This window comes from Apteryx mantelli, chromosome 6, assembly GCF_036417845.1.
Source record: "Apteryx mantelli isolate bAptMan1 chromosome 6, bAptMan1.hap1, whole genome shotgun sequence".
NCBI classification, from domain to species: Eukaryota; Metazoa; Chordata; class Aves; order Apterygiformes; family Apterygidae; genus Apteryx; species Apteryx mantelli.
This window is the reverse complement of record NC_089983.1, coordinates 6,427,816-6,550,023: the sequence shown is the minus strand read 5'-3', so window position 1 is coordinate 6,550,023 and position 122,208 is coordinate 6,427,816. Positions and strand designations below refer to the sequence as shown.

At 56.7% G+C, this 122,208-nt stretch overlaps 3 protein-coding genes and 1 pseudogene across 5 annotated transcripts; 1 reads left to right on the top strand and 3 right to left on the bottom strand.

Moving 5' to 3' along the window:
- The first annotated feature begins 4,111 nt into the window (after positions 1 to 4,111).
- SLC19A1 (solute carrier family 19 member 1) lies at positions 4,112 to 13,482 on the top strand. 3 transcript variants are annotated; one of them, XM_067298672.1, is made up of 6 exons: positions 4,112 to 4,218; positions 9,553 to 9,878; positions 11,353 to 12,097; positions 12,353 to 12,545; positions 12,669 to 12,810; positions 13,111 to 13,482. In XM_067298672.1, the coding sequence occupies exons 2-6, from the start codon at positions 9,702 to 9,704 to the stop codon at positions 13,306 to 13,308; spliced, it is 1,455 nt and encodes a 484-aa protein (XP_067154773.1). In that variant the 5' UTR covers positions 4,112 to 4,218; positions 9,553 to 9,701; the 3' UTR covers positions 13,309 to 13,482. The 3 variants fall into 3 exon arrangements, with proteins under 3 accessions (XP_067154773.1, XP_067154774.1, XP_013795285.2); XM_067298673.1 differs by having other exon boundaries at positions 13,074 to 13,482; XM_013939831.2 differs by lacking the exon at positions 4,112 to 4,218 and adding an exon at positions 7,250 to 7,272.
- Positions 13,483 to 13,886: 404 nt separating this feature from the next.
- On the bottom strand, positions 13,887 to 84,703 carry COL18A1 (collagen type XVIII alpha 1 chain). The gene is made up of 43 exons (XM_067298671.1): positions 84,646 to 84,703; positions 84,261 to 84,328; positions 35,867 to 36,411; positions 31,653 to 31,736; positions 31,361 to 31,420; positions 29,829 to 29,967; positions 29,558 to 29,661; positions 29,390 to 29,416; positions 29,086 to 29,274; positions 28,888 to 28,914; positions 28,729 to 28,791; positions 28,533 to 28,619; positions 28,307 to 28,360; positions 28,033 to 28,182; positions 27,802 to 27,864; positions 27,572 to 27,616; positions 25,281 to 25,421; positions 25,100 to 25,171; positions 24,600 to 24,626; positions 24,317 to 24,361; positions 24,106 to 24,168; positions 23,534 to 23,569; positions 23,322 to 23,411; positions 22,986 to 23,015; positions 22,850 to 22,876; positions 22,056 to 22,118; positions 21,824 to 21,898; positions 21,560 to 21,595; positions 21,379 to 21,432; positions 20,865 to 20,939; positions 20,395 to 20,466; positions 19,790 to 19,832; positions 19,061 to 19,123; positions 18,646 to 18,689; positions 18,315 to 18,437; positions 17,991 to 18,135; positions 17,793 to 17,866; positions 17,496 to 17,624; positions 17,232 to 17,267; positions 16,797 to 17,102; positions 16,321 to 16,518; positions 15,949 to 16,064; positions 13,887 to 15,717 (listed from the first exon to the last, which is right to left on the bottom strand). The coding sequence occupies exons 1-43, from the start codon at positions 84,654 to 84,656 to the stop codon at positions 15,504 to 15,506; spliced, it is 4,113 nt and encodes a 1,370-aa protein (XP_067154772.1). The 5' UTR covers positions 84,657 to 84,703; the 3' UTR covers positions 13,887 to 15,503.
- On the bottom strand, positions 44,320 to 45,630 carry LOC136992297 (collagen alpha-1(XVIII) chain-like). Its single transcript, XM_067298471.1, has one exon. The coding sequence runs from the start codon at positions 45,628 to 45,630 to the stop codon at positions 44,320 to 44,322; it is 1,311 nt and encodes a 436-aa protein (XP_067154572.1).
- A 16,713-nt stretch (positions 84,704 to 101,416) lies between the features above and the next one.
- LOC106482288 (phospholipase A2 inhibitor beta-like) lies at positions 101,417 to 103,122 on the bottom strand (annotated as a pseudogene).
- Between the last annotated feature and the right edge of the window lie 19,086 nt (positions 103,123 to 122,208).

Genomic DNA, 122,208 nt, shown 5'->3' with positions numbered 1-122,208 from the left:
GGCCGGGGGGAGTCCAGCCAGTGACAGGGGGACTGGTAGCAGCAGTGTGATTTTGGCAAGGTTGGGCAGCAGTCACCCCACCCTTGCTGCATCTTGGCATCTGGATGCTAAAAAAATCCTGGGGCGCAGGGCGGGGAGGCGGCAGGAACCAAGTTTGCTCTTCAGCCATGAAGGGTGAGGATGACAGAGGCAACACAGATACCTGCATTGCACTTCACATTAAAGATGCCTGGGATGGGGTTTAAAGAGAGGGCCAAAAGCCCTGGACCATCAGCAGAGATTCTCCATAGGCCGAGAGTACATGGGGGGAGTCAGGGCAGGGACATGGCAGGGGGGACACAGAGCTGGGGTGGGGGCAAGGTCAGGCTGCCCCAGAGGAGCCCCAGGGCAGGTAGTTTTGGCAGGGGGGATTACTGAGGAGCCTGGGGATGGGGGGGGCACAGTCAGATGGACCCACAGGGCCAGACCCCACCACACATGGCTCAGGGCTGGAGTTCACTGGCAGGAAGCAGCAAGAGTGGGGCTGCCCCATGGGGTGGGATGAGCCAGGAGCCGAGGGGGACCCCCAGTGCAGGCAGGGCTCTCACCAACAGCGCACAGTCCTGTGGGGTCCAAACTGGGCAGGCAGAGCCAGGTGCAGGGTCCATCAGCAGCCACAGAAACAGCAAAAGGATGGCCCCAGGGACAGGAGCAGCAGGTGACAGGGCTGGATACAGGCACAACTTCACTATAGACCAGGGCAGGACTGGTTGCCCAGGGCCGAGCCTAAATCAGGCCCATGGGCAGGGGGTAGATGGGTGGGGGTCCCAGCTGAGGCTGCACAGGGCAATTTAGGCTTATTAGTGCCCCCAGGGCACAGCAGTACTCTGCAATCTCCTATTCAGACCTGCACTGTCACTTACACAAGGGACACATGCCCTGTGGTGGCCTTGCTCCCAGGTTCGGCTGGTGTCCCCAAGGCACATAAGCAAGAGGCCTTGCTCAGCCATCCTCCTGGCAATCTAGCAACCCAGAGGTGGGTCCCACCACTGGCTGTGCATCTGCTCGACCCACACAGCCCAAAGGAGGGATGTGGCTGGCCTGGGGAGTAACATGCCTTCTGCAGATAAGCGTGTGCATGGTGCTGAGGGTGGCTGGGTCCCATCTCCCGTCTCCCCCACCAGAAGCAGCCAGGAAGGTAAAGCACCCGCCTGGGAGGGGTCTGCTGGTCCCCCTGGAGCCAGCTCGTTCTGCAGCAACAAAACTGTCCTGGTAGCTCTCTGCAAGTCCAGAGGCAGGAGGGGCTTTCCCCGGCTGGCTCTGCTCTGCTCTAGCCATGCTCCCCTGTGTCATGCTTGTGGGCTTCCCGCCTGGAAGGGAAAGCATCCAGATTTGCAACCACCCAGGGCAGAAGTCAGGCTGGAAGGAAAAAGCAGCGTTATAGTGAGCATCGGGGCTTGCAGAGCTCAATTAAAAATTATATTGTCTCCCGTTCTGGGCCAGGAAAGCCATGCTGGTAGTAAATCTGGCGTGGCTCCCTGATGGAGCCAGCACCTCTCGCTGCTCTGTGTGCGAGTGCCTTGCCCAGCGCTAGCAGGATGTTTACGCTGTTGCTCCTCTGTGCATGGCTCTGCCTGCACCAGACTTGCTGGAGCCATGAGCAAGTGGGAGCCGCACTGTGTCTGTCTCCTCTGCTGATTTCTCCACTGTGTCCACAGACCACGTTTGCTCCAGGAGCACAGTGCAGAGCTCCTAAGTGAATCCGTGGCTCGGGGATTTCGGAGGGGATGCAGCCAGTGGAGCAGCCCTTTCCATGCTCACAGCGGCCTGGGAGGCAGCAGTTGACCCAGCGTCCTCCTGATCTTTTTGCAGGTGCGGGGGTCCCCGTGTCTCCTGCAGCAGCAGGTTTGGCCCTGGCCAGCCCCAGGGACGAGAAGCACAGGGTTTCCTGCCAGGCCAGCAGAGGTGGTGCCTGCATGGGGCTCCGTCTTGCATGGTGCAAGTGGGATGCTGGGCTTGCTTGTCCCTAGCCACGTTCTTTACTCTTTCTGCATCCCTTTGATCTCATCCTCGACCACATCCTCATTATTTGTTTGATGCCATTTGGGCCTGGGCATGAGGTGCAGGAGGAGGTGATGCACAGCCCTGGGTGGGAAGGTTGCTTGCAAAGACACCATAGCAGTCTCTGGATGTTAAACCCTGCTCCTGGCTTCCAGCTGGGCCCAGGGAGTATAAATATTTAAGTGGAGTAGCTAAGGCCTGTCAGCTTGCATTTGTTTCTGGCAGGGTAACTGCTGGGAGAGGGGGAGGAAGGGTGGGAGGAAGGTAAGGAGGGAAGATGAAGCTCTGGCCTGAGAGTAAAGTCCTTGGAGAGGGAGGCATTCGCACCAGCCCTGGTCCCCAAAACTCAAGGGTCTCCACCGTCTCTTAGGATGCTCTTGTCTCTGGGAGCAGTTCAGCAACACAATCTAGTGGCTGCACTGGGGACAGATCCCTGTTGTCCTGATGCCTGGGTCTCACTCCATTAGCTCATCTCAGGGACTGCCGCCGGGCTGTGCTGGGGAAAGACGGGTCTGGCACGCTTGCTTTGAGCCTTGTGCATAGCAGGACACCCAGGACTGCTCTGGGACACAGCACAGCCCCATCTGGCTGTGATCCAGGCTGGGGCACTGGGGCTGCAGCGATGGCAGGAGGCAGAGCTGCCCTTTGAGGTTGGCAGCCGAGAGGCCTCAGGAGGAATGTTTTAGGAAACGCCGATTTTCAGCTTTCTCAGGGTTACGCTGCAGCAGAGGACCATTTATTGAGCTAGCCCCACGGAGGCGATTAAACATCCCATCATCAATCAGGGGGGTCACTCCAGAGGCCGTGTGCTGCAGGGAGGAGGGAATTGCATGGGATGCAAGAGGAGGAGCGTGACTGGGAGGAATAGGGAGGGCTCAGACAGCACTGGGGAAGTCTCGCTACAAGAGGAACAAAGACTGTAAGGACGAGACGCTGTTTCTAACGCGAAACCTTGCCAGCAGCTGCCCCCTATAGCAAATGGGGGACAGAAATAAATCCAATCAGCTAATGGACTGCGGGGCGCACCACAGCATTAAATCAATACAGGGGAGGCAAGGAGACAGCCCTGCACAAAACGCAGCCTCTCCCCAGGGAGACTGCCGCGCCGTGCCTAGAGAAACCGAGGCGAAGGCACAGCACCTCATGATTTATGGGGCAGCCAGCAGTGCCGTAGGGAGCTAGGGTCTGCGGACCCCCGTCAGGAGGAGGCTCAGATCCGGACATCCTCCACGCTCACTGCCAGCCTGGTGGGAAGCAGGGCATGCAGAGGGAGCCCATAGCCCAGAGGCCACCGTAGATGGGCAGGTAGCAGATCCCGGCAGCGTTTGCTACCTGGACACCCCTAGCTATGAGCATGCAAAGAGGGGTGTCCCCAAGCTGCAATCCTGTGCTGGGAGTACGGAGGATTTGGAGCCAGTGTTTTTTGGGGAGGAATTGCCCTCCATCTGAGATACACTTTCCTGTCTGAACTTGCTGCGAGGAGAAGCGAGGCCTGCTTGCGAAACACATCCTGCAGGCATCCGGGGTTTGCGGTGTCTTGGGCCCCGAATGAGTTAACTAGCCAGCATCGTCCAACAGTTTAGGCTGCAGGGGCAGAGGGCACTGCTCCAGATGCGGCTGTGACCGTGACCGTGCAGGCCGGGAGGGGATGAGCCCAGCGCTTTGCGTGCGGGCTGTGACGTTGGGGGCCAGACGGGACTTTCGTTTTGCCCCACGTGGGGTCCCCTGGGCCAGGCGGGGAAGCCGCAGCCAGCAGCGAGCCAGGTCAGAGGCGACGGGCTGCCGGGGTGACGGGCTGGATGGATGTGTCCCTACAGCAGTTTGGGGGGGGCGACTGCAGGACAAGGGGAAGGGAGGGGAAGGGAAGGGCAAGCAGAAGAGAACTGGAGCTGCAGCAGAGTCCCAGCCTCCGTCCTTCCTCCTTTCTCTTCCTCCTCTTCCTCTTCCTCCTGCCCGCTGCACTGTGGGGCTTGTAGTTCCCCCGCCTCCCTGCACATGGACAATGACTACATTACCCGAGGGCCCCCGCCACCTTCCTCCTCCTCCTCCTCCTCCTCCTCCTCCTGCTCCGGCACCGGCGGCTGCATCCGCGGTGGCATCGGGGCTGCGGGGTGCCGTGAGCCCAGCCGCGCCCGGGCAGGATCCGGCCCGCCGCCCCCATGCCCGCCGGCTCCGCAGGTACGGCCCTACGGCCCGGGACGGGGGGCGCCCCGGGGGTGGGGATGCGGGGTGCCTGGCTGTAGGATGCCCAGGGTGCAAGGCTCCCGAGGTGCCCAGAGTGCGTGGTGACCGGGCTGCAGGGTGCATGGGGTGCCCAGGGTGCTGGGTGTCCAGGGTGCTGGGTGCTCAGGATGCACGATGCCAGGGGTGCAGGGTGCACCCGATGTGCAGAGTGCCTGGGTGCGTAGGATGCCCATGGTGCGGGGTGCATGGAGTGCCCAGGGTGCTGGGTGCCCAGGGTGCGGGGTGCCTGGGTCCATGGGATGCCTGTGGTATGGGGTGCCAGGATGCATGGGGTGCCGAGGGTGCCTAAGGTGGGGGATTCCTGGTGTGCTGGGTGCCCTGGGTGTAGGGTGGCTGGGGTATGAGATGCCCAGGTGTGGGGTGTGCAGGGCCCTCATGATACTGGGGGTGCTGGGTTCCCAGGGTGCAAGGTACCAAGGGTGCTCAGGGTTTAGGTTGCCGAGGGTGCAGAGTGCCAGGGTACTTGAGGTGTGGAGTACACGGAGTGCTTGGGCTGTGGGGTTGCTCAGGGTGCCCCAGTGCGGAGTGCACAGGGTGCCCATGGTGTCCAGGTTTGGAGTGTGCAGGGTGTCCCAGTGCAAAGTGTGCAGGCTGCTCAGGGTGTCCTGGTGTGGGGTGCGCATGGTGCCCCTGTGTAGGGTGAGTGAGTGCCATGCACCCCCCTCCCAGGTGCACCCCAAATCGTCCCCCTGGCACCCAGAAGGGGCCCCCCACCCAAGGCAGAAGAGGTGCTCACACTCTTCACTTGGGTGCTCCCACTCCTGCTTGCTTGGCTGCTTCTCCCTGCAGCTTGCAAACTGGGTCCTGCTTTGCCGTCATTGCTTTTGTGGCAGCTTCGCTCCCACTTGCCACCAATGTCCGGATGTGGTCATGGCCCTGCAGGGACCCCCCTAGTTCTCAGGCATCTGTGGGGAGAGGCCCACACCTGGGCCATCACCTTGGGACTGAGGTGTGGTCCCTTAGCCACGTGGGGTGGCAGCGACTCATGGAGGAGGGCCTGAGCTAAGCCACCCACATCACCTGTGACCCTGGGCCATGCCTGCATTGGCCAGCCCATGCTTCGCGTGACCACGGTCCCATGTCAGGTTCACATGGCAATAACCTGGCAACAACCCAGGCTCATGGGGTGATAACCTGCCGGTACTGTGTTCTCTCTTCTCTGTCTTGCTTGCACCTGCAAATCTGTGTCACTTCTCCAGTCACCTCCAGGGGACGAGTGGTTTAAATAGCGGTGGAGTTGCTTTGGGGGTGCAGGGCAGGAAACTTCTCAAGGCAAGATAGCACTGAGCTGCCCTTACTGGGAGCATCCCATGGGAACTCACATCCGCTAACCTTGAGTGGCTACAGCTGGCTGAGCTTTCTGTCCTAAGCTGGTGAGATGGGGGTTAGGCCAGGCCACAAGGGTTTGGTGCTCAGGTCTGTGGATGTGCAGAGCCTTTCTGTGCTGTGATGCATGTATCTCCAGCCAGGGGAGAGGAGGCACTTCCCAAACCACTGGTAGGATTTTCATTTCTCTAAGCAAGGAGGAGCTGGTTCCAATTCAGTTCCTCAATCCCTTTCATCCCCTCACATCCCCTGCAAGAAAATCGTTTCATTCCGAGCCTCTTTGAGTGTTGTGTGCTAAAAATGAGATTTCTGGGTTGCTCTGCAAGCCATAGAGGCTCTGAATAGGTGAAGTCAGGAGCAAAGGTGTGGATGTCCAGCACGTAGGTGTCCTTGGAGACATAGCTGGCTCCTCTCCACCTCTTTCTTCATTCTTGTGCTGGTAGTCTTGCCTTGACCCATGGTGAAACTGGGAAGCTAGCCAAGCTGCAGAGTGCCTGCCTTCTGGAGTGGAGGCAGAAATCGCCAGCTGGTGGGTCTCAGCCTGTGTGGGTGATGTTTTGAGGGTGATGCACCTGGGGCAGGGCTGAGGACCTGGGGCTAGTGTGGTTTGCTCTCAGTAGGTGCATTGCTCTTGCTGCCAGGGCTGCTCCCTTTCCCTCCCTTCTGCTTGGGGTCATTCCCAGCCCACCCTGGAGTGACGAGGGCCTGTCTGAACTGAAAAGCAGCTCGCTTTTGGCAGGAGAGCTGCCTTTGACTTGCTCTTGAGCTGGTACAGGAGGTACGTAGCACCTGCCCAGACAGCAGGAGCAGATTTAAATCCCAGCTGGTGAGCCGCTGTGCTCCCAGGGGAAATAGTGGCACTGGGATAGCCCTCATCTTGACAGCTGTCATGCAGCTGCAGCCTGCCTTGGGTTTAAACCAGGGAAAAACTCGTTCATTTGGGCCAAGTACAAGCAGGTACCTTCATTCTGGATGAAGATCCTCTGCTCTCAACTGCAAGCGGGAAGTGTCTGCTTTAAAAACTGGCTCGGTGCAAAGGGTGGGAAACAGCCCATCGAGGGATCTCCATGCAAGAAGCAGGCATTCCGTGGGGCTGGCCCCACTACCTGATGGGGGGCTGCCCTGCAAAGAGCATGTGAGATTTATTAAACACCCAGTTGCTTTGGCTCTGAACCCCCATTGCTCGCGGCCAGGGCAGGGGAAGCGGCGCTGATGGAGTGGGGTTGGCCTGAGCGACCCCCCGGCCCCACATATGCGCTTCCACTTGAGTTTTGATGAATTTTAGCCCCCAGCATCAGACTGGCTTTTGGCAGCTCCAAACGCCTTCGATGCAGCCCCTCAGGGAGCCGGAGAGGAAAATCGGTCACATCCCAGGGCCCTGGCCTGGCTGGGAACTCCTGGGTGTGCTCCAAGCCTGGGATAAGAGGGAAATGGGTCATAGTCCAGGCAGTCGGAGCTGGCAAGAGCCCCGGATGGGAGGTAAGGGAACAGCTCAGTCCTGGCAGCAGTAGGAGCTTGGAGGTGAGAGCTCAGCCCCCGTTACTTGCCGCTTGCCCTTTCTTTTACCCACGCCGTGCCCGGGGCGGTCGTGCCGCTGCGAGCTGCAGGGAGGTCTATGCTAATGATGCCGAGTCCCAGCTTTAGGAGGTAGCTGGCTTGCGGGTAAGCATATGCCACTTTCTAAATCACTGCTTCTCCAGAGGATTTATATTCCCAGCATATAAGGGGAGGCCTTGCAAAAGGCATTCTGCTTTGGTGAGCCCCCGAAGACGGGTGATGAAAGCTAAGCTTGGTGTGTCAAAGCAAGTTAGGGCTTGTTGCGCCAATGGCTTAATTTTTTCCAAGCTGCTTGTTCGCTTCAGCTCAGAGGAAGGTTTCCCAGGCTCTGGACTCTGTAGGAAGCTGTCTTGGAGGGGTAGGAGCTGAGTGCCCAGGTGCGGGCTTTTGAGCGTGCATTGGGCAACCCTGAGTCACTGGCACTGCAACCCCATGGGAATGCAGCAGGACAGGCGAGCCTCCTGCCAAGACGAGATTCCCGGGGGAAAACAGGCACGACCTTTCCGCCTGTTTTGCCTTGCGGCTTTTGGTTTCGATCGCAACCGATCTCCCCGTGCCCACCCCTGGGCTCTGTACGTGAGCATGGGGACGGGAACCTCTTCCAGGAGTGTCCGTGCCAGCTCGTGTCCTTATGAGCCACGGGCGCTACTTCTTTGGTGCCAGCTTCTCGGGGCCAGAGCTTTTTAAATGCCTGTGCGCCGTTGTTCTGTGATTAGCGGGGTTATCACGTTTCCAGACCTTGGCCCTGTGGCATGTAATTATAGGCGTGGATTTTTATCTCTTTAAAAAAATGCTGTCAGAGACTTGTGGGAGTGAGGGGGACGTGGAAGACGCCTGGGAGCGGGTCTGACTCCAAATGGTTAAAGTACATGCTGTGAGGTTGAGAAGGGGAGAGGAATTTAAATTCCCCAAGTAGCTGCAGACCCCTTCTCTGTCTCCCCCCCGATATACCTTCCAATTGCATTTTAAAGGGGGATTTCAGGGAACCCATTTAGCTATTTTTGTTCGTTTTTGCAAAAAAAACTGACTGGGGCCAGCCCTGCCCAGGATGAATGCAGTCAGCCTGGCAGAGAGGGAAGAGGGTATGTTAGACCAGGACTGAGGCTAGGGATGTTCCCAGCTTTCCTGCCGTGCGCGACTGGAGCATGGCAGCTGTAGGGGTGGGGAGCGGTGGAGAAGAGAGGACTTTCCTGGTGCGCAGCTCTCCCCTGGGGTATCTCATCCGATTGCTTTGCCGTGGCCTCGCTGGGAAAGCAGCTCCCAGAACCTCCCGCGGGGCCGTTTCAGCAGCCCCAGACACGCTCTCAGGAAGTTTAAATGCAACGCCTCGCCCACAAGTTTTTCCCTTCCTGAGCTTCATCCCGTGACTGCTAATTAGACCTCCCCGGTGCTGCCTGCCTTCATGCAGCCAAGTCAAGGGAGTTGAGCATTTAAACCTTTCTCAGGCTTTGCACCACTTGAGCGCCCTGTTGCGTTTCTTGTCCTTGTGGGTGCTGGGGCCCGAGCATCATCCTCCAGGCACGCAGTCGGGCAATGTGTACCATCCTTCAGGGTGGAGGAGGAGCGCACAGGGGAAACCACGCACCTTTAGCTTGTCTAAAGTCCCAATGCCCGTGCAGCTAATATATAACGTGGGCAGCCCCGCTGCGGGAGTACACATTAACTCGCTTTCACAATCGCCCGGGGCTGGCACGACCCGCTGGGTGTCCTTACCGGCACCGCGGGCAGCAAAGGACCCCGTTAGGTGTGCTCCGGCTTTCCGATCGCCTCCTGCCTTCTCCCTCTAACCTTAGCTGTCTCGCGGGGCGGAGGTTCAGGGGAGCGCGAGCCCCCAGGCACCTCTCACTGCAGGGCTCTGCTCGCCTCCGTGCATTGCCTGGGGCGAGCATTAGTGGCACCCCAAGTTTAGAGCTGCCTGGAGAGGTGTTAGCCAGTGTCCGTGCAGCTCTCCGAGCCCTGCGGATGTTTCTCTGCCCCTGGGAAAACTTGTTGCATCTGCAGCGGAGCAACTCAGCTCAAAGGAAAGCTCTGCTTTGGGGACCAGGGATGGGGGGAGCAGCGGGAAGGTCCTGCTGCCTTTCATAAGGTGAGACGGGGGGAGTTATGTGAATTGAGCAGGACAGACAGCCACCTCGCTGGAGAGTAGATGGCCTTGTGTATCCATCTTATGTGTGCTTTGAAAATCCTGCCTGAAATGAGCAGGGGCTGGGGGGGGGGGGGAGCATTTTGCAAAGCAAAATGCAGGGCTGCTTTTTTTTTTTTTTTTTTGATCTCTGCATGAGCTCGCCGTTGCAAGAATGTCTCCTAGGGAGAAGGTAGTGGTATTTATTTGTGTTAGTATTCTGGAGGAATTTGGTCTCACGCCAAATGCGGCTTTCTCCCCAGAAACTGCAGCGCCGTCGCGGACGTCGATGTGTCGGCAAGTGCTTGCAGCCGGAGAGGAGCTGCCCGGCCCGGCAGAACCCGTCTATCTGACTGTCCTCTGGAGAAAGCTGCTGTCCCACTGAAGAGCTGCTCGGGCAGCTGGCAGCGCCATGTCCAAGAAGGATGAAGGCGCCAAGAAGGCTGTCGCGGAGGACGCGCCAGACCAGCACTGGAAGCTCCAGGTCTTCTACCTGTGCTTCTATGGGTTCATGACGCAGATCCGGCCTGGGGAAAGCTTCATCACCCCCTACCTGCTGGGGCCTGACAAGAACTTCACGGAGGTGGAGGTGAGCAGCCTGCATCCCCCTCACCTAGGGTTTTTGGCCAAGGTCTTCCTGCAGGCACCTAGCTCGTGGGCACCTTTGCCTGGAGCACCCCCCTCTAGGGCTGGGGAGGGCAGCAGCAATCCTTCCCATGCCCCAAATCTGCCCCGGCGTGGTGTGGGTGCAAAGGGACATGCCGGGGCGCAGAAGGGTGCAGGCGTGCCGTGTCCCAGACGTGGCAGATCATAGCACTGCCTTTTGGGATGGGGTGGGGTATTCCCGTGTGCACGGGGAGAGGGTGCCAGGACAGCGTAGTGCAAGCGGAGCCAACTGCCAGCGGCGCTTTCCCGCCCCTCTCGGCCGCAAGGTGGCCAGGTTAAACTCGGGTAACCCCGTCCTGGAAAAACAGTCCTCAGCTCACCTTTCTCCAGCGCCTGGTTTCCCCAGTGAGCAACCTGGACGGGGTCCAGTGAGCCCATGGGCTGGCCCTGCCATGCCCTGGCAGCCTGCCCCCATGCCCACGCCACCCGCTTCCCTCCTCGCCCCAGCCAAACTGGCCCTCTCTTCCCTGTGCCCGGGTTGCCCAAGCGGGTCACCTCAACCGTCCTGCTCCAGCAGAGCTGGCAAGACATCCCTTGGCAGCTTTCGCCCACGCTCAAGGCTCGCTGGCACAGCGCGGCGTGGCTGAACGCCTTGTGCCTTCCTGCCTCAGGTGCTAGCGGCCAGGCGGGTACCCTCCTCCCGCAGGGCTGGAAGCAGCCCCCTGGGTGCCGGCAACAGCTTTCGGGATGGGGGGGGTGGGCGCAATGGGCTGAAACGGGTTTAAAGTCTGGCTTGCTTTGCAAAAGGGTGCCTGGCCCAAACACCGCCTCGCGCTCCCTGCGGAGCTGGGGCTCTGCCTGACCCCGACCCACCTGGGTTTATGTTTAAGCCCAATAAATGTCGGGTTAGCAGTGCGAGGGTTGAGCTTTGGGGCTGGTTGCCGAGGGTCGGGGTGGAGGGGAAGGTGGTGGGAGCACAGCAGGGCAGCCTGCAGGGACAGGGTGAGAGCGGCGGGGTGGGGGGTGCTGCCTGGTGGGGATGGTGGGGAGTTTTCCCCAACGCCCCCGGCACGGTGCACAGCGCTGCACATGCCGTGGCAGGGCCAGCGCAGCACTGGGCACCGACAGGGAAGGTTGTGCTGCTGGCGACAGCCGGGTAAAGCAAGGAGGGGGCTGCCTCTCTCCTCCCGCTGCCATCAAGAGCTGTTGGCCCCGGTCCCGGTGGCTTGCCGCGGCCGTGGGAACGCTGCATTCCCAGCGCGGGAGCCTGCTGGGGCTTAGCCGGGCCCCTGGCTGAGCACACGTCAGGCCAAATTCCTCCCCAAGGAGAGGCCGTGTTGGGGCAGCTGCGGCTGTCGTGCTGCGGGCCAAAGGGCCCAGCTGGGTGCATCCAGCGGGGACGCAGCCCACAGGCAGCAGCACATGCCAAGCTCTTAGGCTGTCTCCACACGTGGCAGGTGACCAACGCGATCACACCAGTGCTGACATACTCCTACACGGCCGTGCTGGTGCCCATCTTCCTGCTGACGGACTACCTGCGCTACAAGCCGGTGCTGCTGCTGCAGAGCCTGAGCCACATCTCCATCTGGCTGCTCCTCATTCTGGGCACCTCTGTCCTGGCCATGCAGCTCATGGAGTTCTTCTACGGCATCACTATGGCTGCCCGCATCGCCTACTCCTCCTACATCTTCTCCCTCGTCGCCCCATCTCGCTACCAGCGCATGGCCAGCTACTCCCGTTCCTCTGTTCTCATGGGTGTCTTTGCCAGCTCAGTGCTGGGGCAGCTCTGTGTCACCCTGGGCAATGTCCCCTTCCTCACGCTCAACTATGTCTCCCTAGGCTTCATGAGCTTCGGCCTCATCCTCACGCTCTTCCTGGAGCGGCCCAAGCGCAGTCTCTTCTTCAACCGGGCAGAGCCGGCTTGCAACGGGGCTGCACCTGCAGAACTAGACAAGATGGCCAAGGCGGGTGGTGAGGGGACATGGCGCTGGCGTGATGCAGTCCTGTGCCGCATGTTGCGGGAGGTGGGCACGGCGACCAAGCAGCCACAGCTCCGGCTCTGGTCCCTTTGGTGGGTCTTCAACTCAGCTGGCTACTACCTGATCCTGTACTACGTGCAGATCCTCTGGAATAAGATCTACCCTGCCAGAGAAGACCGCAGGGTGTACAACGGAGGGGTGGATGCCGCATCCACGTTGCTGGGTACGCTCCCTCAGCCTCCCACAGCTCGATGGAAAGGGATCAGAGCACCCGCCCTGTCCTGCTCTGTCCCTTCCTGATGGCAGTCCTTGCAGTGCTTTTGCGGGGGCGGGGAGGGGGGACGCAAGGTGGATTTGAGGTTGGGTAGGCAAGCATCACTAGCCTCATGGTTACTGCCAGGCTCGGGGACAGCAGAAAGGCAAAACACCATGTTTCTGTGGCAGGGGTGTCACTCACGGTGCCCCCGTCCTCCCTCAGGGGCCGTTGCCTCCTTCGCAGCCGGCTACATGAAGATCCGCTGGACGCTGTGGTCGGAGCTGGTGATTGGGGCTGTGACGGCCTTCCAGGCAGGGCTGCTCTTGCTCATGAACACCACCGCCAATATCTGGCTGTGCTACGCTGCCTACGTGCTCTTCCGTGGCTCCTACCAGTTCCTGGTGCCCATCGCCATGTGAGTGGTGCCCCAGTCCTGCTCCTCAGGGGGTAGACAAGCCAAACCTATCTGCCTCCTGCTGCAGTGGCCGAGCTTGCAGTGCTGGAGGGGCTGAATTCACTGTCTTCCCTTTTTTCCCAGTTTCCGGATTGCTACCTCCCTTTCCAAAGAGCTCTGCGCCCTGGTTTTTGGGGTCAACACCTTCTTCGCCACTGTGCTGAAGACCATCATCACCATTATTGTGGCTGACAAGAGGGGCTTGGGCCTCTCTGTGCATCCTCAGGTAGGGATGGGAGGGGACATGGGCCAGAGCTCGGGGGGCACCAAGGACCGAGGTGGTCCCAGAAATAGCGTGGGGGGGGGAAAAAGGGTGAGAGGGAGCCAGATTGGGGTATGGTGTCTGGGACCGCTGCTCCTTGGGCGTGTCCAACGTTAGCAGGCTTGCGGGGATGCCACGTCCCGTGGTGGGAGGCAGGTAAAGTGGGCTTGCCACACGTGGGTGCCAGGGACTTGCTGTAGGCATCGCTCTCTGTCCCCACCTTGCAGTTTTACATGTACTTCGGTTACTTCACACTGCTGGCAGTGGCCTACCTGCTGGCAGCCGTCGGTGTGGGCATCCGGCACAGCCGCAACAAGCAGCCTGCAGAGCTGGCCTTCTCCAAGGAGCTGCACCAGCCTGCCGCGGATGTGCCAGCGAAGGAGAAGAGCCCAGAGGCAGGCACCGTGCAAGCCTGAGCGCCAGCCCTGCATCCCCACAGTGCCTGGACGGGCTTGGTGCTGAGGACAGCTACGCACTGTGCTGGCTCCCTTGGAGCAGCAGTGGGCCTGTGGCCCCATTGCTAGCCCAGCCCCACTCAGCAGCGGGGCGCAGAGTCCACGGCCGGTTCCTTGCCCTTCTGTGGGCACCTGCTGTCCCACGAAGTGGGTTGCAGCTCTCAATAAATGAGTATCACCACTCTGTGATGTGCTTCATCTCCCATCCGCCCAGCCCACCAGCAGCCCCAGCACTGTCCCATTGAGAAGATACCTAGTGGGATCTCCTTTCTGCCCCAGCTCCTCCATTTGGGCTGGGGAAGTGTCCCCATCCAGCACTCTTTTGGGGGGTCTCCTAGGAGCTGGGCTGGCCTCTGAGCATGCAAATCTAACAGCCACCAACCTGCACTGGGGCTTGTTCCTTCGCTCCCTTTTTGAAGCCGGGGGGGCCCCCAAACACAACCAGAGCAGAGCCAGGATGCCCAAGGCAGTGTCACAGCCTAAACCAGAGCTACCTCCAGGTGCTGTATGAGGGAGACAGTTGGGGTCTGTGGGTCTCCTGGCTGCTGGCTCCCCATCCTCCTGCTCAGCCACACAGAGCCACACTACAAGAGGATAACATTTCTTTATTCAGTGCCTTTAGAAAATGGTTTATAGGACACAACTGACAAAAAAATATAAAGCTCCACAGGCTTTAAATTGCATTAATTACACAAAATACAGTAGATGGTAAGAAATAGAGGCCATGTGACTTGCACAGCTTTTATGGTAAGAATCTCCATACAATAATGAAAAGCTAGTTACAGATTTATCTTTTTTCTTTTTTTTTTTTCTTTTTTTTTTTTTTAGCACCTTGGATTTGTCCACACCAATTCAAACCAGCTTTGCTTCGCTTTGGCCTTAGAGCGCAACAAAGGTGGCACGGAGGGTGCTCGTGGTTTCTGGCCTAGGTACCACGCGGTCCACACGCACACACACACACACACGCACATGCGTGTAAACACATGCCGACGGCCAGCTGGGCGACCCCGCTCCCGCCCCTAGACAGCCAGGGTGTGTGTGTGGGGGGTCTGCCCTCCCCAGTGGCAGCCCCGGGAAATGGCCCCATCTCCCGTCCCATCACCCTGCCCCGTACCCCTGGCCTCTGAGCTGATATCACAGCGGGGAAACGCTGGGTTTTGGGCAGCAATCCCCCTCCCCAGCCTCCACAGGAGCCCAGGGAAGGGCGCCTGGACAGGGCCGCAGGGGTCCCAAGGGTGCGCGGAGAGGATGGGACGAGCCCACGCCGGGGCAGCAAGGCAGCGAGAGAGGGTGACCCGGAGGTGGGGATTTGGGGGCAGACGACGGGACCGCCAGGGCAATCCCCACAAAGGAAGCGCCGTGCCTGGTGAGGAAGGGCAGGTAGTGGGACGGGAGGCAAGGCCAAAGAGCCGTGGGGAGCAGTGCCGGCCAGGATGGACCTTACCTGGTTGGGTGGAGGCGGCTGGGTGCAGAGCGGAGGGGCAAGCACCCAAGAGCCCAGTCACTGCTGAGGGATGGTCTCTCGCTTGGGATAGGGATGCTGCACACAGGGCCAGTTGCTCTCCAGCCGACACCAAGGATATCTGGGGCGGGCGCTGTCCTCCCTTGGGTGGCCCGGAGGTACGCCAGGGCCCCAGCAGCATGGATTTGGGTCAGGACTCGGGCTCCCGGCGAGGACGGTGCCGGGCTAGGGGGGTCAGGGGGCCCCCCAGGCCTCTGCTTTCCAGGAGGACACACCACACAGCATCTCCAAAATCCTCCTGCGGAGCATCCCTCCCTGCTAGCCCCCACCAAGCCTCCCCACAAAGAGCATCCTAGCAGAGAGGAGGCCAAGGAAGAGGCGGTTGATGCACGTATACAGCTAAACTGGTTAAATATTAGGGGTTAGAAGAGAAGTGAAACTGCTGTGTCCAAAAGGAGGAGGAGGAGGAGGAGGAGTTGGCACGGGGCAGCCCGCCAGCCGACAGCGCCCCTGCCTCCGGGCCAGCTCACCCCACGCAGCCTGGGCGAGAGACATTGCGAGCCCCCCGGCAGGCCGGCACGAAAAACCAATGGCGAAACTCTTTGGCTTTAGGTCTGGAGGAGGAGAAAAAAAACAAACAAACAAACACCCTGCGGGGTGAGGGCAGGAGCGTAGCCAGGGAAGCCGGCTGGCCTGGCTCGGCCCTCCCTGGGAAGGTGTGCAGCGTCCCGAAAGCGGGGTTATTTTTTGGAGGCGGTCATGAAGCTGTTCTCGATGCACAGGACGACGAAGGCGTGCTGGCAGCTGCTGGCCGCCTGCTCCAGGAGCTTGCCCGAGCTCAACGAGGAGGCCTGGCCCACCGCGGCCCGCTCCTCCGTCCGCCACGTTTCGCAGTAGCTCTCGGTGAGGCGCCGGCCCTTGGCATCCGAGCCGTGCCACACGCTCTTCTGGGGCCTGAAACGCGGAGGGGTGCGCAGCTGCCGTGGCAGGCAATGCTCCCTGGAGGGTGGCAGGACCCTCCGGTGCTCACCGGACGGCAGCCGCGGTGCGACGCGGCGAATCCAACCCCTGCCCCTCTCGCATGTCCCTGCTGCTTTTCGTGGTGCAGCCACGGCCCTGTCCGGTGTGCCCGCACTGCCTAACCCCCCACATGCCGCTGGGAGCCCCTGGGAACCCTGCACTCACCATGCCGAGTCCCGCAGGACATCCCGGCCGTCGAAGGAGAGGATGCGCGCACCGGCCCGCATCGGGGCCTCGCTGCCCGCAAAGAGGGACTCCCAGTTATTGAAGAGCACTTCGTCCTGGCAGGGGCGTGAGGGGAGGCAAAAAAGCAGGTCAGCCCAGCCGCCATCCCTGCTCCCCACTGGAGCATGTCCCTGAGATGCTCACAGCCCCGAGGATGTCAGTAGCATCTCTCCTAGGATGCAAGCTCAGGGAGAAGTCCTGCTGGCAGCTCTCCAAGTCCCCAGCTCGGTGCTGGCTCCCCGAAGCAGCGTGGACCGTCACGCGAGGTCATCCCAGCCAGCCCACGAGCGCTCCCCGGCTGAGGACACCTACCCGGAGGTTAACGATGGGCACCGTGCTGCGGTCAGCCCTGCGCACGATGCTGTATAGGTCCTGCAGGCGGGAGGAGAGGAAGGCCCGGAAAGTGCCCAGGAGGCCAACCTCGCGGGCTTGCTGGAAGCACTGGAAGTCGGCTCCTCGGATGCCACGCATGCTGCCGCTCAGCGGTGTGTTCAGGGCCACGAGGTGGAGCTGTCAAGGAGACACAGGCATGAGAACTGCAGTGGCCAGCCCATGCTGTTACTGCCAGCTGCACTTCCCGTGCCAGCTGACCCTCCAAGCCTGGGGAGGGTCAGCTGGGCACCACCAGGGCACCGCGAGGTGCTGCCTCCCCAGGCACCTTGCAGAGCATGGGGACCGGCGGGCCGAATGGGATGTGACAGCAACCAGGGAGCACTTGGCACATGAGGGACACGCCAGTCTCCCTGGCTGGCCACAGCGCACATCTCCACGGCCCGCTGGGAACTCACGGCAGGCTGGAAGTCCTGGTGAACATGGGTGGCTACGGGGGCTGGATCTGGCCGGCGGTTGATGTAGTAACTGTTCAGGAGCTCTTGCTGATGCTGGGCACCATGATGGAGCAGGGGCTGCTCAGGAAGGCGGTGCTGGTTGGCCACGATGTCGTCCCCTCGCCACGGTCGGGCGGTGGGCGGGGGGCTGTGGTTGCGGAGAGGGTGCAGGGGCCCACGGGGCTGGAAGGGGTGCTGGGACCCTGAAGGGACGGCGCCGCCGTGGGAGTAGTGGACACTGGGTGGCTTGTCATACACCTCGTTGTCCTGGGACAGGAGGGAGAGCCGTGCTCAGGGTTGGGGCTGCCCAGAGCCCTGCGTGGGAGCTGGGCCGTGGCGGCCGGCAAGGACACCCCTGCCTGTGCGCTGTCATTGCCAGCAGGATGGGGGACTCACCAGAGCAGAGCTGGAGATCAGGGTGTGCTCCTCAAGCTGGAAGAACAGGGCATGTTAAAGCAGAGCAGAGCAACCCCTCTCCTCTCGCTTATACCAAGAGGAAGGCAACTCAGCATCCCCCAACCGATGGTGCCAAGGTGCAGCAATTCCAGGTGCCCAGCAGCAGGGGTGCCATTGGGTCCCTCTGATGCTGGGTGACAACTGTAGGGCACGCAAACCCCAACACGGGTGCAGGCTAAGCAGCCATCCCCACCCAACACTCACCAGCACCCTGCGGAAACCGTTGCGCACGCGGACGTAGAGCTCCTGCCGGTCAGCAAGGAAGACGAGCCAGCCCTCGGGCAGCTCGTGAGTGGTGCTCAGCATGGCCTGGTACGTTGGCAGGGTGCGTAGCTGCAGGCACAGGGCAGGTGGGCGCTGAGGGCTCAGCCAGCAAGCCTGGAAGGGGAGGACAGCCGGGGCATGGCCCCTGCGTCCCCCCTGGGCTCTGCACTGAGGGCAAACATGGGGGTGGGCAGGCAGAGGGATGACCCTCCCCTCCTCCCCACAGCCCCAACTCACCCCAGGAGATGTCCCGCTGGTACCTGGTGGTCCAGGGGGTCCTGGTGGGCCGGGAGGGCCAGGAATGCTGATAGCTAGGTGGAAGGGAAGGCTGAAATGAAAATGGTTGCCCCAGCTCGGTGCATGGGACAGGGAGAGGATGAACTAGGGATTGGGGGGCAGGAGGGGAGACGGGGCAACCTCTGGACAGGTACTCACTTTGTCTGTGTGGGCCTGGGAAGGAGGGAGGACCAGGGGGGCCAGGAGGGCCAGGAGGACCCTGTCGCCCTTCATATCCAATGCCAGGGGGTCCCTGTGGTCCTGGAGGCCCCGGTGGACCAACAATACTGTCCCCCTTGGGACCCTAGGGAGAATAAGAGAGCATCCTTGAGGCAAAACACACAGCCTGCCATCCCATCCCCCTGGAGATACCCCCCAGTCTTCCCCACCATCCCACTGCAAGCGCAGCCCTCCCCAGCCTACCCTCCACTGCTTGGAACATGGAGATACCCCCAATTCACCCCGTGCCCCTGGTGTACTCACCGGCAGGCCAGGGTAGCCCTGGGGACCCGGTGGGCCTGGCAGCGCAGAGACGCTGGAGCCATATAGCGCCGTCCCGCCTGGTTCGCCCTTCTCGCCCTTGAGGCCTGCCTCCCCTTTTTCACCCTATGGGACAGCGTGACATGAGCATGAGCCATCTGCGCCTCCAGTGCCCAGTGCACCCCAGCTGGGCTCCGGGCATATCCCCACACCACTCCAGCATGTCGCAGCCAGCCCACGGCAGCCAAGTGCACCAAGTCGCCCACCAAGGGGCTTTGGCCACCTCACTGCCCCCCAGATGCTGCTTGCAGTAGCTCTGGGCAAAGGGGCTTACCCGCAAGTTGGCACTGAATCGGCTCAGGTCGTATGGGAACTGGCCTGTGGAGGGACAAGGAGAGGAGTCACGGTAGCCAGTGCTCGCTGCCACACTGCCATCGCCTCTCACTTGGGCTCCGGGCTGGGGAGCAGACACGATGATGTGCTCTCCTCCCAGCCAGCAAAGCCACGAACAGGGTCAGGACCTGCTGCATGTGCTCTGCCCCATCATGAGGAGGATGCAGAAGGCAGAAAGCCACCGGGATGCCCAGCAAAGGGGCTGTGCTGCCTGGCCAGCCTCTCCCCACAGCACCCGAGAGCACGGCCCTCAGGAGGGCTTGGAGACAGGCCAGTGGGACACGTGTTGATGTGAGCATGAGATGCCTCCCATGCATCTTCACCTCTTCTCAGCCTACAGAGATGGAATTGCTCACCTGGGGGACCCGGAGCACCAACATCTCCTTTTTCTCCCTTTTGTCCTGGAAACTGGTGGAAACCTGTAAGAAATGCAAGCAGTGATGCTGTCTTAGAGCTGCAGTATCCCAGCCAAAGGGGAACGGCTCTTTTTAACAGAGGTAGCAAGAGCCAGGGTTCTGTTGGGGTTCACTCCTTTGCTTGTTTCAGGCAAAGAGCGTGGTTTTGAACAGTACAAGGAGCCCGGTCCCCTGTTACACAAGGTACATGACCCATTTCCCTGGAAAATATTGGGAGTCACCTGCTTAGAAAGCATTTCTGTTGCCTGGGAACACTAGCAAGAATGACAGTGGGGGCAGCAAGATGAGCCCAGACAGAACCTGAGGACTGCTGGTGAGATGGGGACACAGGAGCCAGCCCACACATGGGACACAGAAAAATCTCCCTAGGGTGCCTGCTGTCAAGGTAATTGGGCTTTTGACACAGCACTGAAATGACGGTGCTTTCCACTGCACAGGGGTGCTTTTGCAGATGGGTTGCAAGACTGAACCCCCTCGGTTCAGTCTTTCCCAGAAAGGTCAGGACACGTTTGCAAAAAGCATTGCATCATCCCAGTTTCCACCGGGCTTGCAGGTCTGAAGAGTCCTACAGACGCAGAGCCACTCTGTCCGGGGCCACTTCCAATTCCCACCCTGCCTGAGGGTCCCCAAACTGCTCCATGGGGCTGGGACACAGACATCCCCCCTTACCAGGGAAGGCCGGCAGCGCAGGATGGCTGGTGTCACCGAAGGCCTGCAAATATGCAAGGAAGGCAGTTTTAAAGACGGCTGTCTCTCTGCAGGGGTCTCCTCCTTGAGAGAGCTTGCTCAGACTAGAGCTCACACCCTTCCCCGCCAGTGTGGGATGTGGCAGCCCTCACCAAACTGTCCATGTTCTGCCAAAGGGGCACGAGTGATCGCCAGTAGGACCCACCTAGTCTGGCACCATCTGCTCTTATGCTTCAAATCCTCCAGGACACCCAAAGAGCTTTTGGGCAGATGACACATCATACACCGACCTCTGTGCTCCTCCCCACAGCCCCCAAGTGCTGTCCCATCACTCTTGCATCTCTCCCACTACCTGAGCAGCATGGGGAGCCCGTTGGCACGATGCTGACAACAGCCCCACATCCCGGTCCCGGCAGAAACACTGCCAGTGGCATCCTTCCCCCTCTCTCTCTGTCCTCGGCACCCATGACACCAGGAGCACAGAGCCCATGGGCACCATGTGGTACCCTTGGCCAGGACAGTGGCATTGGGATGAGCCGGTCTCTGGCCTTATGCCCCTGAGAAGAGGTGACTGTGGTGCTACTTACATTGTTGTTGTCGTAGACTGCACTGCCGGGCAGCCCAGGAGGCCCTGGAGGGCCTGGGGGACCTGGGGGACCCTGTGGAAGGAGAAAACCTGTTGGGTTCTGGCAAATGGGACGGCGTGACAGCTCCCAGCAGGGAGGCCAGGGCCATGCCCTGCCCCAGAGGGGACACCCAGCAGTCACTGGGGTGCCCTGGGCGCAGTGGCTGCTCTCTAGGGTTGTAGATGTGACTATTCCTCCCCTGCCGCCTGCCCCCCCTCTCCCCCCTACCAGGAAGGCAATGCAACAGGCAGGATTGAGCGCTGTCTCCCTCTGTAGTCCTGGGGAGATGGGTCTTTCTGCTGCCGCTGGGCACAATTTTGCCCTTCCCTGAAGGGATTCAGGCCCCAAGCAAGCCCCTTGGTCCCCTTTCCTCCCTCCCTCGTGTCCTCACCCATGGGGCCAGCAGCTCTCCGGCTGTAGCACCCACTCACCCGCGGGCCTGGCATGCCGCTGACGTTGGCGGGATCGCCCTTCTCGCCCTTCAGCCCGTTCATGCCTGGACGCCCCTGTGGAGCACAAACAAGCCTCATCCCCATCTCCACACCAGCCCCAGCGCTGGAGGAAGGGTGATGCCACAGCATGGACATGAAGCAAAAGCAGCTGAAACGCCTGCCGGTGCTGAGCATCTCTGTTCATCCCGGGGAAGGCCAGCATCCCACCAGCACCCCACCTCTTGGGATGCGGGGCATGAGGGATGCTCCCCTCCTGGCATGTGGGTAGCTCCAAGCTTGCGCCTCTCTGGTATCACTTCCGAGACCCCCCTCAGAGCCCTGCCCCAAAATGCGTCTGGCATAGTTTCAACATAAAAGGGAGAAGGTTTGGGGGTTAGGCAGGTGAGAGATGGGCAAACGGGAGGGCAGCTCTGGCCGGGACAAAGGAGGAGACCGGGAGCTCGAGGCAGATGTGCCTGACAGGGATGGACAACAAACCATGAGCGGTTCTTACAGGTCTGCCCGGAAAGCCGATTTCTCCCTTCTGTCCAGACCGTCCGTGGGGGCCCTGGAGGGGAAAGAAGATGGGGACACAAGAAGCATCCTGCCCTCCCTGATTTCTCCCTAACTCTGTCCCCCAGGAAAAGCCTTTTCCCTCTGGTGGAACTACAAGGATAACGGAGTCTCTGACTTACAGAAGGACCCACCGGTCCCCGCGGCCCTGGCTCCCCCTGCAGACAGAGAACAGGAAAAGATCATTATCGTCTGGAAAATGAGGCAGCCCTCTTTACAATCAGCAATGACTGGGAGCCCAGTGTTCCTGGTGCAAAAACATGCTGCCATGCACAGCACCAGGCTCAGTGCTCCCCACATTCCTCTTCCGGTGGGGCTTTTGGGCCAGGAAGCCGTGGGCACGGTGCACCCAGGGACATGCCAACCCTTCCCACAAGTGCACCCACCTTTTCTCCTTTCACATTAGCAGCTATGATGGTCCCGTCCGGACTAATGATGACACCAGGCTCTCCCTTCTCACCCTGGGAGAAAGCAGGAAGCAAAAGAGGAATTGGATGGAGAACGTGCTCTCTCTTGGTGCTGCAGGTTTGGCATCACTGCCTGGACCTGGGAGCCAGGAAAGATAGAGGAATGGGACCACAGCCACCCCACAGAGCTGAAGTGGCCAGGAGCAGTTACCTTCAGCCCTGGGGAGCCCTGGAAGCCAGGCGACCCCTGGTCTCCTTTTGGTCCCATGGGGCCCTGCATGGAGAATTGCAGAGTCCCGTGTCAGCCCCACCAGCAAAAGCAGACCCCGACCCCGCATTGGTTGCCTCTCCCCCTTCCATTTCCACTGCTAGCCCTGTGGCTCCCCAGAACCAGATGCATCCTTCCCACCAGCACTGGAGGCCGGGGCTCAGCCACACAGGTCCCAGAGACGTCTCACCCAGCAGCCCAAATCATGCACCAAAACGTACCAGTGCCATACAAAGGCAAAGGCTGGCTCCCTCTTGCAAGAGCATGCAGGAAAATAGAGGGCACCAGATGGGCACTGCAAAGCTAAAAGGCTTCAGCAGCCCCTCTGTAGCAGAATTTTAACTGATGTCAGGCCACAAAATGTGGGACAGTAACCGGGCACTTTAAATGAAAAATGCCTGTACCTCTCTTCCCAGCGAGGAAGGCTAGACAGGCTCATGCCAACCATCAATGCCTCATAACATCTTCAAGCTCACATGAATTTTAGCATTAAGCTTCTTTACATGCTGTTAATTTATTTCTGGCAAGCATTCATCTGCTCTATTCCCCAATAGATGATTTGGCTGGATGCTTTTCAAATAAGTCCTTCGGATACTTTTATTTTCTCTGGTTCCTCGAACTCTCCTAGCTTGTGCCTGGTACCCAAAGCTCCCCTGTGCTACACACCTCACTGCACAGCACCTGGCTCCCTCCTGGCCACCCTTGCAGCCCCCACAAAAGCCAAGCCGCTGACTTACCGGGAAGCCGGCATGGCCCGGTCTGCCCTGCAGGAAGGAGCAAAGACACTCATAAGAATGAACCACGTCTTTTCAAGAAATGGGATGCACTCCAAGCATAGCCAAAGGTGCACATGGGAAGGGGTAAGGTACTTACTTCCGGACCTGGAAAAGCTGCCAAAGACTTCTGGAAAAACAGACAAAATGGGGCTTCAAACCCAATCTGTGCTCTGTCCCCCAGCCTGGAGCACAGGCAGAGCTACTGGAGAGATCCCCCTCAGGGTTTTGCTGATCTTTACTCAGGATGAATGCTGGCTTGCAACCCGCCGACACAATTTTAGCTCCCATCACATGGCAACTGTTGAGTCCCAGCTGACACAAGTTGGCTGTGATCAAAATTTTATTTGGGGGACCCAGCCCTCCCCAGTTCAGAAGCGAGCATGCCGTTTCTTAGCCAGGCCAAGGGAGCTCTGAGGAGGGAGCTATCACTTACATCTTCATTTGAGATGTAGATGACCTGTCCTGGTGGGCCAGGTAAACCAGGGGGGCCAGGCAATCCAACACCATCTTGGCCTCGCTCGCCCTGGAAGATGCAAGAGTTCAGCCCCTGTGTTGTCCACCAACAGTAAGCCCAGGGCTGGCTTCGTCCACATCCCACATCCACTGGAGGGGAAGCATCCCTGCATGTACTGAGCCAGCACTTACCTTCTCGCCAGGGCTGCCTCTGTCACCTTTGGGTCCCTGGAAGAAGAAGCACATGTGGGGGAGCTTCCATAAGGGTTTGGAGCAAGCATAGCTAAACCCAGCATCGTCCAGGTGAAAACTGGCAGGAATGGAGACTGCTTCTGCCTAAAGCCTAGTAAAAGCTTTTCAGGCGATCCCCTGCCTGCCAGGTTCAGGCTGCAGCAGGATGAACCAGTGTGAACCAAAGGGACATGTCCAGACCCCTCAGGGGATGCATTTGGATTGCCTTGGAGGGGGTGGGCAGAGCTTTCAGTAGTGCCTGCCTGCTGAAGGCACAAGGAACTGGCTGTGAGCAAGGCAACATGCTAATGGGGTCAGGACCGCAGACAACACGGACCCCCCCTAGCACACAGAGAGCCAAGCCCCAGAGCAGGGGAAGAGCTGAACATGCAGGGGCATTTCAGCTGCTGAGAGCAGAGCTGGTGGAAATAACCCCACAGTGTGCAAAGAGGCCCTGCCTGGGAGCTAGGAGCGGGGCTTTCAGGAAGCGAGGATGCTGAGAACGTGTGTTGGGATGAGGAGGATGCTCCTACCTGTGGTCCAGGGAAGCCCTCCAGGCCGGGGCGGCCATCCACACCAGGCATGCCTGGGTCCCCCTGTAAAATGCAGAGGGGCAGACTGAGATGCAGTACAGGGCATCCCCAGGAGCCCAGGGTCCATGAGACTGGAGGTCCTGCTCAGTCCTTGGCAGATCCCAGAGGGTTGCACACAGCCTCCCAGTGGTACTGGAGAAACCGATCCTACCTTCAGTCCTGGCAAGCCAGGCTGCCCAGGGCTGCCAGCATCTCCCTGCAAGGGAAAGCAGTGTTAGAGAACAGGGGCATGGATTGCCACAGTGTGCACATCACCTGGCCCCCCAGCGCTGCTCCCCCACGCTCCCTGTGGGCCAACCCTGCCCTCACACCCAAGGGAAGGATATCTCAGGAACGCAGCGGGAGAGGAAATGGCCCTGGGAGCATAAAAACCAGCTTTGGAGGCTGGCTCTGCAATGGCACAGTGCTAGGAAGGCATTTGAATGGCTCCTAACCTTGATTCCCGGCAGTCCTGGCAGCCCCTATGAACGAGAAGGACAACATGGCCGTGAGTGCAGAGTAACTGCCTGAGGTGCCCGGAGCCGAGCACATCCCTCACAAGGACCCCAATCCCACCAGGCTCTTTAGAGCTCCTTACTGCTGCCAGCACACTGAAGCATCCGGGGATGCCACCAGCACGGAGGGGGGGGTCTCCATGCCCACCCACCCACCTGCCCCATGGAGACGTGGTGACACCCTCCTCTCGTCCCCCCCACTTCCTTAAGCCAGGGCAGAGGAGTTACGCCCAGACACCAGTCACCAGGGACTGAGGAGGTAGAAAAAGGCCCTTCATGTGGCTGCGCTGTCCAAGACAGGGGCACAGCACTTGGTTTCTCCTGCTCGTGGTCCCTCCCAGGCACTATGTCAGCTGGGATACCCATGGGTTTGGGACCCTCTAACCTCTGCACTGGCTCTTCTAGGGAGGAGGCGAGGGAAGGGGCAAGAGAGGAGCTACCTGTGGTCCTTCGGGCCCGCGTGGTCCAGTGGAGCCAGCTGCGAATGGCAGCCCTGAGCCCTCCATGTCGCCCTAGGAAAGGAGAACAGGCTTAGCCACATCTGCACCTACTCTTCCCACCTCGCGCCATGACCCTCCCCTCTCAGCCTGCTGCAGATGAAAGGCCACGCTTGGCACTTACAAATCCAGCTTCATACCCCGGCCCTGGTGGTCCAGGAGGGCCTGGGGGACCTGGCTGCCCTCGAGGTCCGACGGGTCCGGGAAGGCCAGCTAACCCCATTTCTCCCGGAGCTCCTGCTGGTCCTGTTTCTCCTTTGCTGCCCTGAAAGGAGGAAAGAACAAAAGGAAATGCATGGGACAAGGTGCCATGACCCATGCTCAGAGCCTGCAGAGACATTCCCGCACCAGGAGTATGCCTAGCCAGAGGGAAAGGGTGCAGAGCAAAGATCCTTCTCAGCGCAAATCAAATGCCCAAGCTATGTCCGGGCCAGACAGAGAAGCAAAGGGGCCCGTGGACCCAAACTACCCCTCAGGGCAAGGTCTGGATGCTCCCCTAGATGGCACTTCTCCAGGGCAAAAGGGCTTTGTGGGAAGGGGTAGGGCACAGCTCCAGCTTCCCACGTGCTGGCACTTCAGACAGTGTCCTGACAGCCCGGGCATTGCCCCTGTCCTGCATGCCCTGGCTGTTCTCACATGGTCCCTGGGTCCCTGCCTATTCCTTCCTTTGCAGTGTGCAAGGTGGCCACCAGAGGCTAGTCTAAAATCAAAAAAGCAGCTTTTTGCAGTTCCTGTGCAAACCTCGCAGAGCAAGCGGACTGTGAGATCTGCCTGCAAAAAAGGCAAGGAGGCAGCAAGAGCCAAGGTTGGACACCCTGCCAGCTGTAATTGCCCCATCCCCAGAAGGGAGGCAGCAGGATGCAGAGCCACTTTGGGTGCTGTCTCGCCTTCTCCCTGAGAGCTCATGGGTGAGCGGCACATCACCATCTGGCTCCATGCAGGCGGCAAGGACACACTGGTAACAGTTAAGCACATGGCAGGCGTGGGCTGTTAAGCCAGGCCAGCAATCAGCATTACAAGGTCAGCTCATCGAGCACTTCGCCTTGATGCGGGGAGCTGAAGACGGGGCTCTGCAAACCCAGAAGCAGAGAGGCGCGACAGCACAGCACCAAGGGGAGGACTCGCATGCACCCCTTCGTTTCACTGCTGGTTTCTAAATCATGTGAACCAGCATAATCGGTCCTCACACCCACCTCCACCCGATCAATCCGCTTGCTGGGGGACGGCAATGCCAGCGAGCTCACGGCATTAAGAAACATTCATTAGCAAGGCTCTTGGCACTAAATGGCTGCGCTCTGCTTGGGCAGCGACACAGGAGCTGTAAGGGTGCAGACATGCTAGCTGTGCAAGATGCAGGACCCTTGGGTGGCACGGGGGACACGGTCGCCCTCAAGAGAGGGGAGGGCAAGCATGCATGTCTCAGCCATGCCACCTGCACGGGGGCAGCAAGCCTTTACCTCGACCCTCGCCTCTCCCAGAGGCCGGGATGTGGAGCGGAAAGAAAGAAGCTCTAACAGGTAGGAAGGGAGAGGAGGCAGTTTGCTCTGGTTAGACAGGAGAAGAGGGAGTGGAGACAGAGAGAAGAGTGACGCGCAGAAGACGGACCGTTTCCAAGCAGGCTACAGGCACCCACCAGGTCACCCGTGGGCCACGTTTTCACACAGAACAACGTCACCATGGCCATCCCCGTTACAACCATCCCTCTGCAGGCAATTCGCTCTGCCCCACACGCCCTCCTCCCAACCCGAAGAGCTCCTCAGCTCCTGTGTGCCCCAGGAGCAAGCAGGCACCTCTTCCTCATTGAATTTGGCACCCCTTTAAACCAAAAAGAATGGGCAAAAGTGGCCAAGGATGGTCCGTGGCTGTTTTAAGGAGGCAAAATACTTGCTCTACGCACAAGTGTTTTCAGTTTTCATCCACCAGCCATGGATTCCTACTGCTAGCGTGACCCAAGCAGGTACTTGAAAGCATGCCCTGCTCCACTAGGTCTCTTTTCTCTCCTTCTGTGCCCCAAAAGCCCCGCAGGGAGTCCTCTTTTGGGGATTATACCACAATGCTCGGCTTTCCCAGCTGCTTTCCAATTGGGTAGCGCCCTAGGCAAAGCAAAACGAACGCTGCGGGAGGAGCATGGCTAGAGGAGCCCTGGTAGCCACACTCAGAGAGGGTTCAAAGTGTCATGGCCCTGCAGCCTCTTTCCAGGCAGCAGAGGTGCCTTTTGCAGGGCTGGGCGGCGCGTGCAAAAGCCGAGCCCTTTCTGGGAGTGAGGGGAAGCCACAGCGCTGCTCTGCTCCAAGAGAAACCCAAATGCAAGCGGACCCGTCTCCGTCCTGATGCTTCCAGAGCAGCGTCCCTGCCTCTAAGAAAAAAGGGCTGTGTTGCAAATGGGAAGCCCCCCACAAGCCCTGGGTACTATACCTTGGGTCCAGGTGCTCCAGGGAGGCCGAGGTCCCCCACGTCACCCTGGGGAGGAGGAGGAGAAGGGAAAAGAAGGCATGAAGAGGCTGCCCTGCTCCAGGAACAGCTCAGCTCAGCCCAGTGCCTGGAGACGTGCCGGGGTGACAGAGCAGTAGGTGGCTGGGGTGCCAGCCACCCCATGGGGTGAGCGGAGACGTGCTGCTGGCAGCTCAGGGATAGGGGACACTCACCCGCTCTCCTTTGGGCCCCGGCTGCCCAGCCATCCCGTCTTTCCCAGGAGGACCTGGAGGACCCTGGAAGAGGGACCGGCTTCAGTGTGGCGAAAAGTTATGGCGCCGTTTCTCCTTAACCCCATGCTGCCCGTGGGCACAGGGCCCCTGGTTGCTCTGGGGAAGCGTTACAGCCCCACTGCCGCGGGGTGGCCCTAGGGATGGGTCCCCTTGGCTGCCCAGCACACCTACCGCTGGCCCCGGGGGCCCAGGGCTCCCGTCTCGGCCTGGCAGCCCCGGCGGTCCTGGCAGGTCTGTGAGGTTCATGCCGAATCGCCCCGGCTCCCCCGGCAAGCCGGGCACGCCTGGAGGCCCCGGGGGCCCAGGCGGCCCGCGCGGGCCCTGCAAAACAAGAAGGTGTTGATGGCCGAGGGCGTCCCTGGCTTCTTGCCGGTGGGACGGGGGTCCCGCGCCCCGGGACTGCCCCGTGATGAGCCACAGCGTGGCCGCGAGCACAGGCACTCACCCGCAGGCTGTCCAGGTCACTGCCGAACCCAGAGCCCTCCATGTCGATGAACGTCTGGGAAGGAAGCCCAAGGGGGAAACGTCGGGGCCGGGCCGGGGATCCGGGCAGCACGGAGATGCCACCCCACGCCACTGCCCGCCAGGGCCACTGCCGGCGGCGTCCAGCTCCTCCCGCCTCCCGTTTCCCCACGCCACGCTCCCCAAGCCACCGCTGTCCCCCCACCTACCAGCTTGTCACGTTGGAAGGAGGGGCCCGGCGGTCCGGGGGGGCCCGGCGGTCCGGGGGGGCCCCTGGGGCCCGTGCCGGGATCGCCCTGGCACAGAGGAGAGAGCGGGGAGTTGGCGACCGCCGGCCCGGCTGCCGGGTCTGGCGAGACACCGGGGTGGTGGTGGGGGCACGCTGCCGTCCGTGCCAGCACTCACCTTCTCGCCCTTCAGCCCGGGCTCCCCTGGCGTCCCGGGGAACCCCTGGGGCCCCGTGTCACCCTGCAAAGGGAAGCGCAGAGGCAGGCGTCAGCCGGGGGGGGGGGGGCAATCGCCACCCCCAGCCCCGCCGGGCTCCCGCCCGCCCTGTGCACTTACAGGTTTGCCGTCTTCACCGGGATCGCCCTAGGGACAGCAGAGAGGAGGGAAAATTAACACACGGGGATGCAGCAGGAGAGGAGGAGGAGGAGGAGGAGGAGAGGAGGAAAGGAGGAGGAGGAGGGCAGCCCCCCCGCCCCTCCATCGCCCCGCCGCCCCGGACGGGGATCCGCGTTGCGGCATGGCAGCTTTACTCACAGGCTCGCCGTCTCTGCCGGGGGCTCCGTCTTTCCCAGGCGGCCCTGGTGGGCCGGCAGGCCCCGGCGGCCCAGTGACCTGCTCCGCAACGGAGCCATCGGGGCGCTGCACGACAGTCCCAGGGGGGCCGGGGTCGCCCGGTTCGCCTTTCTGGCCCTTGGAGCCGGGGTAGCCAAATCCTGCGCTGCCCTGGAGACGGAAGGGGAAGGCGTCCTCCTGCGCCCGGCTGCATGGCGGCACGGCCCCCGTGCGCCCCACGTTTGGCGGGTGGCCCCGAATGACCCCCCCACCCCCCAGTGCTCACCTTGATGCCCACGTCACCTTTTTCTCCCTGCAGGACAGAGAGGGTGATGGACAGATGTCAAATGGAGACGCGTCACCGGGACGCTTGAGCCCCCGGGGCTGCCGGGAGAGGCAGCCGCGCCGGGCACAGCCGAGCACCCTGGAGCCACACGCCCCCTCTCTCACCAACCTTTTCACCTTTGGCGCTGCCTGTCCCCAAGACGCCGCCAGTCCCCAAGTCCCCTTTGGGGCCGCGTTCACCCTTCTCCCCCCTTTCCTCTTTGGGGCCAGTGCCTGCCGGAAGGGAGAAGGGACGCTGTCACGCACGGGGAAGATGGGGCTGTGCCAGGTGGCCCTGCAGCGGGGGACACCCATCCTTTCATCGTCACCGCCGCCGCCAGGGTCCTCCCAGGACCGGCCGGCACAGCAGGGGAAAACTACCCGGACGGGGCCTGCGTTACCTCCCGCGGACACCAGCAGCGTCTCCTCCACTCCGGCGCGCTCTGCCTGCGTCGGGGAGCCCGCGCTGATCCTCGGCACGCTGCCCTCGGCCACAGGGGGAGAAGTGACGGGGACGGCATCTGCCAGACCCGGGACGCCCTGCACCGGCAACAGGGGGGAAGCGGGAGAGCGCGTGAGAGCAGAGCTGCCAGCCCAAGAGACACGGGACGGATCCCAGCCCGCGGCAGCAGAGGTGCAGAGCATAGGTATGGCCCCGCTTCAGGGACTGACGGCCTTGGAGGGGCCTTGGACGATGACAGATCTCCAAGATAACTATCCTAACCTGGCACAAAATGTGCCAGTAACAAAAAGCACCCACAGCCTTCTCCTAAGAGTTAACTGCTCTAGCCGTTCGACTCTGCACTTGGCCTCGGGCTGAATTGGCCCACCTTCACCTTCAAGACTGCAGCCCAGCGGGTGCTCAGCTGAAAAGAGTCTGTTGGGAAGATTTTACAGCCAGCGCTTCCTCTCCCTGGATTTCTCTGCACCCTTCTCAAAACGCAGGCACGAGGACCCGATAGGGAGCTCTAGGACCGCAGCTCTGGGGCTAGGGAGGGAACACAGCCCTCATCTTCCCAAAAATCTTTGTCCCTAGACCCACGTCAGCGAAAGTCACAGTTAGAGGTGACAGGGACTGCCTAGCCAGGGGCACAGCAGACTGCAAAGGGTGCAAGCTGCCCTGAACTGCACGCAGAGCTCAGGCAACTCAAGGTGCAAATCTGCCCCGATGCACCCATCGCGAATCACCTCTGGGCTAGCCACTTCCCTACGTGGACAGCGACAACTCTGCTGCTGCCTGGCCGTGACGGCAGGCGTGAGCAACCAGCGGGGTCAGCCCCAGGACCGTGACACCGGCAAGATGCAGCCCAGGACTCAAGCAAACGCACCCAGGCAAAGACTGCCAAGCTGGGAGGGTGGCGTGCAAACAGCGGACAGTCTCCTGAAAGCCGTGGCGCGGCCACCCCATGAGCCTGTCCCTCTGTGGGACACAGCGTCCCTTGCAAATCCCCCCCCCCGCCCCGCCCCGAGCCGCAGTTCCAAACCATGACGGCCCAGCTTGCTCTCTCATCCTCAAACACCATTGCCTTGGCAGCCGGACACTGTTTAGATTGGGATCTGCGCTCCTGATGTGCAAGCACCACATTTCCAGGCCCTAATGCACTGCTGGGAAAAGGGAGGCTTAGCAATTCCCTCCGTACACCCGGGAGCAGGAGGCAATCCAGATTCGGCAACCGAAATGGGAACATGCCCACGGGATACCAGATGATCTGGCGACAAATCACCTCCCTGCAAAGGTCTAACAGAGCCATCCACTTGCAACATCGCTGGCAAAGGAGAGCTTTACCCATGGGGTAAACTCACTGCCTGCCATGTGTGGGCAGGCCTGGCGGGGTGTCCCCAGTAGCTGCACATCTGAAGGGGTTGAGGACCCAGCTGGATGCACCAACCAACGTCCCACAGCTAAAGGCAACGTCCTCAGGTACCAACTCACCCTGTCTTTTCCCAAGGGATGGTGTCCATCCTCTGCTCCGCTGCCAAAATCGCCGGATACCTACGTTTGTCCAGGAAGAAACAGAAAGGGTCAGCGCACCACACATCCAGCCAGTGCCACAGAGTCGGGGTCAACCAGTGGGACGTCAGGTCCTCTCCTCCCACAGAGGAAACTCAGCTCCCAGCAACATTTAGAAGGTGGATTAGATTGTCATTCAACACAGGAATGAGAAAATCACCTCCCATGACCCGGAGTGCACACTGACCAGGGCTGGCAACCGCCCGGTGCTCACCTCTTCAGCGTCATCCTCCTCTTCCTCACACTGGTGCTCGGCTGCCCGGGGATCCCCTTTCAGCTTCAAGTCGGCAATCACCCCCTGGGACAAAGCACACCCAGGAGGGTCACGGATACAGCCCCTCAACAGATGCGGGCCACAACTCCGCTGTTTCCGGCCACTCTGCAGCGTGACCTGTGCCGTGTCCCCCAAAGCCAACATTGCCCTCCTGGCTCTATTACCACATCCCTGCGGGCTGCACATAAGAAAATGGACTTGGATTAAGCAGCCAGCTCCTAACGTGGGTTTCCCCCCCTCCCAATTTAAGAAGCCAGCTTGCAATCCAGCATAGCATGCAATGCAGGTACAGAGGGAATGGATGAAACCCTCTCACACCCAGATCCAGCCTGCCACATGCCTTGCATTGCATAACCACTTGACTGTCCAAAGGTTTGTTCACCTGGCTCGGAAAACACTTCCCCTCCAAGCAAGGACCCATCTCCTGCTCAGCCCTCGCCAGCCAGCTCCCCAGGTCCAGCTATGGGGCTGGTGGCAGAGCTTGACTCTCCAGTGTGGAGCGCAATCCATGAGAAAAATTCCTCTGCCTCCTCCAAAACCGGGCAGGCCGAGCAGAGGTCACAGCCAGGATCAAGACAGCCAGACAGAAACATTTTTGCAGGAAATTTTTGGACATGGTCCTCATTTCTCCTTCTCCAGGGCACAGGGAAAAACACTTCCTCGCTACCTCACTGCTCCAAAGAAAGGGCTGCTGGCCAGCCCCGCGGTCCAGTGCAGCCCTGATTTTGTATTTCTTAGGCTAATCCACACTTCCTTACCATTTATTTTGGGTTTTACAGTCCAACCACTCATTTATACAATGCAGATTCTTTATACAAAGCAATTCAAATTCTTTCGTAAAAAAGCTGCTTCTGGAAAATCACTCTGCCCCATAGCCGAGCTATCGAAGCCGATGTGGAGAGGAGTGTCCCCTCTTGGCATGCCTCAGGCAGTTCCCAACAACAGCCAAACCTGGCACCAGCAAAGTAGCAGCAACGCCACTCCTGCCCTTCCTAAGGGCTTCAGGTCCAGCAAGGTCTTCACCTCATGCTGAAAGCAAAGTGCACTATAAGCGCCTCTTCCCTCTGGGAAGAAACCCCTGATGGACCATGTGATGCTTGCTGCTACCCCTGGCCCGCAGAATGGCAGCAGGGCAGGCTTGGCAATGGCGAGCCGCGACAGCCTCCATGTCTCTGCTCTGAGGATCACGAGCGATCCGCCGAGCGATCTGCAAGGCTGCTTACCCATGACAGAGGTGCAAAGGCTGTCCCGCCAGGGGAATGACTCACATCCCCGTGGCAGCCGGACAGTGTTCCCAGGCAGCGGAGACAAAGCCTCTCCCGAAATGCAAGAACCCCAAGAGCTTTTCTGTGTGCAACCAAAATTTCATCTCTAATTCCCCCTCTGCCCTCAAGGAGAACTCAGCTAAACCATCTTGACTATAGAGGGAACATTTAACAGCTCTCCAGGAGCAAAGGACATCCGGGAACATGAGAGGTGAGCAGAAACAAGGGACTGTCGATGAACCCTGGAGCACTTGAGTCAGCTCGATGAGCAGGGTAGGGGGATAAGAGGACTATGTTCAAGTACCAGACTGAACCCAACGGTTTCCATGAAGTATGAGAGTTATCCTGGGCATCATGGGGCAAGGCTGCAACCCTCATCCCACCTCAGGTCCTCCCCATTGCTTAGGGACGAACACAGCACGCTGCCCCTCACCTTCCCAGGGCTTCTCCCGGGCCAGGCTGCAGAGTTGGGATATGGCCTGGCCATCTGATCGCCACAGGGAGGTGCAGAGCAAACCACCCTGCCGGGGACCGCCCGGCCCACAATGGAGATTGTGCTCGCAAATGAGCTTGCAGAAGAAAGATATCTGCCCGTGGAACGTCCTTCTTGTGCTCTCTCTCTCTGGATGAGACACCTAAAATAATATTTGGACTCGCTTGAAAGCACAGCACACCACGTCCGGGAAAGAGATCTGTGCTCGGGAAACACGATTTAATTAAGAAAACAAAAGCGAGAGGCTGTTACGAGCCCAGCAATGCTGGCTGCAAGCAGCAAGGCCTGACTAACACTCTCGCAGCAGCTTCAGGCAATAACCACGTGGCTCTGCCTTGCCTTTCAAGCACCCAGTATCACACTCCTATTTGCATCTGCTCAGCGAACAAACAGCCCCATGGACATGTTTCTGCAACCGCGCTTCCTGAAAACAGTCTGCCCCCAAGGAAGTTGCCTGGCATCCCATTGCTTTGTAGCAGGATCAGGCAGGCTTGCTCTTCTGACAGCATTGGGGCAAGGCTTTTCAGAAAGCATGCTCAGCCAGAACGGCCCCTTTCACCAAAAACACTACTTTGGAAAGTCTTCTGGGATGTAAATCCCTACTGGAATGCAGTTAGGGCTACAGAACTAGCCCACAAGCAAGCGCTCCCCGGGTGGGTTTTGAGCCTCCTCCAGCTACCCGACCCTGGTGACCAGCTCTAATCAAATCCTCTCCTTTCTGCCAAGCACCAGTATCAAACCTAGCTGCCTCTCAGCCCATGCTTTGATAAACGCAACACTTAAGGTTTGCTTTTCCGGTCCCAGGGTTCACAGGAAGCTTCAGAAATAACCCAGTTCCAGCCCTGAACCGAAACATCCCCTTGAGGGATAGTTATAAGGACCCAGCAGCCCGGATAAAGGGGGCAGCCAACATTCTTGGTACCATCGGTCTTATCTTGCATTCAGCTGCAATCGAATCCTCCTGCCGGACCATGGCTGAGACCCAATTAACAGTAACCTCCTTTTTATCTGCCATCACAACGGCCTCTGCATTGCCTGCAGACTTCACCCTTCCAGGTTTTATCCCATTGCCTTCACCACTGATAAAACCACTAAGGCATCTCCAGAGGAAGAACAGATCCCAGGGAGACCCTGCCAGAAGCGGTCAAACTGCCCATTAGCAGCTCTATTTGTGATTTGTCCGGGGGCCAGGTTTTAATCAGCTCTACACCCTGTTAGTTCCAGATAATGTAAGTTTGTGTTGGTTTGTAATGGAACAAATGCTGGGAGTGGGTATTTTGTGTGCTCGCTTGCTCACAACCTTCCTCCCAGACCCACCATGTGTTAGAAATGCATGGGTGTTTGCCCTTTGCTCTGGGCTATTTCTCTGCATTTGCCTTCCAAACCAGGCAGATGTTGTACCAAACCCCTTCCAATATGGGAGCAAAGCATTTCTCTGTGTCAATGGCCTGACCTGGCAGGTTAAAGAGTGAAAGATTGCTCTCCAGACCCTTCAGAAGCCAGTGCCACACTGAGACAGTAATCCTGGTCCCCAGCCCATCAATGATTAACCCTTTCCTGAGGAAACTTTCTGCAGCCGCCCTCCCTGACCTCCCTGGTTTAACTGAGTCAGAACTGCAACGGTTCTGGTCGTTGGTCAAGACAATGTTTAAGCTAAGAAATGCACTTTGCAAAGCCCAGCAACCATGGGAAATGCATAGCTCCCCACAACAGAGTTTCTCTCACTGGGCAAAATATATTCAACCCAAGAAAAAGTCATAGAGGAGTCTTGAATTTTACTCTCCTTAAGCATTGTAGGGGGATTTCCATGTTGGTTCAAGTGTGGTGCATTTTCCACACACTTTCCATAAATCTTATCTAAAACATAACTCATTCTTAAATCACGGATTCAGCTATCACCTTCTCTGCCTGCTCTCAAAAGTCTTCCTGCAGATACCATCCAAAGTCGGCCAGCAAAGATATGCCCCAGCCCAAACATTTTTTCCAGCTAAGAGACATATTTTACCAGCCAAATCAACAGGCATCAAAGGAGATGGGTATTTTTAGCAAAGTGGAGATTCAAACAGACTCTTTGTGCTATCCCCCATGTTTGCTCTACCAGTGGCTGGAGAAGGTACAGGCAATGGAGACTGCAGCCATGCAACCCCAACCCCTCCTGCCAGCCTGCCTTGCAATCTTTGCCTTGGAAAGACCCAAGAAAATAAAGTTTATTGCATCATAAACCATCATGCCCTCCCCAGGCTTCCTTGGGAATGAACACAAGAGATTGAACATTCACTGGTTTATCCTCTGGGTACAGAGGCTTAGTTAAATCAGCACAGCCTGGTGTCACATCCCTCCAGTCTCAAACAGGTTTTCCCTCAGATATGCTGATTTGGGGCGATATGAAGCCTTACCTGGTATTTATCCGGGTCAGCTCCTCCAGCCTGAGCAACGAAGAGCCCAGAACCATCTTCCAGCTCCATGTCATCTGGGGAGCGCTCGAAGCGGACCCGCTCGTGCTCCTCGCAGTCCAGGTAGAGGACAACTTCATCCTCCTCCACACTGATGGCAAAGCGTGTCCACCGGTTCAGCAGGGTGGGCACGGTGAAGGTGGCCGCTGCATAGGAGCTCTGGGAGTCTGGCTCTGTGTAGTAGAAGATGATCTGCTGCTTACCTGCCCGCAGGTCCGAGAGCTTGACGCCCACATAGATGATGCTCTGCGAGGAGTCCGTGATAGCAAAGAGCACACCAGCCCGGGGGGTGGTGGGCTGGATGTGGAACAGGAGAGAAAAGTCCCGGTAAAAGGGGCTGGGCAGGTGGTACCGGGCCACCTGGCCTGTGTTGGCACTGGGTCCAAAGACATAGCCTGGGTTGTTGTCGGGGCCGTAAATTTTGAGGATCTCCTCTGGTGGGGGGTCTCCGATCAGCTCCAGGAGGCTGACCTCAGTGCTCAAATTCTCTGCAAGAGAAGAGAAAGAGAATGGTCACAACCAGCTTGGTGGTGCCACACACCCTCACCCGGCCATCCCTCAGCAGGTCTCCTCTCTCCCAGTGTCCTCAGTATTTCAGCTTGCCAGCTCACCCACTGGACAAGGGCTGCAGACCAGTTACAGGAGTTTCTGGACCAGAGAGCATCACCTCTGGGGGGACAACTCAAGGCCTTCTTCTGCCCACACCAGGCAACATGCTCCCCTAATGCCGCCTCCTTATGGGACCTGCTTTTGCAGCTCCACAGAGATGCGAGAGAGAAGGGAACTGCCAGACCCAAGATCAGAGATGTGATGCCATGATGAACTCTGTTTTACGTATCAGCTGCTGAACCCAAAAACTCCATCTGGCCAAAGGAAACATTTCATTCAACTAATCATTTCATTTTCACACTCTTTCAAGCCTTTCAAACCAATTAAATAACAGCTTTTCTTTTCTTTTTTTCTTTTTTATCTTTTTTTTTCTTGTCACTGAGGTGACACCAATGCTCATCATCCCTAAAGAAACATTTTGATATTTTCCCCCTGCAGCTAAATCCATTCCCGACTTCAGCCCCATTCCCTGGACAGCTTTGACCCTGCGCTCTCCAGATGATGCTTTTCAGTAATTTCCTCTGCTCTACCTCCCCAGGGCTCATCGGCTCAGCTGAGCCACACCACCGGCTGGCTTCCAAAGCTAGTTGATGACAGGCAGGGATTTTCCCCAAGGAGCAAGGGGAATTTTTACATGTGGGAATGGGAGGAGGAGAGCAGACTCAGGTCTCCCGAGGGCTGTAGCCAAATTGCAGCCCTTCCTGGGCCTGCTGGACAATCCTGCCTCTGCATAGACTGGTGTCATGGCTCCTTGCCAGCCTCTGCCTGCATCAGTTCGGAAGTGACACAAGCAGCACATACGTCCAGTCAGGCTGGGAGTGAACCTGGGGAACATGATGCCTCGGGAGAGCCTGTGCATCATAATGGAAGAGAACAGCAGTGGGATGATCCCGGGGGATAGGGGAGGGAATTGGCATCTTCCCATGCTCCCACAAATATGCTGCATGGCCTGTTGCTGTATTTTTTGGCAGGTTCAAGCCCATAACATGAGTTTCCTGGAGTTCCAGCATGGCTCATTCATGAGGATGCTATTAAAAACAGTGGAGGCTAAGTTCCTAATCAGCCAGGGGCTACAAACAAACCTGAGGCAGGTCAAACAGCAGGACTTGCTTCTCCCTTCACCCTCTCCCAGCACTGCCCAGCCGTTGGCAAGGAAGATGCCCTTGCACCAGCATCCCCCCAGTCACCGGTCGCCCCCAGTCTTGGGGGCTTCTTTACACAAGCAGCTAGTAAACAGACTTTGCGGAGATTTGGGGGTTGGATGGAAAATGCAAATTCCTCTTGCAAGGAGGCTAGAAAGCCCTGCTGTAGCCCTCCCTTGGTCCCGCTGTGTTGGACAGCTCTTCCCCGACCATGAATGTGGTGCCAGGCCAGCAGGAGGGTGACAGTACAGTGCGGACAGCCTGTTAGCCACCCAGCTGCAGGCATTGGGGTCCCCGAGCCAGGTGTGCAGTGCTGCAGACTCCCCAAGGGAGCCGTGCTCCCTGAGCATCTCCTGTTACAGAATTTGTGCGTGCCCATATGGGCCTGTGGAGCAAGAGAACATGCATGGCCCCAGCTCTCGTCCAGCCCAGAGGCATCCAGGCACTAGGAGGCAACTAGAGCACTAGGAGGCAACCGGGCCCCCTGCTCCTGCCTGCAGAGCTGCGAGGAAGTGTGTTGCACATGTGCCTATGCCTGCTCCTGGGGTCACAGTGACCCTCATGTGAGCCTGTCCCTGTGGCAGGCTCCGGACTGTGCAGCTGCGGAAGAGCTTGCAGGTCACCCTTGCTGGGAATAAATCACAGCCTTCCCACTAGCAAGCCTCCCATTGCACTGCCTGGGAAAGCATCTCAGATTGACATTCCCCATCTCTGCCTAGTCAGCTTCCCAGATGATCTCAATTTTAAGATCAGCTCCTTTTCTTACTCTTTTTCTCAAGGCACTTTGGGGAGTTCTGGTCAGAACGGTCTCTCCTACCAGGCGCAGCTGAACATCTGGCCATGCAAGTCAGCCCTCTGTATGTAAACTCCTGTTGTTTTGGCAGCACGCACATCCTCATCGCCCACACAACGGGTGCTGGATTCCTCCTTTCTTATGTCAACCTCTCGGGCTGGTGCCAACTGGGTTGTTCTACTCTGGTGTTTTTTAACTCCAGATTTCCCAGGAGCAAGGAAACCCATCAACTCTTCCTGCATGTATGCTGCCCTGCGATCAGCATAGTCCCCATCTCAGGCTTACAGCTAGTTTTCTTCCCAAGGTCATTGCCTCTTCTGGAAAGGAGCAGTCCAACTGGGCGTATATGAACCCAGAAACTGGAGAGAGGTCAAGACCTGGACTAATGCAGCCTCACCAGTTGGGAAGTTTGGTGTGGATTTCAGCCCCCCCATCCCAAGCTGGGAACATGAGAAGCCTCTGGGAAGAGCTGAGAAAATTCAATGCCCCCCCACATCTTCCCTGCTCTTTAGCATGAAAAGTGAGGGGGCTTTCAGAGCAGATGCGTGCTGAACCCAGTGAGAACCAGTCATGCAGTGGTACAGGAGGCCAGGAACCTACACACTGCTCCGGATCCAAGCATTTTCCTCTAGAGTTCTTAAATTTTAAGAAGAAATTAGCCCAACCCTGCCCAACCCAGAAGGGAAACATGTCTTTGGGGATGGTGGGAGGAGACAAAAACCTTGGTGCCTCTTCCAAAGCCTGGAGGTACCTGCACAGCTGGCTGGTGCCCACCCAGCACACGCAGAGCATCCCCACCCTTCCACGGCTGCTGAGCCACCAAGGCCGGGGCTCGCCCCATGACGAAGTGGGAGGGACGCTAGAAACACTGTGGATTAGGGATTAGTGGTGGTGGGGGGAGGGTCTCCTTTCCAGAAAATAAAAGGTTCAGTTCCTCCAATCCTCTCCTCCTGAACTCACTGTTTTGAAACCGTTCCGTATCCACCCTGCTACCTCAAATCTCCCACAGGTTATCAATGATTTACTCCAAAATTGGTACCCCAAAATTGAGCACCCAGGTGTGAGGAAACCTCCTTCCTCATCTTGCATCCAGCCCCTCCCTCTCGTACATCCTGCAATGAGATTGGGCTTCCCTAGGGGAGCATCCCCATCCTGCTCCATGGGGAAGGACCCCAGTGCTTCCCTGCAGCCCCTATCCCTTAAACACAGCACGCACAGAGACACCACGCAAGCTGCCGCTGCTAAGAAACCCCCTGCTCCCACCGAGCTCTTCACTGTCCCAATGACACAAGCCACCCCTGTGGCACGCAGAAGGGAACACCAGCCAAGCTAGCCCTATGAGAGGCTGCGGGGATGCCAGGATGAAGTTTATCTTGGGTTGGAGGAAGCCAAATTCAGAACAGCTTTAAGCTAAGAGGAAATCAGAGCTTCCTCCCAGGGGTCTGTGCAGGCTCGGATGGGTGTAAGAGCAATCGCTGCGACTTCTGCATCCGGACAACCTATCCTCTGCCTTTGAGGCTCAGTGGGGAAGGCTGAAAGAGGCTTTTGTTAGCAATGCAATTTTCAATCATGTTTTCCTTAGTGTTTTAACTGGCTCAGGGATCTCCCTGCCTCTCCAAATGTACCACTTGTTCCCTGGCTTGGAGTTGGACCTGGGTGACAATACAAGGAGGCTTCTCAAAGAAAATGGGGTTGCATCTTTCCCATGCACAACATGCAAACAAATCTACAGCCAGAGATGCAAAGCTGGATGGAGCCTGGGGAGCAGGCAATAATGGGACACCCCTTCAAATGGACGCCCCCTTACAAACAGAAACGCTCCTAACAAGTACCAGATCCCAGAGGCATAATGATCCCAACCCAATTTGCTGAAAAGCTGCACTAACAGGAGATTTCTGCGTGCAGCAGAGCCAAAACTTGCCTCCTGCACACATTCAGAGAGCAGTCAGCTGTCCTGCTGCATGACCCCTAGCCAGCTCGAGTACGGTGGGAGAGAAACACATGGGTCTGCGAGCTGCTGCTTCGCAAGGGCCCAAGATCCCTCAAATCAAAACTCTGTGCTCTTTCCAGCAAAAGAGATAAGGAGAACAACCAACCTCAGCAAGCAGCACTGGGAAGGTCAGTGGAGGACCACTGTCCCTATCACATGCACGAGACCACAGCTCAGAGCTGCCCTGGGCTCCGTATTGAGTGTCCTGTTGCCCCATATAACTTGGCTTTCCCCCACACACAGCTGCCAAGGACCAGGATATCCCTGCTCAAATGCCTGGCCCCATCCCCCTTGCCTGCCCCCCACAGCCCCCTTGGGTGCCCTACCACCCCCACTGCAAAGCGAGGGGTGCCAGAGCCTGCGGGAAAGGGCTCCACAGAGCGGAGCTGTTCCCTGAGCCATGCAGGGACACCTCTGGGTCCCGTCCCATGGGGGGAAAGGATGCTATGTCGCGGCAACAGCCTCATGCCGGCCAGACGCCTCTGAGCAGCCCGCTGCTGAGCACGCTGGGGCTGCGCCAGCACACCAGGACGCACGCCTGGGTGCGCCTGCCGCTGGAGGGTGGGGATGGGCCCTCTGCCAGTGAGAAATCCTCATCCAGGCCTGAACGCGAGATTTTCCAGCACTGTTGACTACAATACGATATTGTACTCTCGCCTCTAGCAGCTGGAAGTGTTACAAGAACAAATACCAGCAAGAAATGAGATACGGCGCAGCTATTTTGCCCGTGAGCTGGTGCCATTATCCGAGGGCTGACTTGCTGCAAGTTCCTGACTTGCTGAAACTCCCAGCTGTGCATGGGAGAAAACCCACCCCCAGCCCCTTTTTAAACCAGAGCCCTTCAGGCCATAGCACCCCTTTATTGCCTTTTCTGAACGGCTCCCGGAGCCTCACGGAAAGCAACACAGCCCAAATATCCCACTCACATCAGTCGCCCTTGTCCCCATGGCAAACCACCAGCACCTGCCCCAGACCACAAGAAACACCTCCAGGGTTCTCCAGCCTGGACCTTGTCGCAGCCACCACAAACCTAAGGGGTTGCTGGATGCTGCAGTGCTTTTTGGTGGAGCTAGCATGGCCTTTTCCAGTGGTGTCTCAATGTGGGAAGGAGCTGGGCTGTGGCAGTGGGGTGACTGCAGAGCTGGCACCCAAGAGAAGGCAAAGCCCTTTAGCAGTAGGGATATCTGCAGGACATGCAGCAGCTGCTTCACTGCAGGAATGTCTCTAGCCAAGATGCCTGGATCAGGTGTCAGGATAAGGCACCCTGTGCCACATCCCTCGGCCTTTGGCTAAAGCACATCACTTATTTCCCTAGAGGAACCTGGGAATTGAGCACTCACCTCAGTCTTCAGCAAACCCTCCCCAGTGATGGTTCCCGGCTCTGAGCTGCCAGCCCTTGGAAGGCACCGGCCCAAGACAGATCTCCCCTTGCATGCTGGACATGGAGAGTGCAGAACCTTCACCAGGCCCCAGAGATGCTCTGACCTGCTGTCCTGCTGCTCCACATCCTTCTTGTCTTCACCCCAAGCATATCAGCTCCCACTGGGATTGCAGAGGGACCCACACAAGCAGGAGTAGATACCTCTCAACCCAAGCCACTCTGGTCCACCATCGCACCTTGAATCCCTCAGAACCACATAGTGAGTGCACTACAGCCCCTGCATTCACTGCCCAGCCCCATTTCCTCGAGACAGCTGACAGCCGCCAAGTCTTGACGGGCCACTTGGATTCTTTGCTGCCGACTGTCTGGGAACTCAAGGCGAGTGTTTTGGCGACCCTCTCACATCACCCTGAGGGACAGCCAGCGAACAGTACTGCTTTAACACTGAGGGTAGAGGGGTCAGAGCCCATGAGAGTCATCCTCCCTCCATGTGTGCATCCCTTGTTTGCCAGTCTCTGCTAATCACCTCTCTGAAGGCAGCGGGTGTCTTTCAAGACAGCCTCAAGGCCATTTCTGGCTTGGCACCCCCAGGATTTCACCCAGGGGGGTCCAGGGTCTGGTGCGGGAACACAGCCGCATTCAGAAGTTCATCCCGGCATGTCAGCGATAGGACATTGGAAGGGAGAAATGCACAGGGAGAGTGGCAGAGAGAGGTCAGGCACAGCAAGATGCCTCCCCCCAAACTTTCAAGAGAGATGCTCTACATCCATTAAATAAGGAGGTTCCAGGCCCCTCTGAACACAACGGCTGGTCCAGCTATGCACCATTCAGAGCTGGACTATCATGCCAACAGCCAAGAGTCAGTGTGGTGGGTGTTAACACAGATGTCCTGGGAGAACAAAGAATGACACATCTGGTGGAAAATGAAGGTAATACCTACCACCCCGATGCCTTTCCTGCCCTATTTCCCCAGCACGTTCTCCTTTCTTCACAAACTTCATTTCTGCTCTGACACCTAGACGCACATTTCTATTGCTCTGAAGAACATCCTCAGTCTGTCTTTCCCTTTATTTTCTCCCCTTTGAAGGGGGGCATTTTAGTTTATCTGAGTGATGCAAGGGTCGAAACCACCCAACAATGAAAGCTGGACACAAAATGCCTCTCCTGCCTTCCAAACAGAGGGGATCAAACATTAGCCACGTGTAAATCATTAACCCCGAGGCAAAGGTGCTTGGGCAGCTCGGAGAGAAAGGAGCAAACATGTGCATGTGCATGCAGGGTCACAGCCCCCACCCCAGCCCACAGGGGAGCAACACTCCAGCGCTTCCTTCAGCATTCACTGAAGGTCACCTTGAAGCATCCCCACTGCCATGGCCACTCTGCAGTCAGACCGAGCCAGCCCCAAATGCTGAAGCAATCAGGTGGGCACAGGGAAGAGCCCAGTGCAAGGAGACAGACCCCTGAGCTTGGCTGTGGGGAGGCAAGAGCTGTCCCCAGCCCCATGCCCAGGGGGGAGCTCACCGGAGCAAACCAAGCCCAGTTCTGCAAATGCCCTGCTCCAGGAGGACAGGAGACTCGGTACACTGCGAACCACTGCTCTCCTGCTCCTTGGACCTCCAGACAGCCGATAGCTCAAGTCACAGTTAGGAACAGCACTGTGATGGGCAATGGTGTCTACAAACTGGCCCTGGACACAGGCATGGACATAACCCTGCCATGTGCGCTCAAGGGGCATCTCATCATGGCCACAGGGACATTGCCTCTTAGCCTGGCCACTGAATTTTGCAGGAGCTGCAACAGCCCAAGGACAGGACAGGGATGCTTGGCCTTGGGGAGGGAGCCAAAAACCAACAGCAGTAGCTACGTGGAAGAGTTGAGGCTGGATGAAAAGAGATTTTGGACAGGGGTCTCAGCAGCATCTCATAGCGACAAGGGAAAAGCATCTCCTGTTGCTTTCCGATTGGTACCAGCTACCTGGCAGCACTGCAGCCCTGCAAATCGCAGGGTGGTTTTCCCCCAAATCAGGGTCAGTTGCCCTCTCCTGTCACGCAGCCAAGGCTGTGCATCTGCCCTGCCACTGCGTGAAGGAACCGGGGGCAAGCCAGCCCCAAGCCACATCTATAGGGAGATGACCCCCTCCCCACCAAATTGCCCACTGCAATGCTGCCTCCAATGTCCCAAGGCCGGGATGAGGAATGGGGTGAGAGAGGACAGACGCGAGAGGCTAAAGTGGCTCCCAGCTCCTAACCTGCTGGCCAGGCACTGAAGCCAGGTCTGCCTGGGGGCACAGCTCTGTCTGATGGACAGGTACCTGCCATGCCATGAGCTCCGACCCGTACCCAGGAGAGCAGAGCCCTGAGAAAGGAGTAGGCTCCAAAAAAAGAAAGGGTGCGTAACAGACATATACCCCAAAACACCCTGAAAACATAGGGTGCCTTACCTGGTGGAGTTTGGGGAGGGGGAGACACACACAAAAAGAGATTACCCAGCCACATTACCTGCAGAAACATTAATAAAGACACAAGAATACCCTCCGTCCTCCGCAGGGAGAGAGTCACACGGGAGAGGCAGGTGCCCAGCGGCCAAGTGCATCCAGCACAGGTCTCTCACGGCCTCACAGAAGCCCTGGCATGGCGGGGGAGTTATGGGGACAGAAGCGTTACACCCAGGGACCAGGAGCAAGCAGAGAAACCACTCCAAGTAGCGGTGACACCGGGATTTAAGCAGCCCCTCCCACTCATGCAAAGCAGCCCGAATTTCCGCCTCGCTGCCGTGGCTGAGATAATTTGGCAATCTGAAATGTTTGGTGCCCAAGGTGGTACAGTAGGGCAGGCGGGCTGGGAAGGGCAGGCAACGACCAGCCTCTGGCGTCAGTCCGGGAAAGAAGGAAGCAAACCCTGCGCTGTTACTACTATAAAGTCGCAGAGTGGAGGTTAGTAAATCAAACTCGAGAGGATCAGAGTTATCAGCAGGAGGAAAGTCCACATCATTAGTTGCATTCACGTTAGGAGCAGAAGGGCTCCAGCTGCCATTTACACCGGCTAGCGCTAGCCCCCAGCGGCCAGCAGGTCGTCCAGTGCCTTGCAACAGTTGGCTGCTGCTGCTACGTTTCGGGCTCCGGTCACCTGGAGGGGTGGCACTTAGAGCAGCATGAGGCAGCCCAAAGGCAGCGGAGGGTCGCCTGTCTCGCGTGCTGGCGCGAGGGGACAGCTCCGGGTGGTCTGCAGAATGTGGCGTAGCTGATGCTCCATCTCGGGCCCGGGAAGGCGCTACGCGGGCTGGCTGTGCTTTGGGGCTGGCAAGGCTTCCTAAGCCCTCTCCTGAGAAGGGCTCCTGGGGAGGTACCACCTGCTCGTGGGCACCGTCACCTGGTGAGAAAGGGAAAGGAGCACTACCTGGACGGGGTGCCACCGGCCTCTGCAAGGACACCCGAGTCCCCTTCCGTTTGCCAAGCGACTCTGTTGGCTCGGGGAGCACCAGCTCGGGTCCTGCTGTCGTCAGAAGGTGGGGGCCTTTGGTGGAGCTGCTGGTCGTGTCCTGGCTGCGGGCAGGTGCCGTGCCGATGGGAGGAGTGGCCGTCGAAGCGATGCTTGTTGGCGGTCGTACCGTGCTCTCCGGCATCCCCGTGACGTTCCCGTCCCCCTGCTCGAGCCCGCTGTGGGTGCCTTCAGCCACACGCGGGAGCTCCGTGCTGGCAACACTCTCGTTGCCCGTGGGCACTGCTGCGCTGGGACCCGGCTCCCAGCCCTGCAGGCTGGTGACGTCCCCCGACCCCTCCTCGTCCTGCGCCATCATCTGCGGGGACACGCTCAGCCGGGGAGCTGCCGGAGAGGAGAGCGGCTCCGTCGCCAGCTCGGATGCAGCGGTTCTCCCTTCGGGTGCTACGGATGTCCCCGTGACTTTTGAGCCACCCCAAAGCCAGTTCAGGAGCTGTGCTTCGGAGAAGCAGCAGCAAGTCAGAAAGAGTAAAAATCCCAGGCAGCATGGGGCTGGAGCCATTTGGAGGAGAGAAAAACAAGCCCCCTTGCTTTGGAAAGAAAAACAGAGGGGACCGGGGTAAAAAAAGGAAGGGCAAACCAGAAGTTTTGCCCCAGACGGACGCCCGGAGTGCTCACATCGATCTCTCCTCCCCAGCTCTCCGTGCACAATCCTTCAAACAGGAGCAGCCGGGAGGAGTGGCTCCGCTGGGCCGGCTGAGTCAAGCCCTCCTCTCCCAACCGCTGGCCTCCCTCGTTCAACACCCCCTGCACCAGGCACATCCCACCCAGGCGACATGGGGTCTAAGGCCAGGGACCCACCTGACCCCCCCCCAGGGAAGTCTCTCAGCCACGCCAGCCGGTGCACTAGCCTCCTCGCACCCTCCTCTCATGCACCCTGCACTGCACCAGCCAGCTGCTGCTTCCAGCTTTTAACTCCTTCCTACCCAAAATGTCCTGGAGACCTCCTTTCTCCCCCTCACAGCTCTAGTTAAATGACTGACATTGAAAAGCCATCTCACGTATGCAAGGGGTCATGCGCTGCTTGAGGACACAGTTTCCATTGCATTGCCCAGCTTGGGGCAGCCTGCAGAAACCAAGGCTGCCGCGGGCAAGGCTGCTCCCCTGCACCAGGCAGCGCTGCCCTTCTCAGAGGTCAGGCCCAGCTTCCCAGATGGTGAAGGAGCCTCCAGCTGTGGCTGTCCGCGCTCCCCGACGGATCCTGTCCTCAGCTGACATCCCCGCTCCAGGAGCAGCCCTGCCAGAAAGCCCTCTGGCAGCCAGTGCTCTGGCTTCCCCTCCAAAATCTTGCACTGTGGGATTTTCTCGGGAGACCTGGCTGCAGGAACAGTTATGCTGTCAGCTGGCCAGGGCTCCAGCACGACTTCCCCGCCTGGCCATCGGCAGCTGGGGCAGCAGGTCAGCGTTCGGCTGCAACACCCTTCTCCCCAAAGGTCTGTGGCTCCAGCGTGACTGCTCAGATAAGCCCGCTGGGCAGACCCCCAGTCTGCTGGTTTCACCTGTTGGCAGCGCTGCCCCCAAGCTCCGGGCTAACCCGCATGGGTTATAACGTCAGAGCAGGATTAAGAAAAGAGCAAAATCACAGAAAATGCTTCCAAGATTTCTGCTGTCTGGAAACACAGCAAGTCTCAAGAGCTTTTGAGATGCTTTCCTGGCTCCATTACATGTCCAGGATCCCCCAGATGTTATCAAGAGACCAAGGAGCTGGCAGGGGAGCACAGGTGAGCCTCCCCAGCTCACATCACATGCCAGCTAGCTTTGGAAGCCAGGACTTCTGAGCATTTTACCCTTTAGCACTCAAAGACCACTACATTTAACTGAAACCAGTTCCTCCCACAGAGAGGAAAGGCGCCAAGCACGCTGCTCTGTTTGCAGAGCTGCCAGCCCCGGGGCAGCAATGCGGGGCTGAGCTGTCCCAGGGACACGCAGTGACTCAGTGCTCCCCCAGCACCAGGGACCTCTCCAGGGGGACAGATCTGGCCGAGGGAAACGTTCCTCCCGTACCAAGCGTGAGCATTTGTCCGCTCAGAGCCCTCTTCAAATGCCACAGTGCCGACATAGGAGTCCTCCTCAAAAAAAAAAAAGAGGGAAAGCATCAATTTCAATAAGGAAGGCTACAGGCTTTTCTACAGATTTGTTCCCACAATTAGCCGGCTGGCGCATGCCAAAAGCCAAGTCCCTCGCTCTTCGCACACAGTTAAAAATAGCCAAAAATCCAGTTATCAGGCCCATTTCCCCACCCTCGAGACTTCCCCTCCCGTCCCCAGCACTCCTCTCTCCCGCAGACGGTCTTGGGGCCACGCTCCGGCGCGCACTCGGGCAGTGACAAAGCCACCGCGAGCCTTGATGCAGCGCGCCGGCTGCTGTGGCCCCAGTGAAACACACCGTGGCCTCGGCCAGCCCGTCCACAGTGTCCCACCCCAGTCACCTGGGGATAACATCAGCGATGGCTTTGGCTACAACTTCCCTGCCCAACAATTCACACTCATGGCTCAGGTGCTCTCCAAACAGCACGTTAAAAGGCCAGAGATGTACTCTGGAGATGGGGAACCGCAGGGGATGCTGCAATCTCAGGCTCCCCCCACTCCACAACCTGCACGGCCGAGAAAGCCAGGGTCTCAGGTAGACTACCCATTCCGCATTTCCACTGCCAGCATATTGCAGGAAGAGATTATACTCTTTCTCTTCTCTGATTTTAAAGAATAAATGGAAACAAAACAGAATCAAAAGTACGATGAAGCTCACTATCATTTAAAACAACAAAAAGAGTCAAGAAATATTCATGAGAAAAGTGAAAAAAGATGATTAAAATAGCTTTTAGCTACATACAATGTTTTCCACGCTGTTTTTTTTAAGTGTGATATGGGTAAGCGTTTCGATTAAAATACTAGTTGACGTGGCAATGATGCTGCATCAGCCCATTGGCCCCAAAACTGATGTTATTACAAGGGCATTTTGTGGAACAGATCTCCCCCAACCATGAAACGGCCTCCAACTAATCTAATACGAAACGCATTTTTGTCTTTACGGCAAAGTTTCCATATGCGCCGCCTTGCCCCTCCAGAGCACTGCGCAAGGGGTGAGAAAGTCCAAGGCCTGGAGCTTCATTCCTGACACCCCGAAGGGAAAAAACCTTTTTCTTCAGCCTTTAAAGTAGCTCCAAAGCAAAGCAACGCCGTTCAGGAATTTGCTTGCAGGCGACCCAGGGGGTTTCCTTTTCCGACTGTCCGCCAGGCCGGCTGCCCCCACCATGCAGGGAGCAGCTTGGCAGACCTGGGCGCTGCGCATTGCCTTGTCGACCTGCCTCCTCGTGTTGGGACAGGTCCCCGCTGCGCCCTGCTCCACTCTCCGAGGCTGCTCCACCCCAGCCGCCGGGCTGCTCTTCCAGGCGTACGCCGCTCCCCGGTAACCCCATCCCTGCCAGCGCTGCCGAGCAGCCCTTCAGCGACGAGCCCTGCCACCTTCTCCCCGCTAAAGGTGGAAAACCAGGACCTGAAGGTGCTTCCCACCTGCTTAAGGACATGTTCTGGACGGTTTCTCCTTCTGATCTATTATGCCATGGTTCCTCCTTGCAACTGATCTATTATGTCATGAACTTCACCCAAAGTGGCCCTGTCAAAAGAGCAGTTCCCCCTTGCCCCCAAGCAAGCTGTGGTCAAGCACACTGGCCAAAAGAGCTGGGAGGTACCGTGAAATCTGCTCAAAAGGACTTCGGCAAACAGAGCTTTGTACAGAAACGAAGTTTGGTCCAGCACTGACCAAACATGGGCAGCATGAGAACCCCGACCCAGGATCCCAGGGCCATCCATAAAGCCCAAACAACTTAAAACATGTAGTTCATACATGAGAAAATTCAGCCTAGCTGTTCTCAAGGGCTGCACCCAGCCACCAGAGAGCCTTGCAGAAGCACAGATGCCCCAAGGCAGGGTGTCCAGCCAGGTGTCTCAGGGTCACCAGGGTATTTCTCAGTAACAGTCATCCCCCGCCCAGGATGCCATCAGCCCTCCCAGTGAACGACCTGGGCAGGAGGCCAGGGAGGCAGAGCGTGACCACGGGGCACAGCATTTGACGGGCTTGTTCCCGGGCCATTCAGATGGATGGAGAAGCAAAACTTTTTCCCTGGACAGAGCCCAAATCGATTCCTCATGGTGGTGAGTCAGGGCGACCTGCGGCCACTGCCGCCCTGAATACTCACAGCTGGGTGGTTTTGCAGAGGCCAGTCATGGAAGTTAACAGAGCTCTCCAGCTGTTGCTGGAAGAGAGCCTTAGAAAGAGCAAGGCATCGCAAGCCGTTCGAGGTTGCCGAGCCAAGCTCTCGACCACGTCCCTGTGGGGCACAATTGTGACCCACTGAGCCACGTGGGTGCCGTGGGGAGGACGGGGTGGCCTCCCACCCCCGGCACCCCACCGTGGTGCACGGAGGCCAGGGCAGGCGAGGGCGACCGCATCTCAACGCAGCTGAGATGCTTACCACCACTCGTCTCCCACCTCACCAAAGGCCGGCGGATGGGCTAGCCGGGAAAGCGCTATTCAGCAGCATTTCTGCCCCGTCCTTGGGCGGGCGCTTGTCAGAGGCAGATGTGAGCCCTGCCAAGCTCAGGGGCGGTCGGTGGAGCACGAAGGAAAAGCCCTGGCACCCGTGCTGAGCGACACCAAGAAACAGCCCTTTTAAGATGCCCCGACAATGGACGGATTCATTTTTGGCACAAAGCGGCTGTTGAAGGCGCCGCTGAGGAATGCCGCCCCGTTCGCGCCACGCATGCCACCCGGGGCGAGGAGGGGACCCCGGGGTGGTGTTTCCCACAGCTGGCCCCCGCGGGATGGGGGTCCCCCGATGCCAGCAGAGAAAGGAGATGGCTACGGAGGCCCCATAACGGCAGCGGATGATGCTACTCCAACCATGCTGAGGGCCAGTGGGCCAGCCGAGAGCCTCAGAGCGCCATCCCCCGCCCCGTCCGGGGCAGCAGCCGCCTCTGCGAGCGCTGCTCAGCCCATTCCCGCGGGCAGCGGGTGAAGCACCCCGTGGGAGGGAGCACCGCGAGCCCCGACAAGCCTCCTAACCTCACCCGGGAGGATTGTGGCGGCAGGCAGCACCGCACTGCGGCACACCGAGCGCACGGAAATACAACGCTGAGCCCATAAAAAAAAAAACTTTTAAAAAAATATATAAAAACCCCTAAAAATTAAAAAAATAAAAATTTTAAATAATAAAATAAAAATAAAGAATAAAAAATAGAAATAGAAAAAAAAATAAAAAATAAAAAATAATAAAAATAATAAAATAAAAAATTTAAAAAGTGCTTTTCCTTTCTGCTCAGCTTAGGCAGCTCATCACGCGCAGGGGCCAAGAACTGAAGTAGAAGGAGCAGGAGGCCCGTGGGAGGGGGGCCGCCAGCGCCGGGCCCATCACTGCCGGCCCTCATTAAGTCAATGAGCTTCCTTTCATTGCACACCTCGGCGCTGCTGGGACCACGGCTCCAAGGGTCAAGAAGCCGACGCTCAGGCATCTCCGAGGTATGCCGCTGACGTCCCTGTTGGCGGGATTTCTGAAACGACGAGTGGCAAAGTAGCTGCAGATCCCCCCCAACACTGCTGCGGCATGTGCTACCGAGACGCGCTTGCTTTGAGCTCGCTTGCAAGAGGGGCCGCAGCAGAGCCCGCTTCCATGGGCGAGTGGTCCAGGTGCCCTTCCTCTCCCTGGCACACACCTTTGCTAGGCAGCGTAATGTGGAGGCATGCTATGCTCCAGATGAAAAGGATTTCCCTTAAGGAGGCAGGACAGGCAGCATTCCTTGCACAGCATGACAACCTGCTCCAAAAGACAGCGTGCCAGCACCGCGCACCAGGCTTAAACCGACCTCAGGACACGCGCTATCTTCTTTCCCTTGGCTTTTCTCTCTTTCTTTTCTTTCTCTTTAAAGCCACCTGGGACAGTTGCACAAACTGGGTTCAAAGAGCCACAGAAGAAGGGCCCTGGAGGTGCCAAGCCAACCACAGGAGCCAAGTGGCTCAGAAGACGTCCCAGTGCCCCACGGCACGCACAGCGCTGCAACGTCCTGTCTTGGCGTGCTCAGTTACACCACCCCGACGCTAACCAAGCATCCAGGAAGGGATGGGGTAAGGACCAGCGGATGAAGTGTTTTGGAGTACCCTCGCGCTGCCGAACACATGGAGCCACAGCAGCACCGGCCAGCATGCACTGCTGTACTTCGCATGCCGTTGGAGCAAGGGAAACGCCTTGTTTTAGCCTCCTCTATGTTCAAGGCTCTAAAAAGGTACTCTGCATGCTCGAGAGGATGCTCCCGAAAGTTTCTCAAACCCTTGTGTGTTTTTACAAGTCAAACCAGACCCTCAGTCTGTTCCCAATTCCCTCCTGAATAGTCAGTCTCCATCTTCCCACCACTTCCCAGCATCAGGCGTGGCAGTGGGCTTAACCCAGAGAGAGGGTCAGCCTTCCCCCAACACTGCCCCGGAAAAGGAGGATTAACCAGATCTGCTATCCCTGGATTTAGTCTTTTCCCAGACCCCGTGGGCTGCAAAAGCCTGCTGCGCTCTGCAGGAACAGCATTTGCAAGCATCAAGCGGCGTCTATCTCCCTCACCAGGTGCCGGCCGGGCAGCAAAGCCACTTCCAGATGCTGAGCTCAAATCCCTGTGGGCTCACCAAGAAGGACGGACAAAGTTGGGCTGTGGCCCAGACAGAGAAGAGCCTGAGATAAACCCCGACTCCTTCTTCCTCCACCCTACTCAAGCGATGTGTCCTGTGACTTTGGCATCAGGAGCTGGCACGAAGGACAAACATCCCCTCTTAGCACAGCAAATGGGGGACAACTTGCCACCCCTCCCCAACTTCTCTCCGTGGTCAAAATGAGTTGTCAGCCTTGAACACCAAGGCAGGTGAGGAATGAGGAAACCTTGAGATTCAGCTTAGGAAAGTGGTGGTGGAAAGTCTAGTGATACAGCCAACACCACCAGCACCCAGGCAGTGCGTTATAGAGGGGCTCCGAGCCCTCTCAGTCCCCCAAAGCCAGTCTCCTGCCATGCCCTGGTGTCCACAGAGGGCTACGCTCCCGCACCAGGAGCCTGCGCTCTTCCCCTGAGCTCAGCCCCTATTTGGAAACAGAGGGGGGAAAAATAAAACTCGATCCCTCAAAAGAAGGAAAAGCCAAAGAGCAAAGAAAAAAGCTTGTCCCACTGGTTTCAAAACTGCAGCTTCCTATCAGTAGTTAAAGAATAACTGCTTTTAAAGGGGATTGCCCAGGCACAGAGCTGAGCGAGTGGGTTTTAAACGTCCCAGCCACGTGCGCCCCAGTGCACCAGGAGGAGCTTGTGTTTGCAGCAGAGGACAAGCCTGGTCGAGAAAATATTTGGTTTTGACTGTGCCAGTGCTCCGTGGGACACGGGGTTCATTCATCCTTCCCATGGCTTGCTGCATTTCAGACTCACACTGAGGAAAGCTCTAAGCACTTGGGACAAGGTGTTTGGGGACGGGATGGGAGAGTGGGGCATCCCCAGGTGCGGAGAAGAGCCTGCCGAGAGACGCGGCTCTGCACAACGCTTCAGTCTGGCCTGGGGTGGAGGGGATGAGACCAGCTCAGCAAATCCTCTCGTGCAGGCTGAGGCACCCATCCTCTCTGGGGTTGAAGGGAAGGTGGATGGCTTCAGGAGGCAAGCTGGCTGGCATCATCCCAGTGGGCGAATTTTTGAGGTGCCACTTCCATCCCGGATGGCGGCAGCCTGCATGTGAAGCCCTGGGTGTTCAAGAGAGCTGGCGAGCGCAACCCCAGCCTTGCAAGTTCCAGGTAAGGGCACAAGCCAGCAGACGTGTCCCTGTGCCAACCAGCTGGGGACAAGGATGGCTTTGTGAGGCCTGCGGGTGCCCTCTCGTGGCTGGAGCCACACGGGAAGGAAAACACACAGGGAGGGAGTGACGCACAGCGCCCAGGCCTGATCCCACGCAGGGCCAACGATGATGGTGATTTTGGAGAGAACAGGAGCCAGCAATAAGCTGCGGCCTGCAGAGTCACTTGGCACACGAGCATCCAGCACCGCTTTACTCTAGGCAACTAGGAAGGAGGACAGAAAGTTGGAAAGCGGCACCACACCAGTAGCGCAAAGGCCAGGAGGAGGCAGAGACAGCAGAGGGAGCTGCAGATTCAAGCAAAGCATGTCCAGCAGATGGATGGAAATGCCTGGAAGAGATGAGCACAAGGGCTCTGCACCTCCTTTAACCCACAGCTTCTTTCTGTGCAGTCACAGCACCATCAGCAACAGGATTGGCAAAGCCAGGCTCCATTAAGTTCTGCCTCTGTAACTCAGTGCTGCCAAGATTGGGCCCCAGGGAAGTCCAGTCCCTGCACACTGGTACCTAACAAGTCCAAATTCCAAAGCCCTTGGCTTTGCAATGTTAATAGTCTTCTTTTAACATACTCCCTTAGAGAGGTATATGTATTTTAAAGGTGTGCTTCCAGTTTCCCCCACCCACACCAGGACTTGTCATTGCACAGTCACTTGGCACATGAGCATCCAGCATCGCTTTACACCAGGCAACTAGGAAGGAGGATGGGAATCCCAAGAGCTCTTGCAGACCTCAAACCTTCACTTATGGTCTATACCCTTCAGTTGGCGTGGCCTGACCTGTGTGTGTGTGTGGGGGGGGGGGGGGGGACAAGACCTCTGCAGCATCTTGACCCATCCCAACTTGGTTACACCAGGGACCTCTCCTATCTAAACCAACTCCCCAGGGATGTGGGCTCATAGCAAGTCCAAGCAGGGAAGAAGATGCCCAGTGAAGCAGGGGGCTATGTTCAGATGGGGGAGTGGGTTAAGGATGCTCTAAAACCAGGGAACTTCCCAATAAAGCTGCTAATGGGAATGTGGCCAAAGAAGGAAGCTATGGCTGGCAGTGTTTTTTGCTGGAAGCATGTCCATTTGCTTCAGGGCTGCTCTAGGAACGCAGGGACTCCGCCTCAGTCCTTCTGCCCTTCCCCAAAGATTAAAGACGAAGCTACTGTGACCCATGAGTAGGTTTGAATCCCACCGCCTGGAGAGAGCTCTCTCCTAGGAGATACTTGGAGGAGGATGGAGGTTACCTCTCCTCCCAGACGCGCCGGCCCCAGCCAGACCGCAGCGCCCCATTCGTGTGTTCTCATGGACACCCCTAGCAAGGGACGGACAAAGAAGCAGAAGACAAAACCCTGCCAAAGGAAAGGCAATCCCTCCTTCTGCAGCACACAGGCAACCCGTGGAACGTAATATCTCCCCGGCCTGGCAGACCACGAGCACAACTACCACCGAGGGGCCTCACAGGTAGCAGGGACCATTAATGTTTTTTAGCAGGGCAAGCCCGGACAGAGTGCTGGCAGGGCAATCTGATCCCCTTGTCACCTGCAGTTTCCTTCCTTCCCCTACCCGGATTTCAAGGGAAAACTCTGGTTTCACCAGTCTTTTCAGTCCAGTGAGAGCCATTGGGCCAGGCACTATTGCACAGACCACAGATGCAAGATACCCCAGGGGAGAAGTGTTAAATACATTACATGCAGCTGTGGAAAGAATTTTTTAGCACCAGCAGCAGAGCCTACCATTGAAAGACAGAGCAAAAGAGGGGAAAAGCACATATGTGCTGAGAAAGGGGCATCCCATTCAACCCATGCAGAGCTGGAACGGGAAAGAGAGGGATCTCACAGCTTCCACACTCAGCCCATGCCCTGGCACAGGGCGCAGGTGAGAATCAAGCACCCAGCCCCAGTGACCGGCTTAACAACCAGGGGTTTCAACTAACACATGCACACCATTGCCAGGCTATTTTTACCAACTCTTTTGCTTTCTAGTCTGGCACGGACTTCCTTTGCCCCAGATTAGCTCAACAGCCAGGAAGGCTGGAAATTTCCTCTCGCTTTCGGCTAATGCTAAAAATGTCCCTAGCCCCTTCTGAACGGCCAAGGCAACCCCCACACGCACACACGGTATTGCAAGATGTTCTGTCAAATGTCCCTGCAGCTGCCTGGCTCTGTGGGACCCACCAGGACAGGCAGGAAGAACATCTGAGCTTGCTTCTGGGTGAAGGAGAGAAGTTAACTTCCTGCCACACAGTCTCCTCTCTCCCATGCGCATGCACACAAGCTCATTTTAGTCCAATTCCCTCCATCAATGCACCCCTAACAAATCTCCCTTTTTGCAGTGGCAAAAGGGTTTGATGGTGAGGGCTTGCAGAGATGTCCACGGGGTTATGTCTGAGCTGCGAGGCTCCCCTGGGGCCTCCACTCGCCCTGCGCATGGTGCTGCACGCTGCCTGCACAGCTCAGCCCCAAGAGGCAAAGGTTCCCCTCTGCAAACACGCCACAGCCCTATGCCCTCTCCAAAACCTGTTGTTGCTTTACACCAGGTTCCTTTATTAGAAGAAGATGACTTATTAGAAGACTTGCCCAGTTAATATCAGAAGGTGTGATAGCACCGTCGCAATCAAAAAGGGTGGCGTGGGCCCCATCCAGACTCAGAGACCTGTCCTGCAGACTCTGCTCTTCGCTGGCAGCTCCAGAGGAACAGGACAGGGGACTGTGGGCTGGACCCAGCTGACTGTCCCCTCCACCATGTCCCACAGCCACCTGCAGACAGGCAAAACTGACCTGAGCAATGCTCCAGCCCTTCTGCCAACCCACAGCGATGTTGGCCTGGAGCCAATAAAGCATCATGTACAGCAGTATAGGTCTGGATAGCGGGCATCCAGATGTGGCTCTGGCCAGTATCACCGGGAGCATGAAGGAGCCTGTATTTCCTCCTGCTAAAGTTCAACGCTGGTTCAGCCCTAGAGAGGCTGAAGTGCACGAGAAATACCAAATTCCTGAGGAATTTGGGATCTGCAAAATGCTGCTTAGAAAATGCATGCAGCTATGCCCTATCTGTACACCTCCCCTTCCATAAATGCTGCTGGGAACAAAAAAAGCCTTGACACCAGCACAGCAAGGCAAAACAGAAACGCTGGAGGCAGGGAGCACTTATTTACCCGAGCAGAAACATTCGGCAACTGTCAGAAGCAGATGGTATCCTTAAATCCTATCAGTGTTTGGGATTGTAATCTGTTCCTCATCTAAAAGTACAAACAACAGTTAAAAGGCACTCATCAAGACGTATGTAGAAGAGGCCCCGAGGATATTGCCACATCCCAGGCCAGTGACCTCGCACGCGGAGGCAGCCCAGGGACAGACCGCGGGAACCCAGCCAACAGAGACTTGCAGCCAGACCTGGCTGGCAAAAAGATTGGGACGAGCAGCCGGAAACGTACGATTGGGGGAAGGTGATGTTGAGCTACTCATGCGAGGGATGAAGAAAACACGTGCCCCTCGTGCAGGATGCCCTGTATTCGGCTGCTCCCTTAGGAGGCACTGCAACAGAGGCAGATTTTTCCCAACTCCCCAAGTGCAGGAGGAAGAGCTGGTCCTTGCAAAACCTGCCTGGGCCATGCCTCATTTGAAGAAACATTAACCATCCACCCATGCCATCCAGAAAGTCAACCTTAACTTTGCACGGGGTGGGGGAACAAACCCAGAGCAATTCAATGACAAACAGTCTTTTAATTTTCCCTTAAATAAGCGTAGGACACTGCTTCCTTTGATGTCAGAGTTGATGCAAGATGAACACATGCAGACGCTCCATAAATATTGAGAAACTCAGTACATGAGTGATTTATATGGGGGAAAGGGACATTGCACTGCTGCACCCAGAGTCTCCAGGCCAGTGTGAGTGACAGCATCCATCAGGGCTAGTCCGTGTCCCCGTCGATGGCAGCGAGGGTCCCCAAACACAGGGCTCAGCGAAGCAGGTGCTGGCTCTCCACGGGCGCTTCTGCTAGGACCTGCCTCCAGGTCGGTGTCGCCCCCAACTGCACAACACTGCCGAGCCCCTGGGACCCGCAGCGTTCCTCGACGTTTACTCACCGCAGGACAGAAACATCCTCCCAGCAAATTCCTCAATAAGATAAACCTTTAAAATGTCACGACTGCCTCAGAAAGGGAGCAAATAATCCAGGGGCTAACGAACGCCTCAGCCAAAACGGGCAAGCAGCCCAGACACTCGCCCAGGAGAGAGCACCAAGCACCTGCCCAGCCATGCCAAGACCCCACCGATCACCCACACCCTCCTCATGCTCCCAAATACGGCAGGAATTAAGTTATCCTTCGCTTCGGGGGTGCAGCACTACCCAGCCCAGGGCAGACACACGTCCCTCCTGCAGCCTTTTTATGCCCACTGGACTCGGCGCACCCCAATCCCAGCCCACTGCTCTCGCGGGGACTCCAGCCAACGTCAAGAGGGCACCAGAAATATTTGTCTAGGGAGTATTTTTAACGTGCCGCCCTCCCGGGAAATATGTGGGCTATGGCAGCAGGCACGGCAAGCGCCACAAAAACAAGCAAGCTCGCTTCCCTCTTTCCCAGGCAAGGCTAAAAATATGGGAGGGAAACGGACTCCCAGGGAGCAGCATAGAGAGGGTCAGGCAGTGCCGAAACCTTCTCCGGGGATAAACCTGCCGGCCCCGGCTCTGCTTTCCTTCAGCCCCCCCTCCCACTGTCGGGGCTGAGCGACAGCTTGGAGATAAGGCGCTGGGAGGCGCAGGAAGGAATGCAACCCCCTTGCAGGCAGCCCGGCGCGTTAATAAATCACCGCGCGGCCACAGCTGCTCACCCCCGGTTCAGCCGGGGAGCCGGGTTCCCACGCGCCGTGGAGCTGCCCGCGCCGCGAGCCGTTTCGAGCCAGCTCCCGGCATCTCCCTGGCATTAATCTCTGTCTTGCCAACAGCCCCACGGTGCCGGGTTTTCATCCGCTGCTGCTCAAAGCAGGCGGTTGGCAACGCTGCGCTTGCTTCCTGACGGAGCCGGGAGCCGCAGCAGACACGAAACATCCCGCCTCCACCCCTTCTCCAGGACCCTGCTCCTGCCACCAGCCCAGGGGACGTTGGGGCCGCTTGGCCGTGGGGCCAAGAGCCTCCGCAGTGGCGCTGACCTCCTGGGAAGCCCCCGAATTTTAATCGCGTTCCAGGCATTCCTTCCCCGCCGTGGCCCCCGGCTCCGGCATTCAGCACCGAGGGGCTCCCGTGGCCAGGAATGCCAGCAGCCAACCTCCGCATAGGGATTCAGGGGCACAGCTGGTTCATCAGAGCTGGGGCAGGGGGTATCGGTTCTCATCACCGTCCGCAATGGATTTAGCAGCCCCGCAGCTGGGAAAGAGCGATGGAGGCCAGGTGGAGGACGCGAACGGGCCACCACTAGTCCCAGGCACCTATATAGGTTCCTTCAGGGACTAGCTCTTCTGGCACATTGCAGTCCTCCATGAGCCAAATCTCACACCTTGCTCTTAACCCCGGCCAAAACAGCGATTAAACTTACGGCGGGGAGGACCCTTAAATTTTTTCTCCTCCCCCCTTCCAGGAAGGTTTGTACTTAGTGAAGGCAACCCACCCAGCCGAGCCCTCCATGCCCTCGTCATCTTAACGGCGCCGAAAACAAGTGCGACAGTTCCCTAGAATTGCAGCCGCCAGTACGTCGCACTGCCGGCAAGCCTCACACATCCAGCTGGCAGACCAGGCGGTGAGAAACACTGTTTTGCCAGGCAATGGAAAGAAAAAGGAGGATAGTGGTGTCTTTTCTTTATTTTTTTAAGCCTTCGGATCTAATCTTCCAATGATTCAGCTGTACTCTGTTTTATCAGCTCTGACCTCCGGCAGCACAGGGGACTTTGTTTATCTTGGAGCCTCACAAAATTCGTGAGCACATTGCTCATAATAAGATTCCTTGTCCAGTTTGTCGTCTTTCCACCTCTTTGCGCCCCTCAGACAATACTTGGTCTGTAGCACCGACTTTGGCATCTCTTGCCTGCTCTTTCAGAAGTTTCCTCTGCGTGAAAGAGCTGGGCTCTGACGTCCCCTTTTTGGCGGCGCGCCCCGCGCCAGGGCTGCCCACTGAGCAAAAGGTCACACCGGACCTCGGCGAGGCTTTCAGCACCGGTCCCTGCAACCAAACCAGGGATTACAAGGGGGATGAAAAACTGGCCAGCCCACCAGGCTCAAAAGGTGAGCGGGCAGCAGTTCAAACCAGCAAGCTGGTTACCGCTAGTGCCGTTTGGAGGTGGCTGCTGGGCCAACACTACTTAACTCCTTCAATAGCAACCCGGATGATGAGCCACTTGACCGGGAAAGGCATCGTCTGGCCCTTAAACCTATCCTGCTGCTCTGTCCTCAAGCTAAAAATCGGGCGAACGCACTGAAATTAAATTGACTGATCACAGTTTGACGTTGGCCAAAGCCTGCATTCCCCATGCCCCACTAGAATGAGGGTCCATCTCTCTGCTGCCACACAAAGCGTATTTAAGCAGGAAAAAAAAAATCAGCTCAAGTCATTAAGGAAGTGCAACCACTAGCTTCTGGGAACAGGCATTGAAAGGTGTCAAAAGGGCTGATTTCGGTGGCGTCTACGTTATCTACAAGGGGAAAGACAACATCCTGGTTGCCTCATGTTTGCTAGTGCAGCTCCTTCACACCTGGAGCCTGAAGTTCCAGGTCCAAGAGCACCTGGAAAAAGCCAAAAAAATACATATCTTCCTTTTTTCAATTACTAAGTAATACAAGGGATGAGAGAGTTTTGAGCACACATAGCAGATGACCAAAAGCAATCAGTTTACCAAATATTTCCTCCTTCAATTTATCACTTGGTTCTAAAGACAAAACATGATGTTGCTAAACTACTTTAATATGCTAGAGTTTAACTGCATATAACTAGACAAATCTAAAAGGCTGATTTGCACATGGGTCAAATTCTAATTTCTATTGAAACGTAGTTTTCTTGAAATAGGGTAAGAAGCAGTTAAGAAGCCATCACCATTGTGCGCAACAGAAAGGGAAACTGGAATGTGTATAATAACTTAGGTAATTGTGTGTGTGGGGGGGTGGCGGGGAGAAAAATGAATATGAGGTAGAGCACGTACCTGCTCCGGGAGGGGGAAAAGAATCAAATTTAGCCTAAATACTATATTTTGTCACAAAAATCAGTATATTTGGATGGTCACCGAGCAGAGAGAAAGTTTCCCATAGGCAGAAGCATGAGAACAACCCAAAAAATATTGGCATCAGCAAGTACCGTCTGTCTGTCCCCCCCAAACATCTCCCAGCAGCCTGCCGAGGGGAAAGCAAGCAAGCCAGCGAGCGAGCTTGCTGCGAGAGGCCGGGCAGGCTGCCACCAGCAAAGGAAACCCCAGTCCTCGCTCACGGCCTCCTGCATCGTGTCGGCACAGCAGGAGCGAGGCTTCCCCTGAAACGCCCAGCCAGCAGGCGCGGGAACCACAGGGAGCTGCTTCATCTGGGCCCTCCCGCACTGCAGTCTGCAACGGCGGCAGACCGCTCTTCGGATGCGCAGTGTCTTCCTATCCAGCACCCGTGATTTGGGCACCGGGGTGCATGCAAATACAGGAGGATGGGTGCTGGGGCAAGCGCGGGAGATGGGTACGGAGCCACAGGGCATAGCACCACGTCGCAGCCCTACAGCACCCGCCCACACAGACACCCTTCTGCAAGGGGCACGGTCAAGGCAAAACCAGCTTTCAGAGCAGCAAGGGTTAAAAAAGAAAAAGAAAAAAAAGAAAAAGAAAAAAGAGAAAAAAAAAAAGCAGGCATGTCTGAGGCAAAGGATTAGAGAGAATAAGGCCATTTCTCAGCAAAGACTATGGCAACATAAATAGAAAAAGTAACATTATGCCCAAGACGAAGCACTTTCGATTCATTCTTGCCCTACAATGTGGCTATTGTCTTGCTGACAACTGGTAATTATCCCAGAGCTGAAATACACTGGTATTCCCACCCTTTAACCAAGGGGATTTTGCCCCGTCCAGCCCTCCGCCACCAGCACAATTCACATACCACAAGGTTCAAAGGAGTTGGGGGGGGGGGGACTGAAAAGGCCAGGGGACTGCTCTGGCGCTTCGCTTGGGAAGCGCCCTTCATTCATCCCCTAAAAGCCAAGCTGTTCGGGCTGGGTTTGCTCTGAACTGCCAGGTTTGAGGTTTGAGGACGTCTCCTTCCCATGGGGTGCGCTTCCATTGGGATGGGCTGCTTGCTTAGGGACGCCTGCAAGCGTTGTGGGGTGCAGGCGCTTACTTTTATTTATTTTATTTATTTATTTTTACGGCCCTCACCAGACCATCCCCGGGACAGCATTACAACCAGCTGGGAGGATTGTGTCTCAGAGCTGGCCAGCGCCCCGAATGCCAAGGGCTTCTTTTCCCCAAGCGACAGGTACCCGCAGCATCCATCAAACCTCCTTACAACCTCAAGCCCCAGTTTCTAAGTCCTCCTACAAGAAGCTCGGCCGCATGCAGCACACTGCGGTCCCCTCTTCCCCTCCTGCGTCTGAGGTTGCCACCCCATGATGTCCTCGTCCTGCCAAGATGGCCCCCGGTGCCCTTGGATGGAGGCGGGCAGCTTGGGAACCACGGGCGCAGCGGTGCCTCTTGTTTCCCTCTCTCCGGGCCAGGAGAATTTGCTTTGAGACCGAAAGCCGTCCGGAAAGAGCCTTTTTGCATTTCGCTAGTGGTTTGCGCTGGCCCCTGCCTACCCCAAAAATGCATTTCTGAACTCGGTGTGCACATGCCATCTTAACTCTGGAGCGTCGAAAGGCAGCTCTGGGGAGCTTCCCCATGCTGCAATTGGTGCACAGGGCTGGATGCATGTTCGTCAGAGGAGAAGGGAAGCAAAAATGCAGCTGGCAAAGGCTGAAGCCGGGACCCACTTGAGCACAGCGCAACAGGCAGCCAGGTCAAGCAAACTCAGACTGTAGCTATTTGGGAGGAGGGATCAGTGGCAAAGGCTATAAAAGGCCACAACGGCCTCATTTTTACTCCTGGCAGCTCAGAGCGGGAGGGCAGGAAACCCAAAGATGACCAAAAGAGCGGAAAGAAAGCGATAAGCTTGCAGCCCTGCTAAAAAGGGACAAGATCCATTTTCAGCCCCAATACCCGAAGGCTCCAGCTCTCCTCCACTGTCAGGAAAAAAAAGACAGCTGCGGGGCAAAAAAAAAAAAAAAAAAAAAAAAAAATTCAACTGCTGCCTCCCAAATTGTCTGAGTTTACATGACACGTCCTTGCTCAGCCTGGCAAGAAAGAGAAGAAAAACGCAAAGTTGCACAAAGCCACAACCCTCCCTCCCGTCTCAAAAGCCCCAAGGCTCCTCTGGTCCCCAGATGCTGGGCTGTCCTCCTGCTGCGCACAGCACTCACCCATTTCAAGGATGCAACAGCCCGTTTCACTCTTGCTTCATGCCTCCCTCCCCACCAGCACAGAGCAGACGGGACAAACCCGTCTTAGCAGACCTGCAGCAGCTCATTTATACCTGCATGGGACAGGGGTGATTAATGGTCTAAAAAACTCCCCAATCCATTGAGAGTCCAGCCCAATGCTAGCATCAGCTCAGACTGGGGAGATAAGGTGGTAAAAAGGGCTGAAAATTGCTTCAGGGCAGACAGAAACACAACCCCGATATTGAAACTCGGATTTTTTTGTTTTGTTTTTCCAAAGCAGCCTTGGGTGACACAGGGGGGAGGACAAGCCAGGGCTGGATGGAAATGGGCAAAGCACAGACGGTGATGAGCGACGTGGCATTTTATAACGCTGGTCTTTGTATTGCTGCCCCATGCCTGCAACAGCATCTCACTTCAGTGTGTCCAGATCCAGCATATCCGGCAAGGCAGAGGATGAATTCAATGGCCTACAGAGCATGCCATGAATGCGTGGGACTAGCAACTGTTTAGGGATTTTTGCACTGTATCTCATGCATGTAAATGCACATAAGTTTCCTCCCAACGGGAGCTTTGGAAACCAACTCCTCCTGCAGCGGCACCAATTTCACAAACGCTATCGGTGCCCAGGAGAAAAGCACCATCAATGAGCACGGCAACATCTTCTCCCTTGAAGCCTTGCCATTCCGCTCCACGAGGCTTTTTGCTTGTTTTGGGGGTTTTTTTTGAGTGTAGGAAAAGCATCAGAGAAAGGAAATGGCTCCTTAAACCCCAATAAACTGTCCCTGATCCCAACAGTTGTGCAACCCGGAGCAGCGCTGCTCCAGACAGCATCTTGCAGGCAACTATGCGGCTTGCAAATGCTGGGCTGCCCACAGTGCCGGCTTGCTCGTGCTGGGCCAGGCTGCCCTTTGCCGTGGCCACTTGCATGCAGCTGGGGCAGGATCGGGGCCCTGTGCTGCAGCTCGGCTCCGGTCCAGTAGCAGGACAGCAATACAGATGCTCGAGCACGCATGGGCCGCGCACCCCAAAAAAATCAGCAGGTGTTGCAAATGGCCTGCCACCCTCCCCAAAGCAAAAGCATCGAAGGCCAAAAGTCCCCTCTGAGGCTGCTGTCATGACACAGGCACTAAAACACAAGAGGTTTTGTAAAGCCTCCCCCCGTCGCCCCGCTGGCCCGCGTTTCCAGACTCCAGCTCCAAAGCATGTCACAATTCGGAGCGTAGCTAATCCGCACTGCCGGGACCAGGCAAAGTGCACCTCGGTAGCCGAATTAGCATTCCCCGGCAAGACGGGGAAGCCGCTGAGTTAAATAAATGCTTAAATAAAATTCCCCCCCCAAAAAAAAAGAAAGAAAAAAAGAGAAAAAAAAAAAGCAAGCAAGCAAGAGGGAGGAGCTAGCTAGGGGACTCCACACAAGTTCGAGCCCGTCGAGACTTTGCAGGGAACAATATCCATTCTGCAGGCCCTGGAGCCCTGCCAGCAGTTTCTGCAGCCGCGCTCTAATTAAAACATGTGGACACTTGCAGCGCGGCGCCCCGGCGGCACGGAAAGCTGGCCGCCACAGAAGCGCTGACCTCAGCGCTTCTACTGCACACAGGTTCCCCATCAAAAACCACCACCCCCTGAAGGACCACCGCCGCACTCCCACGGCAGACCACTCGCCGGATGCTGAACAGATTGAAAAGCAGGAAAAAAAACAAAACAAAACAAAAACACTTTGCAAGGCTGAGCTGGGAGTACGCTGGCATCAGCCCCTTCTCCGAGAACCAGCAAGGAAGCACCACAATTTTGGGTTCACCTGCATGTGACAGGAGCAGCGTGGGAACCGAGCTGGGGCCTGGCTCCATGCAAGGGGAAAAGCGAGCGGGAAGCATTGGAAGCACGAAACCCAGATTTCTCTCCCTTTAAACCGTTTTTGGCCGGAGGGAGTCACTTAGCGCAACTCCTCTGACCCGCTGCCTGACGGACGGAGGGCTCTGGCAGGTCCGGCTCGCTTTGCCTCTAGCTCCGGTGACCAAATTACACACTTTCGGCAGCGTTACACAAAACTTCCCTCTTCCCCCCCTGTGCGGAGCTCACATAGCCCACAGCTTCTTGACAACCATGTGCAGCCACCTGAGACAGGGCCGGCATCCAGGCTGATCCCTGAAGCAACAAAAGTTAAGACAAGGCACTGGGCTCCAACTTTTGACTGCCATGAGAAACTTGGGCAGAGGAGAAGAAGGAAGAAGAAAAAAAAAAAAAAAATCCCGCTGGTGGTTGGTGTGCATTTATAACTTTTTTTTTGTCCTGCTGGATCATTTTTCCCTGCCTTACAGCTACGGATCCATGCAAGCAGGTGAACTAAGAGCCGACTGTGCTGCTGCCTGCTGCTACTACTTTCTCCCACCCTCTCTGCGGAGCAGCCCATTGGCTCAGCCGGGACCAGGGTAGGTGGCACCACACATGCAACAGGGGCCCAAACCTCCCCTAGGGGGGCTTTCCAGGATATCAGAGCCCAAACGGCAAAAGGAAAAAGCAAAGAATGGACAAAGGGGACCAGCTTGCACAGCTCGCACACACCATCACCTCCGAAAAGGAGGTGAGGAAGGAAAGCAGGATAAAGTCCAGAAGGGACTGCAGGGAAAGCAAAGGAAGTACTTAAAAGATTAAAGTGGGACAATGTTATCAGCACACTGCCGCTCTACTCCTCTAAGTTGCAGGGGCTGGCTCGCACGAGGGGAGCGCAGGCACCCGTGCTGGCTAGCAGGCTGAACCACCCGGCACACAAAATTTCTGCTCTCCCAGGCAGATCCTGGTAATACTTTGGAGAAAAGAAGGTGGGAGAGGTTCTTGGGAGCATTTGGAAAGGACTCAGCACCAAAACAGCCCGGAGATTGAGCAGGATGCAGCGCCCGCGGCTGATGCTGAAATCGCACCAAGGACGAGGGGCTCCAAGGCAAGGAATGGCTTGAGGGCGTTGCTGCTCCAGACACATCCCACCTGCGGAGGCTGCAGGATCAGGCCCTTTCCTGATGCCAGGCCAGCACCCCATGCTGAAAACCCACCAAGAAACATCCATCAGGATCCACTAGGAGATCCCAAGCCCCCAGATCAACATAAGCAAAATTTGGCCATACGCCCAGAGCTGCCCTAAAACACATATTGTTGCCACAAAAGACCCCGTCCATCAGCCCCACAGGTGTCCCAAGCAGAAAAGTGTGGCATCTCACCCTGACCTAGAGCAGGGCTTCCCAGGGGGCTTCAAATTGCTAGGAGAGACCAATAGGGCCAGCACAAGTGCTAATACGCTTCCCTACCATCTATTCAGTTTTTAATTTCCAAGGAAAGGTGGGATTCAGCTCCAGGTGGTAGGCATCTGAATGCAGGTGTTTCCATATGCTCCCGGTGGCTGTACCCACTCCTACCCTCAGCAGAGATATGACTATAGTTATCAGAACCTGGAGAGCCACTTGGCTCACCCTAAAGGAGATGCCTATGTTTGGTGAGCCAGGTGGACCTCCGAGCTTTGCTGATCGCATGATTCCACCTACGCCGTGCACACAGGGTGCTCGGACTCCTGACTCTGCACACAGGGACTCCTGCATGATTGGAAATACCCAATGGTATCCAGCTGACCTCCACCTGCCACTCCACAAGGCCACGGACCTACTGCTAAGGCACCAAAACGCAGGACCTCCTCCTCATGGTGCTATTTTTACTGGCTATGGCTGGTACTGAGTGCCATCTCTGAACATGCCCCTCAAAGAGAAGCCTCCAGCCCTCACAGGCATGATGCTAGAACTCCTTGGGTCTGTAAAGCAACGTCAGGAAAACTCATAAGCACAACAGGGTCATCAAGAGATTAAACAGCAAAAAAGATTAACCAGCAAAATGGAGTCATTTTTCCTGATTGTTCATAACCCAATAAATGCAGAGCTGTTACCTTGAAACACTAGGAGCTGCTAACAGTCACGGGCATAATTTTTACTGGTATTAGCAAAACTACGTTTCATCAAGATATGCCACATTAGCAACACCCCAAGGCAAGAGGGATACAAGTTGTTAACAGCAAGCTGTTGCACACCAACTCTTAACGCAGCCATGCAACCGTATCAAACTGCCAGAGCAGCTGGAACATTAGGATGCAGGGAATGTATTAAGAGATTTGTTTCTACTGCACAGTTGTATTTGTCTTGGCACAGTGAGAGTCAGATTTACAGTGACATCGACTCCCCACAAAGTCCCAGCAGGGTCTTGTCTGAGCTGGCATGACTTAGCAGAGCAAGTGGACTTTGCTCCCCTGTCTTCACCGGGAGGCAGAGCATCTCCTCCCACACTCTGGAGTGCTTCCCAGGCCGTGTAGGAGTCGTATGCTACCTGATCTAGTCTTGGTTTTGGTGGGGGCAGGCATGCTTAGCGACCAGCTCCTGTCAAGAGCAGGTAGAGGCAGGCTAGCCGAAACATTTGGGAGCCCATTTTATCACCAGTAACTTTGCAAGAGTCTCCCAAATCTCCCTGTTGCTTGGAGCAGAGCTAACCTCCCACCACAGGAGATGCCTGCAGAGCTCCGGGGCATCTAAGCAGGCGTAGATAACACGGCTGTGCAAGCTCCTGGAGACATCTGTTTAAGGTGGCCTCTGCACAACCCTGCCTTGACCCTGCCCAGGCTTCCCGGGACAAGCCGGGGACAAGCATCAAGCCTGCCCGTGCAAAACAGCAGGCATTCAGTCAATGAACCATTACCATGTGATGGAGCAGGACCCATCAAACACCCTTCCTACACCACAGTTTTAATCCCTGTTGCTAGGACACCTGCTAGGAAAGAAATACAATACTTATGGATTAGCGTCTAGGCTGTCTGACCTTTCTCTTGGTTTTCTAGATAGGTATGACTGGGACAAAAATTAGGCCTCAGGCGCTGATAGTGATGCTCAGTAAAAGTTGTTTGTAGTCCCTAAAAGATCTGAGCTGTGGGAGGGAGGAACATTCCTGCCGCTGAAAAAGCCATTTAAACTACCTGCTTCAGGAAAAGGATGTGCAAAAGAGAAATTCAGGCCTTGCAACCTACTGCCAAGCCCAGGGTTTGCCCAGCAACCCAGCCTGACAAAAGACTCTTTCACGAAAGGGGACAATGTCAACTCTACAATTAGCAGTGGAAAAGAAAAAGAGCTGAAAGAAGATTATTACCTCCAGTGTTGCCTTTGAGGACTGGAGGCTGATGGGCCCCTCTCGAACATTTTCATTAACTCTTTAGGCTGTGTCCAAGTAGGGAACATGGGAAGCAACTGTGGCATTTTAGAGCTGGCTGCTAACATCTGCCCCAGCTCAGCTCCTGAAGCCCTGGGGAGGTGTTCAGTGGAGGAGGCTCCTTCCTAAGCTCTGTGGGGCAGCAGCTTCCCATGGCCACATGCTGGTACTCCAGAGAGGACAGAGGGGCCAGCACTGAGGCCACCAGAGAAAAAATCCCAACTTGTGTCTTCCGGAAGGGCAGCTGTCCCCACAAGGGGCTCACAAGACCTCACACTGGTGGAAGAGGAGCAAAGGCATCTCGGGGGTGGAGGGAGGCTTTAAATCTAGCTGGACAGAGGGGTCAGGAAAATCCCTGGAGACAGATGGTCACTGCACACAAAGCATCTCAGCAGGTCTCCACTCTGGAAGAGTCCACTTTAAATCCCATACAAGAGAAGAAACCTATATTGGTGTCTTCAGAGAAAACAGCCTAGAGACTTCTCTTCTCCTTTGCCCTCCAAAAAAAACAAAAAAAGGCATTTAGGAGAGGCTTAGGACATACATTTCCATTCTGAACCAACTCTTCACCAAAGCCTGACCAGCCAACACTGGATATAAGGTGGTGTTTTGCAATCTCACAGAACACAAAAAGGACACCCATTCCCTTGAGCACTTTTGGGTTAGTTTGGCAGCAGTTGATGACTTTGCACCTGAGCTCCAATGCTGAATCAAACCCAGCGAATAACAGTGAACCAGAAGGGACCTGGACCATCACTGCTGCCCCCTCCATGTCCTGCATGACCATGGAGAGGGCCCACAGAGTGCTACCATGCCCTCCACTGCATGAGGGCATACTTCATGCTGCAATGCTGCTTTCTCACGCCTTTCCCTGACAAACCACCTCTGCTGGTGAACTTCATCTGACTAACCCACAACACATGACCCTCTGCACACCTTACCCTTCACCAACAGACCTCCCCTGCTTTCCCTGACGGCCATCTCCTCCTTCTAAGACAAGGTCTCACTCTGAAGCATCCAGTCTCCTCCCAGCCTTCTGACCACTGTTGCCAATACCTTGTTTTTGACGTTCTCCAAGCAGGACACAGAAATTTTCTTGACAAATTGTCAAGAAGGGATAAGCAAGAGTTTCCGTCTGACACAAAGCCCATGTTCTTGCTACCACAATCTCCAGACAAACCCCGAGGATTCCCTACAAAATCAAGTGCTAACTGGGCATCAGAGAGAGAGGCACAGGAAGCAGAGTCTTTGCTTGGCTTGCTGACCAAAAGGCACAAGCCTGCCCCAAGGCAGCAACAAGGCTCACAGTGCCAGGTACAGCAGGGCATGGCAGAAAAAAAAAAAAAAGCAGAACTTTCTTCAAAAGGGGGAAGAGTATTTCAGCATGCAACTCCATCTCGCAGGCTTATGCCTTCAGCACTAGCACAAAGTGACCTACAGAGCCACTGACTCAGGCAGAGAGCTTTTTGGAAGCAGCTGGCAGCGCTGGAGACTTTCTCCTGGCTGAATGTGGGAAATGGGACCGTTCAGTGATCATGACTGTAGGATGAGAAACTTCCTTACTAAAGACATTGAGTGGCTGCACGCGATGCTGCAAGTCATGCTGCTGCCTTCTTCTGCCTTGTTTAGCCAAGTGAGGGACCCACCTGCACACACAGGGCTGTTCAGGGCTGCAGGCAGCCTGCCCCATCCCATCAGGCACTACATGCAGGGAGGACGCTGGAAGCATCACAAGATCCCCCAGTCCATCAGCCTTTGTAGCTTGCTGCAGCCCGACATCTCCATCTCCCCACCAAAAAAACGCAGTACCTTGTTATAAAACAATATTTTATCTGACAGCATCCCAACTAACCAGTGAGAAAAGGTTAGAAAACTCCCTCCAAATGTTTCTGTAGATGCTAGCACTATCCTCTGGTTACAGCTGTTCCGCTGGGGCTGACAATAGCACCTTTGAGCTTATCTCATGGCAGGGGTGACAAACTGATAAGCCTGTAACCAAAGCAGGGCTGCCCACAACTGATACTCCAGATGCACAGATGGCTGCCAAATCCAGCAGCCGGCCGGCCATGAGATACTCCGCCAGGAAAACAGCAGGGCTTTTCTCTTCCAAATACCTGGGGCGAAACCTAAAACCTCAGTATTTCCAGCAAAGCTTTCCCTTTCGCTGCTTGCCACGAGGATATCTGGGGGGCACTCAGGCCAAATAACCTGGCTGGGAGTGGTTCGTCCCAATGGTGCCTGTTGTTCCCTGAGCTGCGGGGCACAGCCAAAGCAACTGGGGGTAAAGCACTGCTCAGGGGATTACTTGAAGTAAATCACCCAAGCGAAAATCTGGCCAGACAGCAAACCTTTGGCCAGGCTGCCATCCATTTAGGAGCTTTATCAGGAAAAAGGCCAGTCTGAACACCGTCACAGGACAGGCATGCATGGTGACAGCTCATCCTTATGCCAGGACAGGCCCCATGACCATTGCTTTTCAGACACACCACGGGGCTGGAGGCACTCGCTGGCTTAGAAGTCAGCCAAGGTGGCCCCATGCCTAAAATCTGCACTCGCAGGGACTGGCTGTAGCATTTGGCTTGTCCCAGCACAGATACAGAAATTTAACAGCAAACCTAATATGTGGCAGTACCCCAAAAAGCAGCAGAAAGAACAACTATATGCAGAAATACAAGTTTTCACCTCCATTTCCCTTGAACAAGGCTGCAGCAAGCTCTGGCTAACAGATCTGCAGGCACACCAGATGCAGGCCTTGCTAGGAGAAGACAGCATGCCACATGCTCAAATGATGCAGGTACCACGTCATTACAGCCCAAAATGCTCAGCGAGCTCCCAGGCGAGCCAACCTCCATCTCTCCAGTGGGATAACCTAGCTGCAGGCTGGGCACTGCCAGCTAGACCCAAACCCACCTCAGGCTCCACAGGCTGGAGAACTGCCTGGGGTGTCCAAATTGCTGCTCCAAATTCAGCCACAGACATCATCTTTTAGGTTGGCCTGGCTGCTGCCTAGACTGGGAATTAAATCTGCACCCTGAATTTGCCTGGGAGGATAATATGATATCCCAGGTAGGAAGGCACCGAGTGGAGGAGGAAGGACTGGGAAAGTATCAGCCAGCCATGCACAGAAAGCTTTACCCAGGCCTCTCCTGCATTCGTCCTCATTTGCTCTGTGATTTGGGATGTACTGGGGACATCTCCAATGATGTCCATGTCCACAGGGTCTGTGGCAAGCGCTGTCCTGTGCTCACTCTCCTCTGGACATAAAGACACTCTCTCATGTTAACACCTCCTGACCCGTTGCAGAGGAGGAATGCAACGCAATGCCACGTGCAGCGCTTGGGGGCTTTGGGAAGGCGAAACCCCGCTCCCAACACAGTGGGTGGTAACGTCCTTACAAAACGCAGGGCCTCCAGGCTCTGGGACCCTCCCCGTTGTGGCCTCAGAGTTATAACTCCACACATGGGCTTTGCGCATGCTCAATAGTGGAGCGCAAATTAATCTCGTGAGCAATGCAAGTGGTTATTAAGCACAAGCACTGTGCTAATGAATGCTGGATTTGGAGTCTTATGGTTTCAGCATGCAGAAGAACAAACACTACAATGTCTTCTGCTGCAGGACAGCCGCGGGACCGAGTTTGGGAAGATGCTGGTATTAGCGAGTGGGAAACTCAACCCATGCTGCTGCCTTGGGCTCCATGTAATCCATGAGTCCCAGGTCTGGGCAACCCCACCTCCCGTCCGGGTGCCACACTTGACACCGGGACTTATCTTTCCAGGTAGGACATGACCCCTTCCAAGGCAGGGAAACGGAGACATTCATCTTGTTCCACCTAATGGACCAAGGCTGGACTTTGTGCTTTACTGTTTCATCTCAGGCACATTCATCTCAAGGTTGAAGAATGATTTTATACTTGCTTTCACGCAGCTTCTGTACCTTAGGGGTCCCTAACGGAGGGAAGGAGGGACACCAGCTACTGACACCACCTCTCTGGGGACAGATAAGAGAGGGGGCTGTTGGAGGGAGTGGGGGGCTCCTGCTCTGGGACCCCCGCACAAAAGGGGAGATGATGACTTCAAGCTGGCAAGCAAGATTGGATTTGGAGAGATGCCTGGCAGCAGCTCCCTCTCGGAGACCAGGCTTGCAACATGAATCAGTCTTGCAGTGCCCTAACAAAACATACTGTGGCCAGAGTGACCACCAGCATGTTTCTTCCACTGCCAAAGCCTGAATTACACCTCAGGGGCACTGGCTCATACTGGGGTGAGGGGGGACACGATGTCTGAATCCATTTTAAAAATCCTGCGGAGGCTGGGGCTCACCCTGCTCTGGGGCTGGGGCAAGGCCTAGCTGCCCCAGGAGGGGCTCCAAGGCACTTGGGAAGCAGCTGAGTAACCAGAAGCTCAATTCCTAGGATGAGAGCAAGCATCAGAGCTGTTCCAGAGTTGAGGAGCAAAAACCTGCAGGCAATGTCTGTTATTACAGCTTTCCTCTAGCTTCTGGAGCATCATTGTTTTATGCTGGAAGAGCACACCTGGGAAAGAGCTTTGGAAATGTCTCAGGATCAACAGGAGCGAGGGCTGCAAAAGGGGATTGGAAAGTCCAGACAACCGCTCAAGAGAGGGGTAAACTGTGTGGCTGTTCTGGTGGCTATGATTGACTGGCAATGCATATTCTGGGATGCAGGGTCCCCAGTACCACCCAGAAAGACTCCCCAAATCAGGGCATTTCTTCCAGAAGCAGTGAGTACCCACTGCCCCAGCACTGAAGCTGAGCCCAGGGTCTCTTAGTCAGCACTCCCTCTGAGCCTGCATTTTCCCAAGATGTGGACCCTGGCCTTTCTGGAGAGCGTTTTGGGGCCAGAGGGGAAAGAACATGCTGAAAAGATGCCTTCCCATCAGGAATGGCCCCGGGGAGCTGGCTTAGAACAAGACAAGCAGTCGTTTCACCTTGCCAAGATGCATAACACACATGGGGCTTGGAAGCCCTGCTCCATCCCGACAGGAACGAACAAACCCCAGATCCTTAAACCACAACATCCAAGAGGAAGGGAGACCACGTTTGGGACAGAGACCAGAAGGCAGGCTTAGGTCTGCATGCTCGCTTCAAGCAGGAGAGACGGCATCCCTGCGTGCTGTGGGCAAAGGCAGCGGTACGGTGAGGGTATCTGTCTCACAGACTCCATATCGGACATGGGAATATTTTTGGACAGCAGGGATCTGGGGATTGGGGAGTTCAAGAATCAAAGACAAAGCAAGTTTAGAGGAGGAGAGCAGAGGACCCCAGAGCTGCCTCGCTACCCCAGCATCCACTCCTCACCCGCCTGCCAGACCAAGCATATGCATAAATGAGCGCAGGTTGCCTCGTTCCCCCATCAGGGAGGACCCTAGTAATCCCCACCCGGGCAGACGCAGCAGAAAGCACAACACCCCAGCAACACCCATCTCGGCAAACACACAGTTCCCACATTGGCAGGGGGGGAAAAAAATCTTCTGGCACTCTTTGCATTCCCTGATCTCGCATTGCTACCTGTTTAATAATTAAAGCCTATTGCCAGCCAGAACAAATACAGAGTTCCCTAATCCAACACCGTCAACCGTATCAGCTGTCTGGGACCAGCCAGCAGCAACAACCAGTTAAAACCTTGAGCATCAGACTGCAAATCAGACACAACCTGCTTCCTTGGGAGAAATACCTTCACACTTGGCTTCCTTGGCTGGGAACGTCACAAGGCTGTAAGGACAGCAGACAGGTCTCAAGCCAACATCCACAGCACTATCACAGTAACCAAGCACTGCGTGCTTATCGGGGGTTATCAAAAAGGTGAAGTTTATCCAAAAGTCAACAGGCCCCAACTCAATTAAGTTACAGACTAACTAGAAGGGGAGGGGAAAAAAAAAAAAAAACTTGTTTAACAACAGCATTTACTGGAGGGGAGACAGGTGGCTTACTTACCAATTATAAAATCAGAGATAGCTTTAAGGGCCGTTGGGCTGACAGAGAAAATAATAATTCAAGATTTATGTCAACAGCAATGCTGTGAAGAATGCTGGGATGATAGCACAAGAATCGCAAGCTGTGGAGCATATTTCCAGGTGCCCTCACTGCTGTTTGCACCCCAGCCTGTTCTTATGTACAAGGAGCTGCCCATAACCTGCAGACAAGGGCAATGCTTTTGCTCAGGGAAGCGGTCATAGGAAGAGAAGGATCTTCAAAGCCCTCGGCCCGAGAAGAAGAAATGAGCAGATCAAGCTTGGGAATAAAATAAAAATACAATAAAGCTCAGTAATGACCAATTTCCTTGTAAAAAGAGCTGGGACACAATGCCAAAAAAAGCAATTTAAGAACTCCACAAAAGCACCCTTTTTAACTTAAAACTACCAGACACAAGATGTTCCAGGCCAGATGTTGCTTGCTGAGAAAGCCTTCAGCATGGAAGACACTCCTGCCAGATGGCGTTTCTGGTCAAAGCTGGGAGCACGGCTCTTCTCAAGAGCATTGCTCGATAAACAACCCCATAACCTGCAGGGTCTCGAGTCCTTGGCGGCCCAGCTCCCAAGCTTGGTTCCTACCTGCCACTCTCAAAAAAAACAGCCCCCGGTTCCTGACTCCTTCCTCAGCCCAGACCAACTGCTGGTAGGGCGAGCAAAAGCCATCATGCCTCCAGCCCTCAGGAACGGTCCTCTAATGCCCAACAAGTTTATTAATTGCACGCATGCCTAAAATCCTTTGCTTGCGAGGTTTTCTGGCTTGCAGTCTCTCGCGTGCCCAGGAGGGGATGGAAAACAAACCAAGAAACAGAACATATGCTGACATCTCATTACACCCGAAGAGTAACGAGTGCAGACGCAAACCCTAGCAAACGCATGGGGCACCGGGAAGGGAAACCCCTCGGTTTTGCCACTAACCTCCCATCCCACTCCAAAGGTGACCCTGCTCTCACTGACTGGAAAACAAACGAACAAACAAAAAAATGCAATCTTGCATCCCATATCTAAACACAACAAGCTTTCTGTTTAACAAAGGCTTTTCACTCGTTATTAGGATTTAATAACAGAGCTGAGCTTTCACGGGGGGGACAGACTTACTAGTGTCCAAACAATTTAATACTCAGTCCAAATCTGTGCAAGTATCATACCAAGTGTGTTAGCCACAGGAATTTCCCAGAAATCTTTGGTAAGTCATCCTGGCTGTGTGCTCTTAAGGTTTTCCCACCATGGTGTCCTTCCATCTGTGCTCTTTGGCTGCTCCCAAAAAACACCATACATTTTTGCCCTCTGCTCTCTTAAGCCTGTTCCACCTTTCCCCATGCTTTGCACCCTTTGCTTTCACATTTCTCCTAATAGCTTTGAATCCACATTAATGCAACCCCGGAAGTCCTCGTTAACTGTATAAATGTCCAAACCATTTTTTTAAATCCTGTTCAGCTCTTTGTTTCAATTACATCTTTGGCAACACTCTCTACGTTAATCAAGTACGATGCTAAAAGCCAAAAACGCACACGCACTGGGCTACTACACACATTCCACTACCCACAGAGTCAGGGGCTGGGACTTTCTCCCACTCCTTGATATTCAGGGGATATTGGATCTAGCCAACACCTTTGCGGAGGCTGATATTTTCCATGTCATCATCCAACTCTCTGCAACTCCTCTGAGCACCAGCTCTCAGCAAGACCTTGCCCATCTTTCCAGAGGGTGGCTACATCTCCACTGCTGCTGGCTGCCCAGGACTGAGGAATCCCAGGAAAAGCCACAACAAACACACTTGGGTACCCAAAGGAAGAGCAAACCAGCTTGACAAATATGTGGGTGATGAACCCAAACTGGCGAGAGGGCCCCACCCTCCCCCAATCCAGAGAGAAGAGATCAAGCTATGAGATGAAATGGAGCCCAGCAAAAGCTCCCCATTCATCGCAGGAGATGCTGTCTCCAAACAACCCCCCCAAGCTGTACACACAGTCAGAGAGATGCACAGGACGCTCTTGGAAACTGCTCCTCCCCAGCACATTCTCAAATGTCATCAGATATGCTAGAAGATCATTAAAATGCTTTATTAATCCCGTACCTCTGAGCTGCTGATATACATCCGATATTTAATCCCAGATGTCTCCTTTAATGCTTTGAACTCTCTACTGAAATGCCAGAATTAATTCTTTTCTTGGTAAACTATCCAACTTCTGGAAGAGACAGAGTGCACTCACTGGGACTGTTGTTTCAGAACTTAGACTATCATCTGTAGCAATTGCCATTAACCAGATCAGTGCAGGAGAGAAATACGCACCACGTACAAAGGAAAACAGCAGTTGGGGGAACAAAGCAGGAGAAACGAGGCGTAGGCAAGCCTTTGCTAGCAAAGCTGCACAGCAGCCCCTGCCAGCCCCACAACTCATGACCAAGCAGCCTCCAAGTCTCCCTCCCTTGGTCATCTCAGGTTCAATACTAGGTGGTGGATGAAACCCTGTAAATCCCCACTAATGCTTCTCCGCGCAACTGCTGAGCCCCTGTCCCAAGCATGCAGGGCATGGCAATCTCTTGGATCTTCAAGCTCTGTTCCCTTCTGCTACTCTGTGCCAGGCCATGTCAACCCCTCGAGCAATTTTCTGCATGATTCAGACCATTGTCCTCCTACCACCTCCATTTGCCACCCCTGGAACTTTCTTTGGGCACACCCCTCCCAGAAAAACTCCAAAGCAGAAGTGGCAATTGCTCTAACTTCTCCTCTCAACTCTCTCCCTCCGAGAGACCTTGCCTCATGCAAAGCAGCCCCAAACTCAGAGCATTTCTCAAGGCAAGATGCAGGGAAACATTAGCTAGAATGCAGGAGGGTCATCTGTAGCTGCTTGCAGGGTGCAAGGGGTACACAAGGAGATTCTTCTTCCTCTGCTTTCCAGACCTGGAGCAAGTACTCCTCCTTGAACCCAATTTCTCTGTACATCTTTTCCAACCACAAAGGGTGGCTCCAGCTCCACTCCAAGGATCGTAACAGAATAGGGCTCCTCTCAGACCTCCCTGAAGCAAAGAATCACTCAGACACTAGAGAGCTGGCAAAAAAGAGAGCCAACAGGAGCAGACACCTGCTTACTGCAGCCACCGGCGACTGGAGGGCTCCTAGGCAGTGGGACCAAGGACAAGGTTACCCCTGAGCCATGGGAAGAAACATGAGAACTTTAGCACTGGAAAGATGCACCACAGAGAGTCACACATCAGCAGAGACCATTTGCCTCCCAAAACAGCTGGGCAGAGGGAACCCTTCGCTATCCTCTATTCAATGCTCTGGAAGAAGGAGATGATTTCCAGTGGAGGGAAACTTAAACCAAGACATCAAACCAGAGTGAGACCCAGCAGCTGGAAAGGAGAAGTTGGTAAATTAGTAAAACTGCACATATGCAAGGGTGAAACATCTCAGGCTCACCTAAAAGAATGGGTCATTCCACCTGCCTCTGCGCCAGCGCTGGGTTTGCTCAAATAGCTGTGCCAACAAGACGCCGACTCACTGGAGGACACATCAGCCAGTGAATCACAGAATCACAGAATCGCTGAGGTTAGAAGGGACCTCTGGAGATCATCTAGTCCAACCCCCCTGCTCAAGCAGGGTCAACTAGAGCATATTGCACAGGATTGCATCCGGGCGTGTTTCGAATATCTCCAGAGAAGGAGACTCCACAATCACTCTGGGCAGCCTGTTCCAGTGCTCTGTCACCCTCACAGTGAAAAAGTATTTCCTCATGTTCAGATGGAATTGTCCGTGTTTCAGTTTGTGCCCGTTGCCTCGCGTCCTGTCACTCAGCACCACTGAAAAGAGTCTGGTCCCATCCTCTCGACACCCTCCCTTCAGATACTTGCACACATTAATAAGATCTCCTCTCAGCCTTCTCTTCTCCAAGCTAAAAAAGCCCAGCTCTCTCAGCTGTTCCTCATAAGAGAGATGCTCCAGTCCCCTAATCACCTTTGTAGCCCTTTGCTGGACTTGCTCCAGTAGTGCCACATCCCTCTTGTACTGGGGAGCCCAGAACTGGACGCAGTACTCCAGATGGGGCCTCACCAGGACTGAGGAGAGGGGGAGAATCACCTCCCTCGATCTGCTGGCAACACTCTTCCTGATGCACCCCAGGATACCACTGGCCTTCTTGGCCACAAGGGCACATTGCTGCCTCATGCTTAACTTGGTGTCCACCAGCACTCCCAGGTCCTTCTCCGCAGAGCTGCTTTCCAGCAGGTCAACCCCCAACCTGTACTGGTGCATGGGCTTATTCCTCCCCAGGTGCAGGACCCTGCACTTGCCTTTGTTGAACTTTATGAGGTTCCTCTCTGCCCACCTCTCCAGCCTGTCCACGTCTCTCTGAATGGCAGCGCAGCCCTCTGGCGTATCAGCCACTCCTCCCAGTTTTGTATCGTCAGCAAACTTGCTGAGGGTGCACTCTGTCCCTTCATCCAGGTCACTGATGAAGAAGTTGAACAAGACTGGACCCAGTACTGACCCCTGGGGGACACCGCTAGCTACAGGCCTCCAACTAGACTCTGCACCGCTGATCACATCCCTCTGAGCTCTGCCATTCAGCCAGTTCTCAATCCAGCATTCCAGGACACGACAGGGATGACAACATCCCTTCTCAGGTCTCCCTCACTATCCTGAACAGCCAAGGATAAGGCCAGACCTCAGCTCCATCATGTTTTCCCAGGCACCCCATAGGTGTTCATGGGAGGCTGATCTGCAACCAGTGGCAGCCCTGTTGCCTTTGCACCAGGGTCCTCAGCATCCTTTTAGGGCTCTGAGCTCACAGGCATATGCATCTGCAGATCAGTCCTCACCCTCTGGGCTTGCTCCCTGGTCCATACCACCTGCGCACACTCTTGCCTCCTTAAAAAGAAGTGGTGATGTCCCCCCACAAGGGAAAAGACTATTTTTACTTTCCAGCAGCACAGTTCTCTGTTTTTAACCTTGCAATGATGCTTGAAACAGAACTGCAAAATTTGTTCCTCTGAGCACCCTGTCTTCTCTAAGTGCTCAGACTTGCTCTTTCAACAGAGCCCATATTGCGCTGAAATAAACAGTCTAAGAAGAGGTTATTACAGCTGCAGAACAAAATAAATAATAAGGAACACCACAACGAGCCTGCTGTTCAAAGCAGAAATCCCCACTTCTCCCAGGATTTGATACAGCCTGCACAGTATCTTCTAGCAGCCACAGAAAAAAATCAGCCCAGTTCTCTGTTCACCTGTGAACATGCACCAGCAGGGAGTTCCCAGGTGCTCACAGCCATGCAGGGCACAAGAGAAACCTGGGCAGAGCTCACCTTGCCCACACGGAAACCTGAAATCTAGTCTGAACTCGGGACAAAAGATACTTTGGAGAGACTGAGCCCAGACACGAGGCTGCAAAACCACAAGGACTGGGATCAGGGCTTGAAATGTTCACTTGCCTCCAAGGAAGCAAAGGGAAAACTCCTGCCTGGGAGAGAAACTGCTCTGCAGGACCACCGTTTCCTTTTTCTTTTAAAGGAACAAGTTTCCAGCCCCAAAGCATCCTCCGACTGGAGCTGTGCTGCAGCCTGCAGGCAGACTCCTCTTGTACCCTCAGCCTGGGCCTGGGCGCAGTCCAGGCTCAGGGCTGCTCTCTGCAACCCTGCACACCGCAGTGGAAAGAGGAGTGTGAAATCAAAGTATGACAGCAAGGGAAACAGTCTACCCTACCGCTTCATCGCCCACTAGATCTTTGCCCTCAGGCTAAGAGACCAAGGGCCACCCCTTGCCTTTCAAGCTGGCTGGCAGAGCAGAGCCCAACATTTAAGTACCTGCTGACTGCAAGCACCTGCTAAATGTTGCTACTGTTTCTGCCTCTCTTCCTTTGCCTTGTATTTCTGCATGCTCACAACACCCTTAGATGTCCACCAAGAAGATGCAAGGGACTGCAGCGGTCCTGGCATTATGTGGATGCTACAGTCAGGGCCCAACCGCTGGCACTGTCCCTTGTCCCCAGGGTACTGGCACAGAGCAAACAGGCTGCGCTGCCCCTGTCCACCCCCACCCTGCCAAAAGGCCGTTGCAGAGTCGCCGCTCTGCCTAATCCCAGCCATCCAAAGAGAGGCAAGAGGCAGCTATTCTTAGCCTCTGTGTCCCAGCAGGGAAGTGACAGCCTGCCCAGTGCTTCAGCTCTGCTCCCTCCTCCCCAGAATGAGCAGGAGGAAGCTTTATCTGCAGGCCAGCAACCGCGATGGACTAGGAGCCACACGCGAGAGCAATGGGGCGTCCAGCTTTGCTGGAGGGAGGTGTCCATGGGTTTGGCCCCTTCCAGCTTCCTGCAGCCCAGGGCTCACACGCAGGCAAGAGCAGTTCTCCCTGCCCACCCGCTCCTGCAGCAGCCTGGTGTCCCAAATAAGGCTTTGCAAACAGACATCTTGCCCGCTGATAAGGAGACGAAGTGCTCATGAAGTCTCCCAAGCACAGCACCCTCTCCAGCCGTTTCACCCCATCCCAAAGGCCACGGCAGCCCAACAACACTTTCAAAGCCGAGAGATGCCCAAGGGTACTGGACGGTGCATGCACTTGGTGCTATTAGAGGCAGGCCAAAATCCACAGCCCTCCATGTCAGCTCCAAAATAGGAAGCAGCAGCAGAAAGTGCCTCACTTCCGATGCCAGGCTGAGAAGTTCTCCCCCAGCTAAACCAGCATCTGCTAGCACTGCCCATGACATATCCCCTGCAGCGCTTCTCCTAAGTGGTAGGAAAACTTCTTAAAATAATGTTCGTGAAAGCTCAGATCCACCTGTCAAAAATCCCTGAGCACTGATGCCAAAGCAGTTATGTCACACTTTGTAAATCTCTCTGCACGACACCTGTTTGATCTTTGACAGCACGTGTTTGCAAAGAATCCAAACCATTAAAACCAACAAGCCACCGAGGATGGAAATAAAATCAAGCTCAAGCCTTTATGCTCGTAGAAAGAAGTCCAGACAACTGCTATATATAATTAAGGGAGCAGGCAGCTCTGCTTTCCAGGTGCGACTGCCCTGTCACAGCTAGGCCTTCTAATCATTGTTAGCTGAGACCTCAAGGTACCAACCCCTCCCAAACCCAGAAACAACACAGAAAAGTCCAATGCAAGAGACACTTAATGACATCAGGCCTCCTTACAGACTCAGAGACATGGGCTATCCCCAACATCCAATTAGGGTGGCCCCAGCTATGTCTAGCTGAGGCTGGAAACCTCAAGGATGGAGATCTCCCATCTCTGGGGACCTGTCCCAGAGTTGCCCTCCTCCTGGGGAAGGAGATTTCCCTGGTGCCTGACCCAAGCCCCCTCGCCCCAACTCAGGCCACTGCCCTGTGCACACTCACAGTCAGCGCACTGGCCCATGGGACACCCACAGCCCTTCCACACATGCACCGATTCCCACGTGCTCTCAGGACCGTACCTACCTCACCTTCTCTGCAGATGCCCCCCACCCCAGCCCTTCACTGATCACCTGCTGGGCTACGTGCTCTCGGTGGAGGATCCTGGAGATCTGGCGATAAAAACCAAGACAAGCTCCAGACAGCTAAGTGCCCAAATTTGCAAGGAAGGCAGATAAATGGAAAGGTTATCTCCACGCCAGGATAGCCTTCAGAACAAACATTCCCAGGGAGCCCATCACAAAGGACGGCTGGCAGAACAGGCCCGGCAGTCCTTGGACATTGAACCGAGAAAAAAAAACTCTTTCAAATTCTTTAAAACCCGATTCGCAGCCTGCCTTTGGGAGACGGCCAAGTCATCTGGGCGAAACAGGCACTTCCCTGCTTGTGGCCGAAAAGGAGAGAGAAAAAGCTGGAGGCAGCAGTTCATGACCTGCTTTCCCTTGGTGCAAGATGCCACAGGAGAAACATCCAAGAGCAATTGGTGTGGACTTAAAGGGATTTTCATGGAGCAAACCCTACCTTCCCCCACAACACACCATCACCTGCTCCTGGCCAGAGACAGCCCGATCCCTTGTGATACGCAGTGCTCATGAGCACCATGGCAGGAAATCTCTTGCTCCACGTAAGACTTTAAAGGGGGAAACTAGCTCAGGCGTTTCCATCCCTGCTAGCAGGTGTCACCAGCGTAAAATGCGCTCCCCAAACACCTAATCCCTCCATTTACCATGCTAAGGCTCAGCAACGCAGCAGGAGGGAGTTCCCCAGATGCCCGCACAGGCTGTTCAAACAGCACGGGATGCACCTTTAGCTCACAAATCATCCTGGCAAACCCTGCATTGCCCATGCTGGGAGCAGAGGCACCGGATGGAGGGGGCGGTGAGTGACTAGCCACTTCAGCTCTGAATAACCACTATTAAAACAGTTCCTGGCCCTCAGACTTGGTCTGCTGTTCTGGACAGTCTCCAGGAACTTAAAATAGTTGATTCAGGATTTCACATTGGAATAATTTTTTTCTCTCTGGAGACCTCTAAGAGGCACTTTGTTTCAGCAGTCCTTGGGGAGTCTTTACCGCAGGCACCCATGCAACAGAAAGCAGGGTCATAAATCCAGCTCAGGCTATTTCTACAACTTCTCCAAATATTCCCAGACATGCTCCGGGAGTGCTGGGCATCCCTGTTAACCTGCAAACAGCCAGGCCAGATTCACGTGAAGTCAGGCCTGTGCATGCTACCACCCTTGACTTCCCTGCTGTGTGCTGGGCTCTTGCACAGAGAGGCAGAGGAGGACTGGGGGCCACGTGCTCTTTCCTGCTGTCACGTGCTCCAGGCTACAATCCCACTGCTGGAGCGTGACCCCAGTAAGGCAGAGCGTGACATAGCCAAAAGCAGTACCAGCCTCTGCATGGCGCTATCTGAGCTATTCCTAGACGGCATAAAGTCTTGCTCCTGTAAATAATCCACCAATTTCACAGCCCAGTGCATGCCTGTGACTTCCAGCTCATTTATAGCAGGGCAGCCACTTGCCAACACGCGTCACACACAACCTAGGACAGAGATGAAAGACAGGGGCATGAGCAACACCTCTTAGCTTGCTGTAGAGGCTACAGTACATAACACAAACAGAAGCCAACTGAAACATCTCCCTGAAGAAAAGTCATTCTTGCTGCTTTTTGGATCACTGATGGGCTGAGGCAATTGCAGAAGTTCAGCACTTTTGCAAGCAGAGTGCAGGTGAACCAAACCTCTCAACACACTTCCACCTGGGGGCATTTTACCATTGACTCTCACCATCAGGCACCAAAATTAATCCTAACGAGCCAAGAGATGCCCCAGCTCACTACATGCTCCCCCACTTCACCCAGCAGAGTCAGCGTGGCCCCAGGACAAAGCCGCACTGGGAGGCAGAAGTGCACAGCAGCCCTGGGGCTCCACGGTGCGAGTCTCACACAAGTCCAGCCCAGCTATCTACACTGTGTAAGGGAGATCCTCAGGAGGCTCCTGGGCCACAAGCGGGTCAAGGGCTTGCTTTGTCAGTCACTGCTCTCTGCCTGCTTTGCATTTGGCACGCACTCACAGATGCTGGCTGTGGCTGGAAGGGGTGGAGGGCTTTAAACCAGCCCAGCAGCCGGGAGGAAGCTTCCCAGGAGGGGAGGTAAAGTTCACCGCGCAAACAGGCTGCTCGTGCACTCAGGCAGTGGGAAAATGGCCTGCGCCCCACCCGTAGCCAAAGCAAGGCTGGAAAGCTGAGTCAGTGCTGAATTCCACCCTCCGTCTCGAGGGTATAAGCGGCTTGAGAGCCGGAACGGGTCGTTCTCCAAGCTCCAAAGACCGGAGAAAGCCCATAAGCAGCATGGGAGGTGTTGCATCTCTGGGACACGTGCCTGAGGCTTTCTGCGGCATGCAATGCTTCCAAGGATATGCAGCCACAGACAGGACTTCAACAACAGGGCAGAAACCATTAACAGAGCACGACCGCTTTGGGGCAATGTCACCCCATCTTTCACATGTCCAGCATGGGCCTGACGAGCCCCAGGGCTCGCTCTCATCACAGCAAGCCCCCAAAGCATGCTTTCCTCAGGGGCACCAAACCAAGGTCCTCTCTCAAGCACTGCCTGGCACAGCACTTCTCCAGGATCCTTCCCTGGCATCCCATCAAGACTACAGGATGCACAAGAGCCCTGTCCTGCTACCCTCTGTGTCTATGATGGACATGGCCATTTCTTCAGTGGCAGGGGGCGACTATCCCCCTTTACCCTTCACTTTGGAGACTGCTACACACACAAACACACAGACCGGAGGCACACCCGCACTTTTCACCTGGGGTTTCATCCCTGGTGGGAAATGCAACCCGTGCCTGACCGGCAGCAGGGCAGATTTTGCAGCCACTTCTCCTGCGGAGCAGCACACCCCACAGGCCAGCAAGAGAAGGAGGGGAGGGGGGTCAAAACTGGTGCCCACCGCCCCCCAGGCATAGCAGGAGGGACCTGTCCACCCCACAGCACCCCACTGGCACTCTGTCCCGCTCACATTACCCGGCTCCTGGAAAGCGGCGGGGACCAGCAGGACAAAGAGCCCGAGCAGCAGCCGCCGCAGGGGACACCTGCAAGGGAAGCAGAGACCAAGCGGTTACGCCTCCCCGCAGCTCCGGGGCCCCCCTGCACCCTCGGTGCAGCCCGGCGCGCCCCTGCACTCCCCCCCCCCACCGGGCACCCGCGGTGCGCCCCAATCCCGGCAGCCCCCTGGCGACCCGGGACCCACGCACGGTGCGGCCACGACCCCCGAGACTCCGGTACAGCGCAGCAGCCCCTGACCGCCCCCCGGTGCTCCGCTGCCCCTGCACCCCCCGCGACGTGCTCCGACCCCGCTGCTCCCCTGCCCCGCGACTCCCCCGCGACGCGTTCGGGCGCCGGTGCTCACCGCGGGCGCATGGTGCCCGTCGGGTGCCGGGAGCGCGGCTGTGCGCGGCTCGGCCCGGCTCGGCTCGGCAGGGCGGGGCGGGGCGCAGCGCGGCGCGGCGGGGAGGCGGCGGCCCGCCCCGGGCAGGCGGGGGCGCGGCGGCGGCGGCGGCGGGGCCGGCGGCGGCGGGGCCGGGGCTGCCGCGGCGGCGGGGGGCGCAGCTCGCCCCCCGCGCGGGGCCCCGGCTGCCGCCCGCCCCCCGGGGCCGAGGAGCGGCGGCTGCACCGCCGTGGCGCCCCCCATCAGCCGGGCGGCGGGCGCAGGGCCGCCCGTCCGCCGGCACCCTGGGGCTCTGCGGCGGCCCCGCGCCACCGGCTCCCTTCCCGCGGTGGGCGCGGAGGAGCATAGCGGCACCCACGAGCTGGGGGATGAAGGGCACCTGGCTGAAGGGCCCTGGCGTGCGGCTGAATGCCCTTGCCCTGCCAACTGCACCGCCCGGCAGGCCCGTGTGCCGGAGACGTGCCCCGGCATTGCCTGCTCCGCCAAGCCAATGGATTTCGGCTCTCAAACCAAGCCTGGTCTTGAACAAGCGAGTGAATCAGTGAGCAGAGCTCACCCTTCCACCTCCTCTCCCCATAACCAAGCCCCGGAGGCACCGGCTGGCCCGGTTTTGCCCAGCAGGGAAGGGTGCTGTGTTTGGGGAGCCCCATGCCCTCTTGGCCCTACCCTGCCTGGCCCGGCCCTTGAAGGAGCAAGCCATCTCCTCCCCACTGCGCGCTTGGGGGCCATGGAAACCCCTGAGCCTTTCGCTGCCACCCTGGTTTCTCCTGGCTGTCCATGCACTGAACCTCGCGCCTGGCCAAGCTCGATGGGACAGGAGGCCCTAGGGGACCCTGGGCACCATCAGCCCTTGCCAGGATGCTGGGGTGCCAGACCCCAGGCGATTCAGCGCACCTCGCCTCACCTTTCCATGCAGGGAAATGCTTTAGAGCTTGTGCTGCCTCCCGCTTTCACCTCCTCCCCCTGTCCCAGCTTTCATCTCCCTCCAGCTCTATCCTCTGTCTAAGGCAAGATAATCCCTCCAAAACCTGCCACACCTTGCTTTGTCTTCTGCAGTGTTTTAGTGCCCCGCGGCAGCAAGTTTCTGAAATTCAAGCCCTGGAAACTTCCAGCGGATCTAGCGGTGATTCACTGATGGCGGAGGCAATGTTTAGTCTAAGCAATGGCTGGGATCTAGCAGAATAAACCATGACATCCAGCTGCTCGACTCCTAGCTCACACTATCGCTATTGCTATACATCTTTTAACTATGTGTCTTTACACTGTGCCTTGTGCCACAGAGCCAAATGCTCCTTAGCACAACCTTGGTCTAGAGGTGATATGTAGACACCAAAGCTGCTTTTTGTTTGGGTGCAGGATGCTTTTACGTGGCTAGAACTGTTAAATTTGCACTTTCCCAGTTGGACGCTGAGTGATTTACTTCTCCTTTCTTCCTTTGCAGCTGGCTTCCTTTCTTCCAGGTAGATGCTGATGTGCATTGCCTGAGCACCTAAACCATACAAAAGGCAACACGTGGCAGCCCGGACTTGTTGCAAGGCCATTTCTCACACAGTTTTCGGAGGGGTGGATGGGACACAGGAGCAGTCGCAGCGGCTCCGGGCCTGGGGAATGTGTAGCAAGTGGGAAGAGAGTCCTGGGGCAAGGATGGTGCTTGGAAAAAACTCCTTAAAAACGGAAAATAATTCTCTTGATAGTGGCGGTGTCTTCAAAGCGAGCCAGCCTTTAATGGGCTCGGTATGAACAGACGGGGTGAACGTTCTTGCAGAGTGCGAGAGGTTGCAGGGCAACTCTGCAGTTATTGCTTTGGGCAGTGCTTTCAATCAGCAGAGGAAACACTCTCCTATCCTTATCGGCACAGCTCGGGCCCAGAGCCTCCCCAGGTATAAATCACAGCAGGGCTACCCTGACCTCCCGCCTGGCCCTTCCCACACAATTAAGCGGGCAGCAGTTCAGCGAGAGCAAAGATGTTATCGCTGCGAGCGGGAAGCGCCAGGATCGAGGAGAACGCTGCACTGACTTGCACCCCGCCGTTCCTCCTTGCTGCATCTCCTGGCTCTGCCCAGCCCAGCCGCACTCCCTCTGCCTCTTGCAGCGCCTCCCGCACCGTGCCGCGGGAAATTGCCCTGCGCCTGCCACGCTCTGGCATCGCATATTCTCTAGGGGAGGAACAGGATGGCGTTTAATTGCATGGCCGTTCATCTGCCCTCCTCGCTGCTCTGCGTGCGCTAGTGGGTCTCTGGCCCCATAGCCTGCCCCGCTGGCATGGAGGCATCTTCCCCATGCAGCGGACCTCCATGCAAAAAGTCTTGCTGCAGCCTCACTGACACCAGAGCAGTTTCCCATGCTAATAAAATGTCCTCCCACTGCGCTTTAAAGTTTTAAAGCCACAACGGACAGATAATGAGGCTCATCTTTCCCAAGCAAACAAACACTACCCACCATGGGGGGCCGGGGGGGGGGGGGATGCTGCCAGGGAGGCTGCTCTTTCGAAAGCCGACCAAATGGAAACCAGCGGTGCTCTCCTGGCGGCTCGGCTGCTTGCAGCCGTGCTTTCCCAAGCTCCTTCCAAAAGGCCCTTCTGCCCTGCAGGCTTCAGACTCCAGCAAAGTTTTAGCATTTTTGTCTCTGCGTGTCAGCGCCCTGCGTAGCTTCCCCAGGGTCCCACTTTCCTCTCCCGTGCCCGGCTCCCGTCCTTTCCCTCCTTGTGGCCTCCCCCCATGCTAATGGGTGTCCTGGGGGCAGCGGGTGCCCTGGGCAAAGCTGCCGAGCGTGGGGACGGAGGGGGCTGCTGCCCAGCTCCGCGCAGGCAGCACGCGGCCCCTGCCAGCACCGCGGCACGGACAGCCCGGCTGCCAAAAAAGAAGTGTCACCGTGGCAACCCCGCAGGACGACTCGCCTGTTCTTCCCTCGTTTTTGGCGGAGGGAGGGCGTTTGCAAATGCCATCTCCGCCAGGCTGGCACACATGGCGCCTGGCCACGTTTCCCCCCCACCACCACCCCGGCCTGAGCCCCAAGTGGCCTCGGCACAGTCACTGCAAAGGGCCGTGTGTCCCTTGGCTGCCGGGCGGCCAGAGGAGTCCTAATCGGTGCGACGAGGGACGGGCTCAGGGCGTGAGCGGTGGCCGCAGTGCTTGCAGGCAGAAGGAGCAGCCCCGGGTCGCTCGTGGCTGCCGGCCGGGAAGATGCCCTGCAAGTCGTGACCGTTGGCTCCCCCGAAAACCTGTTGCTTTTGTAGGGGAGGGGGGGGAAAGCGGGCGAACAGAGCAGCAGGAGCCCTAGGGCTGGGGCCCAGGGGGAGCAGCGAGGGACGAGAAGACAAAGGACAATATTTGGCAAGCGGCCGGGCAGAAAAACAAAGGCCGCAGCGAGCATAGGGAGCAGAAAACCACCCGATTGACAGGAGGCTCTTCTGTCTGTGCCGGTCACTAAGCCCTTGCCTTAGTCACGGCGTCCATGACAGAGCCTGCCTTTGTAACCTGCCTCCTTGACGTGACATTTAGCTATACCACAACGACATTCCCAGCGCTGCGAGCCCTCAGTGAAAAATCGTTCAGGAGCTGTTTGCCTTCCACCCGGCCATGCGTCACGGTAAACTCCGTCGGGGAAAGACCCATGCTGCACAGATCGGCTGTTTCCTACCCTTCCTGGCGGCCTCCCCCCGCTCCAAGCATCATCTGTGTCACAGCTCTGTAGTCAGGGATGGAGCTGCTTGCCGTTGTTGGGAGTTAAATGACGAAGGATTATGTTTTCCAACAGGAGAATTCACCCCCAAAGTTGGCAGCTGTCGAAGACCCTCTTCAGTGTGGGGGCCCAGGTGTTCCCTGTAGGAGGTGTCCATGAAATCCAGCCAAAGGAGATATCTGAGACCCTCCTTCCCGCCAAGTGAGGGACATGGTGCTGGCCACGGCCGGTCTCCTTTCTGTTACAGTGACCCCAGGCTGATCCCAGAGCACCAATGCGTAGTGAAAGTGCTCCAGGCTCTGCTGCACTAATTTTGAATCCCCCACCTTCTCCCTCCCCCCTAGCCTTTTCTCCCTCATTTTTTTCAGGCCCTGGCTGATGTGAGGATGCCCACAAAGCATCAAAGCAAGGAGGTCAAAGCCTTGGGGGTTGAGTCACTCAGATAACAATTACCCCCAGGCTGAGAAATGGGAAATGCTCCCTCCTCAAAGGCAAGGCTCAGGGGGCCTGTGACTCCCTCCTGCACAGCTTAGAGCAGACATCTCGGAGTGAAAGAAAAGAGCCCTGCTCACCTAGGTAAAGGCACAGGCTGCGTAGGGCATGTGGGGGGGGGGGGTTTGCAAAGCCCGCGGCTAGCAGCCTGGGCCCTGTCCCGTTCTGTGGGCCATGCTGGAGTGAGGGAGGGGGTTTGGGAAGGACCCAAGCTGCTCAGACAGGGAGTGGGAATAATTGGAAATCCAGATGTTCCCCAAAAGGGGGGAAACTGGCAAGCGCAAGATCTTGGCCAAGTTGGGAAGCACGTTACCCGTCCATGTGCACAAGGGATGAGCTAATCCAGACTGGGGGGCCGGGGAGGCTGTAACCACAGTGGCACCACACCTAGCCACAGCAGCTGGCTTTGGCAGATGCATTAGCAGGGGGCTGGAGAGGAGCAGGAAGGAGTCATTCTGGGGGTGGCCGGAGGCCTGGTCAGGAGCAGAAATGCTCCAGGATCTGCAGCCCACCCATAAGCCTCCTGAGGATGCGGAGGGGACAGGATGGTGCAGGTTGCTGCAGTTGGCAGGGAGGCGAACAGAGCCCAGGGGACCAACGCACCATCAGCTCCTGCCTCAGCAGGGACAGGACAGGCTCCAATCTGCAGCCCCACAAGGCATGGGTCCCCCAGCATGAGGAAGGCAGGCTGCACCAGGACAGGGCAAGGCTGAGCAGAGCGCTGCCTCTCACGGGGCGCTGCCTCTTGCCATCTGCCCCCAACCACATGCTGCAGCGAGCTCTCATTTGGCTGAGTCATGATTCAATGGAGATGGCCTGGCCTGATCCCAAGCCAGTTATCAGCAATAAAAGAGCTGAGCAACACACAGAGATAAGGCCAAGCAAGAGCACTAGCTCTGGAGCCGGCAGATACACAACTACTATTTCGGCACAGTCGTAGCTGAGAGCTCACCCCCATGCGCACAGTAACCTCTGCCCCAGGGAAGGAGGAGGGCAGCCAGAGAGCAACCCCCCCTATTCCCATCCCAAGCCTCGGCAGGACTGGGGGAGCCCCTGTGCAGCGTCAGCAGGGAGAGAGTGAGTCCCAGATCCCTGAGCCTTGTGCATCCTTGGCCCAGCTCCCTCCTGCTTCCTGCTGCATGGCTTTCGCATGCACCCTCGGGTGACACCTGCTCCCTCAAACAGCCTCCCCACTTCCCCACTTGGCACAGGCATCCAGAGTGTCCTGGCTGTCCCTGCTCCCTCCCTTCTCCTCCATGACTCATCCACTCCATGGGAAAAATCAATACTTCTGCACACATCAAAAGAAACGCTGAGAGAAGCATTTCATGGGAAAGGGGATAAGGCGGATGCTTCTTGCATGGCTCATCCATTTGGCTCGCACATGGGTTTCTCCGCCTCTTGGTTGGGTGTGGAAAATAGCACGTGGTTCCCTTCCTGCCTCACAGTCCTGTGGGAAATACAGAGGGTACAGCTTTGCCATCATATGAAACCTTGGTGCGCACACACACACCACAAGTGTGTGTGCAGGTCTGGTGTCTACAGCTTGAGAGGGTCCTTGTGGAGCTGGAGTCGGTCCAGAGAAGAGGAAATAAAATGATCCAGGGGACGGAGCAGCTGGCTCACAGGAGAGACTATCATGGCAGGGGCTCTCATTAGGAGATGAGAAGGTGGAAGGGGGCATGATGGAGGGTTACAAGCCATGAAGGTGGTGGATGAGGTGAATGCAGAGCTGTCGTTCACCAGATTCCACAATAGCAGCACTACGGGCACTAGCTGGCACTCATCAAAGACAGACTGAAAGCACATCCAAGAAAGCATTTCTGTCCCCAGCGGTAGGGCCCTTCTGGAGCCTGCTGCCAGGTTAGTATGTGGAGCTGGGTAGGATCAGCAGGTCAGAAAGGAAGGAGGGAAATTCATGGTCAACAAGCCCCTGAACAGGTCCTAATGGCCTACATAAGCATGTCCCCTCCAATATCCCTAATCCAATGACTGGAGATGCTATGGGAGTACAAGGAGACAGTCCACAGACAGTAACCAGGCACAAGTTTCTTCTCCTTCCTAGTGCTGCCCTTGGAGGTAGAGCTGGGTGAGCCACTAGCCAACCTGTGCTCCCATCGCCCATCTGTGCAAGGACCACGCTGTGCTAGCCCTTCTCCTGGGCACGGGATCCAGGTCACTGTGTCCCCTGCTGCCCTCTTCCATCATGGGCCCTGCCTGAAGCCCCCCCTCCCCTTGTTGCAGTGAGGCTCGGGGCTCACTGGGCCAAGAGCACCAGACGTTCCCTGCTATGTTAAACCCAGCGGGGCCCGGAAAGCTCACAGACTTCCCCCGCACTCCCAATTTAGCCACGAGGCCCGAATTGCTCATGCAAGGGAGGAGTCCTCCCACGTCAGGACATCCTGGCTGCCGTCTCTGGCCCCTCTGGATCCCCTCCCACAGCTCGGCACAGCTCGGCTCAATAGGGGCCACCCACAGCCACGAGCTCCCTGCCTGGAGGACTCCCTGGGCCCACCAGGCTTTTCCTTCTGCCCCGTCCCCCTTAGGTGGCCTATCCAAGGGTGCTGTGCCCCTGACAAGCTCCACTCACAAACACACACTTCCTCTTTTTTCTCCAGAGACTTGCAAATCAGTTCAAATCAAAATCAGCCCTGCTTGACATGAGTCAGGGCTGATAGCCACAGAGCAGGCAAACTCTGCCAAATTCCTGCTCCCCATTCCCAACCCTTTCAAAGAGATCTCTTTAAAAGCTATTTATTTTTGACACACAAAAAAACGCACGTTCCTTATCCTTCCTTCATTGACAGACAAGTGCTTGCCTGAACATCCTGAGAGCCTTGAACTCTGGCCAAGCATGAAATGGTCTCGGTAGGAGAGAGCTGGGTCCAGCCCAATGATGGCCCAGTCTGCACCCTTTGGCAGCTGGGGCTAAGCCCAGTCTGCAATTCAAAGGAGACTCCTCCTGCAAGTGACACCATTGCCTAGCAAGCAGCAGGTCCTGCATGCAGAACGGTATCAGGCCACTATAATTACAGTGGCTTTCTCTGGATTAGGTGCGGGTGAGCAGCATGCAGGTGGGAAGACATGGGTCACACATGGCTGGCAGCAAGAGGAGGACCTGACGGGGCAAGCAGGATGCTGTGCACTGCATGGTCGTATGGACTGCATGTCCCGCTCGCTTGAGGGGGCATGACCACTCTGCTCATAGCTGCATTTTGCCTGCATGGAAATAACACCAAGAGGAAACAGCCCTAAAACAGGAGGTCCGGGCATGTGGCTCTGCTGATCTCTTGGAGACAGACCCAGAATGCAGCCAGTACACCTGCTGCAAGTCTTCCTTGGCAGGAGGCTTTTGGCCCTGCTCCTAGTGCCGTATCAAGGCAGGTTGGTATACAGTGTAGATGTCAGCCTGGCAATGAATTGCCCCGACTGCTCAGCAGGCCCTGAACTGCTGGGTGGCTTCCAGCAGCCGTGAGATTATCACCTCCTCTTTCCCAGATTACAGTCAGCATCATCCCTGGAAAACAATGGTCAACTTTGGCTTAGCATCAGCTGAAAAAAAAAAAAAAATCAAAGTCCTTTGCCCCAGCCAAACTCAAAATAGGAGATACTTCCTCCCTGGAAAAAGGAAATTCTCAGTTCCCCACAGAGGAGCTCATGATGGTTTGTGCTGCAGGATAGGAACACTCCTAGAAGCCCAGTGGCTGGACACGTGGAGGTTCTGCTCTGCTCTTCCATGTCAGGACATGCAGAAACACTGAAAGATTGTGCCAAGCCACTGGGCTTCCTGCACACCCTGAGAGGGTCTGACCCCCAGGGAGGGTTTCCCACACAATGTCAGAGCCATGAGGATCCTGGCCCTCGAGGATCCTTGCAGCCAGCTTCTGCATGTCACTGGATACCCTGGAGAGCACTGAAATAGCATCTCCAGGAGCTAGACAAGGACAGAGGAGTCTAGTTTTATGGTACAGCCCAGACTGAAGCCTTTAAAACAGCATGCAGGCCAGGGCAGAGCTTTCTGCTTCTCCATCATCTTCAGCATCTGCTTGCAAATTCAACAGGGAAAGAAAACCTCCTGGGCTGTCCTGGACCCTCTGCCCTACTGGGCTCTCTGACCTGTAAGGAACAAGACTTTTCTCTGCTGGGAGATCTCTCTGCTGCTGCAGCTTGGGCCTGTTTCCCTGCTGCTCCTTCCCTGCTGGCCACCTTTGAGTTCCTCTGGGACTGTCGACTTCTGCACCTGACTGACATTTAGCTTGTCCCTCCGAGACAAGCCTTCCAGGACTTCTGTTCAAATTTATTAGACCCCCTCACCTGCCTGTGGCAAAAAAAAAGAGCTGGGGGTGGGGATGTCCCTAAACACATTGGAGTCATTGGGCCTTTCTGCCATGGCCTCCCCATCCCCACACACTGTGCTCACCCCTTGCTCTTCTCATTGTCCCTGCAGCTCCCCAGCTGCCTCCCTGCATTATGTAGATTTGCTGGGCTGTTTACTGCTGGTTTGAGCACACCTGGCAAAATCTTCCTCAAGTCTGCTTTTAGCCCTTTTGCTTTCCCATTTACATCTGACCTGCTGTGTTTTTTGAGCCTCCCTGTTGTCCTTTTGGCAAACCTTCTGCTCTTCAGCATCAGCCTTTTCCCCACGCTGCCCACTCTTTCTCATCAGCTGTGCAGAGGCTTTATTGGATTGCTCTTTTTGCTTTTTGTACTTTGGTACACATTCTCAGGGACTCCTAATACTGTACTTTTCTTCAGCCTCCAGACAGCTTGAAGAACTCTGGCTTTTTGGACCACAGCTTTGAGAGTTTTGGTGTTGGCCTGCTTTTCTCTTTTTTGGACATGTTGCCTCATTTTTACATAGTCTCTTGTCCTAACAATGAATAGCCACGTACCAAATTTATTCAGCCTGCTCTTCCTTGACACAAAATTAAATCACATTGTACCACAGCTGTATTGGATCCTCTTGAGCTAAGTCTCATGTGCTGCTCAAGAGCAGATCCAGAAAAGCATCTTTTCCTGTGGGTTCTCGGACTAGTTGTGGTGGGATGGCATCGTTTACTGCATTCAAAGATTTTATCTTTACATCTTGTTCCCTGATGCTTTGATCCTGTCTGCAAGTGGAGAGTCAAAGCATCCCTGTTATTGCCTCTCCTAGAATTGCAGCTCCCCTAGCTTCATTTGGGATTTCCCCATCACTATCACTGTCCTGAGCAGACAGTACATTTGTTATTAGCAGAGTCTGGGATTTCCAGCCTGAGGGATGCCCAAGGAGGTCTCTTGTCCCTTAATATATTTCATGTTATCCTCCAGGTACATTGCCACTCCCCTGCATGTAGGTCCTTCTTTCTCAGTCCTGTGAAGCTGCAAACCTGGGTTTTATTGACCTACCATTCTGGTTCTCCCTTCTTGTTTTTAGGCATCTGGCATCAGTGTATTGCAGGTTTGCCCTTGCTCCATTGCTCAGACCTGCACTTGCTGCTCTCCTGGTGCTGTAGGTGGTCTGATTTGCCTTCCTTATTTATTGCAGTTATGCTGTTTACTTACCTTCTGGCCTTTCAGAGGTTCATTGAACATTAGCCACATTCCCTGCGTGAGTCACACCAGCCCAAACCAGGTGCTCTCCTCCGCCTGCCTGCTTCTGGCTTGAATACTCCTCTCTGACATTTCAGTTATCAGCACCAGCAGCCTGGCTGTGTTATGATAAGGAAGAGCTTCTCTGTCCTGTGCATGTCCCTCACATCCCCAAATGTTCCCCAGGTCCTACCACAGCTAATGCCCCCCTCCTTCCACCATCCTCTCGTCCCCATCCTGAGACTCCAGCTCTCTGCCCATCTCCCGGGTGTCACCTGTGGGACTGGCAGGGTTTCAGAGAGCAGCACAGGGAGGTCCTGGACTCCAGTTTCCAGCCAAGCAGCCTGGATGTAGCCAGCAGGACATCCCTCTGACCCTCGCCTGTGTCATGGGTACCAGTATGGTACCATCAGCTCCTCTGCTGTAGTTGGAGCATCTCCCCTGGCTGCAGGTAAAGGCAGTGAGTATCAAAATATCCTGGTGGAGTTGTTTATGGCTTTCAAAATAACTGCCCACCAGGTACTGCTTTCCCAATAGATCCTGACCTGCTGCATGACCCTAGTGATGAGAAAATGGGCCATTTTCTCCCAGCACTTGCAAACTGCTTTTGGCTTGTCTTTACTGCTCAGCAAACACCCCCGAACAGGTCAGCACTTTCTTAATGGCAAAACTATGCGAGGAATTTCTCCTAAGGCAGTTGGACCCTTTCCAAAGCCTGCAAACTGCCAAATCCCCCCCACTCTCCCCTCCATCCTTTTCCCCCCAGCAGAGAAACAAGGTGCAAACATGGACCCTGAAGGCATGCCGTGCACTTCCACTTCTGCCCTTGCATCCACTGAGGCTGCGGGAGGAAGGGCCCTCTCCCCTCCCATGCCCCGGGGTGACTGCCCAAGGGAAGGGGCTGATCTTGCCCTGGGTTTCTCCCAAAAGCAGCTGATCCCTTAGCTGTCACAGCGCTTTGGGGACACAGCAAGCAGCCACAAGTTTGGGTTTGAAGCTCCTGGCATGTCCTTGTTGTCTCTCAAAAAGCATCAGGCATCCCTGGGCACTGGGCAAGCAGGAGGGGGAGTCTCCCTGATATGCAGGCTGGGTGATCCTCGGCACTCATTGACATTGTTGCCTCCTGTGATGTTTTTCATCTTGAGTCACAGGAGACCTCTAAAAGCTCCAGCTCCTGGATTCATGTGATTGGCTTTCCTTTAAAAGTCTGTCTTCAGCTCTCCCTTGCAGATGTATCTCTAGAGCCACACTTTCCAGCCTTTCCTACTTTGTGGGTCCTAGAAAGTTTTTCCAGGCAAGGTACAGACCCCTTCAGAGCACAGTGAGCATCTCCAGAATGGTCTTGCTCCTCAGGTGTACCTTCCCTTGCCTCTCTATGAGTAGTCCAGGACACCTGAAGATAACAGCTCAGCAGCACTGGCCCTACAGAAGGAAAGACAAGCTCAGCCAGCTGGATGAGGAACGCACCCTCCGGGTATGGATACCAAATCAACCCCCCACGCAGCAAAATCAACCGTTTTATCTTGCAACGACTTTTCCTGGTACCTGAAACTTCCTCTTCTTTATGAGTGTTGTTGCCAGTTGCCAAAAGAAGGCTCCTTATCTTGTGTTGTACTTTGGGTTCACAACTCCTTTGTAAGTGCAGAGCAATTCACCCTCCCCATTCCCCCAACCTCCCTGAAGGCCTCTTGGCGAAGGCGCAGCCATCCCTGCCCAGCCCTTGGTTCCTGCAGGAGACATTTTGGCTTAGAGGGGGACCTCCCACAGCCAGGCCATAAGGAACTGTGCAAGGCTATGGGGAGGATGCTCAGGGGTGAAACCCAAAGCCCAGGGCTCTCGCCTCTGCCTCTTGCAGTCAGCATGGGCTTTGCCTTCTGCCCCGGTAGCACAGCTGGATGCCCATCTGTTTCATTTCTCTGACCTCTATTTAGGGATAGGAAAGTTGGCTTTTTTCTGCTGCCCAGCTGCTGTAAAGGTGAAAGAGCATTTCCAGGGGACCCAGCCCCTCTGTGTATTCATTGGGAAAGGGACAAGGGCCCTTGAAAGCCAAACACCTATAAATAAGTTAGACTTGGCCACCCAGTGATGTTTTCCAGGATTTGGTGACTCAGCTGCACTTGGAATTTTACTCAAATAAGGATACCAAGTGGCAGATCTAATCTGGGCACGAACGGAGCATCTCTACAAACATAGTATCAGACTTTTCCTCCTTCCCTGAATGAGCAGATCCTCTCTGAAAAACAGGCACAAGCTCCACATTTGGGAGAGAGGCACAGGGAAACAGCACAGGAGCCCAGGGACCAGTTTGGGTTGTTCTGAAAGAAACACAATGTGTACAGTCACAAGGATTCCACCACACACTGGGATGGGCAACACCACCCTGGAGCTCCCTTCAACCCCAGTCTTGAAGCATAGATCAAACCAGAGCTGAATCCTTGAGGCGCTGGGTGGTTCTGGCCTTGTGCTCTAACCTTGGGCTGGTCTGGGTGTCGTGCTCCTGAGGGCACTAATGGCCCTCGATTGTGCTGAGCAGCCTCACCTGGGGCCTCTACCCACACGCTCTCCAGCCATGGGTCTGGGACTCATTTAAGCTCAGTCCTGGACACCTAGTCCTGTCCTGAGCTCTGGTGAAGGTGTGCTTGTTTCTGCCCATGTCTCTTACACAGACCTTGGACCTATGTAGTAGAAAGTTTGTCTCAGATGCTGTAACCTGGATGGACATTAGATCTACTTTGTAGGTAGCTTGTCTCTGGCCTATCTCCTGGATGGACCTGGGTGGTAGGTAGCTTGTATCCAATCCTGCCTCCCAGATGGACCTTGGACTGATGTTGCCAGTAGATTGCCTCTGGCCCCATCTCCTGGACGAACGCCTCAGGCCCATGTTGTAAACTTGTCCCCAATCTCCAGCTTCATCTGCTGCTCCTGGCCCTAGTCCACCTCCTGGCTGTATCTGCAGCTCTTGATGGGCCTGTTACCTGATCCTGGCTTTGCCTGCCAGGTTCAGACCCTGTTCCATGTTGGTGCAGGCCCTGCAGCAGGGTTCCCCTTGGCTCCTGGCTTGTCAGCCCTGCTCTTGCTGCTCCCAGACACTGGGCTCCTTCCATCCTTGATAAGCCCAGTCACTGGAGACACATCGATACCTCCTTCTGCCACTTCCATCTCCTTTTCCGGAGCACAGCCAGGCCAGGTGCACTCTTCTCTTTGCTTCTGCTCCTGCAAGGGCTTTGCTAATTCCCACTTCTAGGAGCAAGTCCTTGCTCTATAGCTGGGGACAGCAAGGAGGTTGTTGATGGAGCTGTTGCATTGCTTCTCCCAGCAGGTCCCACCGTATCTAAGAACAGGAAAGTCTTGTAACACAGGTACTACAGTGCCACTTGCAGGACAGGCTTTGGTATCTCAGTTATTGCTGGGAAGCTAGGCAGCTCTTACAAGTTGTTACTCCCTGTTAAAAATTGCATGCATCCCCCCCTTCCACACCCATGCAATTTGAACACATCTTACATATGCATTCAGAGGCTATGGTGTGCATAGTCCTGAGAGCTGAAGAAACCAAGCCTGAGACCTACCAGGTGTTGACTACCTTGCCCTTTCATATATAGAGAAATCTTTTTGTCTCTTAAAGGGGCCATGAGAGGAAAAACATGCAAAACCCATTCTTTTCAGGCCTCATTGAGTCCTCTGGAAAAGAAGAGAACAGGAAAAAAGCAGAGGTGTGAACTGCTGCTAAACCTAGCAGGGTTTGACCTGCTGCTCTCAGACATGAGTCATGCGTGAGGCTGCATCCTGCCATTTACTTTTGACACAGGAGGGGGTGAGCTCCTGGAAGCACATGAGGCAGACTGGGGCTGAAATGTGAGAGGATCTCCTGCGCTTGCTCTGGAGAGCCCCTGTAAGGGCTGGATCAGTTGCTGGAGCAAGGCTGTGCTGCCTGATTGCTAGCCCAGATGTTCTGCCTGATTGCTAGCCCAGATGTGCTTGTTCTTCTTCCCCATCACCTCAGAATGCAGCCTAGAGTATGATCTCTGGCACCTCCAAGTGCAATTTGATTTTAGCACCTTGCGTGTTTTCTGACTACAGCTTCACAAGAGACAGGAAAAGGGATGGGACCTTGCCCAGCTGGCCATGCGCTCACTCGAGGAGGAGGTCTGCTAGACATCATGGCCTCCTCTTCACGGGAAACTGCCCTCTGTTGTGCTACCATCCGGAGTTGGGGGGGGCTGACTTCCGAACAGAAAATATGTCCTTATTCAACCTTTGTCATGATTGCTCTGCCCTCTGCCAATCCCTGCAGCAGTAAGCTGAGAGCTGAGGAATGGGCCAGGTGCCAGAAACCTAGCTGGGTTCCCATGCAATAAATTCAGTGAAGGAAAACTATACAGATGTCTGGGATAAACATTTTGGAAGAAAGCAAGCAAGATGCCTGTTCAGCTGCTAGCCTCTCTTGCACACATTGTGCAATGAAGTGTGCATGGAAGTGGGTCTCAACAGCCAAACATCCCTTTCCCCTGGGGAATTGTTGCCTTGCTGGAACATCAAACAGGCTTGGTCTCAGGGAGACAAATTGGGACTGACCCTGAACAGCAGAAATGCTTACCTCCTTCTCTGAGACAGCACAGCTGGGACAACTGTCCCTGCCCGGGGATGCACACCGTGCTGTGCTGTGCAGACATAACTCTCAGAGATTGTGGGTAACACCTCTGATTCATCACACCTACCTGGCAAGGGGGTGAGCTCTTCTCATCTGCCCCCTGGCATGGATGTCCAGGAAGGAAAGACAAGGAGTCCTTCTCCCATGCCCGGCATCCCCATCCTGTTTCACCACCGCCTGCTCCAGCCCTGTTGTCAGCGATATATTAGCATCTCAGCTTGCCCTCTTGTGGCAGATGCACACAGAGCTGTCCATGACCCACCTGCCCAGAGGGTAAAAGCCCCTGGAGCCAATGGCCATGTCTGCCCCTGCAGGAGGGTCCCTGTCTGGGGCAGCAGCTCTCCCTGCCTTGCCAGACAGGGCATTTTATCCATTCATTAGCCTTCCTAGCTGGTAACTTCCATTGCACTGAAAGTCAACACCCGTGCTTGTCCCTTTGTCATGCTACTTCTCCTCCTCCCCAAGCACACCTGAATGTTACATGATTCACTCCATTCAGCACGGACAAATGTAACTTGGGTCTGGAATAACTCCATGCAACGGTACTGGCTGGGGACCCACGGAGCATGGGTCATACAGGGAGAGGCTGAGGAAGCCAAGCTTCTTCAACCTGGAAAAGGCAAAGAGGGACCTAACAGCCTTCAACTACATAGAGGGGTTACAGAGAAGACAGAGACAAGCCGCTTTGCAGGAAAAGGATGAGAAGCCATGGGCACAAGCTGCAAAAAGGGAAATCCTGGCTGGATTTGGAGTGGCACTGCATGGGGCAGGGCTTGGAGCATAGATCTTCTGAGGTGCCCCTCCACCCCAGTCTCTGTGACTTTTTGGATTTTAACATTTTTGTGTGTATATTATGATTGTTCATAAGACTCTTCTCAGTCACCTCTAAACTAAGCAATTCCATTTCCTATGCCTTTTATTTCTAACCCCTGCATTCTGCTCTTCTCTATTTCACATAATCCACATCTTCTCAAAATTACAATGTCAGAAGCTGGCCTGGCTCCTGTGGCTGAGACTCACTCCCTGTGAGCTAAGCAGAGGGATAACACCATGAAGCTTTTCATGGTGAGGCAGCTCCATGTATATCCCAGGATGGCATAGGCCTTCCTTCCCAGAGTACAACCAGACAGCCTCATGTTCCACCTGCAATCAAAGATAACCCAGATGCTATTTTGCAGCATATCCCCCCCCCCCACACCCATCGTTCTCTGGGGCTATCTGTAACACCAAACTACTCCCAGGCATAGCAGAAGTGTGGACAAGGTGCAATGACGCTCAGGGGGGCAAGAGGGGGAAATATAAGAAAATAGAAACGCACCTGTATCTGAGCAGGTATACATTTTTTTTAAAGATAAACACAAAATCAAAACAAAAGGAAAGGTTATCATCAAAGAAACCACTGAAAACAAGGATGCCCCTAGATTTATAACTAGGTTACTGTTAATGCCTTTTGTAAAAGAGGACTGCAGATGCATAGAAGAGCTTGTAAAGGAATTGCACGTCCTCTATCTGAAACTTCTTTATTTGCACACCTGTGTGAAAAAGTGTTTTGAGCCAGCTGCGGGCTATGGTCCTATTGCAGCTCTGTATTGGGATGCAGAAGACTTCACCAGACAGACCTCAACACTGTCTGTCAGGCAAGTCAGTGCCCACCGTAGGGCAAGCAGCATCTCGCCTGTCATGTCCTTGCTGGAAGACTGTCTTCATCAGCTGGAGCAAACGGGTGGCCAGAGGTTACCAAGTCAGCTTGCTTTTATTTGCAGCCTTTGTTCTTGGTCATCCATCTAAGAGTACATGAAGAGTCTTGACTGATGAAATGTTCAATGGCTCCTCATTTCCCACCATCTCACTGTGCTTCCCAGGCAGTGTGCAGCCTTTAGAAATTACGTCAAGGCTGCAACAGGCAAGATTTATCAAGTGAGCTCATTCTGAATGGAGCCATGTACTAAAAAGATGTCTGCTCCCAGGCTGAGTCTGCAGAGAAGACTATCTGGAAACTGAAGCCCTAAAGGGGACTGTGCTTTGAAAAGGTACTCGCAAGAAAAAATTCCGTTGTGTTGAAGAAAACCCTGCCCCACGGCTTCAGCCGGTTTTTGGACACAAAATCAAAAGACCACATACTGCCTTGCTTTAAGGCCAGTTTTCTAGGAGCCTAGAGCTGCCCTGCTCAGCTTGTTTCCACCCTGCAAGGACAGAAATGTCCAAGTTGCATTCCTGGCTCCATCTGCCTTGCTACTGGTGTCCTCTCATATCACCAAAGTGGCAGCACAGCTGAGTTAGGCCCTTGTTTCATGTCCAAGTCATACGCACACCAGAGAACCCAGGTCCCCGTAGCTGAGCTCATCCATGTATGCTGTAAGAGAGCTCTATGTCTTCACTCCAGTGCTTGCCTGTCCTTCTCCTCCTGTTCCGCTCTGCCATCACGATGGCAGCCACAATGGTGACAAACACCGTGAAGGTGATAACAAGCACTGTCTCCGTCTCTGCAGCACAGAGCTGGGTGTCCACAGAGGCCAGCAGGACGTTCCTCAGCACTGCTGGGTCTGTACACGTCATGTTCTCATAGTGGTCCAGGACCAGCCACCAGACACTATGCAGCTTGGAAAAGACCCTCTGCAGGTCGCAGTCACAGAACCAAGGGTTGTTGGAAAGCAGAATGTGTGTCCCAGCGGTCTGGATGGTTAGGAAGGTTTTGAACCTGATGTGCTCAATGTCGTTGTGCTACAGGTTCAGGATGGTGAGGCTACTCAAGGGTGTGAAGACACCGGGGCCAATTGTCTTGATCCTGTTGCCTTCCAAGTTCGAAACCTCCAAATTCTGCAGCATGGAGAAAACCCCATTGTGAAGGCTCAGGAGCTGGTTGTTCTGGAGGTGAAGTTGTCGCAGGCAGGTTAAGCTTCGAAAGGGCCCGGTTTCAATGGAAGAGATGTTGTTGTTTTGGATGTTGAGTTTCTGCAGGTTCTCAAAATTTTGGAAGCTCCTGAAACGAGCCGTCCGGATCCTGTTGTGGGACAATGAGAGCTCAAGGAGAGAGCTGAGCCCAGCTGAAAAACTGCTTCCTAGCACTGTGATCACATTCCCACTGATATCAAGCTTCTGGAGTCTTTCCAAAGAGCGAAATGCTCCCCTTCCTACCTCAGCAATGTTGTTCCTGCATAGAAGGAGAACTTGGAGCTTCCACAGGGATCTCAGCACCAGGCTGGGCATAACACTCAAGCCACTGCTAGACAAGTTCAAGTGCTCTGTCTCTGGTGGAAAGATCAGGCTTCCACTCAGACCGACTCCGGAACAGTTCACAGACCTGGCCCCCTCTTTGCAAAGGCAGACTTTTGGGCAGGGCTGAAGAAATTCTGCATTTGCAAAGAAGAGAATCCAAATCCAGAATAAGTAGTGGATGTGCATCTTCTGCTTCATCCTGGGCAGCCAGCTCCTCCTGTGAAATAATTAAGGAGAGATAACAAATGCAGAGGTACATGTCTGGTAGCTTTCGTGCTTGTTTCTGGGCTTTGTTAACTGGCAACACTGTTTGTGTTGGCACTGCCATTTCCTGCACCAAGAGCCCACGGACTTCTGGTGATGAGACGGGATGTTTTGGCCTGCCTCAGAGTTATAGCTCTACAATAAAATACAAGGCAAGACTGCCTTTGTCAGCTTCTCTCTCACAAAGCATCTTTTCCAAGGAGAAGAGTCAATGCAACTTGAAGCACACCACTCCTCTGCCCTGACCCATGTTTCATGGACAGGTCTCTCTCTCCATGGCCATGCTGCCGAAGGGCCTCCCAGCCTGATGCTCCTTCCCATCACTTGACCTGGAAAGGAGTGTTGCTAACCCAGATCAGTTTCTGATCCATCTTGCAGTGTCACCTTGCAAGCTATTTCACCCTCACAGCTAAGAGGTGCCAACAGCATCCCAGGGAAAGGACAATGAACCAGCTTTATAGCCATACGCAGAATGGCTCAATTTACAGTGGCAGCTTTCAAGCTGGGGCCAGCCACACTTCGACGCTAGCACATCCTCTCATCACTCACCTTGGAGCCATCTCCATCCCGCCAGGAGCACTGTGCACCTGCTGACCTCTGGCTGCTTCTGCTCACTGGAAGACATGTTCATCAAAACTTGGCAAAGGCATAAAAGACATTCTAAATTTTTAATGAATGAGCACCCATGAGCTGCACTTGCTGTGATCCACCTTATCCATGTGCAGCTAAATCCAGGCTGTTCTACTGTGCCACACAATGACCATACATTTTCTCATAACTTTGCACCACCACCGTGCAGCCAGAGCTGTCTGTGGTTTTACCAAAGGACCAGTTTAAGAAGGTCAAGCACCTGGATTTTCCTCTCCTGGCCCTGCTTTGGTGGCTGCCTGCCCATACTGCTTTCAAGCTTGAGAGATGTTGGAGAGACCTTGAGAGATGTCAACAAACTGGAGCGAGTCCAGTGGGGGCCATCAACTAAGCTGGGGGCTGAAACATCTAGTGTACAGGGGAGTGGGGCTTGCTCAGCCTGAGGGGTTCACTAACTGTTGTTGTCAGCTATCTAATGCAGAGGAGACAGAGCTGGACTCATATGCACAGTGATGGGAGAGGATGCAACAAGGGAAATCCCGACAGGGTGTAAGGAAACTCTCCTCGCCCCTGAGAGTGGGACCATCCTGGGACAGAGTGCAGAGAGGTGAGGGGGCTCTGTCCTCAGCGGTGTCCCATTCTCACCCGGTCCCAGCTCTGAGCACCCAGTCCCAGCTTTGAGATGCCCTTGCTTGGGGCAGGGTTTGGGGCAGAGACCTCTGGCAGTGCCCCCAGCCCAGGGCTGGCTGCGGCTCATAAAGAGCAGTGCTTTGGGCATTTGAGCTTCAACTTGAGAGGGCACTAGAGGGGATGTACCACATGGCATGAGAACATGACCACAGGAGACACTGAGAGGTCTTTTCTTCCATCTCTAATTTCTATAATCTCTGGAAAAACAAAGGAATAAGGTTACACCGCTCCTATTTCCTTATCAGTGAGGCTAAAAATCAAGGCACATAAGGAAGGTCAGTTATCCTCATCATTAAATGATATTCCTCTTCATCAAATTCTGAAGCAGAAATATCTTAGCAGCCACTTTCTCAGGTGCACTAGTTTTTAGGATCTTTTGGGTAACCTTCCCTTATTTTTGTGCTCTCTCTTTGCATCCATCATGACAGGGATCAATTATAACAGCTGGTGTTTCAAAGTACCTCTGTATTTCAAAACGAAAAGCTAGGCTTTTTTCTCTAAGTTTCCACTCACACCAACTGTTGCAACAGGATGAGAAAGAGGAGGGAAAGGCTGTAGGTTTGGACTGCTGGCTTACTGGGGCTATTGCTGGCTTTCTGCCTAAGCCAGCACCACAGTACAGCCCTGGTCCCTTAAAGAAAAGCCGCAAACATCCTAGAAGTGTTAGTCTCACACTTGTTTGCCTTTCAGCATACTTCACAGGTGACAGAGCAGCACCAGCTGCCCTAGGCAAGCCGTGCTACTCCCCAGGCCACTCCAGGACTTGATCAAAATTGATCTTTTGGCGAACGGAAAGATTAATCATCATCGTTTCGGCTGCCCACGCAAACGTTTTTCCTTTACAGGATTGCCTCCTTTTGCTTCCTCCATAGCTATATGCTGGAAATTCAAAATGTCTTTTACCTGTCTTGCTGCTATATCCTCTGTCCCTTCTGCTTTCCTCTGGGGACATCCATCCATGGACAAGAGCTAGCTGGAAAGCTTCATGGAAGCACCGGGCGCAGCTGGGGCCCAGGCAGTTTTGTGTCAGCAGAAAGAGCGGAGGGGGGCTTGAGAAGGGAGGTGTTAATAATTCAGGTAGCTGGAGGTAGCAAAGCAGCAAAATGATGCCTGCCACCTGCTTCTCTCTGAAAACAGCTGTCATCATTTCCCCAGACAGCTGAGACACACAAACAGAGGCACAAAGCACCCAGGAGCAAGGTCAGACCCTTCTGCACCGCAATCTGGGAAGTGCAAGTGAGTCCTGGGCCTCAGTCTGATTGCAAAATAGAGCCGTAACGTCCTTCAGGACTAAGATGCTGCCTGTGCTAAGAGGAATACAAACCTTCATGCCCAGCAGGCAAAATCCACTTCTCTCAGCCTTTGAGCAGGAAACATCAATAGCGAAGCATCCTCCTGGGGTGGGATTCGACAGCTGTGTGAGCCCCCAGGCTGACCCATCGACTTGGGACTGGCAGGTAGGACATGGGTCTGATGGGACCTCCACACTTTCAGAGCATTGCTGGCATCCCATGGTGCCATGACTGCCCGTGTATGGGCAGCCCAGGAGTCTATCTGCTGGGTGTCGTGGGGTTTGCATTACCTCCCAGAAAAGTTAGAGGACAAAGCAAAGATAGAGCAACCTGGGGCAGCCAGCAGGGGTTTCTGGAGCCCTGGGTTAGGTTATCTGTCCAAAGGCTAAGCATTTTAAGCATGACAACCTGGTGAGGGGCTGGGGAACAAGGGCATGCAGAGGCCCCTGCACCACACCGAAAGGCATGTTGATGCTCCTGGGTTGCAATGAAAGTCACCTGGAGGCCCCTGGGGCACACCATAAGGCACTTGGAGGGCCCTCAGTGGAGGGAAAGGCGAAGCAAGTGATTTGGGGAATGCTGAGAAGTATTCAGAGAGCCCTTGGGCCACCCTGTATTTGCTGCTTTACCCACCTCCTCGGCTTCTGGCAGCCAGCACCTGCTGCACCCACTGGACAGGTATTGCTAGAAAAGCTTCTTCTCCTAGCAGGAGTGCTGCAGAGGAGGCTGCTCCTAGTTCTCGGGTGCTCAGGGGCCAAGTGGGGCTGGTTGCAGGTCCAGGCCATCTCACTGACCTATGTTACAGCTTCCACAGCGCCGGCTGTGCTACAAAGGGACTAAGACACCACTTCATTGCCCCCAACACAAGCACGGGCTGCGCTGGGCTCGGCACCTCCTGTGCAGTGAGAGCAGGATCTGGCCAGCTGCTCTGGCCATTGCTGAGCATCCTCCCTGGCCAGGCTAGGAGGGACGAGGCCAGGCTGGGCAGGACAGAGGGTGCTGGGGCCACGGCAGTGAGGGCTGGAGCCAGGGCGGGTGCCCTTGGCTGCCTGCTGCCAGCGCTGAGCTCTCGCCTGGGACACTGGGTGTAGTGCATCCTGAACGGGAGGGCAAGAGTGCTTGGATGGGACACGAGCACTTCTCCCTCTTCTTCCTTGCACTGGTCCTGGCCTGTGCAATCCCTGGTGCCATGGCAGTGTTTCAGCCATGCCTGGGGCAGTGCCGGGGAGACTCCTCAAGGCTCAGCCCTGCTGGGACTCTGCCCAGCCCTGGCCAACGCAGCACAGGGGCTTTGCTCTGCCTTCTGCAAGAGCAGGGGTGGGAACCCCCCCCCCCCCCACGCTGCCCTGCCTGGGCTCAACACTCAGCCCTGTGGGGAATTTGCCGTGCAAACAGACGTCTCCTGACACCCACCACCGTGGGCACGCGCACCCCATCAGCTGTGCCAAAAGCATCCCCCTTCTCCCAGCCATCCCAGGGACCCTGCTAGCACAGCTATCCTTGCTCTGCCACCAGCTCCCACAAGAGCTAGTGTCAGCTCCCTCCACCTCCCCGGGAAAGGGACACTTTCAACTGCTCCCTGCACCCCAGCCCCTTCCCTTGCACTCCCTGGCGTGGGGCTGCCCCACACTGAGTGTGCAGATGACAGCAGCCCCGAGGGGCTACCTCAGTCCCCATCTCCCTCCCGGGGTGATGGGCCGTGGGGCGCTGGCCCCTGGGGCGCTGGCAGGGACCCACGTGCACAGCCATCAGGGGCCCATGGACCCAGTGGGGGTTCCCCCACCTCCAAGGTGCCCGTGCCCATGCTCCTGTGCCAAGGGGTCTCTCCCAGGACTCAGAGGTCAAGCGAGGGCAGAGCAACAGAGGGCTCTGGGGACACCGACACAGCAGGCGCTGGGGTGTCCTGAAAAGCAGGCAGAGGGAAGCAGAGGGCAAAGGCGGGAAGAGAAGGCGCGCGGGGTGCAGGTGTCGACTTGAGTGCTCGCCCGGGCAGTGCTGCCTCTGCCCTCCCCGAGGGCTGCGGGGACAGCCTGGCGCAGAACCAGAGCCGAGCAGTTGAGGGCAGCGGCCGCACAGAGCTGGGCAAGCTGCCACCTGCCTGAACTGAGGCCATGGTGCTGAGCCTCGGGTGCCGAGCCACTGCTGCTGACAACGGCCCCTGCTCTGGGGCATTGGGATTGAGATGGGGAAGTCAGGATGAGCTCAGGGCCTGATTCTCTGTTCCGCAGCTGGGATATAGTGAAGCGTCCGCTCTGCAGCACTCATTTACTGAGCACCTTGATTGCACAAGTGGCCCAGAGGGCTGATGCACTGGGGCCTGCATGGGCAAATCCTGCGGTGCCTGGCCACAGGCACTCACCGCCTTTGGTGTTCAAAGGGGAGCCCAGCGGTTCTTCCTCTCTGAGCACAGGAGGGCAGGCTGCAGGGGAGAGCAACGGGTGCAGCCTTGCCTTCTGGCGAAGGAGACTTTCCCAGCACGGCAGCTGACTTGGCTGCTGGAGCCAGAGCATCTGGGCAGCCTCCTAGCTCCTGGGCTCAGCCACACCAGGGGAAGCCTGCGCCGGCAAGGGCCCAGCGCCAGGCCCTTCCTCAGGCACAAGAGGTCATGGCTTTTCAAGGCAGAATCTCGGAAAGACCGCTGCCATCTTCCAGCCATTGCCTACCCTTTTGTAAGGGGAAACGGGGCCTTCCCTCACTGCTGGAAGAGGGGGGGTTACGTTGTGGCTGCCACAGACTGCTGCAGGGAGGGCATGTCCTTCCCCTCTCAGGGTGAGAACAATTCCTTCACGGCCTGACTTTTCCACCAATTCGTTTGCCCAAAGAAAAGACACTGACACGTGGTGAAGAGACAGGGCTGCTTCTTTGGGGAAAGGCCAGCAGAGGGTGGACGGGCAGCACAAGTCTGCAACGGGCTGTGCCTGAGGGCTGGAGCTGTCCTGCAGGCAGCGAGAGAGGCCAGGGACCCCATGACTTCCCCGCACACTCAGGTGGCCCCTGTGCGCAGAGCACCCTGGCATCAGGACGCGGCCGAGCACCAGCAGCTTCCTCGCAGAGGACAGTGCCACCGCTGCCATGCTCTCCTCAGCCGGTAGCACAGGCCTTCGTTGGTGTCTCCAGACGCAGACTGCTTCCCTGGAGCTCTCAGCATCAGGATGGTTTGCGCTGCCAGGGAACGGATGGACGGGCTGATGTCCTCCTGCAAGCCTTGAAGGGCTGAGAGGGAAAGAAGGCGAGCAGAGATCAAGGCCCTGTATCTGCACAGGCCCCAGGCACCCCCCCTTCTGACACAGCCAGTCCCACCCAGCTCTTCCCACAGCCAGGAGGGAATAGGGGGGACAAATGGATCAGCTGGCAGTTACTGGCCAGGAATGTCCCAAAGGTGCCTAAAATCTTCTCTCTACCCACACCACCCCTGCTCTGCACGGCGAGCAGAGCCCTCCTCGCCTGGGGCAGGCATGGCAGCTCCCTGCCCAGCATCTGTCTTCCTCCCACCAGCCCTGCTTGACACCCTGCTGCCCTCACTCACCCTTGCAGATGGCCTCCAGCTTCTGCCTGCTCCGGCCCCTCATGTGCTGCCCAACGAGCCCTAGGCACACACACAGCCCCCCATAAGCCCTGCTCCACAGCCCACCCCCAGCAGCAAACATGGCCCCCAGCCCTGCCCACCTGGCCATGTGCCCACCTCCCCTTGGGCTGGGCTGACCCCAGGGCGCTTTCCCAGTGGAACACCCAAGGGCCTTGCTGTGAGGCACTGAACAAGGCTCCCACCAGCCCCACACGTGTGGGCAGAGATGGCAGAGGGTGACATGGAGCCCCCGGGCACCCAGGCCCTGCATCAGGCACTCGGGGCTGCAGCAGCCACAGTCGCAAGGCTGCTTCTTGCTGCCAGCGCAGCAGCCGGGGCTGGGGCTGAGCTGTCCCGGGACAGAGAGGGACCGCAGCGGTTGGGGCTCACCAGTGAACCTCACAGCCGCCTCTCGCAAGGACTCTTGGGGGCTCTCCAAGTACCACAGGCTCTGGCGCAGGTATTCGTCCACTCTTCTGCCCCTCGCCAGCTGAGGAGAGCACAAGGACATGGCCTTGGCGCACACACCCCCATGTAGCCAGGCAGTCCCTCCACCCTGGACCAGCTTCCCCAGCCTTCCCCTGCCCGGACACTCATCACTCCCACACACAAGCTGGGCAGTGCCGAGCTTTGGAGGGAGCAGAGGGCGGGCTGCTCCCCAGGCACGCTGAGGTGCCCTCCCGCTGTAGGGCCCAGCTGGGCCAGAGGCTGCTTTAGCATCCCATGGGTCAGCAAGGGGAGAGGAGCCTGGAGAAGAGCCTGCCGGGGCAGTGTGCTTGGAGAAGGGCAGCGTGAGTGCTGCTCCAGGCTGGCGGCTCTGCGATGCAGCCGTGGTGAGGGGCACAGCTGCCTGCCCCACATGCCGGCCATGGAGGCGAACAGGCCTTGTCCGGGCTGGGGCTGGGCGCTTTGTGGCCGTCCTTACCAGGCACTCGCTGATCCTCCATGTCTGCGCTGTCTCAGCCAGGTGCCTGAGCTCCTGCCACTTGAGGAACTTGGCAGCACCAACGAGGGCTTCCTGAGAGACCTGCACAGCAGCAGAGACTGGGAGATGCCACTGCAGCCCAGGGGACAAGACCCTGCGACCCCCTCCTCTTAGCAAGCCTCAGGGCCTTTCCTGGCCCACCATGGGAAGAGGCAGCAGCTGGGACCTCGGTCTGCCATAGGGTTCAATGTCCCGGGCAGAGACAGAGAGCAAGCAGCACCTCAGGCACCTCGTCCTGCCTGGGCAGCACAGCAGAGAGCCCCAAGAGCTGCTGAGCTGTCGCCAAGGCCAGGAGGAGGCTGAAGGGCTGCAGTCGCAGAGACGCCTGCGCAGGACTCAGCCAGAACTACCTCCCACAGGCGTTCCCCATGTGGGTGCTTGGCTCCCTGGCCTGCTCCATTGCCCAGACTTATCCCCTGGCTCCTGAGCTGGCTACCCCGGACGCAGGGCCAGGCCCCTCCCCGCACTGCATCTCCCTCCCCAGGGCTCTCCCCTCCCCAGGCTCGGCGGCTGGGGAACATGTGGGCTCCCCAAACCCTTTGTGGGTGCTGCCCCTCTCTGCACAGACCAAGGGCACTGGGGGCACACACTGAACTTAGTGAGCAGGGTGTCACCTCCTGCCATGCTCAGGCCTTCGGCAGCTGGGCATGCCCAGGGCCCTGAGGCATCTCCAGGGCCCCTGCTGGGGCAGAGCACAGGGGCAACAGGGATTGGGGGTCAAAGCCCGGCCTCGCACACCTGCGGGGCCAGCTGCAAAGCCCCTAGGGACTCCAGTGCTTAGACATTTGTGCCCACGCACTCCAGCTGAGCCCTGTGGGACCACGGAGAGCAGGTGTGGGAAAGGACCATGCCCAGCTTCTCATCCGCTGCTTAGAAACTTCTATGCCCCTGGTTAGAAATGCATACCTGGCCCACTCTTGGGCTCTCATCAGGCCCATGGAAGAGCAGTGGGAGCAGGCTCCAGTGCACTTGCTTCTTCAGCCAACGGTCCTTGGTGTTCCCCACAATCTTCAGCACATCTTTGAAGAGGTGGATGGAGAGCTCTCGCACATGGCTAGACTCCTGGGGGGAAGGAAGAGGGAGCACCTCAGCACTGCCGGCTCCAAGCCCACGGTCTCCCTCGCACCTGCTCCTGGCACTGCGGGGCCAAGCACAACACGGAGCAGCCGAGGGCAGAGAAGGCACTGGCTCAACGCACTCCTGCAGCACAGCACACCACGGGCAGCACGGGGCAATGATCCCAACAGCCACCGGGCAAAAAGGCTCCTGGCAGCGCCCGGGGCCTGTGGTGGGAAGCACAAATTCACGTGCTGGGGGCACACGCACAGGGCAACACACCACAGCTGTGACCCCTGCACACAGCCTCACACGCACACCAGCAGCGCCCCCAGCTCTCCCCACAGCCTTACGTCATCAAAGAGTGGCAGGAGCTTCTCGACCAGCACTGGAGCGATGCGGGCAACCGTCTTTTTGTCCATGATGCGCACCACGTTACTGAGCACCACCAGGGCCTTAGTGCTGACGTCCCTGTCCACATCCCGCAGTCGCTCCATGACGACTGGCAGCAGAAACTGCATTTTTCTTACCTGTGTGAAACACAACATCATTTTCTGAAGAAACAGAGCACTGCCCTGGCAAAAAAGCCTGGGTTATCAGACACCAGCTTGCCCTCTGGCTTCCAAGAAGCTGCCATGGCAACTACTGCAGCAGCCTGCTGCCAGGCAGGGCTTACCAGCACAGCCATGGCAGTGGGGGGGGTCTGGGGGCATAGGAAGGGGGGAGAGCACAGCACCGGCTCCTCTCCACCTGACCAGTCGCCCCCTTCTGTGTGTTCCCCAGCACCCCCTGCCCAGCCCCACGCTGCCCGCACAGCTTCACCCGCTGCCTTCTGCTCACCATCCTCGGGCTCTTGCAGAGCAGGACGAGGCCTCTGAGCACCAGCCCACGCATCACCCGGCGGTCACTCCGCAGATATCTCACAAAGAGGTTCAGGACATTATCAATCATCTTCCGGCAAAGGCCTGGGCAAGCCAGAAGCTGAAACACACGTTGCAGGCAGAAACTGGCAGAGCCGGCAGCACTCCCTGCGTCACGCAGTGCTGGATCCCACCAGCAGCGCAGGCGAAGGGCACCAGGCGCAGACAAAGCCTGGCCCCAAGGCAGCAGTGAGTGCCGAGAGCCCCACGGGCCCCACTCCCTGCCCTGGGCCTCAGGCAGCACTGCACAGATCCCTCGCCTGCTCCTCCACTCCTCTCCACCATCCACAAAGAAGGCACGAAATACACGTGCAGACAAGAGCTAGCCCACCACAGAGGGGCCAAGCCAAGGGGACAAATCGCAGTGCACCCACTACCCCAGCTCCACTCACTGCCGCCCACCCCGCAGCACAGGCACAGCAGAGCAGATGAGTGAGAGGCACCCCAGAGGCACCCCTGGCAGCACGCTCACCTCCACGAGGAAAGCCATGGTGGTGATCTCCCGCAAGGGCTCCTCCAGCTGCAGCAGCGCTGACAGCCGGCACAAGAAGAAAGCCCGCAGGCGTCTTGAGCTCTTCCTCATCTCTCTGGCACAGGGAAGAAGGCACCGTTGGGCCTGAGCAGCCCAGGCAAACGTCTTCTGCGATCGCATTGCCCCATCCCTCTAGACACTCCCCTACGGGCCGTGACAGGCAGGGCAAGGCCATGTTTGCACTCAGCTCCGGCAGCCAGCAGCATTTGCACAGGGGAGCATGGTCACTCCCCACCACACCTCGCCATGACAAAGCCCTTGCCCAGCATCATTAGGCTCCTTTTGGTGGGGGAGACTGGAAAAACACCCTCCCTGCCCTGAAGTCAGAGCTCCAAGGCGACCCATCTGCTCCTCCCCACATCGCAGTCATGCCCCCTGGGCTCTGCCAGTGTTCCTCTGGGCATCCTGCCCCTTCCCTGCTACGCTGCCCTTGCCAGGGCTGCCTGCACACACACCCCGGGGCTCTGGGTGGCACGAGCCCAGGCCGCTCGGGAGGGCACTCTAGGGCTTTGCGAGGGGACTGCTGCTGCCCATCACCCTCTCTTGGGCCTCCTAACACTGCCTCTCCCCCAGCAGTGCGCAGAGCTGGGCAGCAGCTCTGGAGCAGGAGCTGCCTTGGCCGCTCTACTCAGCCATGCCTTGGTCACAAGGCCTGAGGCTGCAGCCCCTTTCTTGGAGAGCTGGGCACCCCTGTGAGCTCTGGGGAGCACCCTGTCTGCAGGGGAGAAACGCTGGGGCAGAGCGGGGACAAGGGGGCTCTCACCTGGCCAGCAAACCCACTCCCCTGTGGTAGGTCTCAGCGCTGAGCAGCAGGTCCCAGCCACCCTTCCTCGCCAGGACCAGCACCTGGCTCTCGTAGCCAGCATGGCAGAGCAGTGATTTCATGGTCCGCACTGTTAACCTGCGTGCGGAGCAAAGGCCAGGTCACGCTGGCACCCCTGGCCCTGCCTATAGGTCCACGGCAGAGACGGCGGGGCTGCGGTGGAGCACCTGGCGGGGCTGGTGGGAGCAGACTCTTCTCCTCGGCATTCCCTCCGGAAGATGCTAGCCTCTCCCAGCGTCAGCTCTGCACTGAAGGAAATCTGGAAGAGCAGCGCCAGGAAGAGCTGGGGGAAAAACACCTCTAGCACCTGCAGGCAGGGCGGCTGCTGGAGGATCTCCTGTAGCACTCTGGTGGCCTGCAGAAAAAAAACAGACACACCTCTCGCTGCTGAGACGTCCCTGTTGCGCTGCCCGAGCTTGGGGGTGAGGCTCAGGCACTGCCCTGCGCCTTGGGAGAAGCAGCAGTGCCTGCCCTGGCTGTCTGGCCAGAGCAAAGCCATGGGAGCTCTTGGGACTCAGCTCCTCTCTGTCACATGGCCACAACAAGGCTTCCTGGGATGGTGTGAACATCACCTTGGAGGGCCACATGTAGCCTGCAGGCCACCCTGGCGTCCCTGACCCGGCCCTTGTGGCCTGCCTGGCCTCTGCATTGCTCCTGCCTGCCCCTAACCATGCCCCGCACCCTCATCCTGCCCCCAACCCATGTTGCCAGCGTGCCCAGCGAGGCAGGGAGATGCAGACAGGGAGGAAGACAGAGAGCCAGCCGCTCAGGCAAGCTCCGGCACTGTGCACAGAGGGCCCAGAGCAGGCGCGGCAGCCCAGCGTGCTGGCGCGGCCGACGTCGGGCGCTGGCCAGGGCCCTGCCAGCCGCAGCCCTGGGGGAGGTCACAGCTTGGCGGTGGATGGGGAAGGGCAGAGGGCTCCCTGCCTCTCGCCTGCAGGGGCGAGCGCAGCCCTAGGGGAGAGCGAGGCTTCCTCCACAAACTCACAGCCAGCGAAGAGACGTCCATGGCGTCCCCATCCGAGGTCACTGTCCTGTGCAGCGGCCAGTCCTCCAGCACGCTGACCAGCTCCCGCAGCACCCGCTCCGCACCTCCGGGCTTCGAGACCAGCACCCGCCACATGGCCGCAGCAGCGCTGCAGGCCCAGAGCGCTCTGTCAGCAGGTGCCGCAGCCGCAGAGCTGTGGCCTGGGCAGTCCCACAGGGCCTGGGCTGCCCACCAGCCCTGCCTCTGCCCACTGCCACTTGCTGCCCTGCCCCACCAGGCACCACACGCCCAAGCTCAAGTCCCTTGTGGGGCAGGGAGGCAGCAAGGCGAGCGGGCTCAGGGGCTGAAGGCAGGCAGGCTTGGTCAGCTCTGCCTGCTGCAGCCCTGCCTGCTGCACCGGGGCTGCCACACGGGAGGGCCCAGCCCCTCAGCAGAGTACTGAAAAGCTTCACCTGGCCCGCAACCCACATGCGATGAGCTCGAAAGGCTGTGGGGCCCCAAGCACTAAAGGCTGCTGGGCACATACCTGTCACATGATGGGGAGCAGCACAACAGGCTCACAACCACCTCCTTGGGGGATGCGCATGTCAGCAGGAGAAGAGCCCTGTCCAGGCTGAGCCGCGCAGACACCTCCCCGATGGACTGCACGCTTCTCCACATGCACCTCACCATCTCTGGCACCTGGGGGGACACGGCTCACACTGGGGCTGCTGCCACACTGCAGCCATTCGCCCAGCTCCCACCGAGAACGGCTGCCCTTGCCACCGCTCTGTGCTGCCCTCACAGGGGGTCGGGTACCTGGCACGCCTGCACTCAGGGGAAAAGCAATTCCCCAAAGGCCTCCAGCCCCGGCCACGCCACCCACAGGCTACTTACATGCTCCAAAAGGGAGGCATCGTCTGTCACAAGCGCATCCAGCATGGCAGCAGCTGCCTGCGTGTCATAGGTGCTGCCGGCTCTCATGCCCCCGATGGCTGTGAGGATGACGGCTGTCCTCTCAGCGGGGTAAAGGTATTTCCCAAACAGCTACGGGAGAAAGGAGGGCAGCCAAGATAGATACGTCACACCCAGGGTCCCAACAGCGGTGCCTGGCTGAGCAGCAAGCGGCCCTGCAGAGAGACGGGCGGCAGTGCTGGCACGGCGACCCCCAGAGGGCCAGGAGCAGGGGCTCTGCCAGGATGGCTGACGGCACTGGGCTGCAGCTGCATGGCTGGGGTCACGGTCCCCGTGCACTGCTCCTGCAGGGAACCAGAGCTTGCTGGCGGCAGCAGGGAAGCCTTTGGCTACTCCCAGCCCACACACAGTGCGCGCCCTCTCCCCAGTGACCGCAAGGCCCCGTCAGCCCCCCCCGTTAGCCATCCCTCTCTTCGTCCAAGTCCCATGCTCACACCACACCTGGCAGTCCCAACCAGGGAGGCGCTCCTCACCCTGCTCATTCCGCTGACATCCTGAAGCCAGAAGGTGTTGGCAGCTTCCCAGGCCTGTTGGAGCTGCAGGTTCTGGGCTCTGGGCTCTGGGCTATCCTGCGACAGCTCCCTGCCTGCACAGGAGGGGAAACGCAGGGCGGTCAGCAGGAAGGCTCCAGAGGGGGACATGGCCCACTAAGGTGGCAGGGAGAAGTCTCCCCTGGCAGATGAAGAGGGCATGCCAGAAAAGGCTGGGCAGCAGGACGCCCAGGGAGGGTCTGGGCCTATTGCAAGGCGCGGGAAGGGCAAATTGCTTGCAAGAATACAGAAAGGCAGAATGACTCTGAGCGGATGCTCTGGTCTGAGGCAAGACAGGAGGCCTTGGAGCAGCAGGTGCTGCCAAAGGTTTCCCAGGCCACCGCTCAGCACCACAGGGATGAGTGCCTGCTGTCTGGCTGCCTGTGACTGCAAGGACCCACCCGACGCAGCTTCTTACTCTCTTCCCGCTGCAGGAATCTGTACAGGTGCCAAAGAGCTTCCGCTGCCCTGTGACTGCTCCCCTCGTCCTTGTAGGCACAACATAGGGTGAGATGCCCCACCAGCTGCCCCACAATGGGGACATAGTTCTGCTTGAGGCTGGCAGAGTGGGCATCAGTTCCTTCAAAGCAGCCGCGGGCCTGGGGGAGGGAGGCAGCGCTGACACCAGGCCTGAGCGGCACTGCTCAGCATCAAAGCCCTCAACCTACCCTCCATCCAGGCCTGGATCCCGGGTGAGCCAGAGCTTTGGTGGCTCCTGACTGCCCTGGCTCCCAAAGCAGCTGCGCAGCAGCAGCCAAGGCCAGGGACGGCTGCCAGACCTGCTGCGCCCACGGCATGCACCCAGGGCAGGCCTGGCCTGCATGGTGCTGGTGGCACAGCTGCCTCCTGAGAGAGCAGGGACCACAGGGGGAAGCCCAAAGAGACAGGCCAAGACCTCAGCTTCAGGGCAGGCTCTTGCCGAGGGCCCTAACCTCTGCCCAGGCTGCCCTCGGAGGGATCCCGCAGCTGCAGGCCACTCGGGGGTGATGACAAGGGGCCATGGGGTGGCTGGAGCTTGCCTGCGCCACAGACTCCTTACCGGCAGCAAGGAAGAGCCGATCAGCAGATCACTCAGCCTCGCAATGCGTCCCACGGCCCTCTCATGCACAGCTGCTGGCTGGCACGCGGCGAAGGGCAGCAGCACCTGGGAGGAGAAAAGCTGCTGCTCTGCCCTGGGCCCTGACGGCTGCTCCAAGGCAGGCAGCTCTGCCAGGAGACACTGCGCTCACAGCAGAGCACCGTGGGCAAGCCCGCTCCCACGAGGGAGCCAGGCCCCTCCCGGCAGCGTGCTCTCTGCAGCTGCTGCTGGGCAGGGAGGGGTCCACCTGAGGGGGGATCTTCCCTTACAAATGAGGGACTCGTCCTGGGAACCCCACTCTTGGCAAATACCACACCTGCAAGATGTTCTGCATCTCCAGGAGGCCCGAGGTAGGGCAGCCGAGCGCCAACACCTGCAGCATGCTGTCCAGAGCGTCCAGGGTCTGCAAGGGGCACAGAGGGTTGAGGTGCTTCTTCCCCATTGCCCCTTACCTGCCCGAGAGGGCCTTGAATTCCTCCTGCCCGAGGGGGACACCCATGGTCCTGTGGAGCCCACGGAGAGGCCCCAGGGCAGGAGAGCTGCTGCACAGGGCCCAGCCTGGTGGCTCTGCCCGGCGCCCTGCCCAGGGCAAGGCGAAGAAGGCATGGGGGTGGCAAAGCCAAGCCGAGAGCCTGCCCTGCCTTGGAGCTCCCTCTTGTCTCTCGGCACAGGGGAGCCAGGGACCAGCCCAGGCAGCCTGGCGCGCCTCCCTAACCCACCCAGCGCATACCTGGTAGTAGAGGCCAGCAACCCGGCTCTGCAGCTCCTCCCTTGGAGGCAGGCAGAAGACGCTGCAGAAGCAGGCGTGCAGCAGGCTCTTCCTTTTGCTCTTCGCAAGCAGCCCGACTTGGCTGCAAGCACAGAGAGGGGCCTTTCAGTGCCTGCAGCTGGCAGCAGGACCTTTGTTCCCTGGCAAGGGGGATGCAGACCCGGGCGTGGGAGACCCATGGGGGATACCCGCACTACGTGGGGAGGCCACCTCTTCCCCCCACGATGCTGGCCAGGGACAGAGGACAGGCCTGGCAGCCACAGGGCATCGGGACCCATATCTCCTGCCTCACCCTTGGGGAAAGCTCAGGAGACGTGGGAGAGCCCCAGGGCCCTCTCTGCCCTCGCGTCTCCACCACCCTGGGGCCCAGCGCAGGCCCAGCAGATGACACCGGCAGACTCCTCCAGGATGGGGGAAGCCTCCCAGCTAGGACTGGGGCCACCGGCACATCTGCTGCGGAGGCCCTGGCCAAGCCAGGGGCTGCGACAGCTACCTCATTGCGCTGATGGCAAGCATGACTTGCTGCCGCACTGCAGTGCCCAGCTGGTCGGTGGGCTCCTCTTGCAGCAGCACCTGCAGAGCACAACCACGATGGGCCATGGCAGCTGCCAGGGCCCAGCGAGCAGTCTGCAGGGCTGCCAGAGCCCAGCTGCCCCATGCCACCACTGACACCCAGGCAGCCCCCTCCTTGCCCAGGACCCAGCTCCCCCGCCTCCTCAGAGGCTCCAGCAGCCCCACACTGGCAACGGCTCTGCCCACCAGCCAGGGCCCCACAGCCCCCCGTGCTCAGACACCCCCGTCCTGCCCTTATTGCTGGGCCACCGACCCCTCCCTCCATCACGCCTGATGGTGGTCCCCTCTCCCCTCACCTCCAGCGACTCCACCAGTTCCTGCTTGCACAGCAAAAGCTCCTGCCATAACAAGATATTGGAGGGGGCCGCTGTGCAGAGGGTGCGGATGCAGGCCAGAAACCGCAGCTTCTCAGCCGCCTCCTGGTACCAGGAGCAGAGGGACAAACAGAGAGTGTGAGAGGGGCAGGGGCATGGCCAGCAGCACCGCAGCACTGCAGGGCCTGCAGCCACAGGTGCGGCGCCTGCAAGGGAGCAGCCCTCCTCGGCCAAGAGCCCTCCGGGGGCTTCTGAGCGTGGCGCACCCCCAGGCACCCACCACGAGATGCAGGCTCAGCCCAGCAGGCAATGGCGACACTCACCTTCCCTCGGCGTCTCAAAAAGGCGCGCATGTACCCCAGGGCTTCCGCCTCCTCTCTGGGCACAGTCAGGCCGGGAGCTGATGCAGAAAGAGAGCAGGCAGAGCTGCAGGGCTGCCAGAGGGAGCAGAGCAGACAGCCGAGCCCTCTGCCCCGCCGCACGCCTGCTGCCATGCACGCAGCCAGCCCCGGGCCAGGCACCTGCACTGGCCCACGGACACCCCGGCTGCCCTGGGCTCGCCAGGCCTGCGAGGTGCCCAGCGGACGGGGCGCAGCGCTGCAGCACAGCACTTTCAGGCCCCGCGGCCCCGGTACCCCCACGGCAGCCCCCACGGCAGCCCCCACGGCAGCCGGGAGCCCGGGGCAGAGCAGGAGGGCTCGCAGCCCCCAGCCCTGCCCAGCCCAGCGGTGCCCCCGCACTCACCCGCTGGCAGCACCTGGGGCACCCAGCCCTCGCAGGGCTCCAGCTCGCAGCTGCCCTCTGCAAGGGCCCCGTCGTCCTTCGCCTCCTCCTGCCAGGCCACCCTGGGGCGGCTGGGGGGTCGCTCCGCCATCCTGGCCACGTGGCAAAGGCTCCGCGGGGCTGCCCGGGGCCAACAGGGAAAGACCTGGGCGCACTCAGGGGGCTCCTTCGCCAGCCCCACGCGCTCCCGTCCGCTCCCGTCGCCGTCCTCCCGGACACTGCGGGGCCGAGGCCGTGCCGGCGCCTGGCAACGCCATGGGGTGTCACAGGAGCACAGTCACAAAGGGCCCCACTGTCACCCTAGGGGGGCCTGTCACTGGCCAGGGGAGGGGCAGGCTGTGTCCCCTCGGGGGTGCAGGGCCGGCTCGCCCCCCCCGTCCCAGGACACCTTTGGTTGCCCTCGGGCTGCCCCGGGGCCCCGATGGGCGTCTGCGCCCCTCAGGGCCGCTCCCATCCTCGCCTGGTCCCCCCGACCACTCTTCCCTGGCCCTGCCCTCAGCCACCCTAATGAGCGCCCCACGGGGACACACGTGGGACGAGGTGTGAAGGGCATGAGCCCCGAAGGAAACCTCTCCTCCACGCGGCACCCTGGCGGATGCTTCATCACCACCACCAGCCACCCCCTGGGGGGCACGGCCAAACTCAGCGGTCCCTACTGCCCGCCTGGAGTCCCCAGGGCCCTCACACACCCCTGGGGCCTTTGAGCCCTCCCAAACCCTGACACCACTCAGGCCTCCACGAGGTGTCCCCCATCTCCCCCACGCTGTGCGACTGTGGGCCCTTTGCCCTCTGGGCCCACTGCCCCCAACCCCCGATCTCATCTGTGACAGGATCCAGGCAGCCGGGCCCTCCTGCTGTGCTGCAGGGCAAAGCCCTGCAGCCCCCAGCCCTCTCCCGCGGGGTGGCCAGTGTGTTTCCGCTCTCCCTGCCTCGCCTTTCTTAGGGAACAGGGGCAGAGACAGAGGCATCATGAGGAGACCCCCTCCTTAGATCAGGAAGCAAACCCCAAAACAGGCAAGGAAAGAAAGAGATTTAGAAAAGATCAGCGGAAAGAAAGGCCATTCATCCTAGTGCTCCTTCAAGCAAAATATTCACCTGCTTGCTTTCCAGCAATGCAGGGAGCACCCCGTCTTAAGTGACCATTTCTGCGAGAACAATTTCTGCCGACTCTTTACAAATGGCTTAACTGTGTCCAGTTTGGTCACTTGTGCAGTAAGACCTACCCACAGGAGTCTTGAGGACACTCCACCCACCACGGTAACCAACACATTTAAGAGTACAAATTGAGCTAGACATGGCAGCAGTTGTCTGGGGACATTTCTTAAACTGTCTGAAATTTCTACCCAGATGGCTCTTGTAACAAGCAGTCAACTACTTAATTGTCAAGGGTCAGGCCATCTGTCCTTTGTCTCCAGCCACTCTCTTTTCTCAGAAGTTCCACGGAGTCCCTGCTCCACCACGGAACTAATGACTGATGTGTGCTGCCTGTATGTACAGCCTTGATCTCCAGCAGTACCACAATAAGGAAAGAATAAATTCCATCTCTATACTTACAACTCACTTTTAACTTCAGTCTTGTAGCTCTTGAGACATGAAGCATCTAAACTAGACTGGCACGTTTGGGCAGAGGTTCATCTCAACCCCAGTTTCAATGCAAGAAATTTGGGCATCTGCTTAAGGGTAGCTCTGCGAGGCCCTTCATGGGTGATTCTTAGGATAGGATAGAAAGGCCTGTCTCAGCTTACTCTTAGCGGAACCTACACATTGAGTTTGGACTCAAAGCCTAATTTTTCAAAGATGGCAATTTAGGTGAAGCAAATTCCTAAGTACAAATGAACGTGTCTATTTGTGGACAGGCAGATGACTGAAAATGGAAGATTCAGCCATCAGGACGGAGACAGCAGTGCTGCTGCTGCTGCGGGGCCTGGAGGCAGCAGCCCCTTCCTCCATCTGCAGCAGCTGAATTTGCTGCTGCAATTGTGCCAGGACTGGCCTGGGCAAGAAGGGCACTTGCTGAGCTGAGATGGCGAGCACTGAGTGCTGGGGCTGTTCCCTTGCACGGGAAGACGAACTAGAGGTGGTGGTGGTGGTGGGGGGGGGTTCTCTTCCTTCCTTTTGGGGAACAATTTCCTGACACGGAGAAGTCTCCTTCTCTCCATAGTCTTTCAACTAGCGTCTGGAAGGAGCTCTGTTAGTCTGTTCTGCACTCTTTTATGTCCTGGCCTTGCTTTTCCAATGTGACTAGAAGCAAGTCCCTTGTTATTTTAGTTTCCTCCTGCACAAAACTGAACTGACTCTATTTCATTTTCTTCTCTGCAAGGCTTTGCTGCCTCTTTTTTCTCATGGCCATCAATACACTGCCAGTAGTCCTTCAGGAGCGGCTGCAACATCGGGTCACCATGCTGGCCCTGTGTCTCTGGAAGCTGCTTTATTTCCAAATAACAGTCTCTTGGGGACAGAGCAGCTGCCTCTTTCTCACAGGCAGACAGCCCTCTTCCTTGGCACAGGCTCTCCTCATCTCTTCCCTGCGCTGCCATGACCAACAGCACCTGCAGTGCCCTGCTCTGAAGTGCGGCCCATGCTCTCACCTGCTGTGGCTCTTTGTCCACCTCATCTTTTGCTCCAGCTTCTGCAGAGGTTTCTCGTCCCAGCACTGTGCACCCAGGGCACAGCGGCAGGGTGAAAGGGGGCTCTTGGCAGTAATGCTGGCGTTTCAGGAAGCTCCAGAAGGATCGCAGCTGTGGTTCTCTTCAAACTCAGCTTGGCAGATGGAGTGTTTCTCTTATGCGTGGGCCTGCTCGGTTCCCTGCTAGGGTCCACGGGCATTTCTGGAGTGAAGGGAGCTGTGGCAGAGAAGAGGGCGGAAGTGAAGATGCGCGGATGCAGGCATTGCCTTGAGCACTTGCACTGGCAGGGCCACATAAAGAGCCATGGGCCCAGCCTGGGAGAAATGGGCATGGAGATGTTGAGGGCAGTGACCCCAAAGCGATGGGAAAGCTGTTTTCCTCCTCGCCTTTGTCTCCTTAAAGAAAAGACACCCACGTGTCATGAAGAAAGAGCACTGCTTCTTGGGGCAAAGCACAACACAGGCGTGAATTGGCAGCACAGCAGGACAGGGGGACCTGAGAGGTTTTGGCTCCTCTGATCCATAGCCAACATATTTGATGTCAGGGCAGAAAGCGCTCCCTCACGCAAGGCTTTGGCACCAGGAT

What these genes read in the sequence shown, in the direction of transcription:
- SLC19A1 (XM_067298672.1), top strand. Translation starts at nt 9,702, where the DNA reads ATGTCCAAGAAGGATGAAGGCGCCAAGAAGGCTGTCGCGGAGGACGCG. An exon ending in AGAACTTCACGGAGGTGGAG is followed by an intron (nt 9,879 to 11,352) that starts GTGAGCAGCCTG and finishes CACACGTGGCAG; the next exon opens with GTGACCAACGCGATCACACC. An exon ending in TGCCGCATCCACGTTGCTGG is followed by an intron (nt 12,098 to 12,352) that starts GTACGCTCCCTC and finishes GTCCTCCCTCAG; the next exon opens with GGGCCGTTGCCTCCTTCGCA.
- LOC136992297 (XM_067298471.1), bottom strand. Translation starts at nt 45,630, where the DNA reads ATGGCGCAGGACGAGGAGGGGTCGGGGGACGTCACCAGCCTGCAGGGC.
- COL18A1 (XM_067298671.1), bottom strand. An exon ending in GCAGCGCCAAAGGTGAAAAG is followed by an intron (nt 29,417 to 29,557) that starts GTTGGTGAGAGA and finishes TCTGTCCTGCAG; the next exon opens with GGAGAAAAAGGTGACGTGGG. An exon ending in CCTTCCAACGTGACAAGCTG is followed by an intron (nt 28,361 to 28,532) that starts GTAGGTGGGGGG and finishes CTTCCTTCCCAG; the next exon opens with ACGTTCATCGACATGGAGGG.